The sequence below is a fragment of the Rhododendron vialii genome, chromosome 13a (genome assembly GCF_030253575.1).
Source record: "Rhododendron vialii isolate Sample 1 chromosome 13a, ASM3025357v1".
NCBI lineage: Eukaryota > Viridiplantae > Streptophyta > Magnoliopsida > Ericales > Ericaceae > Rhododendron > Rhododendron vialii.
Window position 1 is genome coordinate 29,336,563 of NC_080569.1, and position 134,031 is coordinate 29,470,593.

Below are 134,031 nucleotides of genomic sequence, written 5' to 3' on the forward strand. Positions count from 1 at the left end.
TCGGCTACCTTTCAAGACAATGAGCGCCCCTCGAACTATCTTTAACACTCCACCCATCATCGTAATCTTGTATCCTTTCACATCAAAGGCTCCAAGCGAAATGAGATTCTTCTTCAAGTCCGGAACATACCGAACGTCTGTTAGCACCCTAAACGTCCCATCATGCAACTTCAAACGGATTGAACCTATCCCTTGGACTTTGCAAGCGGTGTTATCACCTAGCAAAACAACTCCTCCATCGAGATCTTGAAAACTCGAGAACCAGTCCCTGTTGGGACACATGTGGTAGGAACATCCCGAATCTAGTATCCACTCATCTGAATGGTCAGGTGATGATGAAACTAATAGTGCTGACTCTAGATCATCCTCTGTCTCCTCTGCAACATTTGCAGCTGGTTGTTTGTTCGGACAATCTTTCTTCCAGTGCCCCTTTTGACGACAAAGGGCACACTCGTCTTTCCCCAATCTTCTCTCTACAGACTTCCCCCTTGATTTTGAGCGAGACCTCCTTCGCCCTCCACCACCAGTCCTCCTAGTGTCGGTTCTGCCTCTTGTTGTCAAAGCTGATGCGGACGGGTCACGGTGAGCTTGCTGATCCCTCTTCCGTACCTCGTTATTCATCAAAGCATTTGAAACGTCATTAAACTTGATTTCTTCTTTACCGTACAATAAAGTAGTAGTCAAATGATCATAAGTATCAGGCAATGAATTTAATAACAGTAAAGCTTTATCCTCATCTTCTATGGAAACGTCTAGATTTTGCAAATCAGCCAAAATCTTATTGAAATTGTTCAAGTGTTGGTTCATAGTCGTACCTTGCACGTACTGGAACCCGTAGAGCTTCTTCTTGAGATACAACCGATTCTCAATACTCTTCGTCATGTACTTGTTTTCCAATTTCTCCCATAGCTCTTTAGCTAACGTTTCCTTCATCACGAAGTATTTCTGATCCTTCGTAAGACAAAGTCTGATGGTGCCACAAGCTTGGCGATTAAGCTTTATCCAATCCTTGTCTGAAATGTCGTTCGGCCTCTCCTCTAACGTAATATCCAACTCCTGTTGATACAGAACATCCAAAACTTCGCATTGCCACATGCCGAAGTTACTTGTTCCGTCAAATTTCTCCACCTCGAACTTAGCATTGGAAACCGTATTCCTTTGCCCATAACTGCTCGAAGTGACCTTGGGATGCTCGGTATTCTTCTCTGCAGATGAAGAAACTTCCGAGGTCTCCTTAAACTCTTCTTCCGCCATTAGAACTCCTTAAACTCCACCCACGTGAATATCCGGTGCACAAAAACACCAAAAAACGGCGCTTTTTAGCCAACCAACGGACAAAACACCAATGTCGGAGCTGAGTTACGGAAAACGGAGTGCGGCGTTGGATCCGGAACGTCGAGAATAGTCAGGAACGACTACTCACTTGCGCAAATCAGAGTTGAAACGGCTCCGAAATCGCAAAATAACACCTTCTGGAATATTCCTTGGATCAGAGAATATTCCCTCTGGTTAGGACTGACTGGACCTGCTGACTCAGCAATAAATGCTGACTGGGCGCTAATGACTGGGCCTTTTTTGCTGATGTGGCGCACACTTGGGGCTGACGTGGAAAGACACGTGGCTGAATACGTGGCTGATGACTCAGCCTCTCTGATGATGTGGCTGGTGACGTGTCTGGTGACTGGGTGACACGTGGCGTGCTGACTGGGCGTAACCTTCTGAAGCTTCTGGATCGATGATGTCAAGCTGACATCAGCGTCTCTAGGGGAGCCAGTAGCACTGGATAATTTTCCCTGGCTTTGACTAGTCAAAAACCAGCACCTGGTTTTCCTTTTGAGAAGCAGGGAATAATTTCCTTCTCCCAAGAAAATTGACCCCACGTTCACAGAACCATCTTCTTCAGATATATAAAAGAAAAACAAAAGATAAGACCCACTGTTCTTATTCTTTTCCTTTAAGCACGCACTGTTCTGGTTCCAACTTCAAACCGCAGGTGCGGCTTGCTCCGACAAAGAACGGCGACGGCGATGGCTGTTCCGAGATCGTCTCGCCGAGGTGCACAAGACTTAATGCTAAGATCTATTTTTCGATCACTTTCCAGTTCTGCGATTTCTGGACAGAACTCGTTGTACACGCAACTCCGTCGAACGGACCGTGTGGCTACTGTGGACCTCCGTTGTCGACGGGCCTTGGTGCGTTGGAATCGTCTCGATGAGATGCACTAGACTCAGTGCTCAAACTGAGTGGAGGATCAGAAATCCGTGCTGTGATTTTCGGACAGAGACCCTGAAACAGAGACAACAATGGTGTTTTGTGTTCTTGGTTGCCACTACACTGCTCTGATACCAATTGTAGTGCTAAACCAGAGTCAAACCAAGCAAACACAAACACACAACACAGAGAAACACAAGGATTTACGTGGTTCCCCAATAATCGGGTACATCCACGGAGGGGCAGCGGATTCACTATATTTACTGGAGGAGGATTACAACAATCACTCAGACTCACACAGTATTGCCTCACAATCTACTCGTGTATCACTCTCTTCTCTCTGATTTCTGATACAACACTCTGAACCAAAGGTCTCCATTTATAGCCAGATGAGACCCTGTTCATTTGCCACGGTAGTCTCCCTTCATTTTCCACAAAGGAGGCTGAAGGATACTGGAGGATATCAGTCAAAGATTTGGGAGGCTCCTTGTCTGCTGAGCAAATGCAGGCATGGGTTGGAGCCACAAAAGTCAACACAATAATCATGGTGGTGATGTTATGGTGGCGTAGGTGGTCAAATGGGGATGGGTTGCGTTAATTGAAAGTGTTGGCTACAGAGAGGTGGAATTCCTAGCTATTACGATTTTTGTAGTGATCTTCTTTCTACTTGTTTTTCATGAACTAAACTTTTTTATTGGTATGGTTCGATTCACCCATATTTTTTTACTTTTAAAATCCTCTTTACGGATATATGATAGGTCTTTATTTGATATACAATGAAGGAAATCTGATGGTTTTACAATAACGGTTTATTTTACGACTCATTGAGGGTAAAATAGTTATATGTTTTGATGTACAATTATATTTTGGGCCAAACTCTTTGGGTTAGAAAGTAGACTAAACAAGCTTTTCAACGGTTCAAATTTTGCAAAAATCGGAGCTCGGGAGTGTCCGGAAGATGCCCGCAAAGTTTAATAAATTCTGCACTATCATTGCGCCTGAGGCTCTTTATATTGCGCCCGGGCCGCAATCATTTGTGCCTGAGGCGCACTAAAGCCCCACAACTTGTCAAACTTTGCGGTCTTATTTCGGATACTTTTGAACTCAGATTTTCGCAAGGTTTGAACCGTTAAAAAGCTTGTCAAGTCTACTTTCTAACCCGAGTAGTTTGGATCGAGTATTATTTTTACATGAAAAGTTATGACTATTTTACCCTAAGTGAGACGAAAAGTATATTATTTTGATAAAATGGTTGTATCTCCCTTATTTAAAACCGGATCGAAAACCTATTTTATATAGACAAAGAGAGTATTTGATGTACTAAAAGATAATGGGATCATACCATAAAAACAACAGATTTTAGATGTTTGAATAGTTGTTCAAAAGTAAACCAATTTACATATCGCTAGGGCAATCTAGGCTGAAACCAGTTTTTGCACTTTTCCAATCATTGTAGATTCCATTCGGTACTCCCATTCGTAGTTCTGTGGTACTCTTTCACTTTTCTTAGAATTCTAGAGAGCTTGTAAGACACTCCCCACTCAAACAAAGCATATAAAAATCTGCTTAATCAGTGGTATATGCTTAAGAAGTGCGCTTGCCACATTTAGGATTCCGAATATTGGTGTCTGTACGTACCATCAACAATATCACATGACTGCTCTGACTACAAAACAACCATATCCACCATTTCTTGATAACCACTTCACCCCACAATTACTCTCGCCACAACCTCGATAACAATCACCTAACCATTGCACCTTCACCACGACAACACTTCATAAACACTATCACTACAGCTACCTCACCAACATATCTGGCAACCAATAGTAAACAAGGAAACTCAGATTATTGACTCGATATAAAATTTTGGTTTAAAAAAAATCATCCTTTGTCAGGGCATCCCCTGCTAGGAAGAATGCAGCCTTTGGCTCAAGTGCTTAATAGCGTTCACTGTTGAGGGAAAGTAATTTCTTCTGAAAACTGAGTTTTTTGATTAAAACCTTGCCGTAGGCGTAATTGTGAAATGAAACTTGTCACACCGTCTTGTCACGACCATTCTATCAACTTTTTGCTAGTATGAAATTTATTGCTTTTCTTTGTTTCCATCTCCGTAAAAGGAAGACGCAATTAAAAGAGTCGGGAAGGCATTTTTGCGAAAACCGATGAGGCTGTTGTCGGAGATTCTCGTGCATGGAAAAGGGTGCTAGTGTTTGACACAGCTTTCGTTTCTGCTTTTGGAGCAAAAACAACTTTTAAATCTGCTTACAGGATGATTCTGAACAAATTGATTTTGATGCGTTTTACAAATCTAAGTTTACGGTAAAACATTATCCAAGTATTGTGTTAAAATGCCATCCACCAGAATGGATTTTTTTTCCAAATACACGTTACAATTGGCTGCAATACTTATGGTGCTGTCATGAAAGGTCTTGACAATACTTATGGTGGTGATGTTATGGTGGCGTAGGTGGTCAAATGGGGAGGGGTTGTGTTACAGTGAAAGTGTTGGCTGCAGAGAGGTGGTATTCCTAGCTATTACGAATTTTGTAGTGATATTATTTCCACTTGTTTTTCATGAACTAAACTTTTTATTGGTATCGTTCGATTCACCCATATTTTTGTACTTTTAAAATCCTATTTATCCATATATGATAGCTCTTTATTTGATATACAATGAAGGAGATCTGATGGTTTTACAATACCGGTTTATTTTACGACTCATTGAGGGTAAAATAGTCATATGTTTTGATGAACAAATATATTTTGATCCAAACTATTTGGGTTAGAAAGTGGACTCAACAAGCTTTTTAATAGTTCAAATCTTGCAAAAATCGGAGCTCGGGAGTGTCTGGATGATGGCCGCAAAGTTCAACAATTCTGGACCATCATTGCGCCTGAGGCGCTTTATTTTGCGCCCGGGGCGCAATCATATGCGCCTGAGGCGCGCTAAAGCCCCAACCCTTGTCAAACTTTGCGGTCCTGTTCCGGATACTTTCAAACTCCGATTTTCGCAAGGTTTGAACCGTTAAAAAGCTTGTCGAGTCTACTTTCTAACCCGAGTAGTTTGGATCGAGTATTATTTTTACATGAAAAGTTATGACTATTTTACCCTAAGTGAGACGAAAAGTAAATTATTTTGATAAAACGGTTGTATCTCCCTCATTTAAATCTGGATTGAAACCTATTTTGTATCGAAAAAGAGGGTATTTGACGTACTAAAAGATAATGGGATCATACCATAAAAAGAACAGATTTTAGATGTTTGAATAGTTGATCGAAAGTAAACCAATTTACATATCGCCAGGGCAATTTTGGCTAAAACACATTTTTGCACCTTTCCAATCATTCTAGATTCCATTCAGTACTCCCATTCTTAGTTCTGTGGTACTCTTTCACTTTTGTAAGAATTCTAGAGAGCTCGTAAGAAACTCCCCACTCAATCGAAGCATATAAAAAACTGCTTAATTAGTGGTATATGCTTAAGAAGTGCGCTCGACACATTTAGGATTCCGAATATTGGTGTCTGTATGTACCATCAACAATATCACATGACCGCTCCGACTACAAAACCACCATATCCACCATTTCTTGATTCTTATTCAATCGTCAAAGTCATAATGAAACTCTAAGAAGTATTCGCAACTTTATTTCTACAAACATAGACTTGTTCTTTGGTGGATTTCCAAAGGAGTGTGGAACGCTTGTGGATTCAAGGCAGCGGCGGTCAAGCACTGTGTGTGGTGAACGTGGATTCGGCAAGTAGGTCTTAGGCTCGATTGTGAGGATTCAAATCGTAGGGTAAGATTACTTGTAACTACACAATGTTTATAGTGCTTGATTCCTTCCCATGGTTTTTTCCCGTTTAGGGTTTTCCACGTATATCTTGGTGTTCTTACGTTTATTGCTTTCCGGTAATTGATTGGGTTGATACATTGATTGTGGGTTGATATTGAAAATAATTCAGAACATAGCAAATATTTATATACCTAGGCGATCTAGGATTTTTCAATTGATAACCACTTCACCCCACAATTACTCTTGCCACAACCTCGATAACAATCACCTAACCATTGCACCGTCACCACGACATCACCTCATAAACACTATCACTACAGCTACCTCACCAACATATCCGGCAGCAAAGAGTAAACCAGGAAACTCAGATTGTTGACTCGATATAAAATTTTGGTTTAAAAAAAATCATCCATTGTCAGGGCATCCCCTGCTAGGAAGAATGCAGCCTTTGGCTCTAGTCCTTAATACCGTTCATTGTTGAGGGAAAGTAATTTCTATTTAAAACTGAGTTTTTTGAATAAAACCTTGCCGCAGGCGTAATTGTGAAATGACACTTGTCACGCCGTCATGTCATGACCTGTCTATCAACTTTTTGCTAGTATCCGTGAAAGGAATACGCAATTAAAAGAGTTGTGAAGGCATTTTTGCGAAAAGCTATGAGGCTGTAATCGGAGATTCTCGTGCTTGAAAAAGGGTGCTACTGTTTTGACAGAGCTTTCGCTTATGCTTTTGGAGCAAAAACAACTTTTTAATCGGCTTAAAGGGTGATTCTGAACAAATTGATTTTGATGCGTTTTTCAAATCTAAGTTTACCGTAAAACATTATCCAAGCATTGTGGTAAAATACCATCCACCAGAATGGACTTTTTTTTCCAAATACAAGTTACAACGGGCTGCAATACTAATGGTGCTGTCAAGAAAGGTCTTGACAATACTCATGGTGGTGATGTTATGGTGGCGTAGGTGGTCAAATGGGGAGGGGTTGTCTTACAAGTGTTGGCTGCAGAGAGGTGGTTTTCCTAGCTATTACGATTTTTGTATTTCTAGCTATTACGATTTTTGTAGTGATCTTCTTTCTACTTCTTTTTCATGAACTAAACTTTTTTTTTGGTATGGTTCGATTCACCCATATTTTTGTACTTTTAAAATCCTCTTTATTGATATATGATAGGTCTTTATTTGATATACAATGAAGGAGATCTGATGGTTTTAAAATAACCGTTTATTTTACGACTCATTGAGGGTAAAATAGTCATATATTTTGATGAACAAATATATTTTGATCTAAACTATTTGGGTTAGAAAGTAGACTCAACAAGCTTTTTAACGGTTCAAATCTTGCAAAAATCGGAGCTCGAGAGTGTCCGGAAGATGCCCGCAAAGTTTAACAAATTGTGGACCTTCAATGCGCCTGAGGCACATTATATTGCGCCCGGGGCGCAATCAGTTGAGCCTGAGGCGCCCTAAAGCCCCCCAATTTGTCAAACTTTGCCCTCTCTTTCCGGATACCTTCGAACTCCGATTTTCGCAAGGTTTGAACCGTTAAAAAGCTTGTCGAGTCTATTTTTTAACCCGAGTAGTTTGGATCAAGTATTATTTTTACATGAAAAGTTATGACTATTTTACCCTAAGTGAGTCGAAAAGTAAATTATTTTTGTAAAACGGTTGTATCTTCCTCATTTAAAACCGGATCGAAACCTATTTTATATCGACAAAGAGGGTATTTGACGTACTAAAAGATAATAGGATCATACCATAAAAATTATAGATTTTTGATGTATGAATAGTTGATCGAAAGTAAACCAATTTACATATAGCCTGGGCCATTTAGGCTAAAACACGTTTTTGCACTTTCCAATCATTCTAGATTCCATTCGGTACTCCCATTCGTAGTTCTTTGGTACTCTTTCACTTTTGTAAGAATTCTAGAGAGCTCCTAAGACACTCCCCACTCAATCAAAGCACATAAAAAACTGCTTAATCAGCGGTATATGCTTAAGAAGTGCGCTTGACACATTTAGGATTCCAAATATTGGTGTCTATACGTATTACCAAGAATATCACATGACCGGTCCGACTACCAAACCACCATAGCCACCATTTCTTGATAACCACTTCACCCCGCAATTACTCTTGCCACAACCTCGATAACAATCACCTAACCATTGCACATTCACCACGACATCACTTCATAAACACTATCACTACCGCTACCTCACCAACATATCCGGCAGCCAAGAGTAAACCAGGAAACTCATATTGTTGACTCCATATAAAATTTTGGTTTAAAAAAAATCATCCATTGTCAGGGCATCTCCTGCTAGGAAGAATGCAACATTTGGCTCTAGTCCTTAATAGCGTTCACTGTTGAGGGAAAATAATTTCTATTGAAAACTGAGTTTTGTGACTAAAACCTTGCCGCAGGCGTAATTGTGAAATGACACTTGTCACGCCATCATGTCATGACCTATCAATCAACTTTTTGCTAGTACAAGAACAACAACAGAACCCATTTAGTCCCTAATTGTTGGGGGTATGGGCAAGGGAGGATCGGAGACAGACTTAACCTTTGGCAATATGCACAAAGTAACTACTCTCAAAGTACCACAAAAACAGTGACCCCTCCATACCTGTTTTGCTACGAAACCATGCCCCCAAATCAAAATCGAATGGCATCACAGAAGGGGCAGGCCTAGAGACCTAATTCAGTCCATGTGCATATTACCATGCTTCCTTCATTGATAGTCCAGAGCATCGGTATACACAATGAAACTTTTTGCTAGTATTAAACTTTATTCCTTGTCTTGGTTTCCCTCTCCGTGAAAGGAAAGATACAATTAAGAGCTTTGTGAAGACATTTTTGCAAAAACTAATGAGGCTGTTATTGGAGATTTTCATGCATGAAACTCGAAATGTTGACTCCAAAGAAAATTCTGTAATCATCCATTTTCAGGGCATCCCCTTGCTAAGAAAAGTACATAATTTTGCACAAGTCCTTACCAGTTTTTCAGGCACAATCATTTCTAGTAGCGGAACTGGTTTTTATTCCAACTCCGTCTGGTCCGTGCTTAGAGTCTTATCTTTATTTCTCAGCCGGTCCCAAGCCCGGATAAAGGAGGAGGGTTGTGCGTTAAGTAGTTGACAGTCAGCACATAAAAAAACCCGTCAGATCTTTATGACATGAATCCAAATATTATTACGAGATTGTGAACAAGTGGCCCTTGACAGAGCTCAATGGAGGAAACAGATTCATGTAGCCAACCCCAAGTGATTGGGACGTAAGGCTCGATTTGGTTTGGTTTGGTTTGGAACTGGTTTTTATTCCGTGGTGCAACTGTGAAACGACACTTGCCACAACATCATCCTCATGTCACTACCTCTCCATCACTTTGTCTCTAGTATCATAGCGTTACTGAGGGCATGTTCGCAATTAACGCTACGGCTGTAACTTTGGATTCTCGTGTCTGAGAAATGGTTTGACACAGCTATTGCTTATGCTTTTGGACGAAAAACAGCTTTTAAATCTGGTTAAATGACTATTCTAAACAAGTCAATTTTGATACATATTTCAAATCTAAAATTTTTGACAAACACCCTCTAATTAGTGGCTCACTAACTGGGCATTGTGGTAAAATACCATCAACCAGAATAGAGCCTTACTAGAACTGGAAAGTCCATTACATTATTAATTTACTGTATTTGGAGGAGGAAAAAAACCTGTGGACAAGAATTCCTCATCACCCATTTCAGTGGCCCTATAGACTATATTGGCATAATATATTCTATATTTACACATATAGATTACAGTTGGTGCATGAAGATAATGCACAATATGCTATTACTAGTGGGGACTATTATTTGGTGGATAGAAAGAACTCAAGAAATTGCATGGGATACTTGATAATCAAATAGTGGTGAACAGATTGCCAAATGGGCATGTAGCATCAAACTTAAGTCCAAAATGCCATAAACCAATAGGAATACAGATAGAAATCTCCAAAGATAAGGACCCCTTTGATATCCAGACCATATAAATACAACACTTTCCACCCATGATACCCAAACCACAAACACCCATCTATAGCTCTTTCCTCTGGAGCAAGCGAGTTTTCCATTGTCTAGTTTTACTTCTAGTTCATTTCTCTGAAAATGGCTGCTTCCACCATGGCCCTCTCTTCACCATTTGTGACAGGAAAGGCAGTGAAAACTGCTTCCTCTGTCGCCAAAGGTGGCAGGATCCTTAGGATCACCATGAGGAAGGCTGTTGCCAAGACTGTCTCGTCTGGCAGCCCATGGTACGGCCCGGACCGAGTCAAGTACTTGGGTCCATTTTCTGGTGAGGCCCCATCGTACCTCACTGGCGAATTTCCCGGTGACTATGGCTGGGACACTGCTGGACTATCGGCTGACCCAGAAACCTTTGCCAAGAACCGGGAGCTCGAGGTGATTCACTGCAGATGGGCCATGCTTGGCGCTCTTGGGTGTGTCTTCCCCGAGCTTTTGGCCCGCAACGGTGTCAAGTTCGGTGAGGCCGTGTGGTTCAAGGCTGGAGCCCAAATCTTCAGCGAGGGTGGACTTGACTACTTGGGAAACTCTAGCTTGATCCATGCCCAAAGCATTTTGGCCATTTGGGCTTGCCAAGTTATCTTGATGGGTGCTGTTGAGGGCTACCGGATTGCTGGTGGGCCTCTCGGAGAGATCACCGACCCACTCTACCCCGGTGGAAGCTTCGATCCATTAGGGCTTGCTGATGATCCAGAGGCTTTTGCTGAGCTCAAGGTGAAGGAGATCAAGAACGGAAGACTTGCCATGTTTTCCATGTTTGGGTTCTTTGTTCAAGCCATTGTGACTGGAAAAGGCCCATTGGAGAACTTGGCTGACCACCTAGCTGACCCAGTTAACAACAATGCATGGGCTTTTGCCACAAACTTCGTACCCGGGAAGTGAATGCGAAAAGCATAGAGAGATGTGTGAACCCTGAATGGTGTTTTCTAACCATTTGAATGTGTATGTGAATGTGTGATGTGTAAATGGCCAATTGATTCTGGAAATGTGAATTATATTATCTGTTTGTCAACAAAGTTGCGACATTTGATCTACTTCTCTTTTTTATTTTTTATTTTTTTGTGCTCAAATGAATAGATATTTTTACTTTACTCTATTTAGTTATTAGTATCCCAATAGAGTTGCTATTTTTATATATAGCTTCATTGATGAAGTTCCAGCAGAAAACCTATCAGTACCGACTAGAAACGTAAGGAAAATGTACCGACGGCCGCGCCGAGCCGTTTCCGGCCACCTGACGGCCGTTCGGAGCCGTCCAAAAATTCTATAAAAAAAAAAACGAGTGGGTCCACGTGGAAATCAACGGCATCAGATGTGTGTAGGGTACATACACGAAAAAAAGGTTGTTTCTCTACACACATCGGATGCAGTTGATTTCCGCGTGGACCCGCTCGTTTTTTTTTATAGAATTTTTGGATGGCTCAGATCAGTCGTCCAGTGGCCGGAGACAGCCGGCGCAGCCGTTAGTACATTTTCCCTACGTTTCTCGTCGGTACTTATAGCAGCTCCAAGTTCTAGTCGGTGAAAAAATTCTGGATCTTTTTCTTTCTGTCACTGTACAGTTCAATAATCTTCAACCAAAACCCAACCAAACCTTATGTATCAGAGGACTTGGGTTTTTGTGATGGGTAATACAGCATTCATGGAAGGCCTCTTTCATGGTCAAGGGAACTGGATTGGGCTAGGAATCATCTGGATCGGAGTTCATTTTTGGCTGCCGTGGTAAGTTTTATATATATATATCAGCTTTGGCTTGAGAAAAATGCAAGAATTTTCAACAGCAAGGCCAGAGACTCTGTGTCCTTGTTGAGGATTATAGAAACTGACTGATATTAGGAGTGGAATTCGCTGCCATTAGGTCTTTGGCCCAACGGCATCAGTAATGCACTTAAGTGCTAGTAGGAGAAAAGCGGTCAGGAGTTAAACTCCTCCTCAAAGGTGTTAATCTAACTATTCTAACAATAGTGCCTTTCGCCGATAAAAAAAAAAGGAGTGGAATTTGCTCTTGGAAGAAATTGGATAACAGTTAGAATAACTGGTCCCTTTTGTTTAGCTTGGACTTCAACTAAACCAATTTCTATGACTGCAGGAATTCTTCCTATGCATAAATATATGACTTACTCCATGGGATTGCCAACCCTCTAGCATATCTTCTTGTCCATGCCTCCTTAACTATTATCACGTGCCTAATTGTGTCGGGCGAAGAACAGAAGATGAAAAATCAGTGGGAGCTACAGAAATTTAATTTATCGAGCAGGGTCAACAAAAGGTTTTACTGTCCACATGATGATTTGAGTGATTTAGACAAAGATGATAACAGATAAAGAGAATCTGGTTCTCTCTTTTTTTCGGTTTACATATTAGGTGAGATAGAAATGCTTACGCAATTCTCACAAAACCAAGGAACAAACAAATTGTGTAAAGCAAAAAGAGCTTGTGGTTTGCATTATATTGAGATTGCCTATCAAATATCAGAAGCAAAAGATATATCAGTCGCTTATACAGATCAAAGAGAAACAGTGAATGAAATCAGAAAGTTAGTACATAGTAAATGAAAATTGAGCACGGGATTCAACCATTCCTTGTGAAAGTAAATTCAGAAATTCTTCCATCCATTAAATTTCCCCCCATGCGTTTGTTTTATATAACACACTATCAAACAGCAAAAGTATAACCATAACTTAGTAAAAACCTGTGTTGGTTTACATCAGGGCCACATATCAGGCCGTCGAGAAAAAACCATGAAACTCGAAATGTTGACTCCATAGAAAATTTTGTAATCATCAATTTTCAGGGCATCCCCTTGCTAAGAAAAGTACAAAATTTTGCGCAAGTCCTTACCAGTTTTTCAGGCACAGTCATTTCTAGTAGTGCAACTGGTTTTTATTCCACAGTACAACTTTGAAACGACACTTGCCTCATTGTCATCGTCCTGTCACTACCTCTCTATCACTTCGTCTCTAGTATCAGAGCGTTACTAAGGGCATGTTCGCAATAATTGCAATGGCTGTAACTTTATATTCTCGTGTCTGAGAAATGGTGCTAGTGTTTGACACAGCTATTGCTTGTGCTTTTGGACCGGAAACAGCTTTTAAATCTGGTTAAAAAGCTATTCTAAATCAATCATGATACTTTTTTCAAAAATTTTTGACAAACACCCTCTAATTAGTGGCTCACTAACTGGGCATTGTGGTAAAATACCATCAACCAGAATGGACCCTTACTAGAACTGGAAAGTCCATTACATTATTAATTTACTGTATTTGGAGGAGGAAAAAAACCTGTGGACAAGAATTCCTCCTCACCCATTTCAGTGGCCCTATAGACTATATTGTCATATGCTATAATTCTATATGAAGATAATGCACAATCTGCTATTACTAGTGGGGAGCATTATTTGGTGGATAGGAAGAAGAACTCGAGACATTGCATGGGATACTTGATATCATCAAATGGTGGTGAACAGATTGCCAAATGGGCATGTAATATCAAGCTTAATTCCAAAATGCCATAAACCAATAGGAATACAGATAGAAATCTCCAAAGATAAGGACCCCTTTGATATCCACATCAAATAAATACCACGCTTTCAACCCATGTCACTCAAACCACAAACACCTATCTATAGCTCTTTCCTGGAGTAGGCTAGTTTTTCCATTGTCTAGTCCTACTTCTAGTTCATTTCTTTGAAAATGGCTGCTTCCACCATGGCACTCTCTTCACCGTTTGAGACTGGAAAGGCAGTGAAAACTGCTTCCTCTGTCGCCAAAGGTGGCAGGATCCTTAGGATCACCATGAGGAAGGCTGTTGCCAAGACCGTCTCGTCCGGCAGCCCATGGTACGGCCCAGACCGAGTCAAGTACTTGGGCCCATTCTCCGGTGAGGCCCCATCGTATCTCACTGGCGAATTTCCCGGTGACTATGGCTGGGACACTGCTGGGCTATCAGCTGACCCAGAAACCTTTGCTAAAAATCGTGAGCTCGAGGTGATCCACTGCAGATGGGCCATGCTCGGAGCTCTTGGGTGCGTCTTCCCCGAGCTCTTGGCCCGCAACGGTGTCAAGTTCGGTGAGGCCGTGTGGTTCAAGGCCGGAGCCCAAATCTTCAGTGAGGGTGGACTTGACTACTTGGGAAACTCCAGCTTGATCCATGCCCAAAGCATTTTGGCCATTTGGACTTGCCAAGTTATCTTGATGGGGGCTGTTGAGGGCTACCGAGTTGCTGGAGGGCCGCTAGGAGAAGTCACCAACCCGCTCTACCCTGGTGGAAGCTTCGATCCATTAGGCCTTGCTGACGATCCAGAGGCTTTTGCTGAGCTCAAGGTGAAGGAAATCAAAAACGGAAGACTTGCTATGTTTTCCATGTTCGGGTTCTTCGTTCAAGCCATTGTGACCGGAAAGGGCCCATTGGAGAACTTGGCTGACCACCTTGCTGACCCAGTTAACAACAATGCATGGGCATTTGCCACTAACTTAGTGCCTGGAAAGTGAATGTGAAAACGATATAGATTTATGCCTGAACTGAATGGATTTGAATGTGAATCTGACTTTTTGATGTGTATAATGGCTTGAAGTTAATGCTGGAAATGGGAATTCTTTGATCTGTATGTTGACAAAGTTTGCTATATGTGATTTACTTTTCATTTTTGTTGAGTCCTTCTGCTCAAAAAAATACAGAATCTTTTTCTTTCTGACACTGTATGTTGACAAAGTTTGCTATATGTGATTTACTTTTCATTTTTGTTGAGTCCTTCTGCTCAAAAAAATACAGAATCTTTTTCTTTCTGACACTGTATAGTCAAAAACTAATCTTCAACTAAAACCCAATCAAACCTCAAGGATGAGATACTAAGAGATGAATGTCATTATGCTTAGAGAATTTGGGCTATGGTCATGGGTAGATGCAGCACTAATAGAAGGTCTCTTATATGGTCAAGGGAACTGGATTGTGCCATCAATCATCTGGGTATAGAGTTCTTTTATGCAGCAGTGGTATACATATCAGCTTTGGCTTGAGAGAAATGCTAAAATTTTCAACAGCAAAGCCGGAGACTCTATGTCCTCGTTGAGGATTATAGAAACTGACAGTTGGAAGAAAAGTGGAAAGCAGTTACTGAAGAAACGAAAGGCCTCATCTATCCCTCCACGCAGAAATTGTTGGGCAAAGTTTAAACTCAACGCAACCGACCTTGACCTTGAACCTACGTTACACAGACTCGGGTATGGAATCAGGTTGCAGGTATGTGTCTCCGTCCGACCGCCTCCTTTTATCGTACTTTGGAGTCATACACTGTCATAGGATTCGCAGTCCGATTCTATGATCTGATTCACAAGTTCCTTCAAGTGATCCCACACTGACTCCCGATTTTAACAACCTCGGGCTAGAGCAGCCATTTCAAATTGTAAAAAACATAAACAAAAAAAGAACAAGAAAAATATACGTTGAGGTGATTCTAAAACACAGTTTGACCTTCCCAAGCTGTATCAAAGAATACTCTTTATGTGGAGTTGGTGTTGTGCCCAAGATCAACCACACACAAAATAAAGAAACAAGATTTTTATGTGATTCCCCAAGTGGGTGCAATTGGGTACACAATAGAGGATCGTACAGTGTTTCACTAAACGAGAAATACAAGATTTTACATGGAAGTACTAAACGAACCATTTGATCGCTCAACCTCACTGTGTATGTCTCACACACTCTCTTCTGCCCTCTATCTGCCGCCCTCACCTCACACCACTCTTCCTCCTTTGTCAGAGCCTCGCCCGAGGAACTTGGCTCCATCCCGAACGAGGAGCACTCAATGGTCACTTTATGCCCTCGTCTTCTTCTTTCGTCTCCCCCTCTAAAATGCTGAAATTACGTGTCTATTTATTTATAAGTCCCCAAATAGCCCTCTACATCCTTCTGTCATTGAAAAAGAGGTAGGTGGTAATTAGGAGCTCATAGTAACGGGGATGGTCGGATGTTGGTGGCGGTGGATTTGAGCCAAAAATCAAAAGTTGGTTGGGTTTATAGATTTGTGAAAGCATTTTCTAAAAGGGTAAGGAAAAATATGAAAGTAAACAACTTTTTTAATAAGATCGTACTTGTCCCTGTTTGGATACAAATAAGTAACCTTTTTTTTTTATAAGATCGGACTAGATACCTGTTTGGATACAGGAAGAAAACCACTCGAGCCATTTGGCGCCATTTTTCTCGAGTCCACATATTTCCATGCTTTGTCCCCCATCTATACAAACCCTAATGATCGAATTACAAACCAACCGAGCTATCTAAGCAAGAATGCGACGGCCCTCTTTCCACTCCGGTTTCTTCTCCTCTCTCAAACAGGTAATCTAATTCCCTCCCTCCCTCTCTCTATCAATCTTTACATATGTATATAGAAGTACATGTATTTATGTTTGCCGGTTTGATTCTTTCCAAACATGACAGGTAGAGAAGAGACTGAAACTAGAGAACCCATCACAGCCCTCCACTCCGTCTCCACCGCCGCCGCCGCCACCACAAGAAACTTGCAATACACAAATTGAATCTCTGAGCTCCCCTATATACCTCAACTTTGACCAACCTAACAACAGCAGCAGCAGCAATATTAACCACCTCTCATCCCTCCAATCCAGCGAGCCTCCAAGAGAATTCCTCTCATGTTCCTTAGATTTTCCACAAACCCATGAGAACCCACCTCCACCAGACACTGTACAAGACCCACAAACAATCAACAGAACCGCGGCCAATGAGATTGAATTGTTAATACAGCTTCTGTGTTTGTCAGATTGCGAAGAGGAGGAAGAGGGAAACAGGTTTGGTTTGGGGTCAAAGAGCGGTGGTGGGGTTGGCGGAAGTTGTGGTCATGAGTGTGGATTCTATTCCAAGATTGTTGGAGTTAAGGGGCCCAAATGTGGGAGAGAAGTGGAGAGACTGGAGGGATGGATTAAGCACTTTAAGAATGATGGTGGAGATGGACGGAGGGAACCTCTGAGATTGGCTTATTTGCTTTTGGCCAAAGCAGCTTCTCTTTCCGAGGGCAGTGGTGGTTTTGGTGAAATAGAGTTCCCCACAACTGTGGAGGAGTTCTTGAATCATGATCCCCCGAAATACTAGGCCTGTTTTGGAGAATAGGTTCAACAGAGCACCTAGCTAATTCCAATGTTGGAAAAATTGCCAGGCGGGGACTAGGTGCCGACTAGTTGGCTGCTTAATCTAGGCGTTGGACCACTGCCTAACGCCTAGGCGAGGAGTAGTCAGCCCAGGTGGCCAATTTTTTTAGAACACTGGCTAATTCCTTATGAGATTGTTAAAGAATTAGCAAGAAACTATGTTGAAAGTCTCTTCTTTGTCTAGTATTGGTGATTATGTTGTATTCACAATGTTATGGACCTTATGTAAGTTGTGACTTCTGCATTTTTAGTTTGCTGATGAATGTTAACTTTCTTTCCCATCCGCTGCAAATAGGGTGCAATTCTAACTCTAGAGTCTCAACTGGAAACCTTCCGTCAGGGTATTTTTTCAGCCCAAGAATAAACTCAAAATGTAATGCCACTTTTATTGGAACCACTTTTATTGGAACCAAAACGTACGACAGTTACAGGATATCTTGACACTCTAGAGTTCACTTTAGCACAAAAATTACCTTACAGGAAAACTGGTGCACCTTATTAGCATTTGCTTGTGCCTTCTTTATTTTGGAAGTAGGCACCAAGAGTGGTGCAACCTCTGCTTGCAAATAACAAGACCGAAAAAAGAAAAACATTATATAAGCTGGACAAAAGTTGAATACCATGAAGCTAAGGACTGGATACTTCTAACTTTGCTTTCTGATTGTCAATTCTCAGCTTCCAAAAACCTGAATGTTGTTAACATCATGCGCTTGTTACCATCATGCGCTTGCTTAGCTTCAGAAGGGAAGAATCTACTTCAACCATGTGCAGCCGATCCTCAGGAGACGAGCAGGTGCAAGACAAGGCCAGCTTGAGGAGCTCTGCGACTATTTCCTGCTCTTTTGAGGAGTGTGACGATAATTGCGGGTCCACAATTTGAAGTACCCCTTTGCTGCCATTTTCTAGTGCTCTCTCCACAAGTTGAGGCAAAGTGACAGGTAACCCATCCTCTTGTGTGAGTCCTGTTGGCCTTCTCTTTGTTAAGAACTCCATAACGATTATACCGAAGCTGAACACATCTACTTTGGTTGTTACCTTCCTCATGTACGCAAACTCTGATGAAATGGGATAAATGTTTCAGAAGATAAATAATCTACTGTTAGGTAGCATTGACATAGTACAAACTCGATACAAATAGTGGAGTGTAAATTTGATGAAGAAACAAAGTTTCACATTCACATTTTTTCACTCTTACGTCAAAATTTCTGTTTAATTGAAATTAATTACCTAGTTAATTGTTTGTTTGAATACTGATTAAGGCTTCTGAAAGAGAAAGACTATCACATTGTTTCATACGTGGTAATGTTTCACAAATTTACATGCCCTCTGTAAAGCTAACGGGCTAGGAAGTCTGAAGGAATCGGTGTGGAGAATTTGCATAAACAGCAAAATATACAAGTGAAGAGAATTTTCATTTCAATACACCAACACAATTCGCGAGAAATGGTACATAGTTCTCTATGCACCAACATTTAGAGTTATTACAATGGTATGGGTGGGGGGGGGGGGGGGGGGGGGGGGGGTCACCTCAGAATTTGTCTGAATTACCAAGAAAATTCTATACCAAGGTATACCTCTCGTGTCCAGTGACATTAAGCAACATATTTCTCTTCTCCTCTACATACCTTCAATTTCACTCATTCGATTCAGAAAAATGCTACTTTGGTGAATTCTAAAAAACATATAAAAGGTTTCAAACTCAAAGAAATAGAAATAGTCTCAGGTGTGAAATCAAAGAAATAGTCTCAGGTGTTGGTTTCACTTAGTGTTATTGAACAAATAATCAGGAAAAAATAGTCCAAGAAAAGTTATTAGATTCTACATGCAGTCCTTTAATTTGTACAGGTTCAAAGCTAGTGCAATTATACACATCTAAAACTGCATTGCATTCAAAACTCAGAGACTCACTCATTATCAAAGCTTCAAAAACTTGCGCATTATCTACAGAAGAATATAACCTGAAGCCCCTTCAAGCTACGATTTGCCTAATGCGAAAATTTTATCTCAAACTAGGAGTATTGGGATTATTTCATTTGTTTGCAAGATCACGGAAAGCATGCAAACAGTTGGCATTAATCTCAATATGTCAACAAATTCAATAAACTTCATAATGCAGAGAAAGAAGTTTAAATTTACCCGGTGCCATGTATCCAATGGTACCCTGAAATGCAGATGATGAGGAAATGCTGCTGGTCCCCTCCTCCAGATGAACACCAAGAATTCGAGCCGTTCCAAAATCGCTCACATGTGCCTCAAACTTCCCATCCAAAAGTACATTAGAAGGCTTCAAATCACAATGAATAATTGGGACATCGTAGCCCGAATGCAAATAAACCAGACCACTTGCAATAGAGACTAGAATGTTGATTCTCTCAGACAATGCTGCCAATCCTGGATGATCGGCACAAGTGTCATGAATAATGCTCTCTAAGTTCCCATTTTCCATGTACTCCAAAACTAAAGCCTTTAGCTTCCTGCTTTCCCAAGCATAACCAATTACCTTCACTAGGTTCTTGTGTCTCAGTTGACTGAGGGTCTTGATTTCTCTGTAGAAGCACTTATCAGTCTCTTCTGGAAACTGATGCAAGTTCATTTTCTTAACTGCTATTTTCTGCCCATTTCCCAATATACCCTTGTACACAGTGCTCAAACTGCTGATTCCAATGATGTTATCCTCACTGAAGAAGTCAGTGGCTTGTTCCAAATCCATTTCACCAAACCTCTCAAGGGTCAATGCTAAAGCATATTCATGTTCTGGATTCTCAACCCCTTTTGGGCTTTTCTTTTTGGCGTATCGTTTAAAGACAGAAATTGCCAGCACCAGAATTAAGAACAGGGAAACAGATCCTAGAGCTGCCAGAATTATAACTGTCTTCTTGGATAAGCGACGCGTACTTGTGCTGCATGGGGTGAGAAATCTGTTTCCACAGAGAAATGGGTTTCCTTCCAAACTAGATGCACTTACGCTCTTAAAAACACCAGTCTCTGGAACATGACCTTCAAGTTGATTGAATGAAAAGTTGAGATGTTTCAAGGAGGATATATTTGCATAGCTCTCAGGGATCCTGCCTTGGAGCTTGTTTTGAGAAAGGTCAAGGGAGTTAAGGTGCTTCAAATCCTCCAAATTTTCAGGGAGTCCACCATCCAAAAGATTCCTTGAAAGGTTTAAGCTTGTTAGCAAATAAACCTGTTCAAAAATTTTACTGGGTAGTGGTCCGGTAAGTTTATTTCCAGACAGATTAATTGAGAACAAATTTCTGCAGCCTTTGAGCATTTCTGGAATCTCTCCTGACAGATTATTGTTCGAGATGTCGATGGCTTGTACCATCTCCAACATGCCAAGCTCATCTGGAATTAACCCGGAAAATAAATTGTACGAGAAGTTCAAATATATCTGCATGTTTTTCATGCCAGCAATAACTGACCCAGGAATAGGTCCAGTGAGATGATTGTGGGAGAGGTCCAAGGTCATCAGTCGGTTAAGTCGTGCCATACCACTTGGAATAGAGCCATTAAGCATGTTCCCACTGAGGTCCATGTATGAAAGAAACTCAAGTTTGCTAATAGCACTTGGAATGGGACCAGTGAACCTATTATTCTTCATCAAAAGCTTATTGAGCCTTTTGAGCTCAAAAATCTTTTCCGGGATTACCCCTTCGAGTGCATTGTTGTGGAGAAAAAGGCCTTGGAGGAAGGAGAGTTTTGAGAGTTCTGTAGGAACTAGGCCTGAAAAGTTATTCACATGAAGCCACAAGGAGACCAACCGACTAAGGTTGCCGATTGCTTGTGGAATTGGTCCAACAAATGAATTGAATTGGAGTTGCAAGAGCTGGAGATTCACGAGGTTACCAATAACTGGATTTACATATCCACTGAAATTGTTTTCAGCCAAACTTAGGATTTCAAGATTTGAGCAATTGAAGAGGTCATCTGGAATTTCACCAGACATCTTATTTCCACTAAGGGATAGAAAAGTAAGATTTGGCAACTGATCCAAGCCCCGAGGAATTTTCCCACTCAGTTTGTTAAAAGATAGATCAATAGAAATAAGGCGCGTACAGTTGCTGACACTAGATGGAATAGATCCCTCAAGAAGGTTATTACTCAGGATAAGGGTCTTCAAATTGTACAACAATCCAATATTCGACGGAAGTGACCCTGTGAGGAAATTGATGCTTATAGACAAATATGTCAAATTGGACAAGTTTGTTATGGATGAAGGAATCTCCCCTGTAAACTTGTTTGAATGGAGGGTCAATACTTGTAATGACCTCAAATACCCGATTTCAATAGGTATTGAACCGATAAACTCGTTTTGTGAAAGTCCCAAATGGGTTAATGATTTAGCCCGGAACAACGATAGTGGGATTGTTGAATTCAACTCGTTGTCATACAACCGCAAGATTTCTAAGCTAGACAAATTTCCAAGCTCAGGAGGAATACTTCCAGTGAAATGATTACTGTACATGTTCATAGTGTGAAGTTTAATACAATGACCAAGTTCAGATGGGAGTTTCCCAGCAAGAAAATTCTCCTGCAACTGAATGAGTTCTAAATTCCACAGATTCCCCATCTCTGCAGGAAGTGAACCTGACAATTGATTTTGACTTAGGTACAAAGTTTGGAGTGCTTCCAACCTACCAATTGAAGATGGAAGAGAACCTACCAAACTGTTACCATGAGCTTCAAAAAACTCAAGATTGACTAAACTACCAATATTTGAGGGGATTGAACCAGTGAGATTGTTGAAGGAGAGGCCGAGTTGTTGCAAGGCCGTGCAATTGCACATACTTTCGGGTATATGTCCATTGAAGAAATTGTTTCCAAAATCCGCCACCTGCAGATTTTCAAGATTTCCTAGTTCCGGTGGAATTGGACCGGAAAGCGAGTTATAGTAAAGAGCTAACCCCAAAAGGTTTGAGCAAAGCCCCAGCTGGGGTGGAATGTGCCCAGCAAATGAATTCAAAGATAAATCAAGAGTCTGGAGGGTGGAAATATTTCCAAGAAATGGAGAGATTTCACCTTTGAGCTGCTTGTCGACGAGGGAAATGGAAATGACATGGTTTGAGGAAGGGTCACATGAAATTCCAGACCAGTTGCAGTGATGCCTTGCATCAGTCCAATCCACCAGGGCACCAAATGGGTCATTGGTGATTGAACTCTTGAATGCTTTCAACGCCTCGTTATGAACTTCCAAGCTCTGGTCTGCCATCAGAACCCCAACTGAGACAGAACAAACTATGGCTGCAGCAATAAAACAGACAACTGGAGTGCGAAAAACCATTGCTTAGAAAAGAGAAACTAGGCAAGTGATACTAAGTTGAGACTAGATGAAACCATTTATAAGCACAACCAAGTTGCTGACGCATGGAAACATAACTTTGGGCCCCGGAGTTAATCGAGGTCCGCGCAAGCTGGTCCAGACATCCAATTATAAAAAAAAATGACACATGGAAACAATTGACAAAAGGGTCCAATACCTATCAAAACCATGACGAATGATGTGGTTCTTTGAACCTTAACCATTAGTCAAATACATCAACCCTTGGCTATAAGCTGAAAAGCCAGCCAAGGAGCAAGCAAGTGCAATCATTTTACGAGATACATAGGAGTGTGACATCCAAAACATGGCCTACCAACCTACCTTATCATCAACAGGCCTCAAGTCAATCTCTAGTACATCCTTTCCTTGTCCATTTACCAAAACTTCCACCACAAGAAGTCAAATAAAAATATAACCCCTCTTTTCCATCATATATGCAAAGGACTTGTGCCATGTGAAAGGAAATGATAGAAGCAGCAACTTATTGTAAATTCAAGATGTTGAGCACCCAAAAATATGTGTTCATACCATGAAACATATGTTTGTCAAAATGAATCTTTTTATGCTTGGTGCTCAAGTTCTCACATGCATCTAGAATAATGTTTACTATTTTTCAAAAGGACAGTGAAGTCTGAGAAGACTGTGTACGGAAAAATGAGTGAGGGCAAACGTGCTTTCCATAATGGACTTTCTACACATGAGCAATGCCACCAAGAAAGCTTTAAAACACAATTGCGTTCAGAACCGTTCAATACATAAGAGTAGTTTGCATGCATCAAACGGCTCCAAATACAACTGCACATAGAATGCAACTGCGTGACTTACGATTTTCTTAGTTGTACATACCCAAACGTACAGAAAACCTAAGATTATTATAGTGAGGTCAACTTATAAAGGGGGGAAGTGTCAAATGGAGTATTATATGAACATGATGACTTTGGATTTCTTTACAATCTTTTTTGGTGGGGTAATGTAATCCTTACAATGTAAACCAGTCAAAATGAAATGTATGTATTAATAAATAAAAAACTCATTCTAAAGGCACGTTCACTTTTAAATAAAAATATAACGAGTTTCCCCATGATAGTAAATCGCGTAATTAACACCACCTCTAAGTAAAAATAATAATAATGAGGGGAAAATGCAAACCGAATGAACTACCAATCTCATGATTTAGTTATCGTTCCCTGCTTGAAAATGGAGTATGAATTGTAACTGTGAAGTAACCAATTGTCCCAAAAGCTTAAGATATTAAAAATGGGTTCAACAGCAACAATGTATATCAAGTTATTTAACGTCCTCCTTCATATGCAACATCGTTTTGCACATGCAGGCGCAAATATTAACCAATTGATAGAAATAGAATACGAAGCGGTCAAGAGGAGAAGCAGAATGCAAGCAAGCTACAAATGCAAAAGAGAAAGGGTGAAATCTGTTGTGCCGAAAATATTGAATTATCTATGCCCTTGGGTTTCTTGGAAAAAATATATTGTGGACCAAATAGAAATGGATCAAGTGAAAAGAAGGGAGAAAGGGTGAAATCTAGAAGTTTGTAAAAGTGAAAAATATATAGGACTCCTACATATTCATGGTGCAAACGCGGTTTGAAGAGTACAGCAGTATGGTCACAAATTGCAAGTTGGCTAATCAAAATGACAGAGGGATGGGCTAATTAGCCCTTTTGGGTAGTGGAGGCAAGTTGCCCAAAATGATCACGAGCCGAGAATTTTGACTCTAGTTGTGCTTGGCGCCAAAAATGCATGGAGAGAGAGAGAGAGAGAGAGAGAGAGAGAGGAAGCTGGGTAGTGGAGGCAAGTTGCCCAAAATGATCACGAGCCGAGAATTTTGACTCTAGTTGTGCTTGGCGCCAAAAATGCATGGAGAGAGAGAGAGAGAGAGAGAGAGAGGAAGCTGTTGGATTGCAATGCCATTGGATGATGAAGTAGACCTGTCATTGTGAGGCATGTCGGTTGGGTCACCATGTAGGCCTTCTCTAGGGGTAGGCTCTACCACAAAGCAAACAAGTCTCGCACCAATGTGTGGTGAGAAAGGCTCCTAAATACTGATAATCACTCGTGTTTTGACGTGAATAATTTTTTTTTACGTGTGGTGGGAAAGGCTTGTGCTCTATGAGCATAGAATAATCACTCGACAGGCAAGTCTAATACTACAATAAAATCTAGGCTTCTTTCAGGTGTTGGACTGTGATCCATTTGTGCTCATTGCTTGATCTAGGCTTTTGGCCTCTTAAGTGTTGGGCTTTGTCCTTTGGGGTTTTTCCTTAGTTGGTTTCTTGTCAATGAAGGGATTGGGTCTCGAATAGGTTTTTCTTGCCCCTTTTAGTCTTTGTATCTCTCTCAAAGATTAATAAAAAAATTTGCTTGTAAAAATAAATAAATAAATGTCAAGTTGGTCTGATATGGGAATTTTTATCATTGAAATAAATTTAGCTAACAATTTATTCTCAAAGCACTTTCTATGTTTTTCAAAACAAACTTGAACAATATGATCAGATACTAAGGCTAGAATTTCATTCGGAAATTAAAGGGCTATAGTTATTTATCGATATGTGCACAAATGGGACTCGTTCATCTTCAAATCACAAGCCTTGTTTGGGGGATGAGATCTTTGGATGATCATTAGTACTACTCCGTAATATGTAGTTGAGGAGAACGAATGTTGAAAATGGCCTTTTGTTCACAGAGTATTCGGCAATTTTGAGTCAAAATTAAAGTACGACCTAAACACTTTTTGAGTTTCCCGTTCCAGAAACCTTCTTAAAAAATAAGCAGTTTATTTCACATTTTCAAACTCAAAAATAAAGTAAATGAAAAATAATTTTTCAATTTTTTTTGCATCGTATAAAAGATCTCATCAAGATCTTCCAAACAAGATCTATATTGCATATTTTTATATTTCAATAAGCCCATAATTTCTATGCTCCTAGGTAAAGGATTTAAACCATGGAAAAAATGAAAAAATTAGTATTGAGAGACGAATCCGAAATCGACAATTGAAGTGAACATAGTCGAGAAGGTGAATAGTCACCTCCATAAGGCTCCACGATGTAGAGTCTTTTCAGGAAGGAGGGAGGACCCCGTTTCTTGGTGGGTCTATCGTGCGTGCAGGTAAAAAGAGCATGGTTCGGATTGATTTAGTTTTATAGTAAATTAAGAATCAAACCAACACCTATGAATTGTGAATTTGAAGAACCAAATTAATACATAGAACCAAAGTTACCAAACCATAAAAACACGATTTGGCTTTGGTTTTGAATCATGGTATGAGCTTGGCCTCGCTAACCATACCCCTTTTTTTAGGGAAAATGACGACCCATGACGTATTTTGATAATTAATACCTGTCAAAAACATGCTAAAAATATTTGCTAATACTGAAAATATCATTGACGGGTATTAATTATCAAAACACGTCATTAACCGTCATTTTCCCTTTTTTTTACTCCCATAACATTGGGCTTGCTGGGACTTGGGCTTGGTTTTGGACTTAGGCTTTCAGCCCGTTGCAGTTGCAAGTTGCCTCTAGATAGTCCAGAACCTGAACGTCTTCTCTTCTGGATTCCCAACGACTGAATAGAGAGAGAGAGAGAGATGGGCAGGATAAATCTGCAAGAATTCATCACCATAGCAAAAGAAGGACTCGACAGATCTTTCTTGGTAGCAAAATTCTTGTGCTTCCTCCACGTCACCAACACCTACCTCTGCGCTCCTGTTAGGGTAAGAAGAAAACCCTCCTCACTCCAAATACTTAACCCATTATTACCACATGAAAATAACACCAAAAAAAAATTTAATTAATTAATTAATTAGGTATGTGATTGGGTGTTGCAGACACAGGGTCCTAGCATGCTCCCGACCTTCAGTCTGATGGGTGATTTGGTCTTGACCAAACGGGTCTCGACCCGGTTCGGTCAAGTGGGTATCGGCGATATCGTCCTTGTCCGGTCACCTGAGAATCCTAGGAAGGTTGTGATAAAGCGTGTCAAAGGCATGGAGGGTGATAGTGTCACCTACGTTGTGGACCCCAAAAACAGTGATGCACGCCAGACTGTTGTTGTATGTGATTCTTTGAGTTTACTGTGCATCTTGATTTCGGTTATTGATTTCGGCTTGGTTATTTTTCATATTGGTTGATGGGTTTAAGGTTTTTTTTTGTTTGCTTCTTTGTTCGGTTTAGTTTGGGTATCGTGTGTGTTGGTTTATGTAACTTTCCTTCTATTGACAAGTAGGAGGGGCTTATTTATATACTACCTCATTCCATCCTGAAGGTTTGTTCGGTATGCAAAACTAGAACTTAAAAATATTGCATTTTGTAGGAAAATTTTGTAACTTTTTGCCGCTAGTTACTAAATCAATGATGGGTCAATGATTCATTTGATTGATCAAAAAAAGCTTGAATTTTTCTTGATAAATATGTATTTTTTGTAAAGTTCTGGTTTTGCGAACGAGACAATCTTGTTTGGAAGGAAAGAGTATCTCTTTCGCGAATATCCCCATAGTGATTTGATAGCTACATATGGGCCCCACACACTTGCATGCCCCTGGCATCAACCCATCAAATGAGACTATGAGAGACTAGAAAAATCCCTTTTGTGTTCCACAGTCCACACTTCATGTACTAAGGGTGATGCCAGCTTGTGCGTTCTTGCACGTACAAAATAGGTTTTTATAGACCACCTTTCCTCTTTCATGTGTTTGCAGGGAGGACCTGTGTTGCATAACCTCTATATCTTGAAATAACAAGACAAAACTTAAGTGTCAAAGACTCAAAAGAGAGTAATGCTCCTTGCTAGCCACCACGGGGCATAAAGTTATATAACACCCCCTTTAGTACGTACAAGAACACAAGATAAGTGGTCAAAGGAGATTAATAGTCCCAATCAGCTACCACATGGTTTTATTCCTCAGATAGACAGGTACTTTTGCTCAATGAGTTTTCGCTTCTCTGTTCGATTTAAAGTTGATTTTGCTGTCAAGGTCTAGCTTCTCTCTGTAATCCATGTCTATTTGGTTGATGGAGGGTTATATTGTCACCGACAGTTCAATGTGGACCCCCATAAAAGTGATAGATGCGATTCTGTTGTCTTAGATAATTGAGTTTATCATGCATCTTGGTTTGGATGTTTAATTACTTGTATTTAGGGCCTTTTTCTTGCTTCGTGGCTTGGTTTATTTCTGATTATTTGGTTAATGGGTTTATGGTTGTTTGCTTCTTGTTCAGTTTAGTTTAGATTTTGGGTTGATGGGTTTGTGGGTTGTTGTTTCTATTGTTCAGAGTTTCTGGTTGTATGAATTTGATTAGTGCATTAAGGTTCTTTGCTTTCTGCCTAGATTTATCTTTATTTTTGCTTAATGGGGTTGAGGGTTTTTGCTTCTGATTCTCTTTAGTTTGATATTGGGCTAATGGGTTCACGAGTTTTGGTTTTATTGTTCAAAATAGTTTTGGATTTTGTGCAACATGTTTGAATAGTTTTCTGTCTCCTCTCTAAGTGTGTAAGTTCTTTCTATATGATTGGCAATCTTCAGTGTTTTTTTTTTTTTGTTTTTTTTGTTTTTTGCTATTGGCAATCTTCTGTTTAGTCTGTAGTTTTTGTTTCTTCTCTATTATCCTTCCACCCAAGAACTTTCTCTCTTTGCAGGTACCAAAAGGGCATGTTTGGATTGAGGGAGATAACGTATACAATTCTTGCGATTCAAGAAATTTTGGGGCTGTTCCTTATGGCTTGATTCAAAGCAAAGTGTTTTGGAGAGTATGTTGTTCCTCTTTAACTTCATCTCCTCTGAAGCTCAAGGATCTTTTTGAGCTTCATGTCATAATTCAATCTTTGTGCGTGGTTAGCAAATTGAAAGTAAGAACATCTCGCAAATTCCATCGGTCAACTCGTCAGAAGAAAAATAGATAATTCCAGTCCGAGTCTTGAAACAAAAGTAATAGTGTAATTACTTGATTTTGGAGAATACATTTTTTAACGAGATTGTGGAAGATCATTTATTGTTTTGTGGAGAAAGTGACGTTTTACCTTCTCAGAAATTTCTGCACTAATTCTTCATTGTAAGAGGAGCTGGCAGCATTTTCTGCAGAAGCTTCCACACATAGATTCATCCCCTCTTTGGATCGGGGCATGACTTCTCTTTTGCGTTTAAGGACCTGAGAGGATAAATTTGAAAGTGAAACTTGGAATTGGGACAACTTTAATAAGATGGAATTTGTAGGTGTAGCAAAAGACAATGTATGTATTAGAATGAACATAATCTAACATGAAACTAAAACCTATTCAAAATTAGACTGCTGGCATATTGATTTTTTTAGTATCCTTGTCTGTTGCTATTGTATTTTTGTCATCTTTACATCTCGTGTATCACATTCTTCAGTCAGTTTTTGAGTCTTCGGCATCTTTTTCTCATAATCATCTATATATTTTTGGATTTCTTAAAAATAAAGTTGAAAACTTTCTCGATCTTTCTACTGCACTCAAAGTCATTAGGTGTTTGGTGTTAATTTCTAAGATCTAAATCAGTTGTTTATAGCACCATGTACCGATCAGCGAGGCAAATCAATGATGAAAGCAAATCTTATTTTCATGTTTTGCAAACCAAAATTGCAATTATTAAATTGATACGATTATCCCTACAGAAGTCCTTTATCAAGGATTTAAAGTAAATGTAATTGGTCAACTTGAATATATTCCTTGAGTATGTCTTTATGTTTTCCTGCTCCTTTTATTTGGAATGCTTTCTTGTTGCCTTCTTGAAATGGATTTTTTTTTCTTGTTTTCTTGCTCCTTTTGTTTTGAACATTTTCTAGTTGCCTTTTTTGAAATGAATTTTTTTCTTCATTTTGTTCAATAGTATTTAAGTAGGTTATTTGGACTGAAGCGATGCTAGTATAGTGCTGTAACCAATTTTTTTTATTCCTATAACTCATCAAGCAGAATTCAAGTGTAGGGAAAAAAACTACCAATAGAAGTATGGGACCACGACAATACATTGGTTTCTCTCGATGAGGAATATGAAGTGTAGAGATTGAAGAATTAAGTTGGTAACTTGGTTATTCTACTTTCTCTTGATAGGATCATATAAAGAGGAGTTCTCTTAGTTAGAGTTTGGTAATATCACAAACTCAATGAAATATTTCATCATTAATTTTACCTGTGGAGTGCTTTCGCATCTAGCTATTGGAAACATGTGCAATGCAGGAAATATAAATGGTTTAATGGAATCAATACCAGACTATTACGTAGTTCAAAGTACAAATTGAAACAGTACAGAAGGATATGAAAAGATCTCCATATGCTTCGTAAATGAGAGTTCATTTTTAGGGATTTGTGTCCATAACAGTATCATGGTTGAAATAGAACGTTATGTCATATCTTAGCTGTTCGCCTAGTTTATTTTACACCAGTGACAACGAGAAAAGGTTGTACAAATATAATATGTCAAGAAAATGAGGTCATTCGAGGCCAAACCTAGTTCACAGGTCATAATTATGTCCTCATTTGAGATTAACAACATCAAGAGATGTTATGCTTGCTGTCATTTTGAAGATAATATGTTCCATTAGTTCTCTAATTTAAGTATAGCTATTAATTGTTTTGCTGACCAAAGTTAATTGAATTTTGTCTATAGATATGGCCACGTGAAGGTTTTGGGTCATTGGGATGAAGTGAAGACCGATATCTTCTTAAGGTACAGTTATTCAGAACTTCATGCTGCGAAATTTCCATGTCGAGATCTTTGCAATACTGATTATGTTTTTCTGCTATTAACACCTCCATAATAAGAGACAATGTCTTAAATGAACTGTTGTTATTTCATAAGGGAAGAATGCATAGTTTAATTGTCCTTGTTTGTTTGATTTGAAAATAGTCGAAGCGATGTTCTCATGTTGTGCTTGCTTATTTGCATGTTCCTGTGTTTGTATTTACACATGTTACCAGTTTCTTTTGTGGAAAAACGTGCTGTAATCTGGAGAGAGCAATTATTTCCGTTGCCTTTATCATTGATACTTGTATTGTCCGAGCATTTTCTATTGGAGGCAATTTAGCTCTGCAGACACGTTTCACTTCGGTTCTTATGCTTTAAATTTTTTGGAATTGTTGGCGTAGAACGCCACTAACTCAAAGGAATAATGCCTCCTATGTATGTTTTATTGTGGGACTAGCCTGTGACTGGCTTGTTATGTGACTGGCTTGTTATGCACCGAGAGAGGGCCATTTTCTGACAGAACTAAAGTTAATTAGACCTCGGTGCAATAACAAAAGACTAGTTCATTACACTTCCCAATGGGTCACCAAGCATCAAGGAAGGAGAGGGACTCAGGGGTTGCAGAAACTGCAACAGAAGTAGCAGAACAGCATCAGGAAAGGAGGGGGAAGGAAACACAGTCAGAAAAGATGGGAAGCACCAAAAGTAGAAGAAGAAACCAGCAGCCACTGTGGTTTCTTTTGATCAGCGTCCACCTCTAGTATGAGGGAGGAGTTGTGTATATATTGGAACATGAGAGAAACCCCAATCACTTGCGAGGTGTCACCTTTCCATTTGCTACTTCTAAACATAAAAGAAAGCATGTGCATAGCAATGTGCAACTTAAAACAAATATAGACAACCGCCACAAATAATCTAGAACGCTATACATTTAAAGAGACCAAAATGGGTAACGAAATAAAGTATTACCCTAAGCTACATCGATTCCTCCCGAGTAGGAAAAACTTGAAGCCTCCGATAGTTGTCTGAAGACTCTGAACAAGTCCTCTCCTCGTCGTCTTAGCTCAGCCTCGTCAATCCAAGGACAATCATTCAATGGTCACCCAAACAAATAACTCTTTCTCTTTCCACCATGCAATTATCCTCAATGTACTCCTCTGTACATAGAGTAGCAATGTTGACTGGCCAAACTGAACTTGTCAATAGATGCATTGAAGGGTTTTTGAGATGCTTGTCCCGGGATAGCCTAAGTCTTGGTTAAGTGGCTTCAAATGGCAGCATGGTGGTATAGCACCACTTTCCACATTGCCACGGATCTTGCCTGCTTATGGTAATCTCCTCCTAGTCTCGTGTACTGTACTCCATATGGTAATTCAGTTGCTGCTGTAGATACTATGTTCAGGGATAGCGATGCTATTTACATTTGCTCAAGGTATGTCCTGCTCATTCTCAGCATAGGATGAACAAATTGCTGATCTTCACAGGACTGAGAGGCTATTGACTTTAGTTATTGGGTCTATCTTAAGCTGCAGTTCAAACAAGTTTATGAGGCTTTTAGAAGGAATGCCAAGTTAGCACCCGAGTATTTTTGGTCCCTTCAACGTAATTCAGTGATCAGGTTCTGTGGCCTACAAGCTAGAGTTGCCTCCACATTCCAAAATTCATCGGGTTTTCCATGTTTTATTGCTAAAAAAGAAAATGGGCACTGGCATTGCTGCTAATTCCTACCGTTCCTCCTACTGGTGATGAGGCCCAGCTATCGTTGGAGCCCATTACTATCTTGGACAGGAAACTTGTCAAAAAGCATTTTAGTCCACTCACTATGGTGCTTGTCCAGGGGTCCAACACGGAAACACTATACCTGTGGATGCCGTTTGGGGGTCCTGGTATGACTTGCAGCAACATTTCCCGCATTTCAACTCTTGAGGTCAAGGTCTATTTTAAGAGGTGGGGGATGATAGGAGGAAGGTCAGAAATGGCATTTCGAGAGCTTGTAAGGGACATTGGTGACAAGCCTTGAAGTTGGGTGGAAGTGTAAAAAGGAATGTAAGCTTCTTAGGTTTTTTACAGTCGTTCTGTTCATTTATATAGGGCATGCAGTTTAGGCGGGGAATCTTGTTGAATCTCTCTCTCTGTATATATGCACACATAGAGATTTGCCTATATTTGTATATATGTATTTATCTATGTTACTTGGAACGTGGGTCGTTCCGGTACGAATAACGGGAATGCAGTACGGCACATGCTTAAATTGTGGTAAGCTAGGGGTAGGCTTCTATAGATAACTAAACTAGAACTTATTCGTCTAAGCAATAAACATCTAGTGAAACTAAATATTGTTTGTCAAATTGTTTATACAAAACACACTTCTAGGAGCATAACGATTGAACTTTTAATAATTTCTCCAACCAAAATTCCATCTTCTCTCTATTTTGACCATAATAAGTTGACATTTTGGGGAAAACTAAGGGGATTGCTTTGGATCGCTAAATTTACCGTTTACCGTTTTGGAACGGTAGTGTACCATATTTTGGAACATTCGTACCAAAACGTAATTCGCTAGGGTAGTAGAGTTCCCTGGTAACATCGGTATATATATATATACCTCCTGTAACTCATCTTCTCCTTCATTGTAATAGAATTGTTAGCTTGTAGTAATCGATTTGATAAATAAGAACTGAGCTCAGTTGTGTTCTTTTCAATTTCCATTTCTTGATTTTGTGTTGGTTTTGTGGACTAGACTGTATCATTTTCTCTATCTCCCACCATCAGTCAGTCTAGTTAGATTTAGTCTCTACTCTGTCCACTAATCTTCGTACTTTCACCTCATCCCTTAGTTCAAACCCAAACCCAAGCCAAAGTGTATGTGTCAGAAATTGTCCAAAACTAGTCATTGAATTTATGATAAATGGAGATGAAAATTGAAGGTGCCCTCGAAGGTCCTATAAAGACTTCGATTAACAAAACAAACTAAAGGCGAAGCGACCACTCGTCCCCTTAGTTCAAACCCGACTTGATTTGTAGACATTCAAAATATGCAGAAGCTACTCTCCTGAAACTTCAGCAACGCATTTGTGAGAGCAAAAGAAGTCCAGCCTCTTCTATCTTACTAGTACGGGACATCCTTGCTTCCATCCTTTTTCATACTTTGATAAACCTAATTGTTCTACTAGTGCTCTGCATCAGCTATGATGCAGGACAATTAATGGAAATAAATAAATGAAGATAAACTCCTAGGCATCCTTGTGCCCAAGGACCCCTAGAAATCCCTAGCTTAACAAAGTAATGATATCCCCGTATCAAAACTCAAAAGCATAATCAAATTCATATGACTGCCTTCAACATCATATTTAGAGTCCTTAAATAGGCTCTTTCAAGATAACAAAAGAACAAGGATAACAAACCTAACCTAGACTTGAAATAGGATAGAAGGATAAGAATAATAGACCTAACCTAGACTCAAAACAGGATAATAACAACTTAAACTACTTTTGAAAATCCTATAATCTAAATAGTTAACTTTAACAAAATCAGTATCCTCCAGGATCATAAACAACCACTTGTGGGGCCCATGGAATTCTCCTTCCTGTCCCCTATCAAACTAGGGTATATGCTTAGTCCTTCAGAAGGATTCTTATGGCACGCGTCTTCAATCTCCACCTCATCATTGTAATCATCAGGGAAAATAACTTGTTTTTTTTCCTCTGGTGTCATTGTCTTTGGGCTGAATTGTGAGTCTGTGACTGCTGGGAACTGGTAAGTTGTCATTTTAATTAAACTAGATGCTGCTTGAGCTTTGGTAGCAAACTATCATTCGTATTTCAAAGCAATATATAATCTGTTTCATTCGGTTGCCTTATTTGATGGCTTTGTCGCCGTGAAGCAGGAATGGAAACTACTGCAAGAAGAGTGTTTGAAACTCAAGCAGATTTACAGCAATTTGGCGATCATTATGGTGATACAAGACCAGAAAAGTTACCGATTATCTCTAGGGCAACTTGGCGAACAAGTAAATCAGTTGGCAGAACAGAATGCAGTATCGAAGCTCTGCAATCTGACAAACCCAGTCTTTTACGGCATTTGCACATTTTCATTAAGTCTTTGCGATATGGGTTGGCGGGAATTCCCTTTCTAGTTTCCTGGGTATAGACTACGGCTTTTTCTTTACGAGATGTCCACAGGGTTTGGATTTTTAAGTGGCTTATCCCATGTCTGGATCGTAGGAAAAGGAAGATAAAAGAATAGCAAAGAGTATGGAAGAAGTTGTTTTTTTTCTTTTGGTATGGTAAAGGAGCTTCTTAATTAGGAGTTCCATAGGGTCCACTGATGTTACAAACCTTTGTGTGGTTCATCAAGTGAAGCAAAATAGGATTCACCACGATCCCATTTGACAATTTCATTTGTTCATTTTGTGGGTCTCAATTTGCTTATCTTTGATGCAAAATTTTAGGATGCACGAACATTCGTATCCATTTTAGCAAAAGCATATTTGTCACAAGAAAAAATGAACAGGTAAGTAAAAAATGAACAGCTAGACTCGCCGTTTATTTTTCTTTGGACAAACATGATCCCACTAAAAGATGTCTTACTGATTTGATTAAATTTTTGCATGGGCACTTGAATCTTCCCATGAAAGGATCCTTACCTTTAATAAATACTAGGGGTCGGGCACACGGATCGCGCATGCAAGTCAACTTGCACACGTGAATGTAACAAAAGGCATGTGAAGTTGGAAGTGCTTACAGTAGATTGGAGGGGATTTGGTACCAAGTTGGTCCTTTGAGGAAAAGAGGAAGATAAGTTGGACGGTTGAAGAGAACTTTAAAGGGAGAGAAAGAGAGAGAGAGAGAGAGATTTCTGCAATTTACCTTCCTTCTACAGAAATTACCTTCTGTAATTGTGTAATTGTGCCATCATTACTGGTCAGTGGTTGTATAGATTGAAGGAGAAATGGTGGAGATTTTTTTTTTATCCGAAATGGTGGAGATTGTTGGCAGTTATTGGACGTGGAGTTTCAATTCAGAGAAATTCTATCTTTACCCTTGCAGTTACAAAGTATAGAAACTGTTTATAGTTGAAATACTTAAGTTTAAAGGATATTTTTGGAAATGAAAATACATGACAAGATTTCAAAAAAGGGAGACACCAAACTGGTGCTCTTCCTTTATATATTAGAATAGATTCTAGCACAGAAATTTCATCTCAAAGTTGGGGATATTGCTGGAGATCTAACTTCTTAAAACCCATCAATTCCCTTAACCAAGTTTTATGCCTTGTTCTCTTTACAATTCAAAAAGAATTTTTCAAAAATTCCCCCTAAATTCCTTCTACTTTCAACATTTTTCTCTCTCTCTCCACTTATTACCCCTACTATTTTTCAAAAAAAATTTCAAACACTAATCCAAACATATTTCTTATAATCTCTTGTTCGTGAAAAATTCTTTACTTCTTTTATGATCTTCTCTCTTTCAAACCTTTCACCCTGCAAATATTTCAAAACAACTTCTAAATGTTTATCCCGTAGAGACTAGAAAATTTGTTGAAAATTGAAAAGCAGAAATAATGAGAGCCTACCATGAACAGTCTCTGTTCTGAAAATTTACAAGAGTGAGGCTCTCACCATTCAGTAATCATGAATATTCTCTGTTCTGCGACTAAAAAAGGAATCAATCCTACCATCCTCTTCAACCGATGGCCTCGACCAGGCCCTGCTTCCGATATCCTCTCGGTAAGTTAAAGAGCTAGTCGTAGAACCTGAACGATCTACACTCTGTCTTGGTCCCAACATCCCATATTGTTGCACCACCAACACCGCAAATGCAGACGAGTGTTCTGAGGTGATCAAAATATCCCCTACAGCCCCAAGTTCAGGGCAGTCACACCAGTCGGCCAACCCCGCAGTCAAGGGTGACGTCGCTCCTCCCCCTCTTCCTACTATGAATAGATCATGACACCGATCCATCGATTTAATAGCCGTAACAGTTTCTTCCTCATTCTCGAGCGACATTTCCACGTATTGTGTCGATGTATTAGTCTCCATCGCGGTACGGAACTTGTCAAGATAAGCATCATCAAGTTGCCTCTCTCTTTCTCTTTCTATGTTCACGGCCACAACTTCATGCGGTCTGCTCATAAAATCCATAGGCTCCAATATGGAAGCTAAGGATTTTCCAGTAGGAAGAAACCTCACCACGCTTAGGGTGACGTCAGGGTTTTTAGCTATCCTCCATGCAAGAGATAATGCCTCTCTATCATCAGGGCCACCAAAGTATAGCATCACGACGCGGCTAGCAAGGTTGGCGGTGTGGGCGAGGCCTCGGTTGATGAGTATACCCACGGAGCAAGGTGCGCTTGCTAGCACATTCTCATTAACATCCCGAATAGCGAGGTTGGTTTCCTCCAATATCTCACCAACAATACCTTGTTTTTTTATCAGCAAAAAGAAAATTATTACCTCAAAAGGAAAGAACGATGCGATAATGAGTGTTTCAAAAAAATTAGTACATCATTGCTAAAGGAAGATATCCCCCACCAATCATGCACAAAGCCTTGGAAAAAATGATGTTAGGAAGGTGCCCAAACAATACCTTGTCGCTTATGAAAAGGGAGGATTATGAACGCTGCGCGCTTCTCTTCTGCGATACTACAAATCTCTTCGTCCATCGTGGAGTAGGCGGACCGCACAAGGAGCTGATGCACAGAGACGAAGTCGTTCCTTCGCCCGTAATTCTCCAAGGTTGCAACGATTTGATCTGTCTCTGGGTTACCGAGGTTTCTCGACAGAGTCTTGCTTGACTGCTGAACGACACGGATGGCAGAGGCGCGGCCTATGAGCTCAATCAACTGGAGGGCGAAGACGTGAATGTGGGAATCTCTGGTGGCGTTTAAGGCTTCAAGAAGGTTTGTTTTGTTTTTGTTTTTTGTTTTTATCAGCCAAAAGAGGAAAATAATACAGAAGGAAAGGAGGGAAATAGGAGGCTTAACATATTTCCTTGAGCAGTTGTCGTCCCGTAGTCAACACTTCTTTTCCCAAAAAACTATATCTAAAAACACAAATTCTACCTTTTCTTAATTTTTACTCCCTTTGTCCCATAACGAATGTCCATTTTTTAGTATTCGCATCTCTCAGAAAATTATCTATAACTTCTTATAATTTTGTAGTACCGAATATTTTAAAATACACATTATAGATTCTTTTTGGGGAGGTCTAGTTAGTGAAAATGAACAATCTTCGTGGGGGCGGAGGGAGTATAGTATTTATGAAGAGTTGGAAACAACTTTTCCTGCCTTTGAAAAACAGGTTCTTTTCCAGAATAATCATGAAAAACTATTGTAAAAGCCTGTCAACCAAATGAGTTCTTTGAAAAAGGTCTTCAACATATTGGTCCTGAAATAGCACCGGGAGTTGATGACTAGGTAATAATGAAAACTAGGTCGGTACGTACCTTCGAGGAGGTTGATAATGGCTGGAAGGTTGTGTTGTCCATGGACACATGCGAGGACACGGAGGTCCTCGTTTGGTCTTGATTTCTGAATGGTCCTTCGCTTGTACATCACAAAGCTACTCTCACGTTGAGTTGCTAAAATGATGGGCGTAACGATCATTGTCATTACCAACACCGCAACCACCATTACCGTATAAGTCTGGGTTGTTAGAGCCTGCAGAAAAATACGCAATGTGGATCGTTATCAGCAAGTGTAGGCAAGCATGTGATGATAAGATGGCAAATATCAAAAGTGAAATTTGGTCAATACTACTAATTAGCTTTAGTAAACAAATTAGCAAGACAAGTGAGAATACCTTCTGCTCTATACCAACTTCAAGAATCAATAACGCCAACAGGCTTTTGGTGTTCATAACCACTCCAAGAGTTACTGCTTCCTTACACTTCATACCACACAAATACCCAGCAAACACAGTGCTCAAAACCTTAGCCAAACAGGCTAAAACAACCACCAACCCCACCATTGCCCATGGCAAACCGTTAGCAATCCCATAAACATCGACCCTATGCCCGACAGCTGCGAAGAAAACAGGCATCAGAATCCCCGAAACAAATCCTTCAACCCTATCCACTATACTCGACTCAACTTCTCCTTTTGGCATCGACATACCAAACACGAAAGCCCCGATCACCGGGTGGGTCCCGCAGGCATCGGTGAGGACCCCACAGAGCCCCACCCCGATGGCCAAGAAGCAGCAGAGGTGGAACTCACTGTGGGGATGCCCTTCGGGTTTTCGATGAATCAACCAGGAGAGGGATGGGCGGAGGTAGTAGATGCAGAAGAGGAGGAAGGCAGCGGTTGACAGCATAGACCAGTGGGTGGCACCCATTTTTCCCGATACTGAGATTGATAGGGCTAGTAGGACCCATGAGCAAATGTCATTGATTAGGGAAGACGATAAGGCGGTTTTTCCGGTCTCTGTGTGGAGGATCTTTAGGGTTTCAAGGAGATGAGGGAGGACAGAGGAGCCCGTGACGGTGAGGGCGCTGGCCCAGAACATGAAGCCTACCTGTTAGGATTTAGGCATTCAATCATTACGATCACACACGAAATAAAATGCAAGGAGTGTTTGAATAGTACTATTTTCAAGTGCAAATACTGCATTTAAATCTTGAAATTAGCTTTAAGAAATTGGCAAGTAGCTTGGTTGAAATAGAAATGTGTTCAATCAAAAATGTTGTGTATAAGAGAGAGAGAGAGAGAAACAATAACATAAGAAGATAACGAGGGCATTTAGGTTATTTTGCACGCAACGCTAATGGAATTAAGAGTTGCAGTTTAGTCCAAAACCACAAAGATGATACGGGTATACGATACGACAAGGGGTTATTCAGATTTTGCCCTTAGAATTTTAATCCCAACACTACCTTGGAGTCAGTATGCGCTCCAAACAAGAAGAATAAGCCGGAACCCATTGCAAGAGGAAGAATAAATCCGGCAATGGCAACGGTTAGGGCTTTTTGTCCGGTGCACCGAATTGTTGGCAGGTCCATTTCAAGCCCCAACAGGAAAGCATAGTGTATGAGAGCAAAGTGTGCCATTGGATCCAACACCAAGAAACTACCGACAGGAAACAACTCATTGGTGAAAATGTCGAATCTCCCCAGCCCAGATGGACCCAACGACATACCTCCCTGCAACAAGCAACGATTTCTAATTTCATGAGGAAAAAGTAATCGAATTCGTGGAAGAAGTATGCTTGAACTTTTCCAAACGTTAGCTATGCTTAATTTGTGGCTTGTATTTTATCCTCATTTTTGAAATATTGAACTTTTCAATTGAATTGTTAGCTGTCATTTTCTTGTAATCTACTAAAACATTTCGCAACTCCTTCGTTGGTATTGACATACTAATTCTTCACCGTTATTCTGCTTTTGCTTGGTACTACCAAAGATTGTGATTATGAATAGATGATTCCATGCACAAAAATTAACAGATTTTGTTTCGTGTACTTCAATTCCCGATTGTATTCACCTTTCAATGTATTCACTAGGTACTCCAGCGCTCATATCATCACACCAACACGAAAATATATCCATGTAACTAAAGAAAAATTGCATTAAAATTTCTCTTATTCAATAAGACAGATAACAGGAATACACGTAAAGACTCGGATCATGAACTAGCGCACCCTACATTTAGAGTTATTGCTCCAATTGTTAAAACATTCTACATATGTTTGATACCGTTGCATATTTCCTGTCCTTTCCTTTTGAACTGGGGCGTCCAATACCGGAACTAATCTCCAGTTACATTTAGTGTTCATATGTTTATCATTCATCAAATAACACGAGTAATATAGATCGCTTGATCAATAAACAAGAGAAAGATTCTTAATTTCACGGAAAGAAGATAATGGTAACAAACTTACAATAACTTCGGCAATAAACCGAGGCTGCTGGAGAGGTTCGAAGACGAGGAGGAAGAGGCGAGTGACGAGGATGACAATGGTAAGCTGGATAATGAAGAGAGGGAGAGTATTAACCAATGGGTTTGTCCCTTTCCACATCCCATTGTCATTGTATATCATACCAGCATAACAAGGAACGGTTCTGTTCAAATATTCCAAAAGCTCACTTGTGTTTTCCATAACGAAATGTATCTATCTTCTCCTTCCTTTTTCTTCTTTTTACCCCTCCTCCCCGCCCCCGCGGTGTCTCGCTAGGGCTGCCGCCACCCTAGCTGCCGCGGCCACTTCCTGTTTCTTGCAATAACAGAGAAGATATTTAGGTCAATCATTGACGGAATGTCTTAACAGATAGAGAACGAGATGACGAAGAGAATTTCTTGACAAAATGAGACTGCATCCAAAATGTCCAGAATAGAAATGTATGGTTGGCCATCTTATTTGCCGGAATTTTTTCTTGTGCGGTTCTCGTTCATTTCACTTGAGAACACTTACCAGCTCTGTTTTTTACCAAACCATTTCTATAACAGGACATGCTATATTTAAGAGCTTTTAATTAGGAATGTGGAAGCTAAGATCATCCTTGACTATGTGGCCAACATAACAGGGTTTTGTGCTCCTTTTACCAAAATAACAATTCAGGTGAAGCAGAGTCGGGAACGACGAATCTCTTTATCTATTAGGGAGCCTGGTCTTGACTCTTCTGTGTGGTATTCATTCTCGTTCGGCTCTTGGAATCACATCCAGCAGTGGTTGGGACAGCTCGCAAAATCCAACCACTTCACCTACTTCATTGCCCCCAACCCTTTCTCGTACCTCTATTGAAACACTCGGTTTCCATTCCCGTTGGAGGTGTAACCAATAATCATAGTAATGATAACAATAACAATAAGAGAGTCAATGCTAAAAGTTGATGGCTAGCTTCAAGATAGTGCACGTCAAGTTTATTAAGATGTTAATTACAAGTCTTTTCCTTTTTTCACATTAACCCATCTACAGGCGGACTTGGGTGTATTCCCGCACTACAGCGTGTAGAGCAACTAAACTACAGCATTTTGATGTCTTCCATTCAGCCCCAACTCTCGTGTAGCCATTGATCGAGTTTCATTCTTGAGATGATTTCAATCTCGTCAATTGGAGTAGAAAATACTCGTCCATGATACAATAAATTAACGCATGATATTCCATTTGACTTGGTTACTACCTATTGAGAGAATGGTGCAACGGCTGAACTGAAGACATCAAAACGCTGTAGTTTAGTTTCACTACACGTGCTGGGATGCACTACGGCACCCCCGACGGCTCCACTAAATACAGAATAGCCTCAAGGTTAGTTTAGTTGGTGGGTGGTTTTGCTCCACACACTCAAGGTTAGGACCAACTAACCTTGAGGCTATTCTGTATATTGTAGGTTCTGTATGCCAAATAGATTCACACATAACTACCTGTCCATTCCAGCTTTATTCTAAAGAACCAAAAAACTGCCTTATTGACTAAACGAAGCTACATCAACTCCAAAAGCTACATAACTCCCATTTTATTGCAGCAACTGTCAAATGAACCAAAACACACAATTGCATGGTTAAATACAATGAGCGGAGTGGTCTCGACATTACATGGTTGCGGTTTATTTTTTTTTCTTTTTTTGGTACATGGAAAACCAAGAAGAAGCCAGGGCAAGGGGATTGCCTTGGACCCAATGCAGGAGAAGCTAAAAAGAACAGTCAGCCCTTAGGCAAATCCCAAGCATTAAGTAGCCTAATATTGTCACGAGAGGGGGTGATGTTCCTTCAACCAGCAAAAGAACTGCTACTTAGCACACAATTTTTTGTTGAAGAGGAAAGCCAGTGCACTTCCCTTGATGCCGTATCTTGTGTCCAAGTACTCGTATATTGGGCTCGCAAATATCTGCAAAAATGTATGAAACTTGAAGTTAAGTGCAGTTCTAGTGGTGGTGAAAACAGATGAATGAGACAATGTCTTAAATAAGTGTAGAACACGATACGTGGGAGATGCACCAAACATCTATGTATGTACTGATCACCGTTTGGTACTTTGTAATCTACAAGGGAAATCACTATGTGTCTATATCTCATGAATATTTGGATAAAAGATAGAAAATGAAATGCAACACAGTAACACTACTATTGTTAAGTCTAAAGGAGGATAATACACAAATTTGCACTGCTCTAGCTACTTTCATTGTTGGATTTCAAGTTAACTTGTGTTTTTTGTGATGCGTGTCCTAGTTAGGAAAGAGTTCCTCAAGTGTGTGAACTGTGAAGCATATTGGAGTATAGAAACTTGACCTCCTACAACACAAGTTATAACCTTAATAAAATGCGAAGAGCTAAGAAAATCAAAAAAATCAAAAAGTTCTACACATATGACCTTCAAAATAACGAAATGAGAACTTGAACAGCAAGACATTTAGAAATTAGCCAAAAAAATTGTTTATAAAAAAATAGATTTCGTATTATCTAAATTTTTTCGATTTGTCAAAACGTAACCGAAATCGAAATCAAGCCCTAGGCCAAATGAAATCGTCGGTCAGTTTCTTTGTTTCACAAATGAAGACGTAAGCCTTTCGAAGCCCTAAATCAATCTCCCAGAAAAACGCAGAAAAAAACTTGTTCAAAGCCCTAAATCGAACTACAAAAAATCCTAATTTTTCTAAAACGAAATCTAACCCTAATCGAATGAAACCGAAATCGAGAGAGACACAGGACGAGAGAGAGAGAAAGAGAGAGAGATCAAGACCTTGTTGAAATCGAAATGGAACGAAATCGAAAACCTTTTCTAATTTTTGAGTTTCTCAAAACAAAATCAAACCCTAACCCTTTCTATGATCGATTGATATCGAGAGAGATACCTTGTTCGGTCTTCCTCTTCCCCAGATCTTCTACACCTCCTTCGTTGTTTTTCGATTTTCGTCTTCTGCGTAGGGTTGAGTGGGGGAGTCCTGCTTGCGACCATAATGTGTATTAGAATAAGAATGCCCCAAGCGTAGGGCTAAGTCGGTTGAAAGCATAATAATTCCCTGAAGTCCAGGATCGAATCCACAGGGAACGCATCCATAACTTGTTTCGGAAATTAGCTTGCATAGAGATTTTAGCGTTAGGACCGCCAACCAAACTTCGGCGTTGAATAGGCCAACTGAAGGATTTAGTTAACTGGCTACTTAACCTAACTACTGCTTTTTAACAAGAGATTAAACTAAAGATTAGATTTAGGGATAATTAACACCCATAACTTAAGGATAAACTCAATTCTTCTCTTCTTAACAAAGGTGCTAAACATGACTAGGGCTCTTTTGGTTCATTTTGACAAACACAAAGAGGGACATAGCTCCAAGCATCAAATGTGGCAAATAACTTAGCCCTTCCCTACATTTGATCAAAGAGATTAACACCTCTAAGTTTTGATACATAAAATTAGTCCTAAGCCATGTTTAAGCTAGAAAATGAGATTTTACAAGAGAAGAACAAGCCGCATCCTTGGTTACGGGATGTTAACCATCCCACAACCTAACCTTACCACACTACTCACTCATATTGAAAGGGGCAACAAAATGAGCAAGTAAACTTAAGGAAAATACCAAACATTGAGTAAATTCGAAATAAACACAAGATCCTCGAAGAGGATGAGATTCCTTACAACTTTAATGAAGGTGAAATGCTTCGAAAGTAAATGGATCATACCTAAAAACTTTGCTTAAAGCATAAATAAAGAAAGATGTGGGAGCTCCATTAATGGAGGTAGAGAGAGAAAGTGTAAAAGATAAAGATGCCCTACATTCAGACTAAGGCTGGTATATATACCCCCTTTACAAAAGATTTACAAAAATGCCCTTAAAATGCCCGCGCAGGAGTGAGGGATCGATCCCTGAGGCACTGGATTTGGCTGCTGGATTGGGGATCGATCCCGGTGCTCTCTGGACTGGGCAGCTGCTTTGCTGCAGACTTTTGGTCCTCGGGCTGCTCCAAGTCTTCCTCCATTGCCTTGGACACTGATAAGCACCCGACAATGACATTAAGGGTGCGCTAGTTGACTAGTTTTAATTATTTCTGCCATTAATTTAGTTGTTTTAACTGCTTTTGCTTGCAAGGTTTTCCAGTTTTGTTTTGTAGGAATTTACCAAATAGTAGGAGTTTAAGGTCTAAGGCATATCACAAGACGAAGGCAACCCGACGGCTCGCTAGGGCGAGGCAAGGCCAAAGCAGAAGAACAAAGTCAAGTGCTGGAGATAGGCCATTCGGTACCGATACCAAGCAATTTAGTCCATCGGTACCGAACACCTTTCAAAGTGACAGCCCCTAACACATTCGGTATTGATACCACTTATTTTTGCCTATCGGTACCGAAGTCTTATCTCAGCAACTTATGGCCTTCGGTATTGGTACCAAGTTATTATTCTCATCGGTACCGAGATGGTTTCAAGGGCAATCAACAAGGATCAAATAACTTGTTCGGCATCGATTGAAGTTAATAAAGTCTATCGATACCGAGAGCCTCAGAGGGTAATTTTGAAGCATCTCTTGAAGAATATGCGGGGGCGTACCAAGAAGTAGATTAGGATAGATTTGATTACATCATGGTAGATCTAGATCTAGATTTGAGTTGTTCTTGAATGTTCTTTAATTTTTTAGCTTGAATCTTTATTTTCTGTCTTCATTAATTAGTTTTTGATATTGTCATCTTTATTAAAGTTGTAGTGAATCTTCCGATCTATCTTTTAATCCGATTTTCTTTTAGTGTTGTTAATTCAATCATGTTAAGTAGATTTTCGCTTGCTCCTATCTCAATAGATATGTGCGAGTAGTTTACCAAGGTTAGGTCATGGGGTGATTAGTACCTCATGGCTCAAGTAGAATTATATTTTTCACCATAAAGTTTAAACTTTTGGTTCGGAAATCAATGTGGTGTTCGGATTTATTTGTTAAATCGCTAAGGTGTTAATCTCCTTGATCATGTGTAGGTAGGAGCATCGCCTACCTATCACACATGATACTTGGAGCTCTGACGCACGAGGCATTTGCTAAATAAATTCTACAGCTAGCTTGGTAATCGAACCATTCTATTTTCCGGTTTGGGAACCTTGACTGTGTATCCTGAACCGCATAATCGGGTGAGAAATGCAGTTTTAACTTGAGTCGTGAGTGTTAGTAATTCCTAGACCTAACCTATCTTTTATCGTAGTTTATTCGCGTTTCAATTTAGCCCCTTTTACTTTCCACTACACACGTAAAACCAAGTTGGCTGTCTAAAAGCCGAAAGCCCTCGCTTGCATCTACAAATCCAGAAAAGCCTTAGTAATTATTCCCTTGGGTACGATCCCGGATTTCCGGATTATCATGCTTCAACTGACGTATTAAGCCCTACGTTTGGGGCGTTATTCCATATGTCGAAGCAAACGAAGCAGACACTTTGTTTGGAACTCGAAATGACCTCTCGAGGTTCCTCAAGAACATCTAGCACATCCGAACTCCTCCGGGGATTATTGGAAGCCGTGGAACCGCCCATAATTACACCAATTATCTGTCGAACAACAAAAACACCCTTGCGCGCAATATCAAACAAAAACGGACGAATATGCATGCAAGTGTGACAAAACGGAGGAGGATAAGCCTATCAATTTACACTATTCGAGGCTTATCAAGTCCGGATTTTTCTGGAGGGTTTTGTTTAAACCCGACCCATTTTTCCCTTATAACCTGTGAGCTCCCACTTTCTAATCCAGCCTGGGCCAAGTCCCGCACTAAGCACTCCATCCGGGATCTCTCAGGGGATCCAGAATGTGTATATGTATATGTATACCAGTCGGTTTCAAGTCAGATCTCCCGGATGGGAGCTTTGGTCAAGACCTCGCATGTAACTCCAATGGCTTGGAAATAAAACTCCATCTCGCGGGTAAAACAAAAGGACAGGTCGGGTATTTCGGATTACTCACGCTCAGAACCACCCCTTTCCCATTTCGCGTAGAGACACGACAGACGCGTAGAGAGAAAGAAAGAGAGAAGAGGCAATTTCCAGAACGGCGACGAAGAGGCGATTGAAAAACGACGACCACTCAAGGTACCTTCTCTCTCTCGAACTCGATCGAACCCTCTCTCTAACTTGATCGATTTTTAGGGTTTCAATGAAATTGAACAGTTTAGGATATCTTTTGCTTCGAATAGTTTAGGTTTCTCTCGATCTCTCCTTCACCACTGATTTCGATTAGAGAGATCGAGAGAAACCTAAACTGTTCGAAGCAAAAGAAACTTTAAACTGTTTGATTTCATTGAAACCCTAAAAATCGATCGAGTTGGAGAGAGAGTTCGATCAAGTTCGAGAGAGAGAAGGTACCTTGAGTGTCGTTGTTCTTCAATTGCCTCTTCGTCACCATTCTAGAAATCACCTCTTCTCTCTCTCTTTCTTTCTCTTTACGCATCTGTCTCTCTATGCGAAATGGGAAGGGAAAGGGGTGGATCCGAGAGTGGGTAATCCGAAATACCCGACTCGTTCTCTTGTATTACCCGCGAGATGGAGTTTTATTTCCAAGCCGTTAGAGTTACACGCTAGGTCCGGACCAAAGCTCCCATCTGGGAGACCTGACTTGAAACCATCTCTCTCTCTCTCTCTCTCTCTCTCTCTCTCTTTCTCTCTCTCTTTCTCTCTCTATGTCTCTCTCTTTCTCTCTCTCTCTCTCTGTCTCTCTCTCTCTATATATATATATATATATATATACATACATACATATATGTATACAGTCAGGTTCCGATAAGGGATCCCGCGTTTTATTAAAATGCGGGACTCCCTTCCCGATTGAATTTTGATGATCCGAGCCGCTCAAAGTGATCAGAACGTGATTTTAAGGGTCCCCGCCAAAAATCAGCAAAAAAAATGACCGGGAAGGGCTTCATCCGAGCAGTTTTCATTGAATGGTTCAAAAAAAACTGCTCGGTTGAAGCCCTTCCTGGTCTTTTTTTTTACTGATTTATCGCGAGAACCCTTAAAATCACGTTCTGCACACATTGAATGGTTCGGATTTTCAAAATTTGATCGGAAAATGAAAGTCCCGCATTTTAACAAAGTGAGGGATCCCTCACTTAATCCGTGGTGTATATGTGTATATATATATGTGTGTGTGTGTGTGTGTGTGTGTGTATAAAAATAAAAGAGTCAACAAAAAGTCTAGCTATACACAACCATCAAAACACAATATCATTCACAACCCCTCACATATATGTAGAGCTCACACGGTGTGTGTGGGCCTCACCGTTCGGAGTAGATGGCATTAGAATTTAATTTTGTTCAGTGGCTACTCCGGAAGTTCAGGCGTGGGGGTCATTCATAAACATTAATACTTTTACCAATTATTATAAATTAAGAACAAAAACATCGTACTAATACCTAAAAGATATCGAAAGGCATTATGCTAGTAATTTTTTTCCATCTCTCAGACAAAAAGAATTTACTACACAAGCTTCTACAATTTCATTCGACGTGGTTTTGTATTTTGAAATCGTTGCATTATAGTCGTTTTGTTGATAACATCAATTACATCTTTTTCAGTATGTTGGATTTTTGGGGGCTAGTTAAATGGACAGAAGTTGCGGATCAAAAAAAAAAATGGACAGAAGTTTCTACACTTTCGTTTTAAGAGCACATGACTTGCACATGCTTTGTGTTAGTTTCTCTTGGAATTGAAAGCTTTTAAGAGAGCCGAGAGCAGCAGAGAAAAGAGGAAAAGGAGAAATAGAAGTGCCCCTGTGTGTGCTTGTGTTTTTCGGTGGTCCAGTAGGAAAGATTTGGCTCTATTTGGAACTTAAGGAAAACAAAGAAAAATTTTAAAAAATTCTTTTCTATTGTTTGGTTGAAAGAGAAAGAGAGAAGAAAATAAAATTTTCAAGTTGAGTGAATAGTAACTTTTTCCTCACATTTTCCTCTAATTTCCCTTCTCTTTTCCTTTCCTTTCTTTTCGTTTTCTTTCCTTAAGTTCCTTAACTTGTTTTTCACATATTTCATTGCCGAAAGCAATGCCAACTTCACAACCGATTCTAATGGATTGCCTTTTATTTTTTAATCGTGAGTGGATCCTTTTCAATAATTGTTCCGGACAGTTGCTGGACTTGTCTCACGAGTGTGTGTCCTACAAACATATTTTCACGCAGATCCCTGCATTGTGAAAAATATTGGACTGTCTAGGATAGTTACTAGAGAGGACCCCATAACATTGTACGCAACTTTCAGGTGCTATAAGCATTGGAAAATTATCTGGGTGGTGTCGCCATAAAATCCTAAGAGCATGTACACCAATAGGTAGCTACACTACCTTGTGAATAGTTCACAATTTTAATTTACCTATCAACTTTTTCTTTTACAACTACACTAACATTATCTATTTTACCTAATACCTATTAAAATATACATTTTCACTCTTTTTCTTTATCCTTTATTTTCAAACTAAAAACCCCACAAATCAAGAACAGAGAGGGAGGAGGGAGGAGTGAGAGAAAGAAACAATAAATTATTGGCTGATTTTTGAACAATGGTGAGTTAAAAGTACCGAACTACTATTTCTCTAGGAGCAGTGCGTCTCCTCTTTCTCTCTCTAGAATAGAGAGTTTTTTCACCTAGGTTTTCTTTTCCTCTGCCGCCGCCCCTCTCTATCCCCACCTTCCCATCTCAAATCTCTTCCTCCATTACCTCCCTCTCCCCCCTTCTTTTCTGATTGATGTTTTGGGGGTGGGGTTGCCGCCCTAGCACCTCACCCCCGCCCGGTTCCGTACTAGCCGGCCACCCCTTTTCAACCTCCCGGCGACCTACCTCTAGCCTCCTCCACCAGATTGTGGCCCCTCACCACCGTCCATCCCCTCCTCCCATCGTCCATCCTCTCCACTTTTTCCATCTACCTCCCTTCGGCCCTTCGCTCACCTTCACCTCCATCACTTTCCTTCCTCTGCCGTCTGATGAGTGGCCTCTGGAGTAAATCTGACGAAGGGTTGAACTCGGGTGGTTTTTGGCCCCCTCCGACGCAATAAAGCTCTTAAACTGCAGGCGGCCGGCGATGGAGCTTGGTTCTCACTCCGGAGAAGCGGCTGGTTTGTTCTTGGTTCATCCCGATCCAACAAGGCGAGAAGAATCGGTGGTTGTTTTGGGTGGAACTTTGAGCCCAGATTAGCTGTTTTTTTTTTTGGTTAGTTTTCTTGATTACATCTGTGTTGGATTGTGTTATGGTTTGAGCTGGGTATCGTAGGGATGCTCTGTTGCTAATCGTTGATAGGATTCATAGTCCCGTCCCGAAGGTGTCGGGTCTGCTTTGGCAGGTGTGTCTGCGAGCCGGTGGCCCTTGAAAGCCTTTGCTCATTTCAATTGTTAGCAGCTTTGGTTGCTTTGGTTTCATTCCTGTCTTTTGATGTAATCGTTGCCGGATGGCGTTATGAAATGATACTTTGACATCTTCACAAAAAAAAAAACTACTATTCATAAATCCTTTTCTACCTTTTTGTGTTTTTTCTCTCCAACATAGCTCAAAAGTCTTTTTACCTCAACTGATGCACTTGCTCTAATGGGTCATTTATTAATTTTTTTTTAAAAATTAATATATCATTGGAAAATTTCATTTTATTTTTTCTTGCAACAGAAATGGAATCTGATTATTGACGGTTGTTTTGTTAAAGTTTCATGAGTATGACAATACTCACATGGGGCCACCCATTATGTACTTGTGGCAAGTTTTGAAAAGTGCTCAAACTTATGTATACTAACAGTCGGGGCACATATAAAATTAAATTTTAATAGAATATTAAAAATAGCTTTCTGATTATTGTTTGTTTGGTTGAATTTTGACAAAATTTGCACTAGAACTTCTCGCTTATAGATTGTTAGATCAAATTTTGACAAACTATGCAAAATCGAATTGCACATGTATCACGGAAAAGAAAAGAAGAAGAAAAAAAGAAGCAAAAATCATGTGAACATATAATGAAGACTGAACGAAGTGAAAGACCTCTTGGCTAGGAAAGGAGTTTGGTATTCTACAAATTCGGATCAGACGTAGATCCTATTCTTCTTTTGCCTCGTCCTTTACAATTAATTGTTATCGGTTATAATTAATTTTCAATCCGAATCGTCTTAAAACGCTTTTGGCAATTGACCTCCGTAAAGCCTTTTTGACGGAATGGTCTACAAATAAGATTTTTTTTTTTCATTTGTATATAACAGGAATATTTTGATTAGCGATTTACCGTGTCCACCAAACAATAAAAAAAAAAATCTAGAAAATATTATCGGACCACGACCAAACACCAGCACACTGGTCATTCATTTTCCTGAAAACATTATCGAATCACAACTGCAGCGACGACGGCGGCTTATTCATTGTTATTACCCCGTCTCCGCCGCCTCCTCTTCCTCCACCGTATTGTCGCACCACCAACACCGACACCGTCGACGAAAACTCCGCCGTCACCAGAAGATCCCCAATCGTCCCTAGCTCCCGACACTCACTCCACTCATCGATCCCCGCCGTCACCAATGACGACGACGACGACTTCCCCGTCCCTCTCCCCACCACGAACAGATCGTAACCGCCCCCCTGTCCCATCGCCCTCAAGATCTCTATCGTCTCCGCCCCGTTGCTCACCGCCTTCTCCAAGTACACGATCGACTTGTCTCCCATCGTCCTGACCCGGAATTCGCTGATAAAGCTTTCGTCCGCACGAGACTCGGTCATTTTCTTCTTATGAATCTCTTCATCATCCTCTTCGTCATTGATCAAGTCCGAAAGCTTTAGCTCCACTACCCCGCTTGTTCTCTGCACGAATCGAACCACCGTCAGGGTCACGTTGGGGTTCCCGGCTGCCATTCTCCGAGCGTAACACAGCGCCTCTCTGTCATCCGCGCCGCCGATGAACAACATCGCGATGTGCTGTGCCCCGCCGTCATCTCCACCAGTGAAGCCACGATCGACGAGGATTCCGACGGAGCAAGGGGAATTGGCCAGAACATTGTTGTTCACGTCCTTGTAAGCGTGATTGACCTCTTCCATCTTGTTGTGGATCGTCTGGCGCTTGTGGTAAGGGAGGATTATCAAGGTCACGCGCTTGTCCTCGGCAATGCTACATATGTCCTCATGCATTGTTCCGTAAGGGGACACGGCTGTCAGCGGCTGGACCGAGACTCCGCCGTGCTCCTTCTCGAAGCGCTCAAAGGCTTCATGTATTTGGTTATTACTATTAGTACTTTCTTGGTCGGAGGCGGACTTGGTTGGGGCGTGGATGATGAGGAGGGCGGTGGTGTGGCCGGTGAGTTGGATGAGGCGGAGGGCGAAGACGGCAATGGGGTAGCGGCGGGAAGGGTTGGAGGCTTCAAGGAGGCGGATGATGGCGGGGACGGAGTGGGGCTCGTGGATACAGGCAAGGATTCGGAGCTCCGCGTCGGGTTTGAGTCTTTGGATGGCCCTGTGCTTGTTTGGGAGGAATTGCGTTTTGGGCTTGTAGAGGATGCTGAGCAAGGGTTGTGTCGCCATTGTCATCACCATGATTGAAATGAACATCACTGTAAATGCTTTGTCTTCCAGCATCTGCAAAATGTAGGAGTATTATTACACATTTATTCATGAGAAAATCTTCTTTACGGAGGAGCACTCAATCGTGACCGTCCAAAAATAGTCAAGATGTTAATGAAACTTTTTCGTAAAAGAGTTAATTGTGACCGGTCATAAACGAATCTCAGCTATTGATTGCGCGAATAGACGACTGAGATTGGTTGGTTCTGTAAACAGGTCGTTTACAGCATCTCCGTAAATAAGACAGTATCTTTGTTCATACATGAAATGTTATGCGATCTAATTTGGAATTTTGGTCTTGTAGGCACATTGTTGCTTATCGATTGATTGTAGCGCCATGGATATGGGGAAGATTCAGCAAGAGAGAAAAAGAGGTTACCCCGCGGTCACGCCCGACGTTGAGAGCAATAAGAGCCAGAATTCCTTTGGTATTCATAAGAACACCCAAAGCCACGCCATCCGTAATCCTCATCCCATAAACTAAGGAAACCACAACAGTGCTCACAACCTTTCCCAGGCAAGCCAAGACGACGACTCCCGCCACATGATACCACGAACAACCACCCGCAACCGCCTCCAGATTCGTCCTCATCCCACTCACCGTGAAAAAAATGGGCATCAAAAGATCCTCCACAAAGCCCTTGAGCACCTCCAAGAACCTAGGCCCAAGCAACCCGTTTGGAATCACTATCCCGAACAAGAAAGCCCCGACCATCGAACTAGTCCCCAGAAGATCCGTCGCCAGCCCACATCCCAAAACTGCCGTCAAAATTATGCAGATTGTCTCCTCACTATAAGAACCACCCTTTTGAGTTCGACGAATTGTCCAAATGGTAATCGGACGAATTACGAAAACGCAGAGTAATACAAACCCAAGTGTGCTAAGCAATGCCCATGGGGCTTTGTGCGAGTCACTGCCGATTGCCATCATTATCGTTACGAGGACCCATGAAGTGATTGTATTGACGAGGGCTGCAGACATTGTAGTTTTTCCGACGTCAGTGGAGAGAAGCTTGAGCTCTGCTAGGATTTGAGCGGTGACGGGTAAGCTTGTGATGGTGAGGGAAGTGCCCCACACGATTGACCCCAGTTGGAAATCGTCTCTGAGATTCGGAAGGAGGAGGTAGTAGGAGGCTACACCGATCAAGAAGGGGAAAATGGTGCCCGCGCTGGCTATGGCCAACGGCTTTTTCCCGACGCGGTTGATTGTTGTCATGTCCATTTCCAGGCCGATGAGGAAGAGGAAGTAGATGAGGCCGATGTTTCCCATTGTTTCGAGGGCCATGAAGCTCGGTATGGAGAAGACAGCGTCGAGAAACTGCGAGTGCTGCTTTAGCCTTCCCATGACAGATGGACCCAACAAGGCACCAGCCTGCAGTGAAGAAAATTGGTTGATCAATTGGAGATATGTACATTTTGTGGCCTAAGAGCATCTGTATACATGTTTATCAGCCCAGTCATTGGCTCGGTCAATTTAATGTTTGTACAGTGTCTCGTTAAGAAAAGCGTGGCACTGTTCACTCGTTTCCAAATGAAATATTAGTTTTAGCAATCAACCTGTTCCAGCAACAGTAAAATGTAAACTGTTCATCCGACGTTTAATATTTATTTAGATCCATTATAGATTCTATAAAGATTATTCAAACTACAAGTCATTCTTAAAATATTTTTTTATAGGTTTCTTAAAAAAATTAGCCCAATCCAATATCGATAGGGCTCTCGTATAAATTAGGACTCTCTTAGGGTGCTCATTGAATAGCCTTAAAGCCAAAAAATCATTATGACCATTTAGGATAAAATGATCAGAAGAGAGTGAGAGTAAAGAGTCTGATGCAGTGAACATTGTAAAAATGACTAAAGAGTCTGATGCTGTGAACATTGTAAAAATGACTAGCTAAAGTAATAAAGTGGGTTTTTAAGGTATAATTTGGTCCAAAATTTAAAGAGTCTGATGAGGATGCTCTAATAGATTTCCGGCATGGGAATACATTGTGAAATAAGTACATAACCAAATCTATGAAACCAATTCGACAATGATAGTACAGAAAATTTATGTCAGTGAATTCGATGTTACTTTTGATCGAAGAGATTAGACATTAGACTGGACAAGAAGTTTACACAGAATTTAATTATTGTTGGTCATAATTTTAAATAAAGGCCGTTAGATAACCAATTTTTGGACATCCGATTCGATATCAACAGATATATGGTTGAATCACCGATACCAGTGCATTTCTCGATCCAGTGATTTCTCGATGTATCCTACCCTCACATCCACACGGTAATGGAGGAGGAAAATGTGGGTTTTGACATATATTGTTCGTTCTTCCCAGGTAAGACTCCTGGATCATGAACATACATAAATGAGATTTACTTCTGTTGTCTGGACAATTATCCAAAGAAAGCATTAGCAAAATCCATAATAGGGTTTATAACGTCATGTTGCCAAATAAAAAAATTGGTTCATAACATCAAGTTTCCATGGATAAACCAAAAAAAGGGATTTATAACATATATTGCACATTGAAATGCAAATTTCTTGTGAAAGTGTTATTAGATCAACGAAAAGTCGTACAAGGATTTTGCAATTTCGGAAATCGTTTTACTTACAAGGATTTCGGCAACAATGCGGGGCTGCCGGAGGGGCTTGGTGAGGAGGAGGAGGAGGCGGGTTAGCGAGGTAATGATGATTAGCTGGGTAATGAAGGTAGGGAGGGCATGAGATACAGGGTTTACTTCTTGCCAGATACCGGTATGCTCGCCAATGAGTATGGTTATCTGGTAACAATGGAAGCTTTCGCCCGGTTTACGACCTTGTAATTGGGTTGTCTTTGTTTGGTTCAGGAATGGCGAGTTCACCATCGTCGCGTCACTTCGTCTCTCTTCCTCCGCCTCTAGAACCGCTTCGGTAGAGATAGAGATCGAGGGTGGAATGATTTGTTCAAGGAGGGAGAAGAAATAGGAGGGTTTATTTGTTTGACAAGGGAGTTCTTTTTTTACCTTTTTAGGGTTTTTTTTTTTTTTTCAATCGATAGAAGAGATCATATTTGTGGGGGGTTTGGAAAGGGTGTTTTGATCGGAGAAAGCAAAAATACAGGTTCCCTGCTCTATTTGGGGATGGATTTGCTGTTTGTAACCTGTTTTTTACTATTAATAGGTTTGGTTTTGGTTAGGATGAGTTGTCCATGCCATGCATGCAACTTAAAATTTGTCCAATGAGATTTGATCGTTTTAGGTTTTTGTTAATTTGGTCAAAGTTGGCAAGAAATATATCAATTACTATGATGATATTACAACCCACCAAGTGAAGCTAATGCAGGAAAAATAAGCGACCTAATCCACACAAGAGAGCAAAATCAAAATATATTGACAAACATCCATATCAACCAAAAAAACGCGGTGATCTCTTTATTTAGGGTTAGTTAGGTGATTCTGTCTCCAACCCTGTTCTCCATTCCAATGCATTTTTTTGCACAATGAGGGTCAAATACTAAAACAGACAAATCTTACGGTTATGTAGCAGTCGCCGGTCAATATATTTAGACAGAAATACAATACATGTAGACTTTGTGGGATAGCTGATTGAGAATGCCAATTTCTGGTCATTTATTTGCCATTTTTCAGAAACGGGTTCCTAGTATTTTGCAACTTGATATGCTTGAACGAAATGAATTTTCAAAAGGGGTCCCAACCATTGGATAAAAGCTTCACCATATGGTGACTACTAGATATAATTTTTAAGTTGTTAAGAATTCATTGGTAGCTAAACATTTGGACCTTGGTTTGAAATGACAACAAAGAAGCTGAAGGAGTTCTTCCTATGTACTAGCAAATAAGATAACAAAAATAAAAAGAAGAAGAAAGAACACAATCAAATACCGTGAAAAAAAAAAACACAAAATAAAAAATGAGGATATACGAGGCCGAACAGCCAAACATGAATAGATGAGTGACACTCAAGTCAGCATATAACTTAGTTTCGTTAATTCATAAAAAGATCTTGCTAACCTCAGTCCTGGCAGGGGATTCGGATCTTCTGTGAGGATTTGCCTGTGAAAATCGTGCGAGGGTTTTAATAAAAAGCTGACTACATATTATTGAAAAGATCCCGCGAAAACCCTCCAAATTAAAGTTGGAGATCTTCTCAGCAGAGGCAATCTTCTTCTTCCTCTACTTTCTTAGTTTTTTCCAAGTTAAAGTTGGGGTTTCTGTTGTTTGCTCCTTTTTCTGTTTCCAATCTATGAAACAGAAAACATTAGTGGATTTTTCCAGTCTACACAGTGATGAATCAATAAACAGAAATGCAAAGAACTTTGGATTGGACGAATTTTCGGCTGAATTAGACTGAGTTGTTTTTCTTTGTTTGATGGGAATGTAAGACTGAAATTGGATGAACTGAGAAGAAACGACTTGGAGGGAAACGGAGAAGAAAGGACTGGGGTTTCTCTCCGTTACTTTCATCCCCTAAAACGGCGTTGTTTGGATGTGGAAAAAAGAAGAACTGCTGTGAGCCGTTGGATCTCTTCAATAATGTGTTGACAATTTCTTATTAAAATTCTCACACGATGCTCACGGACAAATCCTCGCAGAAAGATCTGTATCCGCTGCGGGGATTACCATTTTCCTTTTGTAAAATACTTTCTCCCACGTTTGTGTCCCAGAAACCACTATTTTCTTTCATAATTGCCAAACATATCCTTAGCTGCAAATCTCTCTTATCTCTTCCCCTCAACGGTCCAAAAACAGGGCGACAGGCAGAGACTCCGAGAGAGAGATGAGTTCTTCAATCTCCATACCCCTTTCACCCACTACTCACTCTCAACCCTTCTTGAAACCCAGTGAAAACAATCTTCTATTTTGTGGATCTTTCCTTCCAAAACGCCTTCCATTTCTCAAGAGAAGAGTTAGTTACACTGTAACAAGGGCTTTACTTTCAGCAAATAAAGAATCAGTCTTACATGATTTCCATGGAAGAAGAGCTCTCAAGGTGCGCATAAATACCTTTTTGCCCATTCCTTTTCTTGTCACTACAGATATCCATAATCCAAACGCGGCCTTAATGTCTTCTTTGTGGGTTCATTGGTTTGGTGAGGGAAAAGGACGAAAAATGTTGAGGAGAAGCCTTTTTGTCTTACATTTGGGAAATATAAATACAGCCTACTGGTTTCTTTCTGTTTTTTATCGTACCCAAAAGGTGGGGAGGGGGCAAAAAGGTGTTGCAACCCTTCCTTGGGTGTGACCACTCCAGGGGACCAAAGAGCCATAGCATCTACCACTCCACCAAGGGCTAGTGGAACGCTGCCGGGCTTCGTAGGAGGACAAAGTTTGAGAGGGCATCGCTAGCACAACTCTAACCTTGAACCTCTTGACCACCCTAGCCACTTGGGAGTAAGCCATGAACCACTAGGCATATGAAGGCATATTGGTTTCCTTTTCCTTTCTTTTGTTATTTTTCCTTTTAAACTCAAATACCAAACTAAGCATGAAAGCTACACGGATATAAACTGGTCCTTATCTATGTTTTTTTTCCCTTACAAGTGGTCCTTGTCTATGTTGCCTTTGCATCTGCAATTGTTGGTACTACCTAGCTATAATTATGGTAAATTGTTTCCTTTGCAGATCATCACCGGATTGCAGAATTTTTGTAGAGACAATGTTGCTTCTGTTGTTATTGCTGCAGATAAGGTTGGTTTTACGTTGTCCTTCTATTACTTCTCAATGATTGTAATTAAGAAATAGTCTAATGGGCTCATCAGGTGTTATTTACACCAAAAGTTTATGGAATACACAAGATTGTGGACGTCAATGAGATTTCCTACCGTATTTCATGAGGAATGCCTCACCAACACAAATTGTTTGGGTTGTCACGATTTGATAATCTGAAGCACGCTCTACATGAAACTGGAATGGACATTGATTACGTATATTATCTAGTGGTTTATTGGTGGAAGGACATTTAAAACCAAGACAACTCAATCCATCGTGTTTTCGTATGATCTTTGGCTGGAAACACGGAAAGAAATATACTGTAAATGACAAGTGATTTTTTGGTTTTTTCTGTTAGACCTGGAACAATGACCATTTAGTGTCGGAAAAATGCTCCAAACGCTTGTGCAAGGGCACATAACTGAAATGACAGGATCTGAATGTACTGATATGATGAATTTAGCCATTTCAGTTTTCCAACATTTATCGCTTATCATCCATGTTAGGTACAGAAAACAGGTTGTTGAATGAACCAGTCCACCTTTTTTACAAATTCTGGGTTTCTGGATGAGCTATTGCCAACCATCAAGATTCAAGTTCCTTACTTTTGCCTTTTTTAGAGACACTGATGCATATTACTTTTGCCTTTTTTCTGTTGAATTACTAACATTTATGCCTTTTGCCTTCGCCCTCCTACACTGGTGTTTATTTGTTTCCGTCTCTTGTACATCAATCAAACAGGGTGGAGCAACTCATGTGGATATAGCTTGTGACCCTGAGTTGGTGAAGCTTGCCACTAGCTTGACTTCTCTTCCAGTAAATCCTCTCATTGATTCATTATTGCTTTGATTTCTTTAGTACTATTTAGAATTCGCTGTCTTCCTGTGATACTGGATTGAGTTCTTATGGTCCTGCTAACACTATTCACTGGGCTGTGGATAATACTCCAATTATGGCAATTAAAATTTCAACACACCCTCAGAGTACTTTGCACGTTATGCACAACTTGAGGGCAGTCGTTGGCATTTTCCAAATTCTAATTGGAAAGAAAACTTTGTCAAAAGTACTTGTGATATAGCTCTAAAAAGCAATCCGTTTGCGATTTTTTTCGTTGAACATTATTGAGTCAATTCATTTGTATTGTTGTGTTTGTTCGTAAGTTTGAGCTCTCATTATATTAATTTTATCAAACTTACTAGAGTCTAGTAGAAAACTTATTATTACCAAGTATCTAGAAAACTACCACCTCAACACTGACCTTTAATATCATGGATCTGCTATTCAGCTGTTTGGATATGGTCGATGACTCGATCATCTTTTCCGATTTTTTATGGGTGTACTTTCTCCAATGTGTGGCCTGGCAGTTCGATGAACGCATTAGCCTCACAAAGTATGTGAATTACTTGAATTTTCAGTGGAGCCACCACAATGTTCTGACCCTATAAGCAACAGAGTCACCAAATTTGCCAGACTTCAGAGGGAGATTTTCTGATACAACTCCAAACATGTTTAATCATTTGCGTCTCCCTTGCAGATTTGCGTCTCTTCAGTCACTCCAGATGCATTCCCAGCTGCTGTCGAAGCAGGAGCAGTGATGGTGAGGCCACCAACTTAAGCTAGTGCCATTTGGCATTTCAACTCTTCATTTTGTGACCCATTGGCTTTTTAATGCTACATAAATCAAGTGAAAAGCACAAGATGCATTGTTATTTCTTTTTGCCAATCTGATGGTATTTTCAGGTAGAGATTGGAAACTATGATTCTTTTTACGAGATGGGTGTGCTTTTCTCTCCGGAGCAGGTATCAAAAACAAATTATCAACCACTTATCTTGTAAGTTTTTTCAGCTGAATTTGTATGTCAGACTAGATTAGCTCAACCAACCTAGTCGAAGACTTTAAAATTAGTGGGCCGTGGGCAAGGGTGAGAATACGGGACAGTGCCATCAATACACATATGAACTAGGGAACTGATATATTGGGAAGAAGACTAATGGAAAGGAAACTATGATTGGTAGACGAAAAGATTCTGTTGTGACTTGATTTTCGGCAACGTCCTGTGGGATTATCCTTATCACATGTGGGTGGTGCTGAACATATTATGACTGTCCCATCTTTCTTTAGACTGTTGTCCCATCTGTCTGTAGATTTCAGAGCCTTTTCTCTTTCAAGTAACACAAATTATAAGCGAGTTCATTCAGATCGAGTTCAAACCATTCAAAGAGAAACTATGTTCTCTCTTCTTACTATGTTGATTATTCTCTTCAGATACTAAATCTAACAAAGGAGACTAGGAGGATCCTTCCATCTGTGACACTATCAGTCACTGTGCCACACACTCTAAGCCTCCCGGACCAGGTCACGAGCAGAAATTTTACCAATTTTACCAAGTGTTAAAATTCAAGTTAGTTCTGTTCGTTTGATGGAATTCTTGGTGATTAACAGATCAAGCTAGCAGAACAGTTGGAACAGGAAGGCGTAGATATCATCCAAACGGAAGGAGGGAAATGCTCTAATGCCACAAATGCTGGCGTTCTGGGTTTAATTGAGAAGGTGAGATAAATAGTATATGCGCCTACATCTCTGCAATGTACATATATATCTATGCTTGAGTAAAATTATTGATGCATTGTTTAGTTGCGATAAGTGGAGGATGAGAATAGAAATTAAAACGAAAGCTCCACAGCATCTGCATTGGCTTGTTTGATTAGACTGGGTGCTCACTTATTGTTTAGCTACTGAGAAAATTGGTGAGGTGGAATTTTCAAAACGCTTGGGGATTCAGCAGCTGATGTGAGTTACAAAACCTCTTTGTGTCACGTGCGTTTCTTGAAAACTATAGGTTCTGAGTTTTCCTTTGTATTTTGGATTTCCTCTGTCCTCATATGGAGCTTTATTGACTCTCTTTGCAATTCAACTCATAAAACAAGTACCTGTTTGCAAGAAAAAGCAGTTGTGCGTACAGATTTCTGTCCACCGATAACTGTTTTAGCACCAAAATAAGGAAACCATAAGAAAATGTTGAGCGATTTCGAACTTTTGATTCTTTTATTTTTGCAAACATGATAAACGAAGAGCAAAACCAAAATGAAGAAAATGGAGATAATACCATAAGTTCCAACTTAATGTCACTTCTGGGATTGATTTCTAATGTGTTGGTTAACATATATGTTTCACCTCATCGGTACTCCAGGCAACACCGACGCTAGCATCAGCATATTCTATTTCTAGAGCCGTCAAGATCCCCGTCATGTGTTCATCTGGACTGAGTGCAGTTACAGCACCAATGGCCATCACGGCAGGGGCTGCTGGAGTGGTATGTAACCCGAAACTGTTAATGTGGGACGGGTTTTTGTATCCTCGAAACTTGAAAGAACCAGTTTTGTTCTGAGGTCATTAGTTACAGCCTGCAGGAATTGTGAAGTGAATTACTAATGTCAGTGTTTGCTTGTGAATGCAGGGTGTAGGCTCAGCAATAAACAAGCTCAATGATGTAGTTGCCATGATTGCAGAGGTTCGAAGTATTGCCGATTCATTAGGCATCTCATCTGATAGACAAACTGTAGTTGAAGAGAAAGCATTGAGACTGTAATCCTTGTATGGGTATCGATCCTAGACCCTCGAATATTTTGATTCACCTATTTAATAGTCATCATGTGAATCACCAATTTTGGTTTTTTCTAAACACGTGTGTGTTATGATGTGCAAGTTTACTCGGAGGGTTATGGAATTTCGTTGCGCGATTGTAGGGTTCTAGCACTTGGAAAATCCTTCTTCCTTAAGGTCCCTTACCCTTCCCAAAGATGGCATTGGTCTTGGATATTATGCAATTCCTGTACCTTGAATCCTTGAGGTCCCTAAGTGCTTAAGCGAAGACATGTTTCAGTCATGCAAAAGCACATTTTTTTCATCTTTAATGGACTTTTTTTTTTTAACAAAGTGCCCAAAGGTCCAAATTGCGTCCAAATTGTACCGAAGGCTTAATAAAGCCAAAAAAATTTGCGAAAAAAGGACTGCTAAATAATGTAGGCCAGTAAAGCAGGAGCAGCAGCTTGATTTTTTACGCTGTGCATAAGGGTGAAAGTTGCACCCCAGAAATGATAGAGGTACCGATTTTGGGGGAGGGATTTCGTACCGACGGCCACCGGCGGGCCGTCTCCGGCCACCGGACGGCCGATTCGAGCCGTCCAAAAATTCTAAAAAAAAAAACCAAGGGGACCTACGCGGGAATCAATGGCATCCGAGGTGTGTAGGGTGCTTGATCCGAGCACCCCTTTTCGTGTGTATATGTATATACGTGTATATACACGAAAAAGGGATGCTTGGATCAAGTACCCTACACACCTCGGATGCCGTTGATTCCCGTTAAGGGCCCCTCGGTTTTGTTTTTTAGAATTTTTGGACGGCTCGGATCGGCCGTCCGGTGGCCGGAGACGGCCCACCGGTGGCCGTCGGTACGAAATCCCTCCCCCCAATCGGTACATATAGCAACACTCCACTTTAAATTGTGCTTGTGTGTTGTACATCGACTCCATTCGAGTAGAGGCGATCGTGGCACACACAATGTGTGTGCAATTTTTTACACTACAGGCATGTATATTCACGGGAAGAATAGGAGAAATAAGCTTTGGTTTCATAATGTTGCCAAGAGGAAAAAATGATAATGGTATGGGAATCTTGTAAAATTCGGTAACGGAAGGCAGTTGGTTAAGAGTATCCTTTATGATTATTAGAAGATCCTCGATGGTATAAATATTTTCTTCCATGAGGAAACTAATTATTCAGGTAGATAACCTCAATTATGAAATAAAGAGAAAAGCCGGATCTTTTCTTTTTCTAGAGATATATAGATTATCAATCTACACCATAGTTGTTTTCTCATATTTACCCATAGCAGTTATCGGAATCAGAAAGCCGTAGGAGTGGGAAAAAATGGTTTTTATTGGGTATTTTGGGAACTCAAAAGTGTGAGCCGCCCTCAAAATAGTGTTCCTACCAAAGGTCTCCCTTTCCAGATAGAATAGATATTTCCATAACAAAAAAAGCCCCTAAATATAATGGATCACATCAAATGCCATTACCAAAAGATATACATAGAGAGGATAGAAATGTGGAGTTCCAATGGTTTACACTACAAGAACAAGGAACTGACACACAGCTGATTTCCAGAGTTCCAACTATCCCTAATTTCCTATTGAAATTCCTTCCTGATCCAAATAATCCGAGCATACCTAATCATCGAATTCCGAATCCTCACTTTGATGACCCTCTCCGCTTTCCTGCAATATTTGGGTAATCGATAAGATTTTTATTTTATTTTTAAAAGGGACAATAAACAACACTCTAAAAAAGTACAATGCAAAATCATCCGCTGTAAATGTTCCAAGGAACTCAAGAAGATGTAAAAAGAAGCTTACCTTCCTTCTGTTATACTCTGTCGTCGCTCTATCAAACTCCGCTCGTTTCTCTGTGGCTATATCATAGTACTGAACCTTCTCCTGTTACAGCCAGTTTCAAAACGTTGGAATCCTCTATCATTCACTAGCTAAATGTTGATGCGCGAACACCTTTTTCACAACTACCATAGCCGCAACTGTATCAAGTCACCTTCATATTACTAATAAACATGGCAGCTGTTAAAAAAAAAAAATGACCCTGAATCCTTGGCACAAACCATTGCAGGTTATCTGACCCAGGAAAACATAAACTCCTTCCGATCGCATTAGTTTGTCAGTCTTCTTTATTCTGAACATTTCAAAAAAAATAAAAAATTCATATTTTCTAATAAAAAAAATGTCAGTCTTGTTTATTCTGAACAATGCGATCGGAAGGAGTTTGTAGAGTATAATTGTCACTTCCGGATACCACTGAATGAACTTTTTTACCTATTTCAAAGAGACTTTAGAAAATATAGAAGCTGGGGAGTAGTCTACCTCTGCACTAAGAAACGGGCACTGATAAGAGGAACTCATGCACTAAACCGACCACCAACACAAGAAGCTACCGTCTAAACACCGATTCATAACTAGAGGATGATCACCCCATAAACTATTTCTCTTCAGCACATTAATAGTAATCTCAATAGTCTCAAATGGGAATGGATTTAAATCCACGTATAGGTTACTTCATCAATTGAGAGCTTTCCAAGGACAGTTTAAAACGAATGGGGAGATTGATAAGTGACCAATGGCATGCACTGCAAACAAATTTAAATTATACTTGCTTGTGCCCAATTACTTGAAAGGTACCCAGAGGGCCACATCCAAGCATTTTTTGCACAGTTCAAGCAAAATCAAATGATCAATTGCACCTTTTCGAAAAACAAAAACAGGACATAACCATTGACAATTATGTTCATTGCAGGCTAGGTCTTATCAAAGAGAACTCTGACTACAGCTGACACACAAACCTCATATGTCATTGTTTTCCACTTCTCTCCACAAGCTTTGCCAATCTGAAGCATGGAAGAACCACAGAGAAAAATATATATATAGATCAAAAGGTGAAACAGGGAGAACCAAAAACAGACCAAGTTATCCGATTATTCTCCTACATACATCACGCATTGACTTGACATCAGGATTCTGTTCTTGGAATTCTTTACGAAAATCCTCCCTTGCAAACAAAGATATTACTCAGTTAGGTACGGGTAATGGAACTTGAGAAACATGCAGCTTTCCCATATAACAGGCGATATAACAAGAAGTTGAGCATGTACTTTGCTTGTGGACTGTTTTTTGGAATGCAATTCCTTTCTTTCCCTAGGGACAACAGTTCAGCAATAAACCGTAAAATCTATCCATTGAAATTTATGTAAGACAACCATAATAACAGGAGACAAATAACAATAATAATAGCTTCATTACGAAATTAAGAGAACAGAAAAAAATATGCATCGAGTCTCATGTGAAGCGCTTTCCTTAGAGAAGAATATCCCCTTCTGCACCAGGTTGAGAATATCCCCTTCTGCACCAGGTTGAATGGCACTCTATTCCTCAAGTACAAGAACCTCCCTTAATTAAATCACAAAACATCAACAAAGTAGCCAGAATGTAGCTGAAAATTTTTCAATTGTAAAAGCCCTTGATTAAGGTTTACCTAGAACACGGCTCGTTCTTGTATGAGGAATAGAAATGGGAAGGTGTTACGCCACACAATGTTCTGAATACCGTACCGGACAAGGTACCGGTTTTTCTACTGGTACGGTACGTACCGGTACCGGTCAGATACCGGGTAGCGTTTCGGATTTACCGCAACTACAATATATATAATAATTATATATAATTATAATTCAAAAAAATCCCCCATACCATGCAATTCATCATAAAATACCTATGCGTTTACATCTTGTCCCACATTGCCTAGTTACAAAACTCTTTTTCATCTTAAATGACTTTGCACATTAGTGGACTTGTGAATGAGGACCCAAGGAGAGGTCTCACACGCTTGGGAAAATGGGCCATGGCCGAAGGCAATTTGGAAAAACTGATTCAGAAACCAATTAACCGGGTGCGCGTCACGGGTTATTCGCGCACAGGGGAGGTGCAAATCCGGGATTTTGAGCCTCACGTACGTACTATGGTTAAGCCCACGTTTTGCTAAAAAAAAAATTGGGGTTAAGAGATAACCCAGAGAAACGTTTTTTTTTTTTTTATTACCAGAAAAAGGATACCGTGGCAGAAAACAAATAAAAATTGGGGTTAAGAGATAACTTAGAGAAACGTTTTTTTTTTTTTTTTTTGACCAGAAAAAGGATACCGTGGCAGAAAACAAATAAAAAAAATACCGAGGCAAAAAAAAAGGCTCTGCAAAATTTCGGCTGAAATTTCCGGTAACCTTATCTCGGCCAGTATTTCCCGTACCGACCGGTATTTGGTCCGGAACGGAATTGGGGGGTTAGGGTACCGGTTTTGAGTCAAAACGGTACGTACCGGCCGGTACCAACGGGTACGGAACGGTATCAATAACTATGACGCCACATGCCCTAAATCATGGTACGATAAGGATTGGTTTCTAAACATATTACATAATAATAATAATACTGGAATTTACTTTTTCCCAACAATAAACATACATCGAAATAACATATTATTTCGACGGGAGTATTTTGACCATAGGAGTATTTTGACCAAGTTTTTTTACATTTTCTCTTACGAAGTTATGATCTCTCTATATTTTAATTGAAGTAATCGGGAAAAAAAAAAAAACTATGGGACCGCTACACATGCATTGTAATATGCAAATCAATAGGAAGGTTCCTGTTCTTTTTCCCTAAAGGCCTATCTTCTCCTTGGTACCTACGTATTATCGTTTTCTGGCAACATAGCCCCTGATTATTTCTGCTATGAGTCAAGTTTAATATATGGGAAAAGAATAATCTCACAAATCAAGTTAGTGCCATTAGACTTGTTCTAAGTTTGAAAGGGTACGCAACAGAAACTTATTGAAGCAAAGGAGAACAGGTCATTTACTTTGTATTTGTCTATCACTCTCTTACACCCTCTGGACAACTTGATTATATTCCGACATACTTTTCATGACACTTGCACCAAACGAATACTTGCAATAACAAAAATGCCCAAAAAAAAAATAACTAATTGAACATTGGAGGGTTGGAGGAAATTACAACTGAACGTGCAGAATGGGGAGTGCCAAAGAGGTGAAATTTACGGTCATCATCATCCGGGGGGGGGGGTTGTGCGCGCGCGCTCAAATTCACTATGATATTTTTGGGGAGAATTTGGTAGATAAGGAGATAATAACTATTCAAAGTACACTCACATTATATATGTCCACCCCTAGTTGACAAAATACAAAGAGAAAATGTATAAAGAGTGCTAACCTATTACAATCTGCATGATGCAGGCAATGCATAGAGCAAAATATTAAGGGGATTACAATTCGACGCAGAAGATTACCAAGGCTTCTTGCCTTAGCAGATTTGAAGTATGGGGAGAATAAAAGCAAGTGTGTTGATTTAAGCTGGAATGCTGCTAGAATATGGTTTATTAGGGTAAGGATGTCTAATAGCTTGGCAGATTCTAGTTTTGCTAACCATGAGTTATAGTATATGTGATGTAAAGAGCATTCTAAAAGGTTAAATGCCCATATATTACTATTTTGAAATCACAATCCAAGTATAATTGAATTGGCAACCTATAACAAGAAGTAGAATGCTCAATGCTTTACTTATGTAATCATTTTACTCGATCCATTAACTTAAGTTTTGAAAGCTCTACGTGATGCATAGTGCAGACTTAACCTATGTCATTAGTCCTACGGAGTTGCACTAGCGATTCATAGGGCTTTTCCTTTCTCTTCTTGTCTTTCTTTCTACTTATGTAATCTTTTTATTCGATCCATTAACTTAAATTTTGAAAGCTCTACGTGATGCATAGTGCGGGCTTAACCTATGTCATTAGTCCCAAGGAGTTGCACCAGCGATTCATAGGGCTTTTCCTTTCTCTTCTTGTCTTTCTTCTTCTTTTTGTTCTTCATTTCACACTTACTCATTGGATATAGTTAATGGCTCTAGAATAGTGCCTATTTCAACCACGAAACCTTAATCAAAAGGAGATCACCCCTATCCCTTGATTAATAGAATATCCATCCAAGATGCAGTCAGACCCAGCTAATCCAGATAAAAGCTTTGTTCATTTGTTTGATCTAGGTTCTCTATCCTACTGCAGGCCGCGATTAGCTTTATCAAGTTAGAACGAATGTCGACCAACAAATCTGCCGGCCCGCAATATTCACCCAACCACAAGCTCAAATCCTGGGTGCAGAATATCTCCCAAAGTACACCAAAGACACAAATGTTGTAAAGTGTGAAGGGGGAAAAGAGAGAAGGAATCCTTAATTATGGGATAGATCGTAAATTTAAATCACTATTCTATCTTTAGCAGATGGCATGCCTCCTCTCAGACTCTAACCTAGATGGTCTGGCACTGCTTCCTAAGAGCAGCGCATCTACAGATTTCACCATAGCAGCTAGCTCAAACTTATAATTTCATGTTCTTATTCAACCGTCAAGATTGAAAGAGTAGACACAACCTAGTACTTGTAAAGAAAAACTAAAATTGTTGAATAAATATGCACAGGACTGGAAGGTTTATTCTTTTAGTTTACAGGGAGAAAATTTCTTTCCTAATTGCTAACCAGCTGAGATAGCCCCCGCTGGAGCTGAACAATAAGCTAGACTATAGGGGTGGGTGGGTGTAGCTACTAAAGTTAGGTAGGGCCTGTAGCCGATTCAACCAACCAAATGTAGGATAACATTTCCAGGATTTTCGGATAAGTTAGCTTACCAACAAAACTCACCAAAGTGGCCTTAGGTTCTAGAGAAGGCTGGTTAGACAATGGTTCATACAATACTCAATCATACTTTTGGTTCAGCAAGCATGACTTACATCCATATAGAAAAGGCAGTTCCTTCCTTGTGCTGACACGAACACGTCACGGGATCCCAAAAATTTCAATTCTACTTCACCTGAACACATTGCATATATCTAAATCCTAAAAGGGGACATCCCAGAATCACCACCATCCCATAAAACCCACAAGTTGCATTTAAATTCCATCAAAATCCATCTTATTGGGCTCACCCAGTTCATGTATTGCAGGTATCCTCGTCCCAAAAAAATTTGCAAATTCAGCATTTTTTGCACCGACCGAGGAGTCCGATTAAAGGCCAGATGCAAATTTAGTATATATCATTCCCGCAATGATAAACACAAGCACTAAATAAAACAAAAATTAATAAAACATTAAAGAAAGAAAATATAAACTGAGGTGAAAAAAAAAAAACTAAATACAAACGTACAAGAAGTAGAAGAAAGCAGTCGGGGGTTTCTTGGGTTTCTTGGCGTCCACTTTCGCTGCCTTCTTCTTCGGCGTCGTTTTGGGTTTATCATTAGCTGACGTGGGTCTCCTTTGCTTCTTCGTCTTCTCCGTCGGTTTCATTTTCACCACGAGTTTCCTGAAAAAGTATTCCCCGCTTAATTTTCTTGGAAAAAAAAAAGTGCGAATTAACGGAATCGTCGAAGAGGGAAAAAAAAAAACAAAAACAAGCTGAAACAGAAGGGTTTTTGTCTTACCCATTTGCAGGGTTTTTGGCAGAAGCTGAAGCAGGTTTTCTTCGAGACTTGGAGGCTTTTTTGGCCATTTTTTTTGTAGTCTGATTGATGATTACAGCTACATGAATTGATGACAAGCTCGGGTATTTTAAGAGGAGTTGTGTTCTTTTTTTTGATCCGCGAGTTGTGTTCTCACTCCAATCTTATTCTGGGTCGAAATTTTGCCATGGTTTGTGCTTACTTTGGGGGAATTACACTGTATCCCCCTACAGTTTCGTGTAAGTCGCACATTTTGCGCTTCAAAATAAACGAAACACTATTTGCTGCCCTAAAGAGCATCTCCACGCCCTTACTCAAATTTGAGTAAAAATATGAATAAAAACTTCATTTGGTATTATGTATTCTAATGGGTAAACTCAATCTCAAGCACAAATATGCACAAATTTGAGTAAAAATTTCATTAATGGCAATATTGTAAAATTAAAGGTGTGAAATTTGCCTTTAAAAAATTGAGTAAGAGTTTGAGTCTAATCAAATTTGAGTTTTAATTTGAGTAAAACTCAAATTTAGTATAGGTTCGTGTAAGAGGTGGAGAAGGATTTTGGGTGATTTTTACTCAAATTTGAGTTTGAGTTAAGATTCTTACTCAAATTCCAGCCCTTACCCTTTCCCTTCTTCAAATTTGGGTCAATTTTTGCACAAAAACCCATTTTGGGTAGGAGCATCTCCAATGGAAAAACCTAATTTTGATCAAAATTTACTATTTTTAAACGTATCTAATGGCATATTGGTAAATATGAGAGAGGAGACTATCAGCCCAACAAACCTTAACAGTTTCGGCGAACTCCGACGGCAGTTCGAAAAGGTTTGGTTTGCTCCGACGAAACTCCGGTGACAGATTCACAAGGTTTAGTGGCTTCGGTGAACCTCCGATGACATATCTAAAAGGTTTTCATTGCTTCGGCGAAGCTCCGACGAGTATCCGACGACAAATCTAGAGGTTTGGTTGCTACGGCGAAGGTCTCTTCCTTTCATTACCAAAGGAAGAGCCATTGCTCCGGCAAAGAAAAAAGTCGTTGAAAATGGGGAGAAAAATGGGTCAAGGCTTGAGTTGTCTTATATTTAGGCAAAAAAATGGGTAAAACCCAAAATGGGAAAAGGTTTGGGTCAATGATTTGAGAGAGATTTGGTAGTTTTTGCCCAAATTTTAAATTTGGGTCTTAAAATGAGTCAAGATTGAAAATGCTCTAAGAGCATCTCCAGCCTTTGCCAATTTTTTCCTAAATTTGAGTCAAATTTTGGATAAAAACTCATTTTGGATAAGTACATCTCTAATCATCAAATCTAAATTTTACCCAAATTACATATTTTAATTTATAATGGTAGAATGGTAAATAAAGCCAATCAAAATAGATCACATCTCCACCTTCTTCTTCGTTCGCTCACAATCAAAATCACCATTTTCTCTTTTTACATCTTCTTCTTCGTCTACACCTCCAGCAACCATCAGTGCCCAGCTTCAAGTAACACAAAAGCTAGCTTCGATAAACAAAGATCCGGCAACACAAATCTCCAACGAACACAGCTCTGGCAACACAAAGATCAGTCGACAAATCTAGCGAAGAAAGCTTTAACGGTCGACAACTCAGCAACTTTGGCAAAGGTCAACCGGCTCCGACGAAATATAGAAGCTCCGGCTCTCTCTCTCTCTCTCTCTCTCTCTCTCTCTCTCTCTCTCTCTCTCTCTCTCTCTCTCTCTCTCTAACTAGCCATTGCAAAAATAGGTCAAAACAAAAGTTGTCCAGGTTTGGAGAAAAAAATGGGTAAAATCCAAAATAAGAAAGAGTTTGGGTAAAAGATTGGAGAGGAATTTTTATGATTTTTACCCAAATTTTGAATTTGGATCTTAAAATGGGTCAATGCTGGAGATGCATAGCATAAATTTGGGGCAAAATTTGGGTCAAAACTCATTTTGGGTCAGGCTCACTCTAATGAAAAAATGTTCTTTTACCCAAATATGTTACTATTTTTCATCCATTTTGGTTTCCCTCCATTTTTTCTCCCAACAACATCTCTCGTTTTGGTAAAGAGAGACATAAGCGTCTCCAATCTTGACCAAACCTTTCCCCAAATTTAAAATTTGGGTAAAAATCTCTCTCTAGTCTTTTACCCAAACCCTTCTCCATTTTTTGTTTTACCCATCCCCGCCCCGCCCCCCCCCCCCCCCCCCCAACCAACCAACCAACCAACCAAATCTGGGACAACCTAAACCCTTCTCCATTTCTTCAACGGCTAGTTAGATAGAGAGAAAATAGAGAAAGAAAGAGAGAGACGTACGAGGAGGCCTGGTAAGTCTTGAGTTTAAAACGTTTAATGTGTCATCAACCCATTTGAGACTATTAAAAATTTGTCTGATCGTTAATTTCAGGCCTCAAAATTAATCGAGGAGAAAATGACAGTTCAGGACGTATTTTGATAATTAATACTCGCCAATGACATGCTAAGAACATTTGTTAATGCTGAAAATGTCATTGACAGATATTAATTATCAAAACACATTCTTGACCTTCATTTTTTCTTAATCGAGTTGAGCTCAAGTTGGCCCATACTCCTATTAACGTTAGATTTCTTGAAATTTTAATAAGTTTACCGCCCTCATTAATGGTCCCCTTTCGCCCCATTCACTCACCAAAAGTGCTACACACACAACCAATTTCTAACCATCCATTGTTATACTCCCTCCGTCCCTTTTTTTGTGTCCAGCATTTCATTTTGGGCTGTCCCTTAATTACTGTCCATTTTGTAAAGTTAGGGGGGTAAAAATTGGTGTATTGTCTATTTTGTCCCTAAAAGTAGATTTTATTTTGAAAAGTTAGTGAGTAAAAGTGTAATGATGATGGGTAAGTAGGAAAAGTGGAGGAAAAAGTTGATGTGAAAAGTGTAATGATGATGTCTTTTTAATAAATTGGAGTTACGAAACAGGACATTTAAAAAGGGACGGAGGGAGTAATAAAATAGGCAGGATTCGCCCAAACTCTTCCCCATAAAAGTTAAACTTTTCCTTGGAAGAGTTTTTTTTAAATCTAGACCATCCAAATACATCTGGACGGTCAAAATTACGCACACAACCAACACAACGGTTGTGCAAGTAGTATTTTTGCTCACCTAATTTCAATTGCTAATTAGCTTGCTTCCCCATTCCAAGACCATTTTTTATGAATTGTTCGGTTAAGGGTTTTGGATTTTAAATTTTAATTATTATCCTATTTATCTTCAATTATTACTTTCATTTTTTCTCTTTATCTCTTTCCAATCATCACCCCTATTTTCAATCATTACTCTATTTATCTTTATACTCATTACCTACAAATTCAAAATTCCAAGTATTACTCCTCTCATTGGTACAACAGTACAACCTATTTTACTTTCCAATTTACCTAAGATTGTTGAGAGAGAATTGATTTTCGCACTCCTCGTTTAGTCACCCACATTATTATCTTACCCTTTATTTAATACTTTTTTCACACATTCAAGAACAATATTGTAAATTCATGTGGATAAAAACAAAAAATGTAGTATGAATAGTTAAAAGGAGAGCGTCAAAATCACTTTTCTTAATGAGTGAGAAAGAGGTTGAAGGCACTTTTTTTTTTTTTGGTTGGGGTGGTTTGTAAGTTTATAGGTACCCTTTATGCTATGGAGCAGTTTTTAGATTTTATGGTTACTACATAGGACAAAAGCACTCTTTAAGGTTGGTCGCCACGAACATAAGAAACCCATTATAGCCTGTTTGGAAGTCGGATTTGTACACGCCCCGATTTGGAGCCTTGACCCCATTTAAATTCGGTGTTTGGGAGGTCAAAGTCATACTCGAATTTGGGCGAGATGGGATTACAAATCTGCCTACGGGTGGATTAGCCACCGATAAGGTACCCCTATTGTTGCTATATCCGGGAGCCCAAAGACAAACATGCCCTCTTAACACAACAGATCTGGAGAGAGAGAGACTTATGGTCGAAGGGGAGATGATCGACGATTGTGGCGACGGTGGTGGTCGGAGAAGACAAGGGGTTGCAGAGCATCGGGGTTGGGTGGAGGCTAGGTGAATGACTAATGGGTTTTAGAGGATGGAGTTATGTATAGTTCCAATCACGTATATATACATATATAATTCTTCCTCACTTTCCAATTACATTTTTAATTTTTTTGATAATTAAGATTGTTTCTAATATAAATTATGGTTTACTTTTAACTTGTGTCGGAAAAATATTTTCTAAAATGAAATTAAGGTTAAAAATTTTGTATTCTAAAATGAAATTATTTTATTCTAAAATTAATGGTAAATATCTATTTATTTCAATTAATATGAAATAAACCAATTTTGAACATAAAAAATTCAAAGTGGGGCAATTAAGTCATTTCACACCTTATCCTATCATATCCACCCTCCGAATCTTCCTTCCCAAAATATTATCCAAACACCTCATTACAAATCCACCATTCTTAAGAGGTGGGGTCACATTTCTTAACATATTACCCCACATTATATATCCACCTTCAAATCCACCATCATTCTATATCCATCCAAAACAAATCCTCCATCCAAATGGTCGTTAAATTGTGTAGGAGTAGTAACCCTCGAGGGTTGCTTCAATCGTGAAAATTCGGACATGATTGCACAAAACCCAAGTTTGAGTCTCCATGGCTTCATGTTGGGGCTAAACGAGAAACCTAAGGAAATCGATTACACACACCAATCAAGTGTACTGACGGTCACACAAGACCCACTCTAGGTTTCACACAGATGATCCGAACCGTTCAATAATTTTAAAAACATTGAGTGGGCTTAAAAAAAATCAGCTCAATCGGATATGTGTAAGTGCTTAATCTAATCTTTCATTTTTTTTCGGATCTAGAAGATTGGATCGAGCACCTACACATATCGGATTGAACTGATTTTTCACGGGCTCATTCAAATTTAAAAAAATAAATTAAAAATTATTGAACAACTCAGATCATCCGTGCGAGGCCCCATGTGGCCGTCTGTACGCCTGATCGGTTTCTGTAGCATGATTCTAAACATATTCCTAATATCATCTGGACGTAGTGGAATCTTAATTTCTGTGACGAAGTAGATACGGTGGAACCTCTTACAGATAGTGGTGTTGTGCGACAAAACGGTACTCTCCGAAAGAGGCGACGAGATCACTTCCACGTTGTGCACCAAAAATTAAATTATGTTTTCGATAACTCAGGTTATATCTGATACAATCTACGCGCACCTCGACTAATCTATGTCAACCCAATTCCACTGTCCACCAGAAGAAGAAAAAAAGTCTGATTAAAGTCCAGAAATCATCCCTTATCAACTGACCTCGGAGGTCAAGGCAACTTTTGTTTTGTTTGTTGTAATTTTGTATTTTAAAATTGGTAGTGTCTCTTTTTATTGTATTGTGTTTTCTTTTATATATTATATATGGGATGATCTTGGTCGCCGGGAAAAAAAGAATTGATCCCGCAGGAACTAATATCTGGTAGTAGGTACAGTGCAACAAAAGTCATTTTCGTTTAGAAGGGTTTTGGATTTTGAATTTTAATCATTATCATATTTCTCTCTAATTAATACTCTCGTTTTTCTGTCTACCTCTCTCAAATCATTATTTTTATTTTCAATAATTACTCTATTTCTCTATACACTTATTATCTACAAAACTAAAATCCCAAAACGAACCGGAACAATCACAATGCCCATCTTCCTATCTACTATTAGTATTTCCAGTTCCGTTAACGTCAAAGCTACTAGTACTAACAAACAGGCGTGTTTAAGGCTATTGATGGATCCAATAAAAGTATGGAAAAGTTGCTCCAAAACCCAACTACTCCCTTCCAACCCATTATTATCCAATGGAAAACCCATTTCCCAGTTAACCCAAAAATTGCTCCAAAACCCAGTTCCCACACTAACCAAATTGGTTGAATAACTTGAATTTTGAACAAATTTGAAGGTAATAGAAGCGATATTGCACGATAATAATCACAGAAAGTTTAACACGTGCACCTAAAAAACACCCCAGAGCATTCAAGCAGCAGTTGGAATTTAAGAGGTATGGTACAATTCATGACATTGGACTAGACGGTCTACGATATCGTGAAAATAATACTACCTACTATAGATTGCATTAAAAAAAATATTTTAAATTTTTTTAATTATGGGAGCTTCGATACGGATTTTATGCATCTGAGCTCTTGAAGATGATAAAAACCTTTTGGATCTCACTAAACTCCGCATAGTATAGCACCGCTCAAGAAATTTCAAAGAATTCAAAAAAATTCTTGCTATATACTTTCTTCATCTCTCACGTATTATTCATTTATAGAATATTCTTATCCGTGTGCGTAAACCTGTCTAGATACCGCGACTTAAAAATAAATACTCCTGCCACATAGCAGGAGCAATATAAGTTTTACCAGTACATATCATATGTATATTTAAAAAATACTGTATGATCAACGTAACATAACATGTGTGACAAAAACATTGGCCTTGTTCGTTTAGCATGTTTACTTTGTTTTAATTTTATTTTTTAATCATTATTTTATTTCAATCATTACCATATTTCTTCAATTATTAATTTCATTTCTCTCTCTATCTCTCTCCACTCATTATCCCTCTCTCCAATCATTACCCTATTTCTCTCTCCATCTACTACCAAAACTAAAATACCCAAATGTGCTAAACGAACAAGGCCATTATTCTTTTCGACACGGTACGAATCACTATAATTTTTTTCCCTCTTTTTTTTTGGGTTTAAACAAAACACAACCACAGTCCACGTGTCTGTCTAAAAAGCAAAAGGAAAAAATGTGCTCCAAAACAAAATAACACTCCTCGTGGTCTGGTAATTCAGGGCTCCCGGAAAAACCGACACGTGCTGCTCCGGTCCATTCTAACACTATACATTTTTGTGATGTTCAAGATAAGGGTTTGAACTCCGCATAAATACATGAAGTTCACACTGGAATGATCCCTGTGCTCCGAGACTACTGACTAGTTACTATACCCGGGGATGCTGCCAAGCATACGTTCATCACTAGTTACTATACCCGGGGATGCTGCCAAGCATACGTTCATTTCGGCACAGACAGCTCGGATTGAATGTAAGTGCATATAAATCTATATCGCCTGTTGGTCGATCAAAATTTAAGCTGTTAATTACCGAAATGAATAGCTGAATCGGCCGCTATGCACCGTTGGCAGCATCTCCCAATGCCTAGATTAGTCACCTCGACATGGCCCCACACATGACAAATGGGCAGTGGGCACAACACCATTTAAGTGTATCCATGTGAATTCCCAAATGCAGCTCAACTCCCACCCGCGCCCCATTTCCCACACCCTTTTACATTGTTCTCATCGACTCCCCCACCCCCACACCTCCCCTCTCCCTCCCTCCCCTCCCCTCCCCCCTCTTCTCTCTCTCTCTCTCTCTCTCTCTCTCTCTCTCTACTACCACCGCCATGCAAGCACTCCAATCCTCCCCTCTCCTCCCAACAAACCCCCACCGCAAAAAACCCAATGCCTTCAAGCTCCCGGCCTCCGCCCGACCCATCACGGCCTCGGCCCCGAAGCGCGAGACGGATCCGAAGAAGCGGGTCGTGATAACGGGCGCGGGCCTTGTGTCGGTGTTCGGGAACGACGTCGACGCGTACTACGAGAAGCTGCTGGCCGGGGAGAGCGGCATAACGCTGATCGACCGGTTTGACGCGTCCAAGTTCCCGACCCGGTTCGGCGGGCAGATCCGGGGGTTCAATTCGCAAGGGTACATTGATGGGAAGAACGACAGGCGCCTGGATGATAGCCTTCGCTACTGCATTGTTGCTGGCAAGAAGGCGCTCGAAGACGCTGATCTCGCCGCCGATCGCCTCGGAACGGTCTGTTTGCTATTAATACTTGTCAATTGATGGATTTCATTTGTTTTTATCGTAGATGTAATTCTTACTCAATTGGGAAATGATTTTAACACTTCCCTTTTATCCGTTGGCACTCTTTTTTTCTTTTTCACAAGGAAAAATGACTCAAGAGGCAAGGGTAATTTATTAGTAATTCCGCATGATTAAAGACAGAAAAATGGATAAGAAGGGAGTGAGAAAATCATTTCCCAAGTCTCAAATTTTTAAGTGGTGCTCGTTTTGTTTAGCTTGTGTGTATGTAATTTGACGGGTCCCACGTCGGGGTGATAATCGAGCTGAACAAGCTTCAACAGGTGATTGTTCAAGCTTGGTTTGAAAACTTAACAAGCTTTAAAAATATGTTCGAGCTTAGTTTGTTTATGAGACGAACCGAGCTCAAACAAGCTTTAATCGAGCTGATCACAAATCGATCTCTGAGTAGCTTGGATTTTTTAAACATCACGAGTTGAACGAGCAGAGCATTCGGTTGTTTGAGCTTGTTGGTCGAAAGCTGAACGAGCTTCAAAAATATGTTTTAGCTTGGTTTGTTTATGAAGCAAACTGATCTCAAACAGGATTTAACGAGCTCATGTGAGCTCAAACTTGAGTAGTTTGGTTCGTTTATCAGCCTTAGTCACATTGATTAGAATCATGGGGCTATAAGTTTTCTGTTTACCAAATCCAAATTTTTTACCCACTCTGGTGAAGGTGGTTGTTATTAATGGTCTTCTTTTGCTTTTCGTTTTGCTGTTGTTTTTCTAAACTAACAAATATTTCTTCTAAAAGTTCACTTTAATGTACAAGGCCTCAAAAACTTTATGAAGTGCGTAGAGTTAAGGTTCTGTGTGCCTTTTAGTACGTTTCATTTGGGCTTAGTTAGTTCTAATCAAACTGTAGAATGGAGAGCACCTAAGTAATTTAGCAACTAGCCCCTTTGGATTGTGATAAAGGGAGCGATCATTGTGAGTTGGGGGAGTCTTTTCTGTGAGATTTGGTGAGAAGGGGAAAGGAGCCAATTTAAAAATGTGATGTTGGTACTTTTGTCTCCATTTCTCACCAAACTATTCAGTCCAAATGAATGATTTGGGAAGAAACTTCAATCCTTTCTTTTCTTTCCTTATCAAATCCCTCAATCCAAATTAGTGAGTTCGGAAGAAACTTTGATCCTTTCTTTTCTTTTTTTATGAAATCCCTCAATCCAAAGGAGCTAGGTGTTGTATGCAATATAGTGAAGTGATGATAGAACAGATAACTGAACAACCTTAGAGTGAAAAAATTGGCCATAAGCTCAAACCTTTTCACACTAATAGGATATTTGGGTTAACTATAACTTAGACTTATGACAATCTCAATGGAAGACTGAACTGGTGTTTGATTTCTGCATCTCTCACTCTTTATGCTTCCATTACCCCGAAAAGATAAAGAGAGATACGGTAGCTGGGTTTCATTTCCTTGCATTATGAACATTGGGGAACCTCTGCATCACTCAGGGAGCTTGACGGATATAGTTAAACAGAACAGGAAAACTGACTACAACGAATCAGTGTCTGAGATTAGTGTGTAAGGTGGGCAGTGGGTCCACATGTTAAAGGTAAAACTACTGAATCCCAATCAATGTTAGGCGCATCTTATTATCACTGGATAAGTAACAATTTTGGGGATGTTTATTACTCTTTGCAAATCCAAGGAGGAGGAATGTTTTAGCCTTCAAATGGTGGAGTGTGTGGAGGTGGGGGAGACTTCAGTGAGAAAGGAACAAATTCCTACTGTGCCATTAACTGGTTTTTGGTGCAATATCCTTAATTCTGTTCGAGATTCTGTGGAATTATACCCGTTAGTTTGGCTCAAGTATTGGAGACTTTGTTTTCCTTGGAACAACTTTCATTTCAGTGCATTCTTTCTTCCAGTATTGTTTCATCAGAATCATCACAGTTACGAAGACATAAAACTGCATTCTGGTGCTTATTAACTATGTTGAAGAAAGAACATATCTTACAGAATTAGTTTATTTCGTATTATTTGCAGATTGACAAGGAGCGAGCTGGTGTGCTTGTCGGAACAGGGATGGGTGGTCTTACAGTGTTTTCTGATGGCGTTCAGGCTCTCATAGAGAGAGGTTACAGGAAAATCACCCCATTTTTCATACCTTATGCTATAACGAACATGGGTTCTGCCTTGCTTGCAATTGAGCTTGGTTTTATGGGACCCAACTATTCAATTTCAACGGCCTGTGCTACCTCCAATTATTGCTTCTATGCTGCTGCCAATCACATCCGTCGAGGTGAGGTTGACTTGATGATTGCTGGTGGAACTGAAGCTGCCATTATTCCGATTGGCTTGGGAGGCTTCGTTGCATGTAGAGCTTTGTCTCAAAGAAACGATGATCCAAAAACTGCTTCTAGGCCATGGGATAAGGATCGAGATGGCTTTGTTATGGGTGAAGGAGCTGGAGTGTTGGTAAGTTTGCTAGTCATATGCTAGGTGGTGAAGCTCCTACGCAACTTATATGTTTTTCGGTATTGAGTGTATGAAGACCTCCTCCATTTCCAGTTCCTGGCAGCAAAAACAGGTTGCTGATCGGTCCTATTTTCATGTCTCAGAACATGATTTCGGACATCATACAGGAACATACTTGCAGAACATTTACATGGATTTTATGCAAGTAACCCATTTTGTGTAGTATTTTAATTATGTTTTCTTCCTTTTATTTTCTTTTTCTTTTTCTTTGTGAAGAGATCATTACATTTTCTTGGAAGTAACAATAAGTTTTCTGTGTAAAATATCCTTGTTTCTTGACTTTCATTGGCCACTGGATTGCTTTTGAATAACAATTTTGGTTTGAACTTTGAAGTTAGCTAATACTAGAGCAAGATAAGTATGCGCGCGCGCACACACACACACACAAAAAGAACAAAAAACAAATAACAAGTTACGTTGGAGCTGTCCTCCTTCCACCCATATACATAGTTATTGGTTGGAGGAACTTTCTCTGATTTTAATGGCATGGGGTATTATGAATTGAAACTTCGGTTGTACCCAAGGGTATACATATATAGTATCATTCAAAGTTTGTGATTACCTACTATATCCTTGGTAGGTGATGGAAAGCTTGGAACATGCAATGAAACGGGGTGCACCAATTATTGCAGAGTACTTGGGAGGTGCTGTAAATTGTGATGCTTATCATATGACAGATCCAAGAGCTGATGGACTTGGTGTATCTTCATGCATTGAAGGAAGCCTCCAAGATGCAGGTGTATCACCTGAAGAGGTAACTACTTCGTTTTACTTAAGGTGGAGTTTTCTAGTAATATGTGCTGGATTTTGCAATTTTTTTCAAAACTTTTTGAGCATGGATGCTTTCCTGGTCATTCCTTCAGCTTCAAAATCTTACTTTGATAGGTTGATGATTTTTATTGATCGTAAATTATCATCATATTTTGCACTTTTACTCCTGGATGCATGTTAAGTCATATAAAAATATGTCTTTTGCAGAATTTTATGCTTATTTCTCATTGTAGCTGTCTCGTTTTTTATTACCATTTGAACCAACACACTGAGGGCATCGCGTTGTACTATTTTGTTGAACATTGTCTTTTTTTTTTTATAAGTAAATAATTATATTAAAGAAGGCATTAATGCCACCCGTATACAAAAAAAGGCCAACAAGACGAAAAGGATTTTGTTGAACATTATCGTTGTGTATTGTGTACAAAGGCTGTTTTTTTCTTATCTCTGGCTGGGACTATTCTTCATTATTTATATGCTTACGAACTTTTACAAAATTACAATTTGGGTTAATGCACAAGTCTTGTTGATATTTTCATGTAACTATTATTGTTGATACTCTCATCTCTCATCCACAGTTGCTTCCCTCATGGCTAAAGCCTGTGCTGCTGTGCATAAAGGGCAATAAATGTTGGAATTAGCAAGCTATAGTGGCTAGATTGGATTGCATGTCTAATATTGGTAGTTGATTGCCATGCGTGGAAAGATAAATTCTGGGTCCTACATTCCATCACATTCAATTTGTAGTCTAGACTCTAGAACAAGATCTGCATGTAAGGCAGATACCAATTGTACATGTCTTCCCGCCAGCAGCTAAATTTAGTGAATTAGCTCTGAGTCCATCAAAAAGGACGACAAACTCGGCTGCTGCTTTTATATTAGTGAAGGTATAGATAAAGAGAAAACATCCTGAAATTTTACCCTTTAGTGGTAGTTTGATCCTCTTCGTGTTAAAGCAGGTGTAGCACAGCATGAGATGCTGGCATCAGAGAGGTGAGTTTTTTTTGCTGTTCACGAGGGTTTCCCGTGAGTGATCCCCATCGTTCATGTCATCCCCTGACTTGCATATGCTTAGTAATTACATGGCCTAAGCCCTTGTACAGCCTATAGGGAGAGCGAGAAATGGGATTTCACTATTGGTCCCTTGACGTATGAACTGGTTTTGACCTCCCGTATGGAATTCCTATCTTCTGGCCAACTGTGACAATCCGGCTGGTTGGGGCTTGGGAGGAGTGGGTTAAGTTTCAATTCTTTTAGTCTCACAGAGCCCTTGCCGGTAAATGGTGTATGTGCTTTTGTTTATGCATGCCTTCCACCCAAGATAGTATTATATTGTGTTGGTGGAATAAGGAGAAATAGGGCATTAGTGTTCGGTAATCATTGGCACGTTGTCGTGACTAACCTTAGGGGATGGGTTAGGGTTAATAGTGCTTGATTTCTGTTACACCAGCAAAATCAGCAGCATAAAAACTTTAAGTTACTGAAAGTCTGAAACCCTTAAATCTAATAAATCAAAGTTATCTTTGTTTCTTCAGGTTAACTACATAAATGCACATGCAACTTCCACGCCAGCTGGTGATTTAGCTGAGGTGAATGCCGTAAAGAAGGTATTCAAGAACACTTCAGAGATCAAAATGAATTCTACAAAGGTTCTCTCTCTCTCTCTCTCTCTCTCTCTCTCATGTTTGCTTGTGGATCATCTTTTCTTTTGTGCATCATCATGTATTTGGTACCTGTAGAGCAAGCATACCACATTCTTATGTTGCTTGTAGTTTTCAGATAAATGTTTTTCTTCTGATTTCTTTTCCTGTCTTTTCTTTTTCATATCAGTGTTCTTCTAAGTTGTTCTACTTTCTTTTCTTTTTTCGTATCAGTCTATGATTGGTCACTCTCTTGGAGCTGCGGGGGGTTTGGAAGCCATTGCTACAATAAAAGCCATCAACACTGGGTGGTTACATCCTACTATAAATCAATTTGTATGTTCTTCTTTCTACTTAGCAATTCCCTTTTGTTATGGGCCATATGTTTGGATCAATTGGATTGGATTGTCCTAGAAATTTACTTTAGCTGTTGTCTAACAGTCCATCTATTATTCTGCTCCCTTGTTTGTTGTAGATAGCATTTATATCACAACTTTCAACCCTAACATTATAGGTGGGAACTATTTACGTTGAGCCCCTTGTGTTTATTGAGTATGGGTTCCCCTAGGTTATAGAGCTCCCCATATATGGTAGCCGGTAGGAGACCAGGAATTGGCTTGAGATGTCGCCAAAAGTTTGTCATGGGCAGAGAAAAGTTGTCTTGCACATTCAAAGACAAAGTAATTGACAAAGTTTCACCCCCTGCAATTGTGTTGAACTCCACTTTAGCCAAATTGCCCCCAGTTTTCAAAATTTAAGCAAAACGTAATACAGATAATCTCAAGTACCAGGAGCTAATAGTCATTTACCCAACAGCAATAACTGTACAATAAGCGTACCAAAAACAAAGGTAGAATACCCTTTCACATAGCTTTATAAGAAACTATATAAATAACGAAAAGGTAACCTGCACATCCCTTGACACGGTGCAGGTTGTGCGATAAAAATTTCCAGAAGCGGCTTGTGGGAGGGAGAAGACGGTATTTATCAAAAGGGGCGAGGATGACTCTTGCTAAAAGCACTATGTCGAGTTTGCCTACTCTATTTCAGTCTTTACCATCCCAATTTCAATGGCACAACGTTAGAAAAGTTGCAGAAAGATTTCCTTTGATGTGGTGTAGGAGTAGGAGTTCAAGTATCATCTTTTAGATTGGGGTACAATTTGTTCACCTATCAGGAAATGGGGTTTGGGGTGATGAGGCTATATTCAATCAAGGTCTACTGGGGAAGTAGTTATGGAGATTCTGGTGTGAAAGAGATAGGTGGTGGAGGAATATGGTGTGTGCTAAGCACGGGGAAGGCTGGGGTGAGTGGACCTTGGGAAGGTTAAAGAAGACGTTGAACCTTTACAATCAATTCAAATAAGTCCCAACTAAATTCAAATAGAACAGGGGACCAAAACATATATCCGACTGCAATTTTAAAAGCTCTAAACTCAGTTTTAGCAATCACGGAATTCTCAGTAATTAAGTCCAGTCCTTGTTCAATACACAACAACAGTAACTACAGCACTGATAAAAGCTAATAGGAAGCCCTATCATGGATGTTTAAACTTCCACTTACAACCTTTTTCCAAGCCACAGCAATAGCAATAACCAGTTTGTCTCAACCTTGGAAAGAAACTAACGTTGAAGAGCTCCAACATTGGCATCACATGGCTTGGCATCCAACCTTATTCTCTTGTCAAATATCTAGAGATCAGTTAAAATTGTGAGTTTAAAGCCCTAACACCTTTAAATTTATGGAAAAAGTAAGTAGAAAACCTTCCTCTGGCATCAACTTACGGCTTGCTGTCTCTACTGGAGCTCCTCAGTGGATGTTGCAGCTGTGTAGGTATCTCTCTCTCGCAGTTAAAGAGCGCTATGATGAAAGAATTCCGAAGCTTTGAATTTGTTGCATCCATTAGTCTTTGTTTCTTTTTTGATCCCACAATTGCTAAATTTGCATTTCCTTGCGGACAAAGTTTTCAAAGTTGCAGAAAGGACTAGTTACATGTCTGCCTCTGTCAGGTTTAGAGACTCGCCCAGCTGTGTCCGAAATCTCTTCAGACCAAAATACATAGCAACTTTTCATACATCTCATGGCATGCCTGACACACACAGAGCTGTGATCAAGGCGTATTTGTTTCCAATACACATGGGACACAGACATGGCAGCCATTTTGGCATGATGTTTTATCAGATACTAGTATGTATACTTATGTCCAGTTTGGTTGGAGACGGGGTGAGCTTTTGGCTTATGCAAAGACGCTTGACGTAGTGATACCTTGTTGAGGATCTTCTTTCCCTTGTCTATAAAGGATTCTTGCATGGATTTCATCTAGGCCTTTTCCGTTAGTGTTTTTTTTTTTTTTTGGTCAAACGGAAATTCTTTTCCTTTAGTGTTGCCCGGTATAGTTTTTGATGCTTTCCGTTTCGTGTCAATAATACAGAACTTGGAGCCTTCTGTTGAGTTTGACACCGTCGCAAACAAAAAGCAGCAGCATGAAATCAATGTTGGTAAGAATTTCTGCATCCCCGTCCTCTTTATCTTGTTGACTTCCTATGGGCATTGGGGCAAGGAAAAAGAAAATGGAAAAGTCAAGTATCTAATGGCTTACAACGGTTAGATGTTTCAACAGTTCCATTTCCCTTTCTTTTCCTTGCCCAAATCTTTTGCCCAATTCAGCCGTGGCCCAAAAAAATCAGAAAAAGGGTAGTCAGTCCTTCTGGTAGATCTGATAAATTTCTTTAACTGGGGCATCTGGGTTAACTGACGTAAACCTATTGTCATATTCAGCTATTTCGAATTCGTTTGGCTTTGGTGGACACAACTCCGTCGTGGCCTTTTCTGCATTCAAGCCCTGATCAAGCTTGCCCTAATTCTGGTAACCAGAGCAAATCTTGGTTGTTCGACGATAACTAAAATTTTCAGAGGCTGCTTTGTCTTGCTTCTCGAGCATTGGTGGTTATTTATGTAGAACGAATCTAGCTTTTATTATTGTCCTTTTTTCTTTTTTTTTCCTTTTTTATGTATGCGAGCGAATATGTTGTCCAAGTCGAGAATGAAATTTTGTTCCTTTGAATTGTACCGGGGGCGATGGGTATCATCAATTACGAAATTGCCCACCTATTTTAGGTTGCTTTTAGATAGGAGCGTCAAACGGGTGAATTTGGGTATTCTGTCTGAAAGTTGTAGACGAGATTGACGCTCCCTTGCCTGTGGTATGAATGTGATGAGACCAAATCTCACTTGTGACAGAAATAAACAGTTAAAGCAATTGAATAGTGCTCTTCTGGTACTCCTTTTGTTTTGCCCGTCTTTTTTTTAAGGTCTGTTTGTTGCACTTTATCGTTATTATTAAAGAATTCTACTCTTCCACAAAAGAGAAAAAAGGAAGCAAAAAAAAAAAAAAAGGGAAAACAAAGTGGATAAGTATAGACATGTAATCGATATCTTATTTTTTGTCAAGTCTAAATTTGTCTCCATATTTACGTAGAGATGCAGAAGGAATCAACAAGGTCAGAATGAGGGGCAGTGGCACCACAATTTTAATTCCCTAAATTGGTCAATTTAGTTAAAAAAAAGAAAAAAAGGAAGTATCGTTGTGCACTGTTGGATCCAAGGTTTTAAATCTGTATGTGTACCAGAATTTACCAAATTCCATACCCTACATCTTCATTCGTTCGGGCTAAGATACCAGTTGATATCGGACTACTTTAAATTTACTGTTCTTTTAGATACATGTCTGTGTTTTATGCTAAATTTTTTTATTTCGAAAAATAACACTAAATAGCAATAAATCCGAAAAAGGTATTTTATCTAATCGGTAGCGGACCGTACCACGCCAATGGAAAAATCAGTAATCAAGCTGATACAATATTTATATTAGATCTCTTCATAAATATGTTGATGGCCGGCTACATGTTAAAAGACTCGTACGATTCTCGCAGACATCTTCGTACAATAATATTAACAACGGCTCCGAACGGAATTATGTCAGTGGTTGTATTTAAAAATTGTGTTTGTGGATTTTTTTTTCATCTGCCGGATCCTGTTTGCATCACGTGGCGGGGGCACTTCAGTAGTTTTTCCCAACCATGGTTTTCCCGCCGAACGGGAAACCCACAATCACTACTTCCCGCCAAAACCAAAACCAAAACCAAAACCTAGGTTGAAAAAACGGGCACCACTTTCTCTCTCCTCTCGCCTCTACTCCTCCCTGCAAATCTCTCTCTCTCTCTCTCTCTCTAGGCACGCAGACATTGGCGAGGCCAAGCGATGGACGTCAGCGAGGAACTGAGGGCTGCGCACAAGCAAACGTTTCGCAAATTCTTCGACCAAGATGTAACTTTACTAATCTCTCTCTCTCTCTCTCTCTCTCTCTCTCTCTCTCTCTACATGTGTTGATTTACATACAAGAAATTCTTTAACAGGAATGGAAGGACATTTACACTCACGAGATAAAAAACATGATGCATCACAAGCGCCGCCGCCTCATCCTCAACATCTCCCATTTCTTCGCTCACGAGGAAGGTCACTTGGCTCGCAGGTATATATCCATATGTATATATATACACATATCTATATGACATATTTGGCTTGGTTACAAGACAAACCGATCTCAAACGATCTTTAATTGAGCCGGCTCACGAACGATCTCGAGAAGCTTAAATTTTTTAAACATCATAAGTCGAATGATTTGAGCAGTTGTTTGTTCGAGTTTGGTTCAAAACCTTAACGGGTTTCGAAAAGAAGTTCAAGCTTGGTTAGTTTATGTAACTAACCGATCTTAATCGAGCTAACACAAACTCGAGGGTTTGGTTCGTCTATCAGCCCTATCTGAGATCTTTACCCTGCAGGGTAGGAATGGGTCCAGATTGGCTTTACATTGTAGTGGTTCATTGCAACCCAAAAAATAGAGGAGAACGAAATTTTCAGACATGTAATGTAATTTAGACCTATGTTTATTTAAGTCTCTTATGTGTTCCAATTACCAGGCTGCTCCAAATTCCAGGTGAGTACATGCAAGCCCTATGTGATGCGGTCACGGAATTTGCCCGCAGCCTTGATCCCAAGTACTTGAAGGAAGGGGAGCAAGTGCTTGTCGGCTTTGAGGGGCCTTTTGTGTCACGCCGTGTTACCCCACGAGATCTCCTCTCCAGCTTTATTGGTTCCTTGGTCTGCGTTGTGGGGATAGTCACCAAATGTACATTCTTTTCCCTCATTTTGGTTTTCCTTATCCAGTTAACTGCGTTTGGTATGTTTGTTAAGGTGTTTGAAATATTGGGGTTTTGGTAATAAAGTTGATGGTGCAGTCAGTTTGGAATTGATGAAGTGAATCAGATTCATTATCTGTATGTAAACACGCAGATAATATTGGGATGATTAGAAAATGAAGTTATTCCCATTAAAAGAAGAACTTGGAGTTATCAAGTATCTATGGGGAATAAAATGGAGAAAATCTTATGTTAATTTGCAAGGGAAAAAGTAAATTTGTGTTGGCGGAAAGGACAATGTGGGCCTCTGGCTATATATTTCGTTGATTATTTAAGGTGATTCCAGGAATTATCTCTATGATGCAGACCTATTTCAAATATTTGGAAGGAAAAAACCAGAGTTTTTCTTCACTTGGTTAAAGAAAGAAGGATGCATTTTAAAATTTCTGTCTACTTTGAAAAGTTTGGTACCTAATATGTGTGCCTTTTGCATTTTAAACTTTGGTCCTGCAGATTGTAAAATTGGGACCAGGGCCACAAGGCTAATATTTACAGTTGAGCTGCCACTGCTAATTTCTCTTACCTAACGGCCCAGAAATTAGTCTTTTGTCTATTTGTTCTTCTACCTTAAAAGGTGGCATGAAGTGGGGATTATTGTTGCAATCACGAACCCTTCATATATGTTTGTTTTCCTAATCGTTTGAGAGAATTACACTACAATATTTAGTACATTGTTTAGTGAAAGTGACAGTTTATATGCAACTTTTTGTTATAGGATACTCCTACCAGTTATGTCTATGAGGAAAAACATGGCATCTTATCAATCATTGATAAATAACAGTAGCAGATTGAGTGAATGAAGGAAAGTTCTATTGATCAACCATAGGCCATGAATAGCTGCAATTTAGGTGAATAAGGTATCTAAATTTCTGAAAAGTGGGCATGAAATATGTGAAAGGGTACCGTAAGTGGGAACACATGAAATGTGTACGGGATCCTAATTATTTTTTAGTTATCCCCCCCTAAACTACCGCCCTGTGGGCGGTCTTGAGTATGACCATGCTATAAATTAGAATGTCTCTTGCAGAGATCAATAGTTGAACTGAACAAGTAATCCCATTGGTAGTTTGTTTTACTCCCCAATTATCACTCTATGAATTTTAGCTACTTATGTCACATATTGACTAGTGGAACTAAACAGATTAAAAAAAAAAGTTAGCAACATTGTGCTTTTTATATGGTACCTCTCATATCCTCTATGATGATACGATGTATAACCATCTTGTTAGTTTTCCACCCTCAGGTTCTCTTGTAAGGCCAAAGGTTGTCAAGAGTGTTCATTTCTGCCCTGTAACTAGTGCATTCACTACTCGTGAATATCGAGACATAACATCCAATATGGGCTTGCCCACAGGGTCTGTGTATCCAACACGGGTAATCTATCTTTTGCTTTCAGTCTCTTAAAATTCTTTTTGCAAGATACGGTGTTTTTAAAGTGGTTAGTTTTTCCAGGATGACAATGGGAATTTGTTGGTGACTGAGTACGGGTTGTGCAAGTACAAAGACCATCAAATTATTTCGATGCAAGAGGTGCCTGAGAATTCTGCTCCTGGCCAGCTTCCACGAACTGTGGACGTCATAGTTGAGGATGACCTGGTGGATTCATGTAAACCTGGTGATCGTGTGGCAATGGTAGGGATTTATAAAGCTCTTCCTGGGAAAAGCAAGGGCAGTGTCAATGGGGTGTTCAGGTTGGTTTAGTCGGATTCACTATTTTGTATCTGTATTCATTAAGTCCTGTGGTACAGAACCTTAATCTCGTGAATCACATCTTTCTAGGACTGTGCTTATAGCCAACAATGTTGCTCTGTTGAACAAAGAGGCCAATGCACCAATCTACACTCCAGAGGATATTAACAACATTAAGAAAGTGTCTGAAAGAGATGATATCCTTGACCTACTTGCTAATTCAGTGGCACCATCTATACATGGGCATTTGTGGATAAAGAAAGCAGTAATTTTACTGATGCTAGGTGGAACTGAAAAGAACTTAAAAAATGGGACCCACTTGCGAGGGTGAGTATCGCTTTATTCTTCAGCATTGTACTTGACTGAATAAACCTGTTTCCATTTTTCCATATTGCTCAATTCAGTATCTTGTTTTTGAGTCTTGTCTTCCTATATCCTGTTTCTTTAGTGACATAAACATGATGATGGTTGGTGACCCTTCTGTTGCAAAGTCTCAACTGTTGAGAGCAATTATGAACATTGCTCCTTTGGCCATATCAACAAATGGTCGGGGTTCATCTGGTGTTGGCTTGACTGCTGCAGTTACTACAGATCAAGAAACTGGTAATACTTTTTCATGGGCTCTCGCATCTTAGGACCATAGAGTATTTTCCTTCATAGTTTGTTTGAATGTCCTTCATAGTTTGTTTGAACGAAAGTAGTTTTCCTATGAATAGGAGAAAGAAGGCTAGAAGCTGGTGCAATGGTTCTCGCCGATCGAGGTGTTGTTTGTATTGATGAGTTTGACAAGATGAATGATCAAGATCGTGTTGCTATACATGAAGTCATGGAGCAGCAGACTGTTACAATTGCTAAAGCTGGCATCCATGCATCACTAAATGCTCGATGCAGCGTGGTAGCAGCTGCAAATCCTATATACGGAACTGTAAGTTGTGTTATTTGCTAATTTCAATGCATCAATACTTGTTAGTCCCCACATCCCTTAACTTTAGTCTGTTGTCCTGTTTTGCTTGTCCCATTGTATGTGTCCACTTTGAAAACTCAACGTACAAATTATCACCATACCCATTTTACCCTTCTCTATTGAGTTCTGTATTCAAAATTTCAAACTCACACGGATGACTAAAGGGTAACTTTGGCAACTTGCAACGTTTAACGTGTAATAATTGTCTCCTTATGTAGCTGGATTCCCCAAAAAAGGACCTATTAACGGATGGATGGAGTAATCAACATGGGCACTTTGCCCTCAAAAATAACTCTAGCTGGGTTTAGCATCTTTTTCTTTTATGTCTGGTCTTAACATCTTCTTGGATGTATGTGCAGTATGACCGTTCACTAACTCCAACCAAGAATATTGGACTCCCAGATTCTTTGCTTTCTCGCTTTGATTTACTGTTTATCGTGTTGGATCAAATGGATCCTGATATCGACCGTCAAATTTCGGACCACGTCTTGCGCATGCATCAGTTCCGATCCACCATAGACGAAGGTAGGTGAGCAGTATTATATTAGTTGAAAAGGTCTTTGGCATTTTCAATACATTTGATAAGGCTCACGTGAAACTACTCATTTAGGTGGGGCAACACTTGATGGGAGCTCAAGGTATGGAGGGGAAGAAGAAGCTGAGACAGGTTCATCTGTTTATGTAAAGTACAACCGAATGCTACATGGGAAGAGGACAGAACGTGGTCGAAAACGTGACACCCTCACTATCAAGTTTCTTAAAAAGTATATTCATTATGCAAAGCATAGAATTCAGCCAGAACTGACTGATGAGGTGCTGATTGTTTCTCACATCAATTGGTCTTTCCTTTCAATTGTCAATTTGCTATATCCTATTCATGCAAAAGTCTGCCAAATGTATTTGTTTCCATGCAGTTTCTATCGGTGGCCGTTGGACTTGTTTCCTCCATGCACCTTAGATTTGCTAGATTTTCCTTGTGCACTTTCTAATGCTGTCCATCTACAGGCATCTGATAACATTGCAACTGCATATGCAGAGCTCAGAAATGCCAGTTCAAATGCAAAGGTTAGTATTGAATATTGCTATTCAAGCAAGCATATCAGATGCTAAGGTTCTATGGCTGTTGCTTAAATCGTCTCTTACAAAGTTCTCTTTTTAGACTGGGGGAGGAACACTTCCAATAACTGCCAGAACCTTAGAAACCATGATACGGCTCTCTACTGCTCATGCCAAGCTAAAGTTGAGCAGACAGGTATGAGATTTTATTGCATGTCAATTGGAACCTATGCAATTATCCTGAAGTGCAAATTTATTGTCATCTTGGACCTGATAAGGCTTGTGTCTGAGAATATAGAGATCATTAAATGATGTAGCTCTAACCAGTTTATTGCTATTAACCTTCTGGTTCTTGTTATTTCCGTATGTGAAGTTCTCATATTGGATTGGTCATTCATGACACCCAATTATGTTTAGTTGATTTAACCTGTTGAGTGTTAACACCTGCTTCTAGATACTTACTTTGTCTTGGGCGGCAGGTTCTAAAGTCCGATGTTGAGGCAGCCCTTAAAGTTCTAAACTTTGCCATATATCACCAAGAGTTGAATGAAATGGACGAGCGTGAGGAAGGAAGAGAAAGGGAGTTGGAGAGAAGACGCAAAGCTGACCACGATGGTGGTGATGATGGTAGAGCTGACCGAAATGGTGCAAATGGTGGCAGAGCTGATCATGATGGTACTTTTGTTGGAGGAGGGTGAGTGCAATACTTTTCCTATGCAAATCACTTAATGTGAAAACTTGTACATGTGCTTTCTATTTACTATTTCGTAAGCAAGCGGGCCATCTGATGGACTAAATAATCATCCTTTGTTTCTTTTGTTTACACATTTTTGTTTAATTTAATTCAATCCTCATAGCGCTGATAGGTAGGAATCTTTAGGTCAGTTCTTTATTCTTTCTCACTTTTTGTTGCTTTATCCCTTTGTCCAAGCATGTGAAAGGATATTGGTTTCTATGTGTTGTCCAGAAGGAACTATTTTGCGTGAATTTGAAATCAATAGACCCAGTTTTCCTCTTCTGTATGACTAATGCTTCATAACTGTTTGAAACTTGGTTTAGTGTTATTTCTCTTCCCCTCAATTTTGGTAGTATGTATTACCTTTGGAAAAGTGTAGAGCAATCCAATGATCCGCTGACTACATTCTAGATTAAGTGCAAATTTTACTCTTGAAATGTAATAGTTTGGGGTAGAAACACTACTCTTCAAAATGTAGTATAAAGAAACAGGAAAGCATAAAAGAACTTAACTATTCCATAAGTTTTTTTTTCTTAATTTTCTTGATTCTCTTGCACATAGAAGTCATCTAGTACAATGGTGCTATGGGGAAGTATTTTGGAATACATGAACGGAGCCTTAACTGCCCTTAAGTGCTAGTATTGCATTGTAAAAAAAGAAAAAAGGAAGGTCATGATTTAGCAAACAAAGGTTGTTTATTTACTGCCAAGCTTTCTTGGAAAGCAATTGTTATTGCATTTATAGTAGATACAGATAAATATTAAAGCCTTAAATCGAACATTCTACTTTGTTGGGAAAATCAGTAGTTGCGCCATTAATTAGACAGATTAAGGCTGAAGATTCATAATGTAGCATCCCTTAGAGAAGAGCGTATAGATTCTTAATTGAGAAATCACGTGGACGATATGATATTATATGAACATCTTCGCCATCTATTTTCTTAGCCCATGCACTTCTCCTGCTGTGAACTATGTTATGTGGTTAAGCAAGTTAACCAAACTGCCAAAGCCCATATACTTAAGTTTCTGATTGGTAGGTTCCTTACTTTGCTGAGGTATTACACTATTAGTTGTGTTTTCCGTTGGAGATATATCGTGAATTTATTATTTTATTTCTGAAATACTTCTTTTACTTTTCCCACCGTGTAGGACTGCAGCCATGGAGGTAGACGAGCCTCCTGCAACTCAATCTAGTGTGGATGTATCCCCAGAAAGGTTTGTGACATGAACCATTGAGCAACAATTTGTTTGTCTATAGTGAATTTGCTACTGTTCCTTGTATTAGAGTAGTTAACAATGCTTCCTCCCTTGCAGAATAGAAGCATTCAATACTTTGTTCGGTCAGCATGTACGTGAACACCACTTGGATCGCATATCTATTGGTGATATTCAAACTGCTGTTAACAGCCGGGCAGCTGTAGCCTACACGGAGGCGGAGTTAATGTTCTTGTTGGAGGTAAGCTCATTTTTCCGAGTATATTAGTTGACATGGCGAACAATGAAATGTTATATTTTCAAGTATAACAATCTGGTGAAACTAGTTTCAATTCCAACTTGCGTTACTCAAAAGATTAACTCATACCGGAAGTTCATATATTTTTTTTTTTGCAGAAACTGGGTGATGGCAAAATTATGATCCATGAGGACACAGTCTATATATTGTGATCAAGTGGAACATCCTCTCAGTACTCAATGGTACCTCTCTTTTTTTGTTGTAACATCAATCTTTTATGGTCATTGCAAAAAATCCTTTCTGGGCTTCCACCTGGTTATGCAATTGATTTGGTCTACTTGTTTATCGACCTATTGTACTTGACCTCAAAGCTTGTACATTTTAATTTTCTGAAATACACCATGTTTGCTTGCAATTCAGGACGTTGTTTTGGTTAGTCATTTAGTGCTCTGTCAAATTGATTCCAGAAACTACAACCATATAGAGTAGTGACTTTCTAGCAGATGAATGACAGGAACTGTAATGACCCGCACCCGCCCCAACTGAACCTGCTTAACTCTTAGCCTAACCACATAGCTTTTTAGATTAACCTCGGGTTATACAGTAGTTGGTTGGAATCTCTTATAAATTACTTTACTTTTCCCCATTTCCCCGATGTGGGACTTATGGGCTGGGGTCTCACAATCTTCCCATCTTATGGTGTAACGTCCCCATTGCATTGGCCCAACAACCTTCCCCTGGTGGTCATGGCGTGACACTTAGTTCTGTACAGTACAATTAGTGTACTTGTACTAAATTCTAGATGTGGTCCCTACCATGTAGACCAGAGTTGTGCTCTGATACCAACTATAATGACCCGTCCTAGCTGACCTGCATAACTCTTAGTCTAACCGCGTGACTCAAAAGGTTAACCTCAGGTTATATAATAGCTGGTTGAAATCTTTTATAAATTACTTTACTTTTTCCCCATTTCCCGGATGTGGGACTTATGGACTGGGGTCTCACTATCTCCCCATCTGTGAATGATTTCAGGAAGCGTATCTATTGCCAAAGCAACATGGTAGCTGTCTCATTTGGAGGAAGCTGTGGCAAAGGCTCTGTCTATTCTTGTGCTTGAATGTTGATTTTTTGGAGTCGCAAAACTGATCCAATTATGTTGTAATGGTGCACTTATTCAACTTGGATAACACTGAGAATAGCTCTTATTTGACAACGGCATTTGACATTGGTCATCCTTTCAAATCGACAAACTAATGTGATAACGACCTCGGATCACTGTACACTGAGGACGAAAGCAGAAGCACAATAAGAGGTTGACGACTTAAAGTTGCAGGGCTTAGGTGATCGAGAAGAATGCAGCCAATGTTGCCTCTTTAGTCTTTGCTCAGGCATTCTTCTTTATCACCTAAGCACTGCAACTTTAAGTCAATCTCTATTTGCAAAATAAGTTTGCTCCAAGTGGCTGGCCTGTCCTCTCCAATTGCTTGGATCACTGTAATTCCTTGTTTTCTCGTCAATGGTCTGTGATTGGCTTTATGGTTGTAATTCAGCATTTCAATTTTGCAAGAACAATATTGATTGTTGGATATCCCTAAATCCCTCAAAATTTTCCAATCTAAGATTGTTATACCTGCCTTTTCCTACTCCAAGGATTCCGTATCCAAAATCATGGAAAAAACATGGTTGAATTCATATCCAAAATTACTAACTTAATTAAAAAGAGATAAGAACAATTATACAGTTAAACAAAGCATTCGGAAAATAAATAAATAATCTGCAAATACTAATTAACACAAAACATGAGGTTTCATCCTCAACCCTCGTCTAAGAACTTTGCCTCTCATGAAAGTGAACCTTCCCATGCGACGACTAAAAACCATTGAAGCTTTTCTCCTCTTTTAACTCCCAGCCGAACTCTTCTCTCTACTGTGTTCTCTAGCCGTAGCCGAGATGATCCCCTTAGGAACCCACCGTGCTTATTTATAGATGCATGCCGAGTATTTGCCTTCCAAAGAAAGATTCTTTTCCTAACGAAAACTCTCCTTATTCAGTGATCCCCTTCCTTATGAGTTCTAATTGGACTCAAGTACGTACACATTTTGCCTAATTAGCTTCTAATTACTCTTTCTCACTTCGGCAATGTCGATCACGTGCAAGCCATGCATGAGTTGTTGTCCTGACAGTATCCTCCAAGCAATCAAATTGGATGCCATTTCTTGATGGATGGACCAACCACTTGGACATTATGTGTTTTGAATCCGAAGGGCGAAATATAAGTTTTTATCATTTTTTCCTGCAAATTAATAATTCAATGTAAGTGACTGAAAAGATAATAATCATAGTCAATTACGAACATTTAAGAGCTAACAACATATCATATAGGGAAGTGTCAATATTTTGTGCTCACCGCATTTCGGACTGTGTATGAAGTGGTTCCCCTTTCTTTGGTCGCGGCTTACAACAATGTACTCATCCAAAGGAAGGAAAGAAAAAGGGTCTACGAAAATATTCTAACAGAAAGTTCAAACTATATAAGCGTCGCTGATGGTGATGCGTGATTTAACTACAATCTTTACAACATGACCATTATGCAGTATCATACCTTTGTTTAAAAATCAGGGTGCACCGTCATCAAAGAGCACTTTATAGAACCGTTTTCTTTCTTCAGGATCAAATAGGCCACCGACATCACTACCCAGATCATCTTGTTCACTCATGTCAGTGCTCGGGTCCTTCCTTTTCTCTGATCTTTCCAAAATCATACCTTTCTTCTTCTTCCTTTCCAGATTCATTGAAAGGTGCCTCTGATTATATTCATGAAGTCCCTCCTGCATGAGTTCCCCAAACTTCTCCTTCACAACAACAAGTGGATCCTTGTCATTAAGTTCCGACGCATTGTATCCTTCTCTAAGAAGAACTGTGTAAATCTGATACTTATTTGAGACATAGAATATCCCAGGATGCTTAAGCAGCAACACATTCAACTTTTCTGGTAAACGGAATTCTCTTCCAAAATGACCTAACTTCACAATTGACAGTTTCTTCCACAAGGTCAGTGACAGTAATTCATGCACCAAACTCACTGTTCTCTTTTCCATTTCTTTTGATCCCTCCACTAAACCTCTGGGATCTGAGTAAGGAGAAATATAGGCAGTTGAATTAAACTCATGAAATCTCTCCCATGATTTGATCCAAGTTGAAGGTAATGAACATGAAAAGCATGGCTCAGACTCTTGTTTTCGGGAGACAATTTCAATTGCAGAAACTGCTAAATCACGATTCCAAGAAACAAGCTCAATCTCCATTGAACTTCGTCTCCCACTGTAATTAACAAGTCGAAACATCTCAGGGTACTTGGGTACGATTCTAATCAAATAATCATCTGGAAATCCAAAATATCTCTTCAACTCATTAATCTTCATGACATTGAGCCTTTGGTTCGAGCTCATCATCAACAACTTTGCAAGTCGCTCTGCAAATACTGGTTCCTGCATCTCTTTCACACGTTCTTCGTCATCCACCAGAAACATCATTCGCTTCGTCAACCCACAATAGTACTCATCATCCTTAAGATAAACTTCAAAACAACAGGGGTACTTTTTCAGCCAATTGAGAGCTTTGCCTTGAAGATCAAGTGTTTTGAACTTTCTCTGGAGGAACTTAACTGTTGCCACCTGGTTGGGGCATCGCGTAATGATATTCTTAATCTGATTATTTACAATCCAGCGACGGTTACGAGATAGAGCTGATTCAAGATCAGGGTCCTTCTTCATTGACCAAAGAGAGAAATTTCGAAGACTATGAAGATGACGTGGTGGAGAATAGATACTAAATTTCAAATACGTTTGATATTGAAGATACATTGTCAAGTAACTCACCAATTTGTAATTATAGGTATACAGCTTCCAATTTCCAGGAGATAATGGCCCTGAGTAAGAAGAAAGGAAAAGTATGAAAAAGTTAACATAAAAACAAGACAACAAAACTTTCTTGGACCTTTTTTCTACCAACATTAAAAGGAAGGAAAGCACTGTCTCTAAGTCACACAAATTTTGCATTTTGTTGTTAAAGTATCTCAGGAGATGGTTTAACTAGCAATAGAGCTATGCCAGTAACTCGAAATTCAAAACATGCTAAAATCATAATCTGCTAAAGCAGAATAATGATGTCTTTGGAGTTGAGGAGAGTAGCATTGAGCAATATTCTTGCTTGCGAACAGAGATAATAAGGAAAATGCTGCATGCACCAGAAATCACACCAAATGAAAGAACGATATCCCAACAATGCCATCCTCCCATCCAAGAAGTATAACGCCCCACTTTTGCTCTTTCCACTTCACACTACCAGCCACATATTCTCATTTCTCAGGTTTCATTTTGCTAACGAAGAAATAAGTTAACTAAAGGGCATAAAAACCAAAAGTACCAAACAAAACAAAATTGACGCTTGAATCCCAATCAATTGGGATCGGCTACAAGAATCACTTATCTCCATTAAGGTTTGTCGAGGGTATCGTGTACTATAATTTCAAAAAAAACAACCCTAGATTATTTCGAATTACCGGTTCTCTACCCTTAGTGTTACCCTCTATGCAAGTCATTAACCAAATCGCAACCCCTAAATAATTTAAACTTTCAGATAATTTACATGTACAACTATAATTTTCCATAGAGATTTACTCTTCTATGATTTATCCCTCCTACTGGTGAAGTGGCCCTGCTTTACCTTGCCAACTTGTTTTGCCGAAGTGTACATGAAAACCACGGAAAACAGGCTAACACTGATGAAAAGGTTCAGGTGGGTTCTCCAAAGCAAGCAATGAAAGGGTTGGCTACGGCTTTCGCTGGCAATCAAGGTAGGTGCGAATCCCTAGCGCTTCTTCGATACCAATTCGTTAAATGTTAAATATCCAGATTTTAATGAAAGTCTAGTGTACACCCCAGCTGCTCTTCCTTGGAACTAATTGAGAGGCATGTTCTAACTATATAAACAAATAGAAGAAGCGTGCAATATGGAGTGCAGCATCAACCAAGGGAAAATACTGATGCATCAAGAATCTATGCAATCTCAGTTCAAAAGGAAAAAAGAAAAATCTACGCAATCAGGAACCTTAATTCAATGAACTGGGAACCAATTTGAATATAAAAAAGAGGCATCGAAATTTCAGAAACTCGGGTGTCTGAATGGAACGAAGACGAACCTTGAAAAAACTCGAGCTTTACCCCCAAATTTCAGAAACTTGGGTGTCTGAATAGGGTGCCTTGCTCGAGATGTGTTTCGGAGTCGGAGCAGGAAATCGGTTCACGTAGTTGACTCAATTAGTAGGGCTTAAAAGTTAAAAGCAACAAGATGGAACGAGGTCTTCGGCAGTTACTCCTCTATGGTAATGTGCCCGGTGAGAAATCACCGTTCCCAGACCCGAAGAGGAAGGGAGAGAGACTTACTGTCACGCTAGCGAGGACATCGGAGTGCGCCGGAGTGTGGTCGGCGAACCAGAACCAGCAGTGGGAGGGACAGAGACGCAGAGCCGGCTTATAGCCAAGGCCTGGGAAGCCGGCGCGCTTCAGGCCCCTGAAAAAAATAAAAAACGAGGGGCCCAAACTTTTAGAATCCCTATATATATATATATATATATTAAAATCACGTTCTGCACACATTGAACGGTTCGGATTTTTAAAATTTGATCGGAAAATGAAAGTCCCGTATTTTTACAAAATGAGGGATCCCTCACTTGATAATTTGTATATATATATATATATATATATATATATATGGTCTCAAAAAAATTGCATTAGTCTCTTTTATATAAAATAGGCCAAATTAAAATTTATGAGCCACAATTAAAATAGGCCTAAATTGTGAAATTATTCATTAGAAATATTGAGGCATTAAAAAAAAGAAAGAAAATAAGGCGTATTTCATAACAAGTACATATTTTTTATTCGTTTCAAATTTACTATTTTGAATTCTTTTAATACTATTCTCTCCATCACAATTTGTTTGTCCAATTTGAAAAATACAACTTTTTAAGGGAACACAATCATTGCACCAATAAATGATCAACTTTCCAAAAGTTGCCCTCCAAACTTTTTGAAAAAAATTACTTTAGTTCATATGTTTAGGTACAAAAAGGGAATTTTGTAGCTTTTGATCCCTTGGTTTTTTAAAGTGGACAAATATTTTGGGACAAGTAAAAATTAAAAATTGGACAAACAAATTGGGATGAAAGAAATCGAAAAATACATAAATGTCTTATTTTTGAAATGCACTTCCGGCCCCGAAAGTCTTGAGACGCCCCCTGCAGAGACGATAGTCCGTTAGTGCAAAATCATGACGGATGGATTCGAAACAAGATGATCAGTCCCGGGCCCTTACTTCCTGCAAGAACTTATGCAAGGATTTACCCTCTGAGAAAGAAAGTCTATGGGTACAGAAAAATTGGTACAAATTTTGTACATGGATTTTTTGTGGGGCCCACTATGGGTTCCACATAAATGATTTGAGCCCTTCATTAAATGTAAACATTTTTTCAAGAGCCCTCGCAAAAATTCAGCTCAATCCGATACTTATAGATATTCGATCCAATCATCTAACTTTTTCATATCCTGAAATCTAAATGAAAAATTAGATGATTGGATTGAACATCCATAAGTAGCGGATTGAGCTGAATTTTCGCAGGAGCCCTTGGAAAAATATTTTACATTTAATGATCGGCTCGGATCATTTGTGTGGGACCCGTAGTAGGTCCCACGAAAAATTTATGTACAAAATCTATACCAATTTTTCTGTACCCATAGACTTAATCGAACCCGACCTTGAAAACAGAAAGTCTACACACATATAATCTATCGGAAATCCTACGTGCACCGACCAAAAGTGTAGGGAAACCGTACCGACCGCAGTGCGCGGCCGTCGCCGGCCACCAGACGGCCGATCCGAGCCGTTGTATACATGAAAAATAGGGTGTCTAGATCAAGCACCATACACACATCGGATGCCGTTTATTCCCGCACTTGGCCCCTCGGTTTTTTTTTTAAAAATTTTTGGACGGCTCGGATTGGCCGTCCAGTGGCCGGCGACGGCCGCGCGCGGCCATCGGTATACAGTCGGTAGGTTGGTGTCGGTGCAAATAGCACGACTCATATTGTGCATAGATTTTATTGTGGGGCCCACCACGAGTCCCATACAAATTATCCGAGCCGTTCATTAAATGTAAAACATTTTTTCAAGGGTCTCCGTAAAAAATAATCTCAATCCAATACCTATAGGTGTTTGATCCAATTATATAACTTTTCATTATCCGAAAATCTGAATGAAAAGTTAGATGGTTGGATGAAGTACCTATAGGTATGGGATTGAGTTTATTTTTTACAGGGGCCCTTGAAAAAATATTTTACATTTAATGAACGGCTCGGATGATTTGTATGGGACCCATGGTAGGCCCCATAACAAAATCTGTGCACCATATGTGTATAGATTGCTGTGTGTGGAGCACAGTTCAAAAATAGCTTTTTCACTCTCTCTGTTCACGCACATGTGCGCGCGAATTATGAGTTATCTCGACCCATTTTAACATCGGTCTTGCTACTTGGCTGATAATAAACACACTAGATAAGAAAAATATGTATTTCGATGTACTTTTTATACTCTTTAATACACATTCACACTATCATTATTAATGGGCTGATTTTAGAATTTTTCTGTTTAACATTTACTTCTGCCACGTGGCCTCACACAGTTTCTTGCTAAGAAGCAACAATTTGTGGCAGGTGGTAGTTTCAAGATATTTTATAAATCCAAATGAACCATCAAACCATGGCCACTGCTCTGCTCTTGAAAGCCTCTCTGTTCCACACCCTTTCTTTCACCTTAAAACCCTTCTCTCTCTATCCCTTACCCCTCAAATCCCACTCTTTCCACCTCAAAGCAGCCATGGTACATGTCTTTTCCCCCACTTTCCCCCCCAATTTTCTTGAAAAAGCTTTTTTTTTGGTTCTTTCCATTTTTCATACGTTGAATGTGTTTCTTTGGCTGTTTTTTAGGCGGAGGGAAGTGAAATCATAGAGAAAAAGGAAGCGGGTGTTGTCGGTGAAGAAAAGAAGAAAGTATTTGTTGCTGGCGCCACTGGAAACACTGGGAAGAGGATTGTGCAGCAGCTTCTGGCCAAGGGTTTTGCTGTCAAGGCTGGTGTTCGTGATGTTGATAAGGCCAAAACAAGCGTCTCCGAAGGAAACCCTGATCTTCAATTTGTGAGTGTTAAGGATCAAGATTGAAATTTGGGTATTTGATTTCTCAATTTGAGTTCTGTTTAATAGCTGGATTTCAGTTATTGGCATAGTCTGAATTTTTAACACCATTGTCGATAATCACCACACACAAAAAAAAAAAAAACCCACCACCATAGTTGATAAATGCCAAAATTGAGACAAGTGATGCCCCAAAAACATTGAGCGATTTCAATTTCTCAGAAAGAACAATAGATTGCGCCGCATCTCCAATGGTAGCGAGACTTCACGTACATAAGCGCAAAACAATTTAGGCTAAACAAATTCTAACTAAAAAACCGGCATTTCATCTGGACTTGTCCATGGGGAAACTAGTGCTTAAAAGTTAAATCCATGTATTGCATTCCCTAAATGTGTCAACATTGGTAATAGAAGTGATTTGCCTCCTGCTTTCGACATTATTCAATTCGTAATTACCATCCCAGTTTTGGATTCTTGGTGGCATGTGTCAACACCTCTGGAGCAGATGTAGCCTGATACTTGCTGCTAGAGTTAAAAATCTTTAGAAAATATCAGTTCTGAGAAATGAGCTTCTGTGTGTGTGTCTAGCATGATGAGTGGGTAACTTTGTACTCTCTATACATGGGAAGATAGGGAATAAGGGAATCCCATGTGGCAAGATTTTACTTTTTTTCTAGCTATTTCTTGTTGGGATTTTCTTTGCTGTTGGTGGTGATATAGTGATATAGGATGGACTTTTGTAGTTATCTAACCTTAGAGGTAAAGAGCCAAAAATTGACATATTGGACAAGAACTCATGAGACAAACTTCTCAATTTTAACTGCTACTACTCATTAGACGATTGAATGTAGTTAAAATTTGCGAATCCAAATCACATTTCCCCATAGAAAAAGGGGATCTAAATGATGGTCTGCGCACAATCTGCAAAATTTGCTGAACTCTGAATTTGGCTGGACAATGTGCACGCATGTAATATGCAAAGTGCACCGAGTCCACCGACACTTACACGGTTACAGTGACATCAACAACTAGCACGAGGAGAAGAGGATTATAGTAACCATCACAAGATTTTGGTTTGTTTTGGGGATGCATGTGTCCAGGTGAAGGCAGATGTAACTGAAGGTTCAACAAAGCTAGCTGAAGCTATTGGTGGTGATACAGATGCTGTAATATGTGCGACTGGTTTTCGACGTTCTCTGAATTTACTGACTCCTTGGAAGGTTAGTTTGTGTACTGTCGCTGTTAATAAGTTGTGTAGTTTAGTTTAGTTTAGTTACCATTGAATCTTATCCCTTTGTGGGAAATTCTTAATGTTTGATGGTAGGATAATTGCATCCCCTAACAGCTTAATAATTACATTTTCTTGTCTATTCCCCCCGTCTTATCTGGCTAATTTTTGTAAGGTGAAGAGTATTCAGTTTAAATTTTCTAGTTAGTGTCTAACAAAATTCAGAACAAGTATCAAGATTTGCTCATCCTCCCACAATTGATATTCCATTCTGGCACCATGAGGGTAATTAGAGAAGGAGTTGGGTTAATCTCAGGCTACAGCCTGGAAGGCTGTAAGCTCGTAACTGATCCATATGGATCGTATAGAGTAAATGAGTTTGTCTCAGGAGTTCATGGATCCTGTGAATTGATCCTGTGAACTCAATAGACGAAATCTGCCATTCCATGGACGACAGCCTATTTGCATCAGATTTCTTCACCGTTCTCCATGAGCTCATAGCAGCTCTAATAAACCTTCAGTCAGGCCTAACCTGTTTCACATCCAAACTTTGATGCTGAAAATTTTCTGCTCTAATATCCATTTTCACGCAAATTTTCCATCTTTTTTACTCGTAGCTTTGATGCAATCTTCTCCTTTTCTGTTGTTCAATAGTTTTAACTGTGTAAAATCTTCGGTTGCAGGTTGATAATCTTGGCACGGTGAACCTGGTTGAAGCATGTCGCAATCTTGGTGTTAAGAGATTTGTGCATGTTAGTTCTATTTTAGTCAATGGAGCTGCTATGGGACAGTTGCTTAACCCGGCTTACATATTTCTCAATGTGTTTGGACTTGTATTAGTAGCAAAGCTTCAAGCAGAGAAGCACATCAGGAAATCCGGGATCAACTACACAATTGTAAGGCCGGGTGGATTAAAAAATGATCCTCCAAATGGAAATATAGTCATGGAGCCAGAGGTGAATCATTGAGAGGAGTTATTTTAGTTTTACATGTTAAATACGTTCTCTCCTATTTGTTGGTCTTCATGATTTCTCTCTCTCCAGGATACTTTGTACGACGGTTCCATATCTAGAGATCAAGTTGCTGAAGTTGCTGTCGAGGCATTGATTCATCCTGAAGCTGATTACAAAGTAGTGGAGATTGTTGCTCGTGCTGATGCTCCGAAAAAAACATTTCCGGAACTATTTGGTTCTGTAAAGCAACGGTGATCTGAGTTGCTTGAATGCAGAATGGGTGTGGTACTTCGGAGGACATTTATTACCTAGGATTATCACCTATTTACATGCCTAAATGCGCCGAGGCGATTTTGCTACATATGCATAATCTGATGCTACTTGAAACAGATACAATTAAAGATGCTGTGCGAGAGCCTTACTGTTATTCTTGTTTCCGATACTTTCATTTTCACGCAATTTGCCCCTTTGCTTCACAGTGGCATTATTTGGTGCTATCTTTTCAGTTCTACTTGCGAAACCCGGTTTCGAGTATGCTATCTTTTTTGCTTTGGGTAGAAACTAGAATAAAATCTGAGCAAATTCCGTAGGGTTTTGCTCAGATTTTGTGAAATGACATCAAATAAATTGAAATGAAAGGAAAAAAAAAATTGAAATGAAATAAAAACCAGTTACAGGCGTGCAAGAAGTTTACAAAAATCAAAACCAAAGATTGTTCCTTTGTATGTTTCGCAAGCCAAAATCCGAGCAAAAAAATGTCCTGAGTTTTCCTACACAAACAGGAGCAAAAGCAAGATTTCATATTTGGGTGCCAACTTATTCACTCTTCTCTTATACTGTCGACTTATATGGACCCGGTTATCCGTATGGATTCATTCAACTCACACTCAAAAGATAACATATTCTCGATTTATTTCATCCAACAAAAAGGAATCATGTAGAAATAATGGAATTTCAATCAATTTTTATCAAGAAATTTACGAGTATAAGGCAAAAACTAAAAAAGTATAATCTTGTTTTTGTTTCAACTGTCACAATGTAAATTGAATCTTATTGTAAGAAGACAAAGAATACGTGCAATAGATTTTAAAATGTACATAAGAATATGAATAACTGAATAATAGGAAGTTGTTAATTTTAAAATTTATTTTACTTTGAAACAAATGGAGCGTAAGTGACAATTCTGGTCCTTTACCGGAAAAAAAGGAAAAAGAAGTGACAAGGATAGTCCAATAAAAATGAACCATAGTTCTACCGAGGGTAGAAATGTAAAGCTTCAACGTTCATCGCCATTAATTGTATTTATCAGAAACTTCAAGAGAGATCGTTGTAATTTTTCCTAAAACCAAAGGCAAAAAATGTAATTTACGACCTAGGGTTTTCCTCTCTCAGCCTCCCCTCATATATAGCCGCTGCGAAAACCCTAAAATCCCTCCTCCATCGCCCCCACCCACAATCGCGCCGAGAGGTAGAGAGAGAGAACTCTGCAGAAATGGTGACTTACAGGGTAAGTTCTTTCAGCTTCACTTCTCCCCCTCTAATTAGGGTTTTCTAATTTCTCTGGATCTGGCTATGCGTGTAATTGGTCTGAGTTTCTCTCTGGTTTTGGTTTTACGCGCAGTTCCATCAGTACCAGGTCGTGGGGAGGGCTCTCCCTTCGGAGACCGATGAGCACCCCAAGATCTACCGCATGAAGCTCTGGGCTACCAACGAGGTTCGAGCCAAGTCCAAGTTTTGGTATGCATCTCTTTTTTGCACCTTTGTTATGGTATGGTTGTAGTGTTTTTGATTCGTCTGTATAGATTTTCTCAAATTTGAATTACATTCAAGTCTACATTTTGTTAGGAAAATGCTAACCACAGTCCTTAAGGTGATGGATAATGTGTAAAAGGTGTATCGATATCCGAGAAAAGTATATTAACGTCTGCGAGATTGTATATCTATCCGTGAGATGTCTGTTAAAATTTTAGCAAGACCCTTTTTGTTATTATTATGTCAATTTCTTATTTACAGTTATCCAAAACAATCACTCTTTATATGTACGAATGAAAATAGTATGTTAAATGACTAATTATATGTCAATTCGTTCTCAAACAAGTAAACAGAAAGACAAGATTGATCTCGATGGCATTACGTACTGTTGTAGTTTATTATTTGTTTAGCCTGAAAAAGTTATCTCAAACCTCATTTTCTCTCATACTCAATTGAAGATTAGTTTCAAATGCTTTTTTGTTGTCAATAGAATCAAAAACTTATTTTTCTCTACACTAGCAATTTTTAAGTTGATAAACTTTCTTGCTTCTTTATTAGGAAAATTTGGGTACTTCGTTAAGCAAAAAGATTACGAATTTGTACTTGGCAGTTTGCACGGTAGGGTGGGGTCCATAGTTGTCAAATCATGAATCGAATTGAGAATTGAAATGGTCATTTTTCGAATCGTGAATTGAATCGAATTGTGAATCGCTTCGATTCTGTCATGATTTCTGTAATGCGTAGAAACCTATGTTTATTGATTAGGGTAACGACAATATATGCTACAAATGAAAGATTTAGGCCTAAATCAATACAAACCTTCTTCTAAATGACGATTTGATAATAACGTGGAGTATTAGATAAGCTACTTCTATTGCAACTACCAAGAGATGACGATTCGAAAATCCTACTTATGATTCTTTTTTTACAAAAGAGTTTTTAAGTACAAAACAAACCCTTAGAAGGTCTAAGGGGTTGTTATATTCCCTTTATCTTCCGCATTTTCGATTCACTCTCGTAATAAATCTCCTTTTCTTATTATCTATCCATATAACATGGACAAAAGATAACATATAACAATATTAAAGAGCTTAAAAAATAGCTTGAACCCTTTTCAAACAACAAAAGAAGCAAAACAAGAATAAAAAATGAAATTCAGAAATTTTAAGTGAATCGACCGATTCACCGATTCAATTCACCGATTCAGATCACCAATTCACAGCTATTCCTGATTCAGGCAGCTGATTTGTATCGCTTACCCACCGAATCGCATCGAATCGTACGATACGAATCGTGAATCGTATGATTCTAACAACTATGGTGGGGTCATTGTCCACTAAAATTTATACCATGCTACTAGCAGTTATAATTTATAACATAATAATAGCAGTCATCTGACCCTGGTATGTTGTCTCTAGCGTCGCCTCTGTTGTGTTTTTTTAACTTTGACTGAGTTTTGGTTAATTTTGTGTTTAAGGTACTTTCTGAGGAAGCTTAAGAAGGTGAAGAAGAGCAATGGTCAAATGCTCGCCATTAATGAGGTTTGTCTTGTCAAGATACTTGAATGGATCCTACAATTTGCAGTACAATGATTCCTGGGATTTTTAAAGTAGGCAAGCCATGTTTTAATTGACTTATGCGCTTTCATGGTAATGAAAATCTAGATCTGTGGGAAAGGCTTGATCTGACAAGTTTTAAATTTCTTGCTTCTTATTGCGTTTCTTAATGTCGAAAGTACTAGAGTTTTATAATGGTCCCTCCTACATGAAAAGGATATGGACTTGTCTTTTCATGTTTAGTGGGAATGATTTATGAATCATATGATGATTTATGTAGTGGCAGACATCCAGAATGGGTTCAGTAGGGTGAAGCACTTCTTAATAACAATGCATTGTAAGATATTTCAGTGGTCCATGTGTTTTGCCTTTGTTATGTTTCCAAATTCTCTAACGTCATAAGATCCAGATAAAGGGTGAAGATGCTCTTAGGCAACCATAAATTGAAGTGTGTGCTTGGAAATGTTGATTTGTTTTATTCTAGGCTGATTAGTTTTCTTTTATGTATCTAGTTTGGTATCTTTGAATAGGGATACAACAATTCGTGAAGCTTTGGGAGTATTTTTGCTTTTTTTCGAAAAATTTAACCGGAAGTATTCTTTTTGATATCAGCTCATTACGAGAATTCCTGTTAGCTTGTTGAATCTTCTGTTAGCAAGATTCTATGTTGTATTTGACTAGAAATTAGTGTTCAGTCGGGCAATGTGCCTTTCATGTAACTTTTACAGCTGTTTGAGATACATATGTGATACTTGTGCATCATTCATGTTAATCCTCTCACCTTCAAAAAACAGTTGGACGTTTAAAATTAATATTTTTTGTCCAAGTAAAGATGAAAATGAACATTTGAATAACAGTAGGCATCTGTAGTTATTAATTATAAAAGTTGCTGCTATATATGTTCTAGATTAATGTGTTTTGAAGAAACCGTCTGCTTGATTATGTTTCCTTATAAGTAACTTGATTTGCTTGCAGATTTTTGAGAAGAACCCAACAAAGATCAAGAACTATGGTATCTGGCTGAGGTATCAAAGTCGAACTGGTTATCACAACATGTACAAGGAGTACCGTGATACTACTCTGAATGGTGCTGTTGAGCACATGTACACTGAGATGGCTTCGCGCCACAGGGTCCGTAGCCATTGCATCCAAATCATTAAGACGGCAACAGTCCCGGCTAAACTTTGCAAGAGGGAGAGTACTAAGCAGTTCCACAACTCCAAAATCAAGTTTCCATTGGTGTTGAAGAAAATCAGGCCACCAAGCAGGAAATTGAAGACTACCTACAAGGCATCTAGGCCGAACCTGTTTATGTAAGTCTGTTTGATTATTTGTTGGAGAAGTGCTATAAGCAGGGGTAAGTCTGAATCTGATTTCTGAAACTTTGTTATTGAAGTGAGGGATTAGCTGTTGTCATATCGTGGTTTTTGGATAATTTTTTGGGCTTTTGAGAATTTAAGAATATCAGACATTTGGTAGATCTCTATTGGGATCTTTGGAATTCTCTAGCAGACTAGTAGTTATAGTAATTGATTGAGATTTTCATCTCAACTTCCCTATTTTCTTGTGTATGTGCGTTTATGAACTTTTGGTTCATCTCTCCAAATCTTTTTTTTTTTTGGGTAACCGAGGAACAACCCTGCAATCGAGCCACTATTGGATCTGACTGCACAATCCAAACTTCGGGGGAGATTAGCACAACAATCCACAGCCATGACTTTCTATTTAAATCATGGTTTGTCTTCAGGGGGAATCGAAACTTGTTACTCCTTTCGTCCCTTATTTAGAGTTCCCTTAATAAGTGTTCATTTTGTAAAGTTAATGAGTAAAAATTAGTGCATTATTTATATTGTCCTTAAAAGTAGATTTTATTTTGAAAAGTTAGTGAGAAAATATAATGATGATGAGTAAGTAGAAAAGTGGAGGAAAAAGTTGACGTGAAGTGTATCATGATGTCTTTTTAATAAGTTGGAGTTACGAAGCAACACACTTAAAAAGGAACGGATGGAGTACGTTGCAAGCGAATGTTGCTTTTGTCATGTTGACAGTCCACAGGTGGGTGCATCTCTCCAAAGCTTTTAAGATGCACCAAACGAATTTTACAGAGTCCACTGAAGATTGGAGAAGGTAATAGGACTTCCAGGGGGTGTCGAATTTTGTGGGCCTATCCTGGGCTTACAACAAATACACGTCCAGTTTTGAATTTTGTGGGCCCATCGCGGGCTTACAACAATCATCAGAAATGATAGGCCACTGTTCCGTGGTACCAAGTGGAATTATGAAGTAGAAGTATTGTACAAACATGGAAATGATAACTGGGCTCAGTACTATGTATTGGATTCTATGAAAATTTGTGTTTAGATAAGGGTGATAGGGTATCACGCGGCGGCACCTCAATACCGCCAAATAATTACTCCAATTCCATCTCATGTGACCAAAAGTATACGTATTCAGGTATAACTGTATAACGGTACAAGTCGTGCAAGTCTTTGGCTAGATTGCTTATTTGATTTGAAGAAAAGTCGTGCAAGTCTTTGGCTAGATTGCTTATTTGATTTGAAGAATTAGAGAGCAGTGAATGAGATTATAATGAAATCATTTGATTTGACTTCTTGCGTTTCCCGATGGAACAGCATAAGGTTCTGTTTGGAACTTATGGAAAGGAAAGGAAAGGAAAAGAAAATTAAAAAATTTTCCCTTCCAATGTTTGGTTGGGAGAGAAAGAGAGAAGAAAATAAAAGTTTTAAGTTCAATGAATAGTAAATTTTCTCTCTTTTTTCCCTCCCTTTTTCTTTTTGCTTTCCTTTTTTTTTTTTCCTGTAAGTTCCAATTAGAGCCTAACTTTTTTCGGAACCTTTTTATTGTTACTTCAAGATTTGCACGGAAGAAAAGGGACATAAGGGATTTTAATTGCGTCCAAAAAGTTAGTATTTAATTCATAAATTAATCTTAGTTTTATTGAAATATCAACCAGTTCATATCTTCAAATTAGCAGTAGTTTGCATTTTTTAATCAACCAGTTCATATCTCCCTTCGTACGTGTTGGAGTAATTTTATTTTGAAGTCATGAAGGCCAATATTAATAGTTTCCAAATATTAACCAAACACTGCAAAACAAGGATGGATTTTTTTTTTTTTTGAAAAAATTAATTTGCACAGAATAAATTTTTTTTTTTTTGGTTGGAACGAACGGAGCCTACTGTACTCCCTAGTTAGTTTCATCCACCAGCCAAGTACTTCTGAAAATTAAGTCGATAGGGTGTCATTCTTTTTAATCGGGTGTCAATTATATAATCTCTTTTTTCTTTTGCGGTAAATGTCAGTCATCATCTTATTAAATGAAAAAACACATGGTGTTTGTATTTCCAACGCAATATTAATTTGCCGTTCATTTATTTTTATTTTTTTTGAGAGGAGAAATAATGTATTAGGTTCACTAGATCGTCGATATCCAATCGATAAAATTTCCAGGCTTGCGATAGAAGCCAGTTTTGCTTTGCTGACAACAACAACAGCTCACAGCAGGCCAGTTTCCAACAAAGCAATCCGGCCAGGATAGAATAATTCTAGACAATATTTGCCGGCCGAATAGAAAGGTCCCAATATGCCATTATAAATATATATAAACTAACAAATGCAACGCACTTTAAGCTGAGAGAGATTGATAGAGACAGAGAGAAATAATTTAATTATAATTATTTGGTTTTCATTATAATTTCATGTTTTAATCGTTTGTCTCGACTAGTCAAAGTTTTTTAAAGATATTTATCAAATATACAAATAATAGTTTCAAACGATGCCAGATACACTAAAAGACAATAAAAATTGGTTTTACGAAAAGATTACGGTATGTTTGATAAGGTCCGAAATCTCTCTCTCTCTCTGAGATGCAAATGATTAATCTCCTTTTTAAAAGCAACATAACAACATTTCCTTTCGGAAACTAATATGCAACATCTCCAACTTTGTTCGTCTTTGACGAACTATCCATAATTTCATACTTTTTTGATTACTCTCGTTGAGACGGAAGGTTTATTTTGATTTCCCAAATTTTCCCAATGCTGTTTGACTCCTTTTTTCCACCAGGCATATACCCCCATCGATCTTCTTATAAGAAAGAAATCCAACCGCTTGATCAACAAATCCATCTTCTTGTTTTGGTAAATTCTCAATCAATAAATCCATTACAAATGAAACAACACACCTGGATTTTCCCTGTATGTTCTTTTTCTGTGCTAACCCAAAATACACCCCAAACCAATTGATCAATTTCAACAAGTCTAAAAAGGAAGATATAAAAAAAAAAAAAAAAAAAAGGGTACACCATTTGGTTACACCTGATTATGTGGATCCATCTCGGAGTTTCACACAAATGATCAGAGCCGTTCAAAAGGTATACCATAGTTGGGCTAAATCATGAATGGGCGGAATACTATGCACACCGCTGGAGGAGAGAGACTTTGCAATCGTCCTTGGGACAAATGGTAGGGACATAAACGATTTCATCGCAGTCATCCGATCGGTGCCGTTTGAAATCCATCAACGACGTGAACATGGCGATGAACAACACTAGATGGTTGATAGCGTACCTCTGGCCCACACATTGGTGTGCCCCTGCTCCAAATACGAGAAAGTTCTTTTTATAGACCCTGTCCTCCTGCCTTTCGTCCATGAACCTGTCCGGGTCGAACCGGTACGGTTCAACAAACCCCTGGAATGAAGACTCGTAAACCGATGGAAAAACAATCGCTCCTTTCGGAATGGTGTATGTATCCGTTAATGGAAAGTCCTTGCCTGCCAAGTGAGGTACTAACGTGGCTGGCGCACGTATTCTTAACACTTCACGTGCCACCGCCTCGGTGTACTTCATCTCCCGCAGTTGGTCCGCCGTGATCGAGGTGCTCGATTCGGGCGACCAGATCGAGGCAACTTCACGGCGGACCTTCACGAGGATCTCCTGGTGGGAATCGAGGAGCGCCACCGCCCATAGTAGTGACGATGTGGAGGCGTCCTGTGCGGCGAATAGGAAATCGAACAAGTAGGTGCCGATTTCGGTGGTACTAGTGTGAGGCGGCGGCAAAATTCCAGATTCTTCCCCCGCCTCGGTCTCCAACCTTACAATGTCCTGCATCCACAAATCGATCAAGCAAGTAGGTTCACCGCCGCCCTTCATCTTCTTCTTGCTCTCCTCAGCACAAACACCTAATTTTTTTTTCAGCAAAAAGAAAATTTCATTATCACAAAGATAAAAGATAAAGTCAAAGACAAACGAAAAAGAAATGCATAGACAGAACTTCGGAGAGTACTCGACATGTTAAAGCATCCAACTCCAAACCAATTGGCAAAGAGTGGAGAGGCTGCCCAAACTCATATACTAGTTTTGGAGGAGATATTTAACCGATGTGGGACAAATCCCAATACTCCCCCGCACGTGCGACCCCTGACTCGCACGTGGAGAGGTCAACAAATGATTCGAAACACACGGATCACAATGAAACAAAGTGCAACTATGGCACAGACAAAGGGGAAAAGCCTTCGAAACTCTAGCTCTGATACCATGTTAAAGCATCCAACTCCAAACCAATTGGCTAAGAGTGGACAGGCTGCCCAAGCTCATATACTAGTTTTGGAGGAGATATTTAACCGATGTGGGACAAATCCCAATACGACACTCTTCTAATGCTGCTGCTTATACAATCTCAAGATTCTGAACCAACACCAACCTCTCAGACCTTTTTCATTTTAAAAAACAACTGTGCCAAAAAAACCAAATGGTGCAGCTCGATCACTGTGAGTTTTATTTTGTGAGGCGAGCTTCTAATGGTGCAGCTCATTTTCTAGCTACTCATGTGTTAGTTGGGTTGGGGTCTAGTATGTGAATTGACCAACCGCCCTTTCGGCTTCTTAATTCTCTCATTATGGCGGATGATTGCCATTCCCTATGTAATTTCCTTTTTATTATGGTGAATTGACAGTCTCTCCTATTGTTTTGAAATGCACACCTAAATGTCTCCTCAATTCTTCTATATCGAAAATTTGGTGCACCCATGTTTCGGTGTGTTTTTGGCCATTGAGGTATTTGAAAATTTTAAGGGATATTACTAGTTTTTCAATGGCCGAAAATGCATAGTAACAGAGGACAGAGGATTTTGGGTATAAAAGGAATTGAGCTCCCTGGATGTAAGTTGACAAAATGTCAGCAAATTTTAACTTGATTGACCACCTAATGTTTCGACGAGCCTCTTCACTGCCAACCTCGCCTCCCGAAAGGCGAACCCCGGCAGATCAATCGGGAGCTTCATCAAGCCCACATTAAACAAGTTATAGTCGAAGTTGAACCTCTCCTTCGACTCGCCCGACAAATACGGCCCGACGAACACGGTCTGCGACGTGTCGAGGTTCATGTCGCGACACAGCCACCGGAGACTGATGGGCGTCCCGTTTGACAGCCGCAGCCAGCGCGCCAGGTGCTCGGCAACGACCCTCTGCTGGATGGGAACGTAGATGGAGAGGGCCCTGGGGGTGAAATTGGGAGCTAGAAGGCGGCGGAGGTCCTTGTGGTCCTGCCCGAACATGTAGATGAGGTTGTGGTCGCCGAAGAGTTTTTTCCCGAAGGGGTGACCGATGAGGTGGAAGGCGTCGGGCCGGACGTTGGCGAAGACCTTGTGGGAGAGGTCGGTGGAGCGGACGAAGACCACGAACTTGCCGATGATGTAGTTGGCGGAGACGCCGAGTGGGGAGGTCCGGGCCAGGTTCGACTGGTTTTCCCAGAACCTAGTCGGGTTCCGGACGAGCGACACGGCGCTGCCCAAGAAGGGGAATACTAGCGAGGGGCCCGGGACTGTGCGCTTCTTCTTTAAGTAGGAAATCTGTTCGAGGAAGACGAGGAGGAGGAGGAGAGGGACGAGGTACGATGAGAGTGCGGCCCAGATTGATGAGTCCATTTTCACTTTCTTCTCTCTATCGAGAGAGTACGTACGATGGACAACAAGTGAATGTTCCCGTACTACCCAAAGTTGGTCCGGGGGACGGAGGAGGCTAGGTTAGCCGGAAAATGGTTATCGGTTAAAAAGGGAGAGGATGTGTGTCTGTGTGTGGAGTCAGTCGGAGAAGAAGGCGGCCGGCGGCGGAGAGTAAGTTGATGCAACAGTCGGTGGGTGAAAAGGGTGGGGAGAGACCAAAAAACTTGGGGGTTGATATCTTATCAGAGATATATATTCTGATTCAACTATAGATAAACAAAGCAAGAAAAGAATTAAGAAAGAAAGAAAGAAAGAAGGATAGGGTGGAGAGAAGGGATCACATGGCAATTCAGATTGGTTTCTGATTCAACTATATATACATAATCAAAGAGAGGAGGATGGGGGTGGAGAGAGAAGGGATCACATGGCAATTCAGATTTGTCTACTGAGAGAAATAAAGAGAGGCGTGAGGACAAAGTCACATACTAATACGTTGCCAAGTGTAAATAAGTCATTTGGTTTATTTATTTATTTATTTGATTTTTTTTTACATTTGTTAGTTTTTCGTTAATTTTTTTGAAATTATTGCTTCATCATGTCGAGAGGAATCTAAAAAGTAAAAAATTACGATCGAAACCTAATTTTTTTAATAAAGACAAAAATAAGCTAATTTTTTCGTCTTTATTCAAAAAAATTAGATTTCGGTCGTAATTTTTTACTTTTTAGATTCCTCTTATCATGAAGAAGCAATAATTCTTAAAAAATTGACAAAAAACTAACAAATTCAAAAAAAATTTAAATAAGAACAAAAAAATAAGCAAAATGACTTATTTAGCTGAAGAAGACCTAAATCTCAACCATCCATTAACTTAGGCATGCTTTCCTCTCTCCTGCCTAGCTCTCAGCCTCTCTCTCTCTCTCTCATCCGTTTTTGTTTCCAGTTCCGTGGAACCCCACCTCCACGGAACGTTTTCGTGAGTCTAGGTGAGTTATAATACTTACGTTTCGTGAGGAGATAGAGGGAGGGGACTCTAGGTTAACTCACCGGAAGTGCCGGAGAGAAGAGTGGAAACCACGAAATTGTCTTTCAAAAACATGTAAAATTATTTAAACCATGAGTAAAGGGTGTTAAATGGGCGGATTTGGACCAAATTAAATAAGATGTAAGTGGATTGGATCTTTAATAAGTCATGATTTATTTAGAATTCATTAATTACGTGTCTAATTACCCATACTCAACCCAACCCATTTATTTAAAATAAAATTCGACCCGCATATTAACCCAATTTATATATATATGTTAGAATTTTAAAACATGTTTCATTTGCCGAATTACCCAGCATTCGTGTTTTCTTTTTTCTCTCTCCTTTCAATATTTCACAATCCAGTTCAATTGAGTGTTCCAAATTCTTGAAATTTCAAACACGCATGGATGAATCAAATGACATATCTTTTCCACTTTCCTTATTTTTCTGAGAAGAACTCTCTCTCTCTCTCTCTCTCAACAAATCCACAAACCCAATTAAAAATCAACAAATCCAAGAACTGAAATTGAAAACCCACAAAATTGAAAATCGGTTCTTGCTTGAAAATCGTTGTGTGGCCGAGTTGGACTATTACTGTTGAACGGTGCCAGCTAGAGTTACCAAAGTAGAGGTGTTGACACCATTGCTGCTTTTGGAGTTCTTCACCGAAAAATAAGGAATTGTGGAGAGAGAGAGAGAGAGAGAGAGAGAAAGATGGATTTGTGGGTTGGTTGTGGGTCTGCGATTTGGGAAAAAAAAAATCAGTGCCGGGTGGGGTACATGTGGCGCCCGCTCAGCACATCCGAGCCATCTATTGCGTTTATGGACGGCTCAGATTTGGATAAAGAGAAACGAGAGAGAGAGTTTCAATCCGAGTCGTCCAAAAATGTATTGGATTGTCCGAACGTGGCAAACGGATATCACGTGAAATATACCCACCTGACACCAAAAAAAAATTTGCGATTTGGAGTATGATTTCTGAGATGGCTTTTCCGTTTGGTTTGATAGTGTGAGTAAATGCTATTGTACGGGTAAAATTACAACTTTTTGTGAGTTATATTCTTGACTTATTGGGGTCGTTTAAATTGGCTCAATGAAGACCAAACTAGAATTTAATTAATTAATAAATGAATTAGATGAATTGTACCCATTCTACCAAACTAATAAATTAGCTGGATTGAATCTTTTTTTAGTGGATGAATATGAATTGATTAATAGGTTTAGGTTTAATTTACCACTCTTATTCATGAGTGAAAATTCAGAGCGCAAGGAGAGAGCTAGTGGGTAGGCAAAGCGGGAAAGAGAGGGGGATGGGATCTTTACGGGGAGGGCGGCATTTTGAGGAGGGAAGCTCAGCTCCAGCTCAGCATGCACAGGAGGATAACGCATGTGACGTGTATGTATGAACCTTAACAATATAGCAATACTATGGTGACGAGATTTGAGTATCAAAGTATTTATTGAGAATTATTTAGGGGTGTTTAATTCGGTTGGAATTAAGCCAGATTATTTTTTTGTTGTTATTTAATTTTTTTTTTTTGCATATATTAGTTTTGCATTGATTTTCTATGAACTATTGGCTCGTATCGACGAGAGCGTTGAAAGAAATCCACGTTTCTCAAACACGACCAAGAATATTAAATAAAATAGAACCGTGTTAAGGACAGACGTAGAATTTCAAAGATAGGTGGGTGAGCATTAAAATATTTTTAGGCACTTATGAAATTTGATATCAATTTCCGCAACGTGTATTATTATACAACAATACGTATAGTAAAATTACCGTATTCTCGATCAACCTACAAAATTATAAAATATAATCATGCATTAATGTAGATACATATATACAATGTAGTGCATTATTATTCATTCCAAGAGGTCAACTAGGAAATCTAGTCTTCAAGTTTTTATAAATGCATATAATCTTTTGAGGTTTTTTATATATAAAATTGCATCTAATCTTAGGAGGAGGATGTTTGAATCTTTTAAGAGAAATTTGGATGGGCGAATGTTACATTTTTGTAAGAAACGTTGGGCTGGCAAACTTATTTAATTTTGAAGTTTTCAGAAAAAAAAAAAATTCTAAAGAAATTTTGAAACCTGAGTAGCTCAAGTTTTTCCGCCCATCAATTTGTCCTTGATTCATGTGTTCTTTGATGAGTTTACGGGAAAAAAAAAAATCTAGTGTATTGCACACCACTGTAGTGACGCTACAAATCTTTTGATGGGCTCAATTGTTATTAACAACATGCTTAGCATTGATTCATCTCTGTTTCTTGTTTTGCAGGTATTTGTTGGCGTTGAGGGCATGCTTGGAGGGTTCTTTAATGTTTTGTGGGGTGTTTTGTTTAGGTAGCCTTATTAGTTTGGTTATGTTGGGCTTTTGTTTTTTTTTGTTTTGCCGGGATGTGTTGTGTTGGTTGTTGATGGGGTGTTTGTTTGGACATGTTTGTATGATAAGGTATGGGTGTTTGTTTGGACATGTTTTTATTGGATATTAATGGGATGATTTTGTTTGGTAAAAAAAAAAATCGTTATTCACAAAATAAATAAAAAATTCCATCACACTTGTAGCAAAATTATTCCATGGGTCGCATGCAGGGCCGGCATTGAGCTAAGCTGGACGAGGCTGCCGACTTAAGCCCCCGAACTTTTGCTCAAAATTAGGGCCTTAGATAGAAATAGCAAGATATGTAATACATATAATTCAATATAACACTTATATTATAAATGACCTAGCTAGCCTAGTAGAAAAGCTTAGTTTTGCTATTCAATAGGTACATGGTTCAAGTCTGAAAGGCTTCTTTTTTCCTTTCTTGAGAATATTTTTTTTCTTCTCACAATTTCGTCTTACGCCTTGAGAATCTTAGAGCCCGCCGGTCCCGCCCTGGTCGCATGTCATGATAATGAAGATAAATAAGGTTATTTTCCTTGCTAGCGTAGATATTATGGAGAAAACTTACATTTGATGATAGCTAGCAATCATTGGGTTCGGTTATCTGTATGTCATAAAAAGGTACTTAAAAAATGTAAGGGTGTCACAAGTTTGAACTCTTCAGAATATTCCTCTTAATAATTATCACTTACCTTTAATTTTTAACAATGAGGTTGGCTTATTCACGGAGGCTCCGTCCCTTATTCTTGGAGTCGCATGATCTCGGCCGTCCATTTCGGCTTTAGACGGTCCGGATTTTTCTTCGAAAAAGTTTTATTAATATCCGGACCGTCTAAAACACTTTTGAATGGTTGCGATTTACCTCCGTAAATAATTGTTCACATAATTAACCCTCCGCTAAAAAGATTTTCTCCTTTAACAACACCTCTTTAACTCTCGATCGAACATATATGCACATCATGTCATATCCTCATTTATTTCTCATGTATAATTTTTAACTCTTAGCATTTTTGTTATTTCTTTATAAGAGCACGACTATTACTCCTATAATTTCTTTTACATGATTTTTTTTTTTTTTGAACTTCCAATTGAATGGGCCTTACATGTATATAAAATTATAAATACAATGAATGTACAAGTTTCAAATTAAAAAAGTTTTCAAAAGAATTTATGGGTGAAATAATTTTTTCATGGATCATCACTATATATAAAAAAAACGTTTATTATATGTAATAATAAAAAGGGTGAAAATCCTTCTTTTTAAAAAAAAAAAAAAAAAAACAACCCATCTCATTAATTAACTCCTTTTGCCTTTTATTAATTCTATAAACAACCATCATTGAATGGGAAAGAGATTCCACTATATATAAGTAATTAAGCTTGCAAATAAGAAGTTCGTAACGTACGTACACATAATGCAATTAACTAATTCACTTCAAAGACTAAATTATAAAAGTTAGCCAACTTCAAAATGTCTTTTGCAGGGTTAGATTATAAAATAAAGTGTTACCATATATATAGTATATTAGTAGTAAACGGTGACGATTATGATTCAATAAAAGCACAATTGAAATCATATAATAATTTAGCATTAGTACTCCCATGACGTGAATAAATGTTGCCTCCATTCCGACCATCATCATTCTCCGTCTCTATTAGTGATTAAAAAAAAAAACTATTGCTGAAAGTGAAATTGTGCGAGAATTGTGTCATCGCGTACGCAAGTTGAGACCTGAGAGACACATTGGTTGGAGCCCTTGATAGCCGCCATCAATCAGATCTAGTCAATGATTTGCGTTGAATCAGTATATGTAACGTTGATATCTTACGGCAAGGAATACTTATTAGCATCTCCAATCCTTATGCCAAATTCAATTTATTTGAAACGGCTATAATTATTTTCGACGGTCAAAATATTTGGAGCATGTTCCAGTCCAACCCATCTACCCTTTGTGGACTCAAATCCATGTGGAATTAAAAGGAGGCAATGCCCCTGCCAATTTTGAAGCCAAATCCACCCAAAACCAAATTTGACATTTGGGAATAATTCTAGCGGTTTCAAATAAATTGAATTTGGCATAAGGGTTGGAGATCAAGGAAACTTTGATGTCAAATTAGAGATGCTAAAATACCACATAAGCCTTCAAAAAAAAATTGATATCTCCAATTTAAAGTCAAAAAGTTGGAGATGCTCTTACGAGTTTTAATTTCTTACATTACTAATGTGTAAATGGGATTGAGTTCCACGTTGTCATTGCATGTGTAATCATCGTCTTCCTTTTTCACTCCCCTCTACCCCCTTCCACAATTTTCTTGAATTTTTTTTCCAAACAATATAACACATGTTGTCATTGCATGTGTAATCATCGTCTTCCTTTTTCACTCCCCTCTGCCCCCTTCCACAATTTTCTTGAAATTTTGTTCCAAGCAATATATAACACTCATCTTAGAGGATATGCATTTTTGTACTCCCTCTGTCCCAAATTTTTGGTCCCAGTTAGCACTTTTTAGTGTTCTAGTTGAAAAGTAATGAGCAAAAAAGTACTCCCTCCGTCCCAAATTCTTGTTCCTCTTTCCTTTTTTGGAAGTCTCGAAAAATTGGTTATACCTCTTAATCTATAATGTTTTTAATATCAAATATGGATCTTGTTTGATAAATCTCAATGAGCTCTTTTATATAAAGTTTTTAAAATCACCTAAAAGATTATAGATTGTAAGATATAATCAATTGAAAAATGGCACGCACTCCCAAAGAGGACCAACAAATTAGGACGGAGGGAGTAATGAGTTTACTCTTTTACCCCTACTTTTTGTAAATAAGTACGTGCAATGATGATGTTTTGAAGGGTAAAAAGGGAAAAGAAATGACAAATGCATTGATGATGTTCCCCTAATAAGTTGAAATTCCTAAAAAGAACCAATAAATTAGGACGGAGGACGGGAGGAAGTTCTTGTGTAGGGGAGGTTAACAGTTGACCTCAATCAAATTGTTGACCACCCTCTCAATATGCAACACAGTCTCATGTATTTATTTCTTTGTCCATGTTGAGTAAAAAATCAAGGACACTACTAAACTCCGATGAGGTTGATTTTGTAGGGGAAAAAGTGCGAAAAAACAATAAACAGTTTTATTAATTTCTGGAATTTACAACTAGAACAGATATTGCAATGATTGAAATAACAAAACAAAAACTGTAAATGAATAAGAATCGCAAAATGAGGCCCGCCCGTATTTCACATGGGGCCCTTGAGACGAATTCACTACCTTACCGGTGCTGGAGATTGTGTCGGCATTCATCAATTGTAGGAAGAAAGAAGCAACTGTAGATTTTTGGTCTGTTGAAACAAAAACAGAGGCCGCCTTCATATAGCTGAAAGAGAAGCCCCCTTAATCGATACTAGAATTGTAGGGAGCCTTTCCATTCAATAGGGGGAATTGAATACATTTCATACAGGGAATTAATGCATGCATTCAATATGGGGAATTAACCTTGTGATTTTGCAAAACGGAACCATTCAATTGCAGCATTGAACTCATTGCTAGACAATTGGAAGAGTCAGACTCATGTGCGAGTCCAGATCCCCTGTCTGACCCTCCTCCGAACAGGCGTCTGTCCCACCCTTCTTGGCTATTGATCTCGCAAATCATCTGTGCTTAATTAGTATGTGCAAGTAAACTAAATGTTTAATCACCCTTTTAAAGCAACACAACGACATTCCTTTCGGAAACTAAAATGCAATACCTCCAACTTTATTCCTCTTTAACTACTGTTGATAACTTTGATCCATAATTTGATACTTTTCTGATTACTCTCATCGAGACGAAAATTTTATTTTGATTTCCCAAATTTTCCATATGTTGTTTCACTCCTTTTTTTCACCACCTGATTTACCCGATCGAAGATTGAATTCCAACCGCTTGATCAAAAAATCTATGTTCTTGTTTTGGTAAATTATCAATCAATAAATCCATTACAAATGAAACAACACACCTGGATTTTCCTACATGTTCTTGTTCCTTGCAAACTCAAAATACACCCCAAAGCAATTGAATCAATTTCAACAAGTCTAAAAAGGCAGATAAAAAAGAAAGAGCTATGGGTACACCCGATTGCCTGGATCCATCTCGGAGCTAGTTTCACATAAATGATCAGAGCCGCTCAAAGGGTATACTACCGCCCACAGTAGCGATGACTGGCTTTCCTTTCATCGGGTTTGATAAATGCATGCATGACTGACTGGGTCGTTTGAGATTTGTTGTCTGTTTTAATTGTTTTTTTGCAGGTCTGGCTGGGATTGAGGATGCAAGTTATGGGTTAATGGCTAACTGATCTGTGTTGACTGCCGTTTAAAATGAGAGCGATCCGACCAGTGATTTGGTCGCCTTTGGTCGCTGTTTTTTGGCTGGGGATTGTTGTGGGGTTTTATTCCAGTGCCTAGCTGTGGTGGTGGGGCTTGGTGGTCTCACCTCTTATACGGGTTTGCTCGTTGCCAGTGGTTTGCTTGTTGTCGGTGGTTGCCGTTCTATTGAGATGCACTAGTTTTAGTTTTGTTGTTTTGGTCATAAGTTTTCAGCTGAAAAGCTGTAATGTTCTAGTTGTTGGGGTGGGTAGGACAGTCTTTGCGGTGGTGGTTTCTTTGCTTTTAGGAGTTTATCGTAAAATAACCACGGTTGTGGTGTGGTTCTTTATTTTCACTATCGATTCTGCGTAGGCTTATCGGCCATCTAGTTGCATGAGGTGTTTTCCATGTACGCTCTCTACCAGAAGTGTTAAAAAAAGCCATTAGTTTGGCATCGGTTGCACCAGGTTGGCATCAGTCGGTCTCTATGGGAAGCATCGTCAATTGCGGAACAACTGTGACAGCTTGATATCGACAAATAGCATGCGCGGCTCTGACACCGGACCACCCGATCAATTTATCGTTGGAGAAGATTAAAAAAAAAAGCTATGGGTACTGTTGGCTTAGATTAACCTTGAACCTTTGTTGATTAGTGGAGAAATTAGTGACCAAAGCAAGCAATATTAAATCGCCGAGATGGGTTTCGGGTGAACACGCACGTGTAGAAACCTTCTTAAATCGCCGAGATAGGTTTCTTTCCGTTATTTATATAGCCACACAATTGGACCTTGACAAAACACAAATATAAAAAGGCCCAATACAACACATAACATTTGGCCCAATTACAAACACACTATTTTAGCCCAAATACAAAAGGAAAAACGAGACATTATTTTTAGAAGAAATTAAATAGCCATCCTGTTTCGTAGACTTATTTAGGTGCCCATTCTACTAGGTTTGAATATTTAAGTCAACATCCTGAAATTTAAATAATACCTCAACACTCTTAATTATGACAAATACATAAATCATGATAAAATCATAACAAATATAGGAATTATGGCAAAGTCATTCGGAATCATGACAAAATCATTCGGAACATAAAAAGTTATTTTAAAGTCCTAAAATTCTTTACTATATAGGTGAAGAAATTCGGAAAGTAAAACTAACATTTTAAGTTAGTTTTACATCCTAAATTTCTTCACCAATATAGTAAAAAAATTTAGGACTTTAAATTAACTTTTTAAGTTATTATACATCCTGAATTTCTTTACCTATATATTAAAGAATTTTAAGACCTTAAACTAGCTTTTTATATTAGTTTTATATCCTGAATTTCTTCACCTATATAGTAAAGAATTTTAGGACCTTAAACTAACTTAAAAAGTTAATTTTATATCTTGATTTTTTTTACCTATATAGTAAAGAATTTTAGGATCTTAAACTAATTTTTTATGTTAGTTTTACATCCAGAATGATTTTGTCGTGATTCCGGATGATTTTGTACATGGACAAAGTTAATATCCCTTATTTAATTTGGTCCGTGCAGCGACTCTATTAAAATGTAAAAAAAATATTAAAGGCTAAATGGGTATTATTTAAATTTCAGAATGAAAACATAAGTTTCCAAACCTACAAGGATTAGGACTTAAGTATCAATGTAGGATAGGACCTCTATTTAAGTTAGGTACACCATTTGGTTACACCCGATTGTGTGGATCCATCTCGGAGTTTCACTCAAATAGTCGGAGCCGTTGAAAAGGTATACCATATTTGGGCTAAATCATGAATGGGCGGAATACTACGCACACCGCTGGATGAGAGAGACTTTGCAATGGTCCTTGGGACAAATGGTGGGGACATAAATGATCTCATCACAGCCATCCGTTCTGTGCCGCTTGAAATCCATCAACGATGTGAACATGGCGATGAACAACACTAGATTGTTGATAGCATACCTCTGGCCCACACATTGGTGTGGCCCCGCTCCGAATACTAGATAGTTCTTTTTATACACTCGGTTCTCCTGCCTTTCGTCCATGAACCGGTCTGGGTCGAACAGGTATGGTTCAACAAAACCTTGAAATGAAGACTCATAAACCGATGGATAAACAATCGCTCCTTTTGGAATGGTGTATGTATCCGTTAACGGAAAATCCTTGGCAGCCACATGAGATACTAAAGTGGCTGGCGCACGTATTCTTAACACTTCACATGCCACTGCCTCGGTGTACTTCATCTCCCGCAACTGATCCACCGTGATCGAGGGGCTCGATTCAGGCGACCAAATCGAGGCAACTTCACGGCGGACCTTCGCAAGGATCTCCTGGTGGGAATCGAGGAGCACCACCGCCCATAGTAGCGATGATGTGAAAGCGTCCTGTGAGGCAAATAGCAAATCGAACAGGTGGCTGCCAATCTCAGCGGTACTTGTGCGCTGTGGTGGCGGAATTTCAGATTCAACCGCCACTTCGGTTTCTCTTACAATGCCCTGCATCCAGAAATCGATCAAGCAAGTAGGCTCACCGCCATTCTTCATCTTCTTCTTGCTCTCCTCGGCACAAACACCTATTTTTTTTTCAGCAAAAAGAAATTTTCATTATCACAAGGATGAAGTCAGTACAAACGAAGAGGAAATGCATAGACAGAACTTTGAAGATTATACTCAACACTCTTTTTGTTTTGCTGCTACTCTCAAGATTCTTAACCAACACTCTTTTTTTTGACATACTGATCGATGTCCGAACAAGCTAATTTTTAGCGTATACATATTATTTTGCGGTCCGTACAAGATAAACAGTTCAGATTACCGGAATGAATGCACAGTGAACAACGAGGCCCACAATGGATTGCGGAAATCCCATGATTTCAGCTTCATCCGGAAAGAATTTTTTCCCTTATATAAAAAACCCTTCCTTTTAGAACCAAAAAATAAAATTTCTCTAGGTTGATTGTCATCCCTGATGTAATAATCTTTTTTTTTATCATGGTGAATGTTTGACAAAAATGCCAGCAAATTTTAACTTGATTCACCACCTAGTGTCTCAGCGAGCCTCTTCGCTGCCAACCTCGCCTTCCGAAATGCGAACCCCGGCAGCTCAATCGGGAGCTTTATCAACCCCACATTAAACAATTTATAGTCGAAGTTGAACCTCTCCTTCGACTCCCCCGACAAATACGGCCCGAAGAACACGTTCTGCGACGCGTCCAGGTTCATGTCGCGACACAACCGCCGGAGACAGATCGGCGTCCCGTTCGACAGCCGCAGCCAGCGCTCCAGGTGCTCGGCGACGATCCTCTGCTGGATGGAAACGTAGACGGAGAGGGCCCTTGGGGTGAAGTTGGGAGCGAGAAGTCGGCGGAGGTCCTTGTGGTCCTGGCCGAACTTGTAAATGACGTTGTGGTCGCCGAAGAACTTCCAGCCCAAGGGGTGGATCATGAGGTGGAAGGCATCGGACCGGACGTTGGCGAAGACCTTATGGGAGAGGTCAGTGGAGCGTATGAAGACGACGAACTTGCCGATGATGTAGTTGGCGGAGACGCCGAGGGGGGAGGTCTGGGCCAAGTCCGACTGGGTTTCCCAGAAGCGGGTGGGGTTCCGGACGAGCGGTACGACGTTGCCCAGGAAGGGGAATACTAGTGAGGGGCCCGGGAGTGTGCCCTTCTTCTTTAAGTAGAAAATCTGTTCGAGGAGGACCAGGAGGAGGAGGAGTAGTAGAGGGACGAGGTACCATGAGAGTGATGACCAGATTGATGATCATGAGTCCATTTTTCACTTTCGAGAGAGGAGAAAGGGTGAGAGAAAGTGCGTGTGTGTGTGGGGACCGGAGGCAATGGAGAGACCAAATCCTGGATCAGGAGGAGGCGATTATAGAAAGGAGGAGATATTATGACAACTACGGAGTATAAGAAGAAAGAAAGAAGGATAGGGAGGAAAGAAAGGACATGACAATTCAGATTCTACTACCGGATTTATAGAGAGAGAGAGAGATATTTGCCGGAGATTATGGGATATGATTTTAGCACTCTAACTAATTTTAGGTAGTGTCGCTCTATTTTGTATTTTGTAAGCACCTTAATCTGAGAATAAATTCTTTACACTGTTCGTGTAACTATTTGTTTTTTTAAATCAATTATATTGCGTCACGTTGTAAAACAGTGGTCTTAATCAATAAAACATGGCGACGTGGCGCGATATAATTAATTTGGAGTAAACAAATGTTTATATCGGCAGTGCAAGGAATTTAATCTCCTCTAATTTTAGCCAGTGGCATGTTTTGTAATTTCACGTGATCAAGACATAGAGTAGAGTTCCAAAATAATTTCCGGAGATTATTATGTGCTCTTAATAATTTTTGCTTACAGATTCCATTGGCATTATTCTACTCCTAATAATTATGACTTAATTTTTTAATAAAAGCGAAAAAATTGACTTATTAACTTATTTTTGTCTTTATTTATAAAAAATTAAATTTTGATCATAATCTTTACATTTTAAATTTCTTTGGTCATGATAAAACAATAAACCTCAAAAAAATCGATAAAACACTTACAAATGCGAAAGTTTTTGGATTAAGGAAAAATAAATAAACCACCTATTTGGCCGAAGAGGGCTGCTACTCCCCCCCCCTGACACACACACCCCCCCGGCCCCACCTTCTTTTTCCCAATTTACCCCCCCCCCCCCCCCTCCCCCCTCTCTCTCTCTCTCTTCCTTTTTTTTTTTCCACTTTCTGCTTCTTTTTTTCCCTTTTCTTTTCCAGTTTTTTTTTTCATTTTCTTTCTTTCCGGTTTGAATTTTTTTTCTTTTTAATAATAGGTTCAAGTCTAATTCTAGGCTTTGTAAAGTAATTGAAAGAAAAAAAGTGTTTCAATTGATCATGTTTATCCCACTGTTTTCTTTTTCTTTTTTTTGTCCTTTATAGATTAAAAAATATAGTTACGAAAATAAGTGTTTCAATTTTCAATCCGTTTGAACTGGTGCAAAGTTGTTATTTTTCTGATCATTTCATCCTAAATGGTCATAATAAATTTTTGGCTCCAAGGGTTTTCAATGGACACCCTAAGAGAGTCTTAAAACTAAATAATGAGTCTTAGGGAGTTTGTTGAAAAGTCTTAAACCAAAAAATTCATTATGACCATTTAAAATAAAATAATAAAAAAACGATATTTGCTCTGATTTAATTGAATTGAGAATTAAAGCACTTAATTCTTGAATTATATTTTTAAATATACAAATGGTGTATTTATAGAAATTAAATAAATAAGATATAAGTAATTAAATAAAAAAATAAATTAAAAAGTATGGGGGACCCGGGGGCTCTGCTGCCTCCATTGACATAGTAGCCCCTAAAACGTTTCCGTTTTAGTTATAAAAAAATAGAACCCATCCATTTGCAATCCTATGGAGTATAAACGTGATTTGAAGCAACATACTACTGAATCAGTTAAGAGGATCTATGCTAAATAATGGTTAACAAATTTATAAAATTGTACTATAGTTAAAAAAAAGTAATCCTGAATATAATATTTGTATTATGGATTAGTATGTCGTTTGCAAAATACATTTCGTAATTAGTTCCCGAACACTAATTGTAATCTTAATGAATTTTTTGCTTTACGACCTTTCAACGAGCAACCTAAGACTCATTATTTAGTTTCAGGACTCTCTTAGGGTGTTCATTGAAAGGCCTTGGAGCCAAAAATTTATTACGACCATTTAGGATGAAATGATCAGAAAAATAACATCTTTGCACTGGTTCAAACGGATTAAAAATTGAAACACTTATTTTCGTAATTATATTTTTTAATCTATAAAGGACAAAAAAAGAAAAAAAAACAGTGGGATAAACATGATCAATTGAAACACTTTTTTTCTCTCAATTACTTTACAAAGCCTAGAATTAGACTTGAACCTATTATTAAAAAGAAAAAAAAATTCAAACCGGAAAGAAAGAAAATGAAATAAAATGAAAAAAAAAACTGGAAAAGAAAAAAAAAAAGAAGAAAAGAAGCAGAAAGTGGAAAAAAAGAAAAGGGAGAGAGAGAGAGAGAGAGAGAGAGAGGGAGAGGGAGAGGGGGGCGGGAGAGAGAGAGAGAGAGAGGGGGGGGGGGGGCGGGGGTAAACTGGGAAAGGGAGGTGGGGCCGGGGGGGGGGGGTGTGTCAGGGGGGGGGGAGTAGCAATTTACTTGGCCGAAATGGCCGAAGTGGTTACCTAAAGTAGCCAATTAGGCAGTACTACATCTATAAATTTTATTTCGTAGGGTGCTCAACTAAACAGCTGTCAAGCTATAGCGCCAACTCTGCTTTTATGCTATGGCTTAAAATGGCTTGTTTGAATGCGAGATAAAAATTGGCGGCTGATTTTGCCACTTTTTTTTGTTGTTGTTAATATCATTTTCCTGCAAGACACTTGCAGGGAAGTGGCATTAACAAAAAAATGAGTGGCAAAATTATTTTTTTTAAAATTTGGAGTATTATTTATGAATGATGAATAAAATAATATGAGGTATTAGTTAATAAGGAATGACCCACATTGATATGGAGAGATGATTAAATAGTAGTTGATTTGGATAAGATATTTTTAAATGAGGAAATAAAATAGTACTTGATTTGAATAAAGAATAAAATGGAGGGATAATATTATTTTATAGTTAAAATGAAGAAGAATGAGGTATTATTTCGGCCTTATCTGGAGGTATTAGTACCTCAAAACCTACCCAAAAATAATACCCTCGCAGGGGTATTGGGGGGTCTTTCCCAATAGGGGATTAGCGAAGAAGCCATGGTATTTGGGTTCCCAAACCAGGGCATAAGGAAGGCCCACGGTATTATAAGGGGAGATAAGAAGGACGGATCCACCCGGGGGCACGTGCCCCATTCCAACATGTGCTCCTACTCAAAATTAAAATATTTAAAAAAATATTTGTGTATAAATTAGCATAATTATGAAAATGTGCTAATATATAAATATACACACTTGTATATATTTCGAAAATACACATATAGAATTAGTTTTATGCTTAAATTTCATTATATGGTGTATTTATGATTGTTACTTTACGAGCTGTTAGTCTATTTGAAGTTATTCTTTCTTGATTTTCTTTGTTTTTAACTTTCTAGGAGAAATATCTCTATTATAAAACAGAAGGGTGTGGGGATAAGTTGTTGCAACGGCTCAAATTTGCTTGATCTAAGGGTTGACGTGTGTGTTTCAACTCTCTTAAGAAAGTGCCCACAATCTTTCAAATATTTCACAAAAATGTCATATCTTCTTTTTACCCAGCAGCTTCTGTCGATTGGGTCCTTCCCCCTCCCCCCCCCCCCCCCCCCCCCCCCCCCGTGCATCTCTCTCTCTCTCTCTCTCTCTCTCTCTCTCTCTCCTGTCATCTTTCGAATTCCTATCGAGATCTACTCTCTCTCTCTTTCCTGTCAGCTTTCGAATTCCTATCGAGATCTACAAATCCCGTCAGAAACTAGGCCAAGAAACATTTTTTCGATTATCAAAAAAAAGAAGAAACATTCCTTTGGAATTTTTAATTTATTTCGGCGAGCTGGTTGAAGAAAGCTGCGTAAAAGTTGGGTTAAGAAAGTTCCGTGAAAGCAAAGGTAATTGGTCTAACAAAGAAACCATTATTTGAAAGCCGTGTGAAACATTCTTTTGGGATTTTTTTTTGAGAGTTTTTGGTGTCTGTTTCTTTCCAGGGTGCAAGTAGTGTTTAAATTTCAAACTAGCTGCTGTTTCGGGTGGAATTTGTGTCTGTTCCGAATATTCAAGAAATTTGGGTGATTTTTTTGGTTTGGTGTGGGTGGGTGGGTGGGTGTGTTGTTAAATGTTGCACATAATCGAGTTTTGTTATTTTGACTCCTCTTGACGTTCCATTTTGAATAATAATTTAGTAGTGTAGTCTACGAGCTAGGTCTATATGTTTTCAGGCCCTTCTTTTTCTTTTTCTTCCTTCATTTTTCTGTTATCATGGAGGTAGTGCCGTAGGCACAAGCAAACACTATGCATCCGATGATCGCTTACACTGAGGTATTTCAACCAAAGTCTGAAGCTTTTTTCGATAGCCTGTTTTTTTCTTGCGGTTCGAACTAATTTTTTTTACTCCTTATATGGTTAGTTTATGGCGTTTGATAACTATTAGTGATTGAAGTTACATTGAGATTTTTGATTTCTGAATTCTAATATGTTCTTTCATTTCTGCAAATGGGTTTAATGTATGTGGTGGGGGATCCATTATAGTGCTATTTTAACTTTTTTACTTGGTATTTACTGAGATTCCATAAGCAAATTGATAGTTCTTTATAGCTAGCTTAAAAGTTTAGTTAGGGGAGTGTCGTACGCACGGGTAATTTTCTTTCGTGCCACTAAGAAAATGATCACATATTACACATTAATGAATTGATTTAGTGTTTGAGTCACTAACTAGCAAGTGCCGTAGGCACGGACAATTCCAACCGAGATGCATAGTGCTGTAGGCACGGATAAACACTAGTTTTAAAATAAAGGCATTAACAAAACTAGCTCGATCATTCTAAAATTTGTTGATGTTTCATTTAAAACCTACTTTAAAATTTTTGTCCTAGATTTTGTGCTCATTTTAAACTAATTTAACTTAAAGTATGCGTTATAAACTTTTGTAATTAGTAATGCATGTTTTAATTTTGTACGATCTTACTATGATTGACTAAAAAAATAAACTTTTGCTATTATGATTAACAGGTGCCCCACTAGAATATATTTCTGGATCTGTCCCGGGATAAGCCAATACTCCTTCACAATACTACTTCCAAACGAGCCCAAAAGGTGTTAATTTTATTAACATGGTAAGAATGAAGCTTAGGTTGACACATCACTGCATGTCTTGCTTCATGAGAAGAAAAAATAGGAGCTTGGGAAACTTCGTCCTTTATAAACCCAAAAAAAAAAAAAACATTTATCAGCTTTGGATGGAAAGAAAAAAAAAAAACCAAAGGAAGAGAGAGAGAGAGAGAGTAGAGACACAAGTAACTAATCAGCTGGGAGAACAAAGGAAATTCGAGTTTGGAAACGAGAATTTAATAGTAAATATTCCTTTACAAGCTTTAGGATTACTAGAGGCCGGGCAAGTCAGATTTGAACAAAATTTGCACAATAACTTTCCGTTTAATATTTGATCGATTTTTCATAAATTTTATCCAAATTCAACTTGAACACATATTACGTGTACCAAGCATTTAGTTCTGGGGTTAAAATGCATTATCCTAGGGGAGAAAAAGTGGGGTACAGGGCACCAACTCGGCTTTTCTCTCGGTAGGAACCCCACCAAATTTCCTTGGCTCTTCACTTGGAACAATTGCCTTTGTTCTTTTCTGTTCTTTTCTCATCTTTGAGAAAAATATTTTACTTTCTCCACAGTTCTCAAATTTCAATAACTTTTTCTGTTTATTTCTCTCTACTTATTTCCACTCATTTACATCAAAACTTATTTTCAAAACTCAAAACCAAACAAAGCATAATTCCTACTCTTTAATTGTGTGAAAAACTACCGTAATTGATATCCATCCTCTGGTCGGAAAAAGTAGAGAAACTACTGTTTGTTAAAAACTGTAACTAATATTAAAACTCCAAAAAAATATTAAAACTTATTTAAATAAAGTTGCCTTTTGTTTTTTTTTGTTTTTTTGAAGTTAGTACAAAATTCACAATGACTAAAAGCAAACAATTGTTCGTATCTCTCAGTAGGAACCCAACAAAGTGCCCTGCTATTCACAAGGAAGATTTGTAGGAAACTATGCAAGAAAAAATACGTTTGTGTCCATTTCGGGTCTCACAAAAATTTAGAAAAATATCCATAGATTTTTGAATATTATTTTATGGGGCTCTGTAAAAAATCAGCTTCAATTGACATTGGTAAGTATTACTTTTAGATTTCTTTCTCCCTCTACTCTATTTCAATTTAACTTAAACTTAACTTAAATCTAAGAATTTTGTCTTTATTTGAATTTTTTTCGTATTTGTTAGTTTTGCGCCAAACTTTTATGGGGTATTGATTCGTCTCGACCAGAGGAATCAAAAAAGTAATTTTTTTTTTACTTTTTACCCAAATATTTTGAGAAAAAAACCATTTTTCAGTTCAAAAAGTGACTTCTTCTTTTTTGGTTAAAAAGTGGTTATTTCTCAAAATACTTGGGTAAAACCGTAAAAGTAAAAAAAAAAATTACTTTTCCGATTCCTCTCGTCGAGACGAATTGATAACCCATAAAAATTTGATGCAAAACTAACTAATGCGAAAAAAATTCAAACAAGGATAACTCCCAAATTTAAGTTAAGTTAAATTCAAAAGAACTCAGTTATATCATCCTAACTCTCAAGGATAAAACCCAATAGTATAAAACCCATCCTTGATAATATATCATCCCAAGTTTTATACTAAAAACCCATTCTTTTTTCCTTTTTATACTAAAACCCATTCACAAAGTACAAAACTTGGGATTTATTACTGTATGTGCTTAACCCTGTTTTCCACAGAAATTGAACAAAAAATATTGCTTCGCGGATCTTCAGGAAAGCATTCACCAAAAATGCTCGAGACACAATAATTCAAACACAACACCAAACACATCATCTCATATATATGTGAGACCCACACGCACTAATACATGTGGATCCCACATTCATATTGGGCAAACCCATTTGTTTGGCAGTACCATCAATGCTTTCAATCCAACTGGAAAAAAAGTATACTGCAGTGTGAATACAGCTGGAGTGGTCCTTGTTTTCAGAAAATAACTTGTTTCACTCATCAATGACAAATCATAAAGACCAAAAGACTCTCTGTACCTTTTTCCAAAAGCGCAAGTTTGAAATGCATTTGTACGGTGGATTCATGCGATAACTGTAGCACCGTCCGTCGTGTAAAAAAACACAACCTTAATGACGGATACCCCTTCCACGTACGAGAAATAACAATAAACCACTGTGATTTTTATTTAATCGACAATCGTCTATCGAAACACGTAATGTAATGAGTCAAAAGCAACTTATCTGAAGAGGGAGATTTAGCAAAAAAATTCTCATATTTATATTTTTTGAACTCAAGAATATGCACCTTTCACAATCAAACATAAAAGCAAGTTTTGCACTTAATTAAATGGCTCGAATCGTTTACGTGGAACTAACAAAATTTGTGCACATAATGTCTCTGTGGTTAGCAGCACTGTTAGTACACAAAAGAGTTGAAATAAATAAATAAATAAATAATAATAAGTCAAATAGACATGTTTTCGTTCCCTTAGAAATTAGAATAGAGGTTGCCTTTATTTTTTCGTTACACTGTCTTTTATGTCTAGCGAATTTGTCCATATCCTCAAAAGGCATTTACCAAAAATTTGACATACCAAATTGTTGTTTGGCCATACCAAATCACGTTTCCACACCACCCAAAACTGATTATATACATACCTATACGTAGGCCTCCAATTCGATGCAACCAAATAGGGCGATTAATTGATTTCCAATCATAACTATAGTTACAAATAAGAAATAAAAAAAACAAAAAAAAACAAATTCCACATGATCCTTTTGCTTTTTTAGGAAACTGTGTCAATAACAAACCCAAAGTGACAAAAGGAACGACACCGTCGACACACCAGTTTTTTCCATCGAAAGACTAAGAATATAACTCCAAAAAAAATACTCACCCAAAAATAAAAAACTCGGAGAATTGTTTTTTCCGTAATGACACCATCCGATTTTTGCAGCATTTTTATTACATCACAACCCCAAACCTTGAGAGAAAATCTTTTCTACGGATGTTTCCGTGAAAAAGGGTTTTACGGAGCACCATCGCCCCATCCAAAATGTTTTGGACGGTCTGGATTTTAATGAAACTTTACTGGAAAAGAGTTTTAACTCTTCTCCGGAAAAGTAAATTCTTCTCCGAAAAAATTTCATTAAAATCCGGACCGTTCAAAATCAAAACGGGCGGCCAAAGTCACACGCCTCCGTGATTGTCTTATCCGTGGCTCCTCCATGAATAAGACAATCTCAAATCTTAAACCTTACCAATAGGTTCAATTAAAATTTTAAACTTGCACAATAAATACCAAGCACCATATGCACCGATTTCAAGGCATGGATCGTAAACATCCCAGTGAAACCCAAAAAATATCTGGCAGTAAAGGATTTAAATAACAGCCAAATACTAACACAACAAATGTCACTCAAAAAATAATTTAAAATTCAAAAAAAAAATTTATGACAGAAAAAAAAAAACGAATAAAATAATTTTTAATCCAGATTCCAGACACATGGTGGGTTCTTCATCTTATTATCCATGAAAAGTCTTTAAAAATTCGGATTTAGTAATGAAAATGATGCAAATGGAACGGTACTTTTGTTATATAGTACTATCTCAGTTTTCATTGATGTTAAAGTTCCAAATATCCAAGTTTTCGTTGAAGTTAAATTTTCAAACCACAAAACCCAAATTTATGACAAAGCCCATATCCAATCATTACGATATCCGGTTCACCTGTTAAACCCATTATTGAAAGTCACGTTGTCACAAAGAGAAACTGAAATAAACGGCAAACTCATAACATCTACCGGAAAATCTGAACACAAATCAAATCTCAAAATCTTAACAACAAGAATCCTTCTTATTTTAGCCAAAAAAAAAAAATCTAAACTACAGACAATACCCGACGTAGATTGGAATTGTTATACATCAGTTAGAAATTGCCAAATGAGGAGAGAGAGAGGAGAGGAGAGGAGAGGAGAGAGGAGAATAAGAGAGGCAGAGAGCGTAGGAGCGATGAGTAATCTTAGTGGTCGATTTGAGTGTGGTTCGATTGAGTTGCCAACGTTGAGGGAGTTCGGTTAGAATGACAAGCTGCATTCCAACCGATCTTAGCATAATTAAGTTTAACCACATGTTTAATTAATTAAGCCAATGCAAATTTTTTGAATTTCTTTCCACCATGTTAAAGAACTGATCAAGTAATTAAATTTGGCGTACGAAAATTCAA

General features: G+C 39.1%; 15 protein-coding genes, 1 long non-coding RNA gene and 1 other non-coding gene across 25 annotated transcripts; 8 read left to right on the top strand and 9 right to left on the bottom strand.

Annotated features, from left to right (window-relative positions):
* Positions 1 to 8,640: 8,640 nt before the first annotated feature.
* LOC131315392 (small nucleolar RNA snoR100) lies at positions 8,641 to 8,750 on the bottom strand. The gene has a single exon (XR_009196726.1). It is a non-coding gene; the product is annotated as a small nucleolar RNA snoR100 (small nucleolar RNA).
* Positions 8,751 to 10,051: 1,301 nt separating this feature from the next.
* Positions 10,052 to 14,690, top strand: LOC131314094 (uncharacterized). The gene is made up of 5 exons (XM_058342586.1): positions 10,052 to 10,955; positions 11,712 to 11,796; positions 11,911 to 11,953; positions 13,434 to 13,552; positions 13,752 to 14,690. Exons 1-5 carry the CDS (start codon positions 10,159 to 10,161, stop codon positions 14,562 to 14,564), a joined length of 1,857 nt encoding a protein of 618 aa, XP_058198569.1. The 5' UTR covers positions 10,052 to 10,158; the 3' UTR covers positions 14,565 to 14,690.
* Positions 14,691 to 16,195: 1,505 nt separating this feature from the next.
* LOC131312412 (uncharacterized) lies at positions 16,196 to 17,454 on the top strand. Its single transcript, XM_058340131.1, has 2 exons — positions 16,196 to 16,407; positions 16,510 to 17,454. Exons 1-2 carry the CDS (start codon positions 16,360 to 16,362, stop codon positions 17,176 to 17,178), a joined length of 717 nt encoding a protein of 238 aa, XP_058196114.1. The 5' UTR covers positions 16,196 to 16,359; the 3' UTR covers positions 17,179 to 17,454.
* Positions 17,455 to 17,617: 163 nt separating this feature from the next.
* Positions 17,618 to 22,762, bottom strand: LOC131312411 (LRR receptor-like serine/threonine-protein kinase FLS2). The gene is made up of 2 exons (XM_058340130.1): positions 19,371 to 22,762; positions 17,618 to 18,289 (listed from the first exon to the last, which is right to left on the bottom strand). The coding sequence occupies exons 1-2, from the start codon at positions 22,516 to 22,518 to the stop codon at positions 17,937 to 17,939; spliced, it is 3,501 nt and encodes a 1,166-aa protein (XP_058196113.1). The 5' UTR covers positions 22,519 to 22,762; the 3' UTR covers positions 17,618 to 17,936.
* Positions 22,763 to 26,117: 3,355 nt separating this feature from the next.
* LOC131312413 (mitochondrial ATP-independent inner membrane protease subunit 1a-like) lies at positions 26,118 to 34,673 on the top strand. Of its 3 annotated transcripts, none has more exons than XM_058340133.1 (5): positions 26,118 to 26,292; positions 26,407 to 26,631; positions 28,215 to 28,325; positions 30,202 to 30,261; positions 34,163 to 34,673. In XM_058340133.1, the coding sequence occupies exons 1-4, from the start codon at positions 26,167 to 26,169 to the stop codon at positions 30,235 to 30,237; spliced, it is 498 nt and encodes a 165-aa protein (XP_058196116.1). In that variant the 5' UTR covers positions 26,118 to 26,166; the 3' UTR covers positions 30,238 to 30,261; positions 34,163 to 34,673. The 3 variants fall into 3 exon arrangements, with proteins under 3 accessions (XP_058196116.1, XP_058196115.1, XP_058196117.1); XM_058340132.1 differs by having other exon boundaries at positions 34,166 to 34,673; XM_058340134.1 differs by lacking the exon at positions 34,163 to 34,673 and adding an exon at positions 32,117 to 32,395.
* Positions 34,674 to 35,809: 1,136 nt separating this feature from the next.
* Positions 35,810 to 40,605, bottom strand: LOC131312414 (cation/H(+) antiporter 15-like). Of its 2 annotated transcripts, XM_058340135.1 has the most exons (6): positions 40,157 to 40,603; positions 39,153 to 39,419; positions 38,081 to 38,794; positions 37,725 to 37,938; positions 36,867 to 37,169; positions 35,811 to 36,699 (listed from the first exon to the last, which is right to left on the bottom strand). In XM_058340135.1, the coding sequence occupies exons 1-6, from the start codon at positions 40,373 to 40,375 to the stop codon at positions 35,903 to 35,905; spliced, it is 2,514 nt and encodes an 837-aa protein (XP_058196118.1). In that variant the 5' UTR covers positions 40,376 to 40,603; the 3' UTR covers positions 35,811 to 35,902. The 2 variants fall into 2 exon arrangements, with proteins under 2 accessions (XP_058196119.1, XP_058196118.1); XM_058340136.1 differs by lacking the exon at positions 39,153 to 39,419 and having other exon boundaries at positions 35,810 to 36,699; positions 40,157 to 40,605.
* Positions 40,606 to 41,702: 1,097 nt separating this feature from the next.
* Positions 41,703 to 43,141, bottom strand: LOC131312415 (uncharacterized). The gene is made up of 2 exons (XR_009195864.1): positions 43,065 to 43,141; positions 41,703 to 42,100 (listed from the first exon to the last, which is right to left on the bottom strand). It is a non-coding gene; the product is annotated as an uncharacterized LOC131312415 (long non-coding RNA).
* Positions 43,142 to 50,454: 7,313 nt separating this feature from the next.
* On the bottom strand, positions 50,455 to 55,248 carry LOC131314095 (cation/H(+) antiporter 15-like). The gene is made up of 3 exons (XM_058342587.1): positions 54,357 to 55,248; positions 52,126 to 53,118; positions 50,455 to 51,761 (listed from the first exon to the last, which is right to left on the bottom strand). Exons 1-3 carry the CDS (start codon positions 54,606 to 54,608, stop codon positions 50,526 to 50,528), a joined length of 2,481 nt encoding a protein of 826 aa, XP_058198570.1. The 5' UTR covers positions 54,609 to 55,248; the 3' UTR covers positions 50,455 to 50,525.
* Positions 55,249 to 56,330: 1,082 nt separating this feature from the next.
* On the top strand, positions 56,331 to 66,334 carry LOC131312417 (uncharacterized protein ycf23-like). Of its 3 annotated transcripts, none has more exons than XM_058340139.1 (10): positions 56,331 to 56,733; positions 57,366 to 57,431; positions 58,194 to 58,268; positions 58,987 to 59,049; positions 59,193 to 59,252; positions 59,719 to 59,808; positions 59,896 to 60,003; positions 60,644 to 60,766; positions 60,911 to 61,053; positions 66,316 to 66,334. In XM_058340139.1, exons 1-9 carry the CDS (start codon positions 56,521 to 56,523, stop codon positions 61,040 to 61,042), a joined length of 930 nt encoding a protein of 309 aa, XP_058196122.1. In that variant the 5' UTR covers positions 56,331 to 56,520; the 3' UTR covers positions 61,043 to 61,053; positions 66,316 to 66,334. The 3 variants fall into 3 exon arrangements, with proteins under 3 accessions (XP_058196122.1, XP_058196123.1, XP_058196121.1); XM_058340140.1 differs by lacking the exon at positions 66,316 to 66,334 and adding an exon at positions 61,200 to 61,362; XM_058340138.1 differs by lacking the exon at positions 66,316 to 66,334 and having other exon boundaries at positions 60,911 to 61,135.
* On the bottom strand, positions 62,500 to 68,735 carry LOC131312418 (high mobility group B protein 14). Of its 2 annotated transcripts, none has more exons than XM_058340142.1 (6): positions 68,547 to 68,735; positions 68,273 to 68,428; positions 64,008 to 64,065; positions 63,860 to 63,904; positions 62,868 to 62,948; positions 62,500 to 62,729 (listed from the first exon to the last, which is right to left on the bottom strand). In XM_058340142.1, exons 1-6 carry the CDS (start codon positions 68,612 to 68,614, stop codon positions 62,682 to 62,684), a joined length of 456 nt encoding a protein of 151 aa, XP_058196125.1. In that variant the 5' UTR covers positions 68,615 to 68,735; the 3' UTR covers positions 62,500 to 62,681. The 2 variants fall into 2 exon arrangements, with proteins under 2 accessions (XP_058196125.1, XP_058196124.1); XM_058340141.1 differs by having other exon boundaries at positions 68,273 to 68,455; positions 68,547 to 68,686.
* A 7,155-nt stretch (positions 68,736 to 75,890) lies between these two features.
* LOC131312416 (3-oxoacyl-[acyl-carrier-protein] synthase I, chloroplastic) lies at positions 75,891 to 84,683 on the top strand. Its single transcript, XM_058340137.1, has 7 exons — positions 75,891 to 76,457; positions 78,501 to 78,932; positions 79,573 to 79,746; positions 81,299 to 81,412; positions 81,638 to 81,739; positions 83,835 to 83,901; positions 84,182 to 84,683. The coding sequence occupies exons 1-7, from the start codon at positions 76,044 to 76,046 to the stop codon at positions 84,247 to 84,249; spliced, it is 1,371 nt and encodes a 456-aa protein (XP_058196120.1). The 5' UTR covers positions 75,891 to 76,043; the 3' UTR covers positions 84,250 to 84,683.
* An 859-nt stretch (positions 84,684 to 85,542) lies between these two features.
* On the top strand, positions 85,543 to 93,836 carry LOC131312419 (DNA replication licensing factor MCM3 homolog 2). Its single transcript, XM_058340143.1, has 17 exons — positions 85,543 to 85,729; positions 85,819 to 85,934; positions 86,383 to 86,591; positions 87,905 to 88,035; positions 88,114 to 88,352; positions 88,441 to 88,677; positions 88,799 to 88,953; positions 89,067 to 89,275; positions 89,674 to 89,839; positions 89,925 to 90,127; positions 90,320 to 90,379; positions 90,474 to 90,566; positions 90,850 to 91,064; positions 92,255 to 92,320; positions 92,420 to 92,561; positions 92,717 to 92,800; positions 93,591 to 93,836. Exons 1-16 carry the CDS (start codon positions 85,664 to 85,666, stop codon positions 92,768 to 92,770), a joined length of 2,361 nt encoding a protein of 786 aa, XP_058196126.1. The 5' UTR covers positions 85,543 to 85,663; the 3' UTR covers positions 92,771 to 92,800; positions 93,591 to 93,836.
* A 410-nt stretch (positions 93,837 to 94,246) lies between these two features.
* Positions 94,247 to 98,157, bottom strand: LOC131312420 (protein WHAT'S THIS FACTOR 1 homolog, chloroplastic-like). 3 transcript variants are annotated; one of them, XM_058340146.1, is made up of 3 exons: positions 98,003 to 98,157; positions 95,161 to 96,486; positions 94,247 to 94,851 (listed from the first exon to the last, which is right to left on the bottom strand). In XM_058340146.1, exon 2 carries the CDS (start codon positions 96,419 to 96,421, stop codon positions 95,174 to 95,176), a length of 1,248 nt encoding a protein of 415 aa, XP_058196129.1. In that variant the 5' UTR covers positions 96,422 to 96,486; positions 98,003 to 98,157; the 3' UTR covers positions 94,247 to 94,851; positions 95,161 to 95,173. The 3 variants fall into 3 exon arrangements, with proteins under 3 accessions (XP_058196129.1, XP_058196127.1, XP_058196128.1); XM_058340144.1 differs by having other exon boundaries at positions 97,759 to 98,157; XM_058340145.1 differs by having other exon boundaries at positions 97,781 to 98,074.
* Positions 98,158 to 100,333: 2,176 nt separating this feature from the next.
* LOC131312421 (uncharacterized protein At2g34460, chloroplastic) lies at positions 100,334 to 103,412 on the top strand. The gene is made up of 5 exons (XM_058340147.1): positions 100,334 to 100,493; positions 100,601 to 100,807; positions 101,905 to 102,024; positions 102,716 to 102,988; positions 103,076 to 103,412. The coding sequence occupies exons 1-5, from the start codon at positions 100,359 to 100,361 to the stop codon at positions 103,238 to 103,240; spliced, it is 900 nt and encodes a 299-aa protein (XP_058196130.1). The 5' UTR covers positions 100,334 to 100,358; the 3' UTR covers positions 103,241 to 103,412.
* A 921-nt stretch (positions 103,413 to 104,333) lies between these two features.
* On the top strand, positions 104,334 to 107,852 carry LOC131312422 (large ribosomal subunit protein eL20-like). Its single transcript, XM_058340148.1, has 4 exons — positions 104,334 to 104,492; positions 104,607 to 104,722; positions 106,215 to 106,278; positions 107,269 to 107,852. The coding sequence occupies exons 1-4, from the start codon at positions 104,478 to 104,480 to the stop codon at positions 107,608 to 107,610; spliced, it is 537 nt and encodes a 178-aa protein (XP_058196131.1). The 5' UTR covers positions 104,334 to 104,477; the 3' UTR covers positions 107,611 to 107,852.
* Positions 107,853 to 110,424: 2,572 nt separating this feature from the next.
* Positions 110,425 to 113,596, bottom strand: LOC131312423 (cytochrome P450 710A11-like). Its single transcript, XM_058340150.1, has 2 exons — positions 112,517 to 113,596; positions 110,425 to 111,495 (listed from the first exon to the last, which is right to left on the bottom strand). Exons 1-2 carry the CDS (start codon positions 113,235 to 113,237, stop codon positions 110,726 to 110,728), a joined length of 1,491 nt encoding a protein of 496 aa, XP_058196133.1. The 5' UTR covers positions 113,238 to 113,596; the 3' UTR covers positions 110,425 to 110,725.
* Positions 113,597 to 122,660: 9,064 nt separating this feature from the next.
* LOC131312424 (cytochrome P450 710A11-like) lies at positions 122,661 to 124,910 on the bottom strand. The gene is made up of 2 exons (XM_058340151.1): positions 124,053 to 124,910; positions 122,661 to 123,584 (listed from the first exon to the last, which is right to left on the bottom strand). The coding sequence occupies exons 1-2, from the start codon at positions 124,453 to 124,455 to the stop codon at positions 122,818 to 122,820; spliced, it is 1,170 nt and encodes a 389-aa protein (XP_058196134.1). The 5' UTR covers positions 124,456 to 124,910; the 3' UTR covers positions 122,661 to 122,817.
* Positions 124,911 to 134,031: the final 9,121 nt, after the last annotated feature.

What these genes read in the sequence shown, in the direction of transcription:
- LOC131314094 (XM_058342586.1), top strand. Translation starts at nt 10,159, where the DNA reads ATGGCTGCTTCCACCATGGCCCTCTCTTCACCATTTGTGACAGGAAAG. An exon ending in AACTTCGTACCCGGGAAGTG is followed by an intron (nt 10,956 to 11,711) that starts AATGCGAAAAGC and finishes TGGGTAATACAG; the next exon opens with CATTCATGGAAGGCCTCTTT. An exon ending in TCTTTGGCCCAACGGCATCA is followed by an intron (nt 11,954 to 13,433) that starts GTAATGCACTTA and finishes TTCTATATGAAG; the next exon opens with ATAATGCACAATCTGCTATT.
- LOC131312419 (XM_058340143.1), top strand. Translation starts at nt 85,664, where the DNA reads ATGGACGTCAGCGAGGAACTGAGGGCTGCGCACAAGCAAACGTTTCGC. An exon ending in CCGATCCACCATAGACGAAG is followed by an intron (nt 89,840 to 89,924) that starts GTAGGTGAGCAG and finishes CTACTCATTTAG; the next exon opens with GTGGGGCAACACTTGATGGG. An exon ending in GGTACTTTTGTTGGAGGAGG is followed by an intron (nt 91,065 to 92,254) that starts GTGAGTGCAATA and finishes CCCACCGTGTAG; the next exon opens with GACTGCAGCCATGGAGGTAG.
- LOC131312424 (XM_058340151.1), bottom strand. Translation starts at nt 124,455, where the DNA reads ATGATCCACCCCTTGGGCTGGAAGTTCTTCGGCGACCACAACGTCATT. An exon ending in GAGGCTCGCTGAGACACTAG is followed by an intron (nt 123,585 to 124,052) that starts GTGGTGAATCAA and finishes AAAAAAAAATAG; the next exon opens with GTGTTTGTGCCGAGGAGAGC.
- LOC131312421 (XM_058340147.1), top strand. Translation starts at nt 100,359, where the DNA reads ATGAACCATCAAACCATGGCCACTGCTCTGCTCTTGAAAGCCTCTCTG. An exon ending in GAAACCCTGATCTTCAATTT is followed by an intron (nt 100,808 to 101,904) that starts GTGAGTGTTAAG and finishes GCATGTGTCCAG; the next exon opens with GTGAAGGCAGATGTAACTGA. An exon ending in ATATAGTCATGGAGCCAGAG is followed by an intron (nt 102,989 to 103,075) that starts GTGAATCATTGA and finishes CTCTCTCTCCAG; the next exon opens with GATACTTTGTACGACGGTTC.
- LOC131312418 (XM_058340141.1), bottom strand. Translation starts at nt 68,614, where the DNA reads ATGGCCAAAAAAGCCTCCAAGTCTCGAAGAAAACCTGCTTCAGCTTCT. An exon ending in ATGTCAAGTCAATGCGTGAT is followed by an intron (nt 63,905 to 64,007) that starts GTATGTAGGAGA and finishes TCCATGCTTCAG; the next exon opens with ATTGGCAAAGCTTGTGGAGA. An exon ending in CAGAGTATAACAGAAGGAAG is followed by an intron (nt 62,730 to 62,867) that starts GTAAGCTTCTTT and finishes CAAATATTGCAG; the next exon opens with GAAAGCGGAGAGGGTCATCA.
- LOC131312412 (XM_058340131.1), top strand. Translation starts at nt 16,360, where the DNA reads ATGCGACGGCCCTCTTTCCACTCCGGTTTCTTCTCCTCTCTCAAACAG. An exon ending in TCTTCTCCTCTCTCAAACAG is followed by an intron (nt 16,408 to 16,509) that starts GTAATCTAATTC and finishes CAAACATGACAG; the next exon opens with GTAGAGAAGAGACTGAAACT.
- LOC131312414 (XM_058340135.1), bottom strand. Translation starts at nt 40,375, where the DNA reads ATGGAAAACACAAGTGAGCTTTTGGAATATTTGAACAGAACCGTTCCT. An exon ending in CATTATCAACCTCCTCGAAG is followed by an intron (nt 37,170 to 37,724) that starts GTACGTACCGAC and finishes ACCTTCTTGAAG; the next exon opens with CCTTAAACGCCACCAGAGAT. An exon ending in CCCTTTTCATAAGCGACAAG is followed by an intron (nt 36,700 to 36,866) that starts GTATTGTTTGGG and finishes TAAAAAAACAAG; the next exon opens with GTATTGTTGGTGAGATATTG.
- LOC131312420 (XM_058340146.1), bottom strand. Translation starts at nt 96,421, where the DNA reads ATGTATCTTCAATATCAAACGTATTTGAAATTTAGTATCTATTCTCCA.
- LOC131312423 (XM_058340150.1), bottom strand. Translation starts at nt 113,237, where the DNA reads ATGGACTCATCAATCTGGGCCGCACTCTCATCGTACCTCGTCCCTCTC. An exon ending in GAGGCTCGTCGAAACATTAG is followed by an intron (nt 111,496 to 112,516) that starts GTGGTCAATCAA and finishes AAAAAAAATTAG; the next exon opens with GTGTTTGTGCTGAGGAGAGC.
- LOC131312422 (XM_058340148.1), top strand. An exon ending in CGAGCCAAGTCCAAGTTTTG is followed by an intron (nt 104,723 to 106,214) that starts GTATGCATCTCT and finishes TTTGTGTTTAAG; the next exon opens with GTACTTTCTGAGGAAGCTTA. An exon ending in AAATGCTCGCCATTAATGAG is followed by an intron (nt 106,279 to 107,268) that starts GTTTGTCTTGTC and finishes ATTTGCTTGCAG; the next exon opens with ATTTTTGAGAAGAACCCAAC.
- LOC131312417 (XM_058340139.1), top strand. Translation starts at nt 56,521, where the DNA reads ATGAGTTCTTCAATCTCCATACCCCTTTCACCCACTACTCACTCTCAA. An exon ending in ATGGAAGAAGAGCTCTCAAG is followed by an intron (nt 56,734 to 57,365) that starts GTGCGCATAAAT and finishes TTTCCTTTGCAG; the next exon opens with ATCATCACCGGATTGCAGAA. An exon ending in TTGTTATTGCTGCAGATAAG is followed by an intron (nt 57,432 to 58,193) that starts GTTGGTTTTACG and finishes TCAATCAAACAG; the next exon opens with GGTGGAGCAACTCATGTGGA.
- LOC131314095 (XM_058342587.1), bottom strand. Translation starts at nt 54,608, where the DNA reads ATGGTGAACTCGCCATTCCTGAACCAAACAAAGACAACCCAATTACAA. An exon ending in GCATTGTTGCCGAAATCCTT is followed by an intron (nt 53,119 to 54,356) that starts GTAAGTAAAACG and finishes TCTTCACTGCAG; the next exon opens with GCTGGTGCCTTGTTGGGTCC. An exon ending in ACGTCGGGCGTGACCGCGGG is followed by an intron (nt 51,762 to 52,125) that starts GTAACCTCTTTT and finishes TACATTTTGCAG; the next exon opens with ATGCTGGAAGACAAAGCATT.
- LOC131312416 (XM_058340137.1), top strand. Translation starts at nt 76,044, where the DNA reads ATGCAAGCACTCCAATCCTCCCCTCTCCTCCCAACAAACCCCCACCGC. An exon ending in GTGAAGGAGCTGGAGTGTTG is followed by an intron (nt 78,933 to 79,572) that starts GTAAGTTTGCTA and finishes TATCCTTGGTAG; the next exon opens with GTGATGGAAAGCTTGGAACA. An exon ending in ATCCTACTATAAATCAATTT is followed by an intron (nt 81,740 to 83,834) that starts GTATGTTCTTCT and finishes TCAATAATACAG; the next exon opens with AACTTGGAGCCTTCTGTTGA.
- LOC131312413 (XM_058340133.1), top strand. Translation starts at nt 26,167, where the DNA reads ATGGGCAGGATAAATCTGCAAGAATTCATCACCATAGCAAAAGAAGGA. An exon ending in ACCTCTGCGCTCCTGTTAGG is followed by an intron (nt 26,293 to 26,406) that starts GTAAGAAGAAAA and finishes TGGGTGTTGCAG; the next exon opens with ACACAGGGTCCTAGCATGCT. An exon ending in AAAGCAAAGTGTTTTGGAGA is followed by an intron (nt 28,326 to 30,201) that starts GTATGTTGTTCC and finishes TTTTGTCTATAG; the next exon opens with ATATGGCCACGTGAAGGTTT.
- LOC131312411 (XM_058340130.1), bottom strand. Translation starts at nt 22,518, where the DNA reads ATGGTTTTTCGCACTCCAGTTGTCTGTTTTATTGCTGCAGCCATAGTT. An exon ending in CATTGGATACATGGCACCGG is followed by an intron (nt 18,290 to 19,370) that starts GTAAATTTAAAC and finishes CCATTTCATCAG; the next exon opens with AGTTTGCGTACATGAGGAAG.